Below are 125,814 nucleotides of genomic sequence, written 5' to 3'. Positions count from 1 at the left end.
AAGAACAAACAATAATTGTGTTTACTTTAGATTAGAATGATATAAGATCTAAAAATTAATTCTCCTCATAAAGAAGAATCATTAAGTAATTTGATCCTATAAATTTTAATTTACTTATGAAATTATGAATTTAGATTGATCTAATTTTATTTTAATTTTTTTATAAGTTTAAATATAGAGCTCCGAAACAAACTCATAGAGGAAGAAGAATATTTTTTTTTAATGACAATTATATCCCCATTTAAAGTAGAAATGAGGGCTAAAGACAAAAATAATTTCCCACACTAAGTCCAGCTTTAACTTTTTGAAAGCTCAATGGGCAAAGAGGCATAAGTAAATTATATCTATGATATGGTCATATTCCAAACCCATCACTCCGTTAGAACCGGGAAAATGTGAGTTATCTATAAGAGTAATGTTACATTTATACCATTTTTTTACACAATTTTATAAACATCATGATATGATATATGTTATAACCATACAAATTCTATTATAATATTAAAAATTAAAAATAATTAAAAATTTATGTGATTGTGACACATACCACATCATGATGTAATAAAAATTGTGTAAAAGAGTGATTGTAAGTATAATATTACTCTATCTATAATTGAAAAGTAAGGGGCAAGAAAACTATGTAGAATGAGAACCCTAAGTGTTCCCATATAAAGCAGCAGGGAACTCTGATCTCCTTTTGAAGCATTATTATATGCAATCTTGTACTCTTTTGTGATTAAAGTGAATTAAAATTCAAGGCTTCATTTTGACCATTCAAAATTTCGCTCAAAAAAATATCTAATTTAAAATTTTTAGAATAGAAAGAGCATATAATTAATTTAAGAAAAGAAACAACAATATGTTAATTTTATATATTTATAATATTTAATTCATTTATAGAAATTTTATGTCCTGTTTACTTCATGGATCGCCATTGCCCATTCCATTGCTTACTGTGACAATTTTTTTTTTTTTTTTTTTTGGGGTTCCATCGAATTCCCCCAAAAATGGGGGAATCCATTCCAAGGGCAAGGAACGGGTGGAAATTCCATCCTTGCCCCTATTTCAAACAAATATTATCACTATATTCATTTTTAATTCTGCAAATAAATTATTATTAAATTAAAAAATAAAGTAATAAATTAATTGTTTTTAATTTAAGAATTAGAAAATTAAAATTTATGTAAAAATATAAATTATTTTATTTTATTTCATTTAAAAAATTAAAAAATTTCAAAATTTTAATACCACTGGTGTGTGAAGGATCTATGACCAGTGATTTATCGATCTGGATGGAAACATGACGCCTAAGATCGGTGTGTGGATGTCATTCATGACGGTCGTATCTCCTTTCATCGTGATTGACATCCATACGTCGATATTCAGTGACGCTAGAAACGTGAAGAACTGATCGGTTTTGAAATTTTTTTATTTAAATAAAAAATTATTTATATTTATGAAATTAAGCAAGTCAATATTATATCAGTTTTAATTATAATAATTAATTCCATTTTAATTATTTTATGAAATATATAAAATTATGGAGTGATTTATGTTGAATTAATCGATTATAAATTTTATATTGTTTTAAAATATACATAGATGCCAATTTAATCTTGAGGGTAATTTTGTCCAAAAAGTATAACTTTCACTCCATTCCATCACTATTCATTGTTACAAGTAAACAAGGTATGTTGTGAAGTCTCACATTGCTCTCGTGTGAGAAGGGGTGCGTGTATATATAAGGCTATAGGACTTAACCCAACATGTCACGTTTTTGGCCTGAAGCCTAGAAACAAAACTGTGAGGCCTTGTAGTGCCAAAGCGGACAATATCATGTTGGGCCATTTATAACACGTTATCAGCACGAAGAGCTTAATAAGTGTAACTTTGCAACCCTATTGAAAGTAAGAACTTTGATCTTATATGTGTTCTTTAATCTTTGTTTCTGCCTTTATGGCTAGATTTACTCGTTATTATTAAATTTCGCCTCTATAATCAGATTTATTCATTATTATTAAATTCCGCTTCTATGATAGAATCTATTTATTATTGTTAAATTTCGCTTCTATGGTCGGATCTATTTATTATTATTAAATTCCGCTTCTATGGTCGGATCTATTCAATTGTTAAATTCCACCTCTATGGTTATATCTATTTATTGTTAAATTTTGCCTCTATGGCTGTATCTATTTATTATTGTTGAATACCACCTTTATGGTCAGACTTGTTTATTCTTTTTTAATACAACCTTTATAGTTGGATCTGCTTTTATTATGTATTCTATAACTAATGTTAATAGTTGTGTTTCCATCTTATATATGATAAATGAACTTGAAGTTCATAAATAAACATTGTTTTAGAACTTGAAGTTCTAAATACTAATTACACACATGAAGTTTGTAAAACAGAGACAAGCATTGGACCTGAAGTTCCATATTAGGACCTGAAGTTTGTAAACATCCTTACAAAAATTGGACATGAAGTTCCATATCATGACCTTTACCGAGACTTAAATAAATATCATATTAGGATCTGCAAACATAATTGAGGGCTCCAGAAGAGCAACACTCTTATTACCAAGCAGAACTAAATTAAGTATCCATGATACTTTATATTCTAGCAAATCTATAAGAAATTTGTTTAGTTTCAAAGATATACGACTTAATGGATACCACAGTGAAACTTTAAGTGAAAATGATGGAGAGTTTCTATGCATCACTACTAATATTTCATGCCAAAAGCATGTATTGGAGAAACTCTCTGTTTTCTTATCAGGGTTATATTACACATTCCTGAAGAATGTTGAAGTCTATGTAGTTATAAACCAGAAGTTCACTGATCCTGAATTTTTTAAGATTTGGCATGACCGCCTTGATCATCCAGGATCTACTATGATGCGTAGGATCATAGAAAACTCATATGGGCACCCATTAAAGAACCTGAAGATTCTATCACCTAATGAGAGTGCTTATATTGCTTGCTCACAAGACAAATTGGCACTTAAGCCATCCATCATTAAAGTTGGTCTAGAACCTCCATCATTTTTACAAAGAATCCATGGGGACATATGTGGACCTATTCATCCACCAAGTGGACCTTTCTGCTACTTTATGACACTGATTGATACATCGACACGATGGTTAGGGGTGGGAGAAATTATCTGAAAACCGATTTGAACGGGAAACCGGACCGAAAACCTGACCAAAAACCGATTTTTTCAAAAACCAATTCGGTTTGTAAAAATTAAAAAACCGGAAAACCGGTTCGGTTTTCAGTTTGGGATTTTTCCCAAAACGGTTATCCAAAACCGGTTTTTACCCTAACCCTAACTATTAAGTATATAGAGAAAATGTTTTTTATTAATTTTTTCAAACTCCAGTAACTTACTCCACGCCACCTCCACTTCCACTCTTCCAAACTCCATCGCCAGCAGCGCCACCCTCCACCAAAATCTAAAGTCCAATCCTATCCATCTGTCTTCTCATTGGCGACGGCGACGGGAGCTCCAGCCTCCAGCTTCCAGTTCCACCAAAGTTGAACCACGAACAGAGACAACCAGAGACGACGACGGGAGCTCCAGCCTCCAGCTCCACCAAAGTTGAACCACGAAAAGAGACAACCAGAGACAACCAGAGACGACGACAGGAGCTCCAGCCTCCAGTTCCACCAAAGTTGAACCACGAACAGAGACCACCAGAGATGACCTGGTGGAAAAATCTAACAGGTAAGCTGCTAAGTTGTATCTCTTAAGGCATGATTTGAATCGTCCTCTTAAATCTTATGATAATATTTATATGGAACCAGTAGTTTAGGTTGAGCGTTGTATACAGAAATAAAATAAGTTTCACTTAAATATAAATATAAATATATATATACTGTAAAGAAAACACCAAAGAGTTAGTTGAACACAAAAATAATAATCCTGTAGAGAATAGAAATGACAAAGTGAAGAGAAAACATGTTTTTGTGGGATTCTGAAATTATGATTATTTTCGTCCGAATTTGAGTTAAAAGAAGGGAAAAGAGATGGGAGTAAACGTAAGAAGAAGAGAGAGGAAGTGATGAGAATATGGCGAATGAGTTCGAGGGGTTTGTATTTTTGGGCCAAATTTAAAAGGGATTTGTCTGCATAGATGAATATAGAAGTGACAAGGTTTCGAAGAAGCAAAAGGGCTATGGAGGTAGGTGTATATTCCATCTTGCCCATGTGATATATTTTCGTGGAGTTTCTTTCTTGTTGTTTAGGTGAAGGGAAAGTTTCTCACAGGTTTGTGAATGTTTGAAGATGTGGAGAAGGAGAATAGAGGAATGATCGCGTCCAGTTGTTAGGCTAATGAAGACAATAAATGTGGTGTTTAATTTGGACCGTAGAATAATATATAGATGTTACATTGTTTCATTCCATGGTTCTTATTTGCAATATAAGTGGACTTTTATGTTTATGGAGTGAACTAGTTTCTGTGCTATGTAAACTGCATGTCTAAATATGAAAATTCACCTGATTTGTTTTGTGACAAACAATACGAATGAAAACACGAAGACAAGAAATAATCCTGAAAATCACAAGGGCGGCAATAATCATGTGATGCTTCTAATTTCTTCTTAAGTCTACAGTATTATATATGTTAGAACTATGATGTACCGAGCTCTTAAGTTTGCCATTTGGAATTTTAGCTGGACATAAGCATTTTAATTCTCAGTTAAAAATTCCTATACATCAGAATATTCACATGAGTAACTTGATGGTCAGAGTGATTTTGCACCACCTTTTGCATTGATATTATTTGGTGGACCATCTTTTGCATTGAATTTCTGATTTTTTGGAGAGTTGCTAACTACAAGTTTATTTATTGCACATGTAGATGCAGATGCAGGCCTGAATTGTTGTGCACTTGTGCTTATTCAATAGCATTGTAACAGATTGAAGAAGCTTGGACTTTGGAGATTTGAATTTTGAAGCAGGGTGTTTTAACTTCAAGTTGAAGTAGACTTTTTATTTGCAAATCTTTTCAGTTTTTAATATTATGCCTATGTTTTTATTGATGAGTATTGATTAATGTATAATTGAATACTTTATGTTTTTATTTCATATCCTAGATTCAACATTTGCAAATAGGTAATTTAATTTGTTTTTAACACAAAGAATACAACAACAATACCCAAATAAAAGAAAAATATAGTATGAAATTATCTATAAAATAATAAATATTTGAATTTAGGGACTTAAATGTAAAAAATAAAGAATTTAGTGGTGCATTTGTAAACCGGTTAACCGGATAACCGAACCGAATATTCGGTTTGGTTTAAATTCGGTTTCTCTTATAATCCAGACCAGTTTCGGTTTAGATTTTTGTCTAAACCGAAACCGGTTCGGTTTTCGGTTTAGCCTAACCGGTTCGGTTAATCAGATTATCCCACCCTTAACAATAGTCATATGTTTGTCTACTATTTATCGGTAATGTTGCCTTTGCTAGATTGCTAGCACAAATGATCAAATTACAAGCACACTTTCTAGATTACCTAATTAAAGCAATTCGTTTGGACAATGTTGGTGACTTTACCTCAAAGACATTTGATGATTATTGTACAATAATGAGAATTGATGTTGAGCACCAGTACCACATGTACTTACCCAGAATGCTATGTTGGAGTCATTTATATAGCGTATCCAATTAATCGCAAGAACTTTGCTATTACGTATGCAATTACTGACTTTTGCCTGGGCTCATGCTATGACATTAATTCGCCTAAGACCCGCTGCTTGTCATCAATAATCTCGTATATAGCTTGTATTTGGACATCAACCTAATATATCCCATTTACGAACTTTTGGTTATATTGTGCAAGTTCCAATTGCACCCCCTCAACGCACCAAAATGAGACCCCAACTTTGGGAATGTATATTGGCTATGACTCATCATCTATCATTAGATATCTTGAGCCCCTGACGGGCGATTTGTTTACCGCATGTTTTGCGGATTGCCATTTTGATGAGACAATATTCCCAAATTTAGGGAAAAAGATAAAGCCTCATGAAGTAAGGCCTGAACTTTTTTGGAAAATGAATTCTATATCTCATTTAGATCCTCGCACATATCAATCTGAAATTAAAGTGCAATTAATAACACATTTGCAAAATATTGCCAACCAAATGCCTGATGCATTTACAAATGCAACAAAAATAACAAGATCATACATTCATACAGTCAATACACTAGCAAGGATTGATGTTACCAATGAACAATCCATATGGGTAACGATCGATTCATCTATTACATGCCAAAAACATGGTAGGCCGGTTGGAGCCAAGGATACTGTTCCTAGGAAACAAAAAGCACAGAACCAAATAGGTGCCAATGTTGACAATATTGGAATAATAGATAATTCCACATCTTCTAAACTAACTCCAGAATAGTTAATAGTCCTTGAATGGACACAAACCCCAGAAGAGGAACAAATCCCTAAAGGAATGCAAGAACATAGAAATGAAGAAATTTCTATAAACTATGCTTATAGTAAAGAAATGTGGAACCGTGAAACAACTATTGTCGATAACATATTTTCATATGTAGTAGCTACTGAAATTATGAGTGTGAGTTTGAACTATGTTCTATTGATGAATGTCGACAAAGACATAGTTGGACAAAATGGGAAGAGGCAGTTCAAGCAGAATTAACCTTCTTAGCAAACGTAATGTATTTGGACCTATAGTCCAAATGCTTGAAAACGTGAAACCCGTAGGATACAAGTGGGTATTCACAAGGAAATGAAATGAGAAAAATGAGATTGCTAGGTATAATGCCAGACTAGTGGCTCAAGGTTTCCTATAGAGACCCGGAATTGACTTTGATGAGCCGTATTCACTAGTGATGGATGCTATCACATTTCTATACTTGATTAGTTTATCAGTCTCAAAAGGACTCCATATGTGTCTCATGGACATTGTCACTGTGTATTTGTATGGTACACTGGATACTGATATCTATATGAAAATCCCTAAAGGATTCAAAGTGTCAAAAGCAAATAAAAGAAACATGTATTCAATAAAATTGCAAAGATCGTTATATGGGTTGAAACAATTAGGACAAATGAGGTATAATCGTCTCAGTGAATATCTAATAAAGGAAGGATACATCAATGATCCTATATGCTCGTGTGTCTTTATAAAAAAGGTCAGAATCAGGATTTGCAATTGTGGCAATATATATCGATGACATGAACTTAATGGGGACTCAAAAAGAGCTCACAAAAGCTACTGAATACTTGAAAAGAGAGTTTGAAATGAAGGATCTGGGGAAAAAAAAGTATTGTCTTGGCTTGCAGATCGAGCATTGTTAAATGGAGTTTTGCTCCATCAATCAAATTATACCAAAAAGATCCTCAAGTGATTTTATATAGATAAATCTTACCTCTTGAGTACCCCAATGGCAGTTCGGTCTCTTGATCCTAAAAAAGATCCAGTTTGTCCTAAAGAAGACACCGAAAAGATATTTGGTCCTGAAGTACCATATCTAAATGCAACGGGTACATTATTATATTTGGCACAATGTACGAGACTAGAGATAGCATTTGCAGTGAATCTATTGGCAAGATTTAGCTCTACACCAACTTGCAAACATTGGAATGAGATCAAACATGTCTTTCGTTACCTCAGTGAAACAAAAGATTTGGGATTATTTTATCCAAGGAAATTTGTTAATGATCCTAAATTAGTTGGCTATATAGATGCTAGGTACCTTTCTGATCCTCACAAAGCCTACTCGCAGATGAGATATGTTTTCACTCATAATGGTACTGTAATACCATGGCACTCTACCAAACATACATTGGTTGCTACTTCCTCTAACCACTTTGAGATTCTTGTGCTTCATGAATCCAGCCGAGAATGCGTATGGTTACTACTTCATGAATATGTCATCCATCATTTGATGGTTGCTACTTCATGAATCTGTCATCCATCATATTGAAAGTACATGCAAATTGTTACGTATCTCAAATGCTCCCACAATTATAAATGAAGACAATAAGTATGTATTGCTCAAGTCAGGGGAGGATATGTCAAAGGAGACAGAACCAAGCATATTTCATCGAAGTTCTTTTACACTCACGAAGGGAGGATATATCAAAGGAGACAGAACCAAGCATATTTCATCGAAGTTCTTTTACACTCACGAACTCTAGCAAAGCCGAGAGATTGATGTCAAACAAATACGCTTCAGTGATAATCTTGTAGATTTATTCATTAAGGCCTTACCGACATCAACATTTGAAAAGTTAGTGTATAACATTGGTATGCGGAGGCTCAATAAGTTACTAAATTAATTCTACCATTATGAGGGGGAGCATTGATTAAGAGGAGCATCGATTAGACGGAGTTTTTAGAATGATTTATTGTCCTGTTTATTGTATTGGACATATGTGCATTGTATTCTTTTTTCCTTGATCAGGTTTTGTCCCACTGGGTTTTCCTGACAAGGTTTTTAATGAAGTAGTATGAGCACGTCCAACTTCATATTACAGTTTCATTATAGAGTTGCATTTCTTTACTTAGGTTTTTTCCCACTGGATTTTTCTTGAGTAAGGTTAAATATAATTATCTGTAAGTGGTGGATGTCCAAGAGGAAGTATTAGAGTAGGTCAATCACCGCCTTAACATAGTGGTGAAAAAGAGGGGGGGGGGGGGGGGGGGGGGGGGGGGGGGGAATGTGTGGCGACTATAAATACCCCCCATCCGTTTTCATTGAATCAATCCAAAAAGTTGAGAAAGTAAACATACTCAAACTCTAAATTATCTCACTTTAGTCCATTATTTACTTTACATTTCTGAGTTATTATTAAAGAGCACCACTAAAATTATAACATGTTATAAGCACGATTGCAATGGGGTGGTGTGTTGTGAAGTCCCACATCGCTCTCGTGTGAGAAGGGGGTGCGTGTATATATAGGGCATAGGCCTTAACCCAACTGATGTGTTTGGGCGAAGCCCAGAAACAAACCATGAGGTCTGTAGTGCCAAAGCGGACAATATCATGTTGGGCCATTTATAACAAGGTAACCTATTTCTATCCCATCCCTATTTATTCTCATACAATCCACAAAGTAAACGCTACTATAGGCTTGCACTTGTTTCATTGCTAAGGACTCAAAAAGTTTGGTGGGTATGCCCAAAATAGAATTGATGTTCAACAAGTCAATAAGAAGTGATGGTAACAATAACACTATCCTAAAATATTAAGTTTCCTTTGTCTCAACGGTGTACATATGTCTTGGTTACGGTGCTTCTTTGTTGAACTAATCTTCTCGATTACCAATTCACCATCTTGATAATGTATCAAGGGAGAATGCTAGTGATTTTTCACCTACCAAACCTTCAGACACTAGATTTATCTGGAACGGTGATCTCACGGGTTTCTCCCCACAGTAAATTTGGGCAGTTCTCTTAGGTCTTGTACTTCTTTCTGCAAGTTCAAAGGAGAACTACCTAATTCTAATTGGCAATATTCTATGAAATATTTTGCAAAGTATTTCTGGTTGCACATATTGTTCACAATTCCAGTTTCGCTCGGGAACCTCCTGACCACTGTTTTGTCATTCGCAGCAAATCATTTAACGGTGAAGTCCCATCATCATTATTGAAGCTAGAGTAGCTCTCACTTTAAACCTTGCACTGAATTAGTGGTAAAACCCTCTAGCGGGTATTTCCTAAGGATCCCTTGGCCATTGAGAACCTAGAAAACAGCACGCCTAGGAAAGAAGTTTATTTTAAAATCCTTAAAGAATAAACTTGTAGTTTAAAAACATATATAAGATATATATGTAATTTTTTTCTAACTATAATAAGTTCATTGTATAATAAAAAGATAATTTCCTTTTTAGAGTAAATTATGAAACCATAGTAATATTACTAGAACATACACACTTTTATAAAATTACTAGCAATTTGATTTCCTTTATTAATACAACATATTACTCCATTATGAACATGGACATAATTACTACATATGAGATATGAAAATAATTACTACACTAAAATTAGCAAAACCTTCAATAGTCATCATTAAAGCATCCCCTCATGCTCATAGCGTCCCTTGGAATCCTCTCCCAGCTTCATGCCTTAATCAGTACCTGCAAAACATTTTAAAAACATTTCGTGGGGTGAGCGCTAATCGCTCAGTAAGGAATATGGCATATTATAAACTATTAAGGTTCATTATACAATTAAATTACTTAGGACTTTACTACCTACAAAACATGACCTTCATTCTTGACATAACAAGTTATAAAACATATCATACATTTGGGACTTTTCCATAAACATAAGTCATAACATAACCATAACAATATAACATAGAACATAAATGACTTATGAAATATTCATGTACATGGCATGCTTATTTGTTTTGTCTATATACTTGACGATTTCATTAGTCTTTGTTATCTGATCGGATTCATTGAACCATACCTTGTTCTTGGTTCGTCACCTCAAAACTCATGGTTTCCATAAGAATTCCTTCCTCTGATCTTGGTGGTTTATACCTCAAGAGACTCATGGAATTCATTCATTAACATTTCATGATTTTTTTTCATAAGACAACTAAATAAGCTATATGCATTACCATTATGAATGCAAACATATGGACTAACATCTCCCATGCTCAATCGTACTATATTATCCTACTAAAATTTAACTTAATTCAATTTCTCATACAATTCAAGGAATTTTGGTATTAAGTTTATTCAGGGTTATTAGAATTAGAAACAATGGGAATTTCCAAGAAGTTGGATGCCATATAGTTCATCACTTTTCAAGCAATTTTTAATATCTTCCAATTCGAACTGGTTCTTGCCTAAACACAAAAGTTTTAGGTTGTTCTCAAATTTTAACACTTCAAGAATCAATTCAATCGGACGTCTATAAACTTCATTATGACTGATTCAGTGAAGCATGTACAGTATAAGTCTTAAAACAGTCAAATCCGAATTCTATTCATTTTAACCATGTCACCTTCATTTGCACATTCATATTTTTGCCATATTATTCTAAGTATAAAAGGCCATAAAAACCTCCCTTTTTACAGAACCAAAAAGTACCAAAACATCGTCCAACTACAAAATCTCTTATTGGCATAACATCCATATGCACACATACACCAATCAACACACCCATTTAAACAACTCATAACCAAAACATAGCATCACACTCATATTAACATAAATAAATGTAAGTTTCATAAAACCTAGGTGTTATCAATTGTAGTCATAAGGGAGATTTTTCCTCTTAGTATTTAAAGCACAAAGGTACTCCTCTTTGACTCCAAAGTTTCACCTTCTACCTTACACACATAACCACTTTAGAATTCTCTTTTAACTAAAAATTCAGAAAAACTAGGGGTTGAAACTCACCTTTAACCTGAAATTGAAGTTCTTTAAGGGTGGATGGTGATCTCTTTAAAAACAACTTGAAATCCTAAGAAAATTTGAGAATAAAAGCTTGGATAGTAGCTTTTATGGTGGATTTGAGAGATGAAGAAGAAGATGATATATTTGGGGTCTCCAAGGCCGACTACTCTCTCTTTAAACCTTGTAAATATTCATTCCATTGATACTCTAATGTGATTGCACATAAAAGTTGATATAAAGGTATGGCATAAATTTTCATATAAGGCGTTTGGTCATTTCCACCACAACATAAAGATAAGTATCTTAATGTCATTTGACTTCTTTAAAACACTTAACCATTAAGTAATTCTACTAGGTAAATGACTAATTTACCCTTGGTGCACTTTTATGGACACTTAAATCATATGGTTTTGTATGAAAAGACCATTATACCTTGGTTACCGTTTATGCCATTTAACCTTATCAATCAACTTTATAACCATTCTACCTCATTTCTCTTCAGAACATCATCCTTTACACTTTATAATGGCCACATCTCGAAATACAATGTAAATTGACCATTTACCTATTCAAAAAAGAAAATTACTTGAAAAGGTAAATTTCATACCTTAAGGCATCGGAATAATAACGTGGGGTTTACAATTTGTGGTAGCTCAACTTCTAGATTTGGTAACCTTAGTAAACTCATTATTTAGATTTTCAATAAATAATCAGTGGTCCCCTTCCTCTGTTACGTCGGCTTTCATATTGACCACTCTAACTTGTATAGTAACTTTCTAAGTGGTAGAATACCACTGAGTTTAGTAGGGGTGTTCAAAAAAATAAGAGAACCGAATCGAACTGAATTTCTAGTTATCCAAAAAACCGGTTTGGTTTTGGTTCAAAGAAATAAAAAACTAAATTTTCGGTTTGGTTACTAGTTTGGGATAATATGGGAAACGGTTAACAGAAACTGTTATTATAAAAATAAGTTTATTCTAAGAATATATAAAATATTAAATATAAAATTAAAACGGGTTAACTGGTTTTTTGGTTAATTGAAAAACGGTTTTTCCTTTAACTGGTTCGAGTTTAGTTCTAGAAAATTCTGAATCGAAAAACTGGTTTGGTTTAGAAAATCGGTTAACCGGTTTTGAACACAACACAATTTGCCATCATCTAGCTCATTTAAGACTATAATAACCTATCACGTCCTATGACCAATCCGAACAGTCCAATTCACTACACATTTTGAGTAGTAATAAGATAAATGGTTCAATTCCAAGTTCCATCATTAATCTTGTGAAGCTCATTCATCTTGATCTTTCACGATCAACTTGAGTGGTGAAAAGATTAGAAATTGAAAGAAAGAAATTCAGAGTAAAAAGAAAACAAAATTGCAATTGAAGAAGAATGAGAAAAATATATTGCAAGTTGGTACAAATCTGTTTATAAGTGCAGTTACATATTGACAGCTCATTATCATGTTATGATCTTTATATCACATGAAGTAGTATGTGATGTGGGACAAATCTTGCACGTAGATGGTGATTGTGCATCATTTGAATTGCATGATCATCTTAGGCACCTAGGTCTCCATTTTGCAGGATTTTGAATAACATCAAACACTGTAATTGTCAAGATGACGAACAATGTTATTTCTTCTAACTATCTTCTTTAAAGCTTTTTTTCAAATGAAGGACAGAAGTTTCAACCGTTAGTTGATTCATAAACTTCATAAGAGTAATAGAACTAACTATATTTTGAAATCTCTTCTTTTTCTTCTTTTTGATCTTTAGTGAATAAACCAACAACCCCCCCCCCCCCCCCCCCCGCGCAAGCTAAACGACGTAGCGAGTTGAAGCTTGTCACGAAGCACAGTGAATCAAGAACTCGCCAAGGGTTTGGTTAATATGTCCACAACTTGATAAGTAAAGGAAACAAATTGTATAGCAAGTTGTTTTGAAACCACCAAATCACACACAAAATGAACATCAATCTCGATGTGTTTTGTGTGGGCATGGAAAAGTAGATTGGCAACTAGAGCTCTAGTACTTTGATTATCACATGACATAATGAGTGGAGTCACTTATAAACCCAATTTAGTAAATGAATGTTGAATCCATATTAGCTCTTTAGTAGCTTGAGCTAATGAGCGATATTCTGCTTCTGTTGAACTCAAAGCAACAACCTTTTGCTTTTGGGATGCCTAGCTAATCAAATCATTTCCTAAAAAATATACAATGATCGCGTGTGGATCTTCGATTATCAACATTATTCGCCTAATCAGCGTCTGCATATCCCTCAAGATTAAGTAAAGTACTGCATTTAAATATGAACAAAGAAAATATTGAACTGGTAAAATAATGGTGCATATTTCGTAAAGAAGAAAGAAAGAGAAACTTGTCTTTTATACAAGAAGCAAGACTGCCAGCTCAGCTAACAAACTAAAAAGGTATATTAATTAACTAAATTAATTATCTCTACAAGCCCAACTTGGACACGAATTGATTGAACAAAGGACTAGCCAAGGACTTAGTGAAAATGTCTGCAACTTGGAGCTTTGAAGGAACATGCTAGGGAGAAACAAATCCTGCCTTGTATTGATCTCAAACTAGGTGACAATCAATTTCAAGATGTTTTGTCCGTTCATGAAAAACATGATTTGTTGTGATTTGAAGAGCAATGCGGTTATCACACCATAAAGGAATGAGAAGATGATCAGGAACAGGAAAGTCTCTAAGAATGTAGGAAATCCATTGTAATTCACAAATAGTAGAGGCTAAACTTCTATATTCAACTTCTACAGAAGATCTTGAAACAGTAGTCTGCTTTTTAGTTTTCCAAGAAATTAATAAAGAACCAAGATACACACAATAACTATTAATAGATTTTCTGGTATCTGGACAAGATGCCCAGTCAACATCACAAAAAGCCTTTAGATTGAATGAATTGTGAGTAGGGAAAAATAAACCTTTTGAAAGACATTCTTTTAAATATCGGAGAACATGCAAGGTAGCTTCCCAATGACTATGACAAGGTTATTGAACAAACTAACTTAGTTGTTGAACAACATAAGTAATATCTGGTCTATAAATCCTAAATATAGTAATCTTCCAACCAACCGTCTATACTTATCAGGTTTAGAAAGGAAATCATCACTAGTAGCTGAGAACTTGAATCCTTTTGGAAGTGGAGTGAAGGCAGGTTTGACTCCAGATAGTCTTGCAGCTTGAAGGATATCTAACGTATACTTCCTTTGATAAATGTATGAACCATGTGAAGATCTTGCAATTTCAACACCTTGGAAATATTTAGCATATCCAAGATCCTTTATGGTAAACTTGTCATGAAGGAAAACTTTCACAGCTTGAATGTCATCTTTAGAGGAACTAGTGATAATGACATCATCAACATAAACTAAGAGTGTAAGAAATGATGAGGTAGTTGATTTAATGAATAGATAGTGGTCATGAGCTGACTGGGAAAAACCATATGCAATCAAGTGAAAAGTGAATTCATTATTCCATTGTCTGGAAGCTTGTTTCAGACCATATAATGATCTTTTCAACCTGCAAACTTGATCTTTAGTAGCCTTAGTATATCCATCAGGAGGTAATATGTAAACTTCTTCATCTAGATGTCCATGTAAAAAGGCATTGTTTATGTCTAGTTGGTGAACAGGCTATTAATTTCGTAGTAGCCACAACAATGAAAATTCGAACAGTGACTAACTTAGCCACATGTGAGAAACTATCAAAATAATCGATACCTTCAATTTGATTGTATCATTTTGCAACTAATCTAGCTTTGTACCTGTCAACTAAGCCATCAGGTTTAAGCTTAACCTTATAAACCGATCTAGAGCCAATTGCTTTCTTTCCTGTAGGTAATGATGTTAACTCTCATTTATTGTTAAGTTTTAAGGCATTGAGTTCATTTTGCATAGCTTGAACCCAATGTGCATTAAGTTTGGCCTGATTATAAGAATTAGGTTCTTGGACATTAGACACATTTGCCAAAAATTACATGTAAGGTGAAGTGAAAAAAGGAGAGTGAACATAAGGGAAGGTGGGTGGGGTATGAGGTGATGATGTAGCAAGTAAAGTAGTGTTGGCAATGGAAGACTGTATAGGAGATACAACACTTGAGACAAAATCATCCAACCATGCATGCTTCTTTGATATTCTAAAACTATGTCTTAAAGGGGTTATAACAGGAGTAGAAGAAGATGACTCAATGTTGGTAGTTGGAGCTAAGGAGTGAGAAGAAATAGAATGGAAATGAGAGGATGAATCTGCTAAAGAATTGTTAGAACTATGATCAATAGAAGTAGAGAGGTTAGGATCAAAAGACGTAGAACTATGATCTACAGAAATAGGAATAAGAGGTAAAGGAACTTGTGCTTAAGAAATACAAACTTGTTTATATGGGAATGAATTTTCATGAAATATTACATCTCGAGACATAAAAACTGTTTGAGAATGAATATCAAAGACCTTATATGCCTTTTGACCAGGATTGTACCCTATGAAAACACATTTATATGCTTTTGGTGCAAATTTGTCTTTGTGAGGATGTGTGTTTGTAGCAAAACATAAGCAGCCAATTGAAGCAAGTGTTTATGTTTTCTTTCCACTAACCCATTTTGTTGAGGGGTATAAATGCATGACTGTTGATGAAAAATGCCAAGTTCGAGGAAAGGATTTTGATAGTGTTTGCTGAGAAATTCAATACCATTGTCAGTTTTGATATGTTTAACCAACAATTGGAATTGATTTTTAATCATTTTCAAAAATGCATTTAATCTTTGAAAAATTTGACTTTTATGACTTAAGAGAAAAGTCCAGGTTGCTCTACTAAAGTCATCAACTATAGTTAAAAAATAATGAGCACTTGAAATAGATGCAGTTTTGTATGGTCCCCATATGTCTGCATGAACTAATTCAAAAGCAACTTGAGCGTGAGTTATGCTAGTAGGAAAATGAAGTCTATGATGTTTTGACAGATGACATGTATCACAAATGATGCCATCAAAATTAGAACACTTATTAATAAAAGAAGGTTTTCAAGAACAATATGAGAAGGATGACTTAGTCTTTGGTGCCATATAGCAGAAGTATTAGAATCGTTATTGATAATGCAAAAGGTATTACAAGTATGATCAATAACAGAAGGATCAATGCTAGATACAGATTTGGAAGAATATGCTCTTATTGTCTCTAAAGTAAAAGATGGCTTGTCTAAAATGTATAATCTCCCAACTAACTTGCTAATAGCCAAAACTGCTTCAGTCTGTAGGTCTTGTAGAAGACAATGGGTTGGATAAAAAACAAATTTGATAAGTGCAGTCTCAGAAAGTTTATTGATAGATAATAGGTTGAACTTAAAATTTGGAATATGCAAAATCTTAGTAAGTTTCAAATTTGACTGTAAAACAACAGTGCCAATATGATGCACTGGGCTGATAGATCCACCTTGTAAGTATACAAGTGTGGGTTTATGGACTAAGGCATAGGTATCTAAAATTTCAAGGACCTAATCAAGAAAATTCTTAAATCTCAACTTGGGTTGGGGTTTACTTACCTTGTTATGGAGAGACTTCACCAACTCTTCCTTTCACTTGTTTTGCTTGACTTTTTCTCTACTCTTAACCAAAAGAACAAAACCTTCAAACTTCAATATAAACTAAAACTCACAAATCACACAACTTAAGTAGGAATTCTTACCTTAGGAAGCCTTAGGTTGATTTTCTACCCCAAATCACTTCAAAAACCCCTTGGAACTCCTTGATCAAAAGGAAGAAAAGTTGAGAGGAGCAAGGATGGAGAGTTGCATTTTTGAGAAGAAGAATGAGGGGTTTGCTAACTCTTAATTCCTTTTAATGAAATTTATACTTAATCATTCCCATTTTGCCCTTACTCTTCTTTGGGAATTCCATCTATATCCTTTGATTCATTACAAACTCACCCCCATATCAACATATTCTCCATGAAAAATCCTTACAATTAACTCCCCACTTTTCCTGCTAATTAGGGGTAGAATGGTCAAATTGCCCTTAGGGAAGAAAATATCTAAAACTTAACAAACATTTTAATCGGCCTGTCGCCGCGGCGAAACTGTCCAGAGAGTTTTCCCGTGGTTTCAACACATCTTCGCCGCGGCGAGGCTCCTGTGTAAATAATCCAAGATCCTGAATCTAATAATTCAATAAATCTTAATGCATGTTTAAGAATTGTACTTGCAAAATCTGCAAAGTGTGCAAAGTTAATTGCAGAGCCATCAGCTGGTGCTTTTCCTTTCATAAACCTTGTTAACTCTTGTTTAATCAATTCAGACAGTGCATTGTTCCATTCAATCCCTTTGCTAAGTTGTTCACCTAAAACTTCCGAAGGAGTTTCTGTCATATTAGCATAATTCTTAGGCATAGATTTTGATCATTGAACTCTTTGTACCATTTTGGATAGCCATGAAGTTTAAAGCAGGTTTCCTTTGTATCTCCATCATTGTTATAGAACTGACAGTGCCTTTCAGATTTCTTCATCATGTCCTTCCTTTTATACCCATTCTTCCTTATTGTCTCCTTCTTAAAATTCCATGTCTTAGCAAACATAGCAATATTCTGAATATTTTCTATAAATGTTATATGCACCCTCTCTTTGCTTCTCAACTCTCAAAACCATTGAGTAAGCCTTATTTACACTAGGCAAAGGATCCATAACCAATATTTGGTTTCTAATATGATCAAAATTTTCATTCAAGCCCATAAGAAACTGCATCAATCTATTAGAAGAAGTCATATCTGCTACTAACTTAGCAACAGCACAACTACATTGCGGTATAGGTATCAAACAGGTTAATTCATCCCACAACTTCTTAAGCTTTGTATAATACTTCATAACATGCATAATTTCCTTGAGTAATAGAACTAATTTCCCTCTACAACTGGTACAATAGAGGTCCATTACACTCACCAAACCTTTCCTCTATCTCTCTAGCAGAAGTTGTGTATGGGAATGCTTCAACAATCTCTTTCGAGATGGAATTTAATATCCAAGAGGTAACCATAAAATCTACCCTATTCCATTGTTCAAAGTTTGGGGATTCTTCACCAGACATCTCACATTTCCCATTCACAAACCCTAATTTTACTTTTGCACCTAATACAATCTTCATACAACTCCAAGACAGATAGTTATTGTTACCTGTAACTAGAGTAGAAACAAGAATCATTCCTGGATGGTCAGAACTTTGCAAATACAAAGGCTCTCCATTTCGTATATGATTGAACGCCATTTCTCTTTCACTTCCAACATTCGAGCTCCTTAATTCACCATCCATGGCTATCAATTCAAAGTATTATCAAGCTGAAACAAGTATTGTAAATAAAAAAAAAAAAAAGAAATTAGGTTTCAAAAGATCTATAGGATCTAATGCTCTGATACCATGAACAAAGAAAATATTGAATTAGTAAAATAATGGTGTATATGTTATAAAGAAGAAAGAAAGAGAAACTTGTCTTTTATACAAGAAGTAAGACTGTCAGCTCAGCAATTTGCCAGCTCAGCTAACAAACTAACAAAAAATATTAATTAGCTAAATTAATTATCTCTACAAAATATTCAACCAAGATGTTAAGTACCTTTTATATATTGCAAAACATGCTTGTAGGCTTGCTAGAGACTAACCAATGGAGCTTGCAAATGCTGGCTAAGTTTGTTAACTGAGAAGGCAAGATCTAGATGGGTCATTATGAGGTACTGCAATTGTTAGAGTTGGTGAACTCTATTTAATGCTTAGGAACCTATTTTAAAGTGCAGCGAAATATTTACCAAGTAGATTATGCAATTCCAATTTGAACACATCAAATATAAGTGCTGAAAATAAAGAACACAACCATATACATGGTTCGGCTAAATCCACTTTTAGCCTACATCGATGGGGCCTTGTCCAGATCGAAGCAATCCATTAAGTTAAAAACAATTACAAGATATAGTTCAAAGCTGATCTAAGTTACAATAAAAAGAACTCCCTGTTCAACTTTCACTTAGCACCACACTCTGAATCCTTAACGTGTAGCAACTCCTTGGATTTTCTTCAAGCTAGGAACACACTTGAGAACAACTTGTAAACCACCAAGCTTCAAGTATTGACGCTGCGCACCAGTATCAGTAAAGGAACCACATTCCAAGAGCTATCAAGTCTAAGTTTGATATAGTAAGGTTTTGGCGCAAAATGGAAAAGAACCTTGAACCTTAAGAGATAAAAAAAATACTCTAAGAGAATCAGAGTACAATGAAAACAAAGTGTCAAAAGGTTAGTTTCATACACGCAAGAAGGGGTATTATATAATGAAGGATTTCTGGTTCAACAATACAGTGCCAAGTTAGCCAACAAGGGACTAACTAATGTTTGTCCAAATAAGGAAAGTTTTCCTTGTTTTGGTTTAGACCACAAAACAAATCATAAAAAGATATTTTATTCCCTATGACTACTTAAGGATGTTATGACACATGTAGAAAGGTCCTAAAAAGTGAGAGACAAAGATAAACAATATCTTTTTCCCTTTTTCAGACATACAACTCGTGTTGGGTTGCAAATATCTGAAGCAAGAGTGAGAGCACAAACTGTTGTGTACACACACTCTAAACAAAACAAGCAAAGACTCAAGGCTGGCAATTAGTGTGCACACACACAATTCATAAGTTTGACAAATATGAGTTTTCCATAGCAATGCTCCAATGGTGCTGCAATATAAGGTTGGATTTTAAAAAGGAGTGTTAGGATTTGCAACTAAATTTACACTAGTGGACATAGGAGTATCACTTGAGTTTGCATCAGCCATTCTAGTTTTTGATAACAAGTCAGCTGAATACTTAGTTTGTGTAAGTAGAATTCTGTCATCACACTTAGTAGCTTCAAATCTCAAAACAACTCCCCCAAATCCTTTAAGACAAATTGATGATTCAGATCTTTGCTAAGAGAATTAAAATAGCTTAAATCATTGCCAGTTATAACGATGTCATTGATGTAAACGAGCAAATAAAAAACTTTGGCTATAGAGGTATGAAAGAACAAGCTAGAATCTGAAAGTTGAATTTTGAAAACCCAAGCAAGAAGAGCACCTCTGCGTTTATCGAACCAAACTTAAGGAGCTTGCTTTAGCCCATACAAGGCTTTATTTAGTTTGCAAACATGGGAAACTGATCACTTATAAATCCTGCAGGCTGCACCATGTAGACGCTTTCAATCAGATTGCCATTGAGGAATGTGTTATTTATAGCAATTTGTTGTATCTTCCATCCATAAAACACGGCTAAGGTGAGAATAATTTGAATGGTACATGGCTTTACAACCGGAGAAAACGTTTCAAAATAATCGAGTCCAAGAATCTGTTGAAAGCCTTTGACAACAAGCCTGCTTTAAATCTTTGAACACTCCCATTAGGATGATATGTAATCTTATTGTCATATTTCTATGTAAGGGATAAAAGTCCAGGTATTATTTGTCATGAGAGTTTCATATTCAGTTCTCATGGCTTCTATCCATTCTGGAGATTGCAATGCTTCATTCACTGAGTTGGGTTCTTCAAAAGTGACAGTATGAGCAATTTGAGCTTGACGCCATGCAAAATTATCAATTTAAATTGTTTCATTCTAGTAAGCATGGGATGAACATTCTGAGCATTAGAAATTGGCAGGTTTGAAATTGAAAAACAATAGTGCTATTATAATTTAGTGCTTATGTAGGAGATTGTAAACCAACGTTAGTGTAGTGAATAATAGCCAATAATAAAGCTGATAAAATTTAAAGAATACACTAAGAATTTACACGGAAACCCTTTCGGGAAAAAACCAGGGCAGAGGCAAAGAAATCACTACGTAATATTTGGAGAGTACAATATCTTTCTCACACACCACTCACAATAGAGTATTTATTTTGTTCTTCACTCTTTCTCTCATTCTAGCAACTAATGCTACCTTTTTATAGAAGAGAAGAAGGTTTCTTCAATGTGAAGATTTCGGCTCCTTACTAGCTGTCTTCATGAGCAGCCACCACTCCAGCCGCCTTTAGCCACTCCGATTACCTTCCTTTCAGGCTGCCACCAGCATCCAAGCCAAAAATCTAGACTTTCTTTGTTGAATATCTAGATAGGTTTGTGTGATTTTAAGACATATTTACAATTCTCCACCTTGGCTTGAAATCCACCAAACGTTACATATCTTTCTCCCTTGCCTCTCCACGATACTGTAACTTATTTGCAACCTCCAATAGTGTCTAAGCAAAGCTTGAACTTAGTTATTTGGAATTGGTTTGGTCATCATATCTATTGGATTCTTTACTATTTGTATCTTCTCAACTACAACCTTTCTCTCTTCAATGATCTTTGGCACAAAATGGTAGTTGACTTCAACATGCTTGGTCCTTTCATAAAACACTTGATTTTTAGAGATAAAATGGTAGCCTAAACTCTACCAAACATGGTAGAGCCAGTATGTTCTTCAACACATTAGCTGTCAAGATTACCACGATGAAAGTTGAAAACCCCACCAAGCTCAGTAACGCGAGCTTGTCACCTGAGTGGAGGCTGAGTGATGAAACGTTGGTCCCCACCCATTGAGAACCACTTGGTTTGTGGTCGGATGGCAAGACCTTAGGTTACCCAGAGGTGTTATGTTTGAATCCCACCAAGTGGCCACCTATCACATTTGTGACTTACCTGATCCATTGGGCTTGTAAGGTGTTCAATGGACCCCAAGGATTAGTCGAGGTGCACACAAGCTGGCCCGGACACTTCAGTCACCAAAAAAAAAAAAAAAAAATTTGAAAACCCCACTTAGCCCATGAAACTTATAAACATTGATATAACATTATTGACCTATTTAAAAGCCAATGCAAATGAGTGAGCCATATTCTCAATTTGCATTACCCTATCTTTGTTGCTTTCTCTTTGCTTATTCTTTGTCCTTGAAAATTTATTCCACAAAAATAGCTTCTTTTGCATCCCAAAATATGAATGTGATGAAATATGAATGCCATGATTGTGGCTAACCATTAAGATTACGCTAATCACCCAAAATCACTCAATCAATCAATTCCCTTATTGAGTGCAATTACATTATTTTGTTTCCTTATTGCATAGCTAAACTTTTCTATAAATAGGTGATGTATTCACAACTCAAAATTTTTCAATTTGATACAATTGAATTCATTTAAAGATATACTCTGACCTTTCAATTATCTGTCTTGCCCTCTCAAAGATATCTCTTGGGCATACTCTAACTTTCTTCAAATTGCCTCTCTTGCCCTCTTAATTCTGACATGGTATTAGAGCTTCCAGGTTGAATCAATTTCTGCTTAACTAGTCTCTCTTCCTTGTCCCTGCAATTCAAACAAATACTTGGTTAGCACAATACTCAACTAGCCTCTCTTTCTGTCCCTGCAATTCAAACAGAAACGTGGTTAGATTTTCCAATGACAATAACCGAAGCTCAAACTCTGACATAATCACCAACATTTGTATTTTTTACACAAGCTTGTGGTTTATGACCATAAGCTTGAGGGGGAGTGATGAAATATGAATGCCATGATTGTGGTTAATCGCTAAGATAACGCTAATCATCCAAAATTACTCAATCAATCAATTCCCTGATTGAGTGTAATTACATTTTGTGATTAGCAATCACCCAAAATCACTTAATCAATCAATTCCTTGGTTGAGTGTAATTACATTATCTTGTTTCCTTATTGTATAGTAAACTTTTTTATAAATATGTAATGTATTCACAATTCAAAACAATTCAATATGATACAATTGAATTCATTTAAAGATATCTCTCGGGCATACTATGACCTTTTAGTTGTCTCTCTTGCCCTCTCAAAGATATTTCTCAGGCATACTCTCGGGCATACTCCAGCTTTCTTCAAATTGCCTCTTTTGCCCTCCCAATTTTGATAGAATGGATCGGAACTTGATGTCTAAAAACTCAACAATGTATTTCTCATGTCCCTATTAGACGAGTCACAAGGTGAAGAGTACAATGAGGAATAGTTGAATACAATAATCTGCTCTCTAGAAGCAGAGATAAACTTAGAAACAATGGAAGATCAGGATTCTGGAATGGATAATATTCACAATTGCTTGGAGTCAATCAATCTTGATTATGAATTTGCATGGGATGATATGGAGCAAGCGAGAGGCTTCCTAACGAAGTGATGAATTGAACTCGTACATCGATTCGTATGAGTTTGGAAGAGTTGGTGATCATTTTCAGGTTTATTATGGAGTTCACTTAGAAAACCATGGCTGCCATGACTCTATGTGGCATGAAACACAGAATACTCGTATGCTGATAACTTATTCAATTTTTTCTTAGTTCAATTTTGTTATGCCTAAAAAATTAGGGCTGACGTGAGCTTATGTCAACCAGCACTAATCAAAGTTTAGGAAGACTTTGTGCCACCCAAGAGTTGCCACGTCGTCAAAAAGACAGAAATAGTATAGCTGTCATTAATTTGGCAGACTCAGACTTTATCTACGAGTGGATGGGAGTCGTCCACCTGTCCAAGCCCTACACAATTTAAGGATATCTGCCATGTAATCAACCAATGGGAAGCGTGATAGGAATTGTACTACACCTGCCCACATGTAGACTTGTAATCATTACTCTGAAACCTTCTACTATAAATAGAGGGCTCCTCTCTCATTTTCAAGATTCTGATAAAAAACCCGCATTCTGATTGTAACATTTTATTCTCAGAACACAGATAACCGGCGAGAAACATATTGACTTGATATTCTCTCTGAATAGTTAGTCACTTGTACCACTACTCGTTGTTCGCTATACACAACCTCCTGTAACCTCATATATATAAAAGAACAATGGACGTGGATTCATTTTAAGCATCCGAACCACTTTAAATATCATCTTCCATTTTCTTTATTGCATTTTCCATTCACGTGTAATTTCTAAGCCAACTTAGCACTTCACACATGCAAATCGTTGATGTCAAAATCAAGCATCAACAGTTTGACGCTAAAAGAAGGGCCTAATTTAGTATCCACTCTTCATCAAGAATCTCTGATCAATCAATTCTGCTTGCTGACAAATGGCTCGTGGTTTCAAAATCGAGTGAACTAGCCCCAACTCTGAGGAGATTCCCCAGGTATAAGACGATATTTCTTTTGAAGTACCTTATATTCCGCAGAATACCGTGACGGATTTTCCCATGAGCTCACAGCTTGATCTAACTGTGAGGAGTTACATAGAGAGGTTCAAGAATACTTTCGAAACGGTTAGCCGAAGGCTAGACCGTTTGAATCAGGTTGTACCGCCCAATTCTGATAAGGCGGTGCCATTGACAAAGATGCCTATAGGTTACACTAAAGCATGGAAATACTATAACACGTAAAGACAAAGGAAAACAGGTGGTAGATAATGGGCCAGAAGGCTCCAAGGGACCAGAGAATGCTGATTGTGAAGCAAGTAGAATACCTGTGGCTTTACGACTTGGCCATATGTTGTATCATGAGCCGTCCCATGCCACATCGCATGGGCACCCCCGTAAGAGTGCAAGGCATGGAGATTCCTTTCATCGTCGGTGTGATGGTGTTAGTTCTGACCACCATGGAGTTCAAGATAGCTCCCCTGGCCATTCAATGCCTACACATGGCTCCAGCCAGCGTGTGTCGAGGCATGCCAAAGGCTCTAGCCAAGTTGAGGATTTGTCCGACCTGCGGTCTTTCCTCAACCGCAATCATGAGGGTCAAACCCACGTTACAGAAAACGATCCCCAGATAGCTCTACTTCCTTAGATTGAGGAGTTACAGCGAGCTCTAGATCAGCTTAGAGCTCAACATAATGAGTAGGGGTGAGCTGTTGAAGCGTCCCCTTTTTCTCTAGCAGTGTTAGCTGCTCCTCTCCCGTTAAGGTTTAGCATGCCCGATATGTGAGCATCGATGGGAATTCTGATTCGCAGGATCACCTCTATAAGTTTAACGACCTTATAGAGCTTCACCAAGTTTCTAGCTTGGCCAAATGTCGCTATTTGGCAGTGACTTTTACTGCCAATGTCAAGCGCTGATTTAGATCGCTCCTGCTAAGGTCTGTCAACTTGTGGCAACAGATGAGTTTGTTATTCTTGAGACACTTCCAGACTAACAGGAAGTTCTCAATGTTGTTGAGCTATCTGAGCAACATACGGTAGGAGAGAAATGAGTCCCTCCAATCCTATATTGACAGGTTCCACAGGGAGCTGCACAAGGTGGCTAATACACCCAAGGAGTCAGTTCAGACTCTCATTATTGCAGGGGTTCGTTTGCAAACTGACCTTTGGAAAAAGCTGCAATCTAAGGACGACATTTCCCTCACCTACTTCTATAATCTTACTGAGAAATACCTCCGAATCGAGAATTTCTTGGCTGCTCTAAATCACTATGACCCTAGTCCTTCGACTAATGCCCCTAGCCGAGGGGAAGAAGGTCGGGGGGAGAACAGTAGGAGAGCTAATCGTAGGTGGGTCAATGATGATTAACAAAAAGGAAATAAGCAGTGGTTTGAGCCCAAGAAATCTTATGCCTAGATTCCCCATCGCGATCGCGACAAGAATCAGTACACTTCGTTGAATGCATCAGTATTAGCTATTTTGGACAAGTCAGAAGAAGCTGGTTTGGTCGGAGAGCTAGAGCCCATGAATAATCCCTCTATGACAAGAAACAACAAGAAATATTGCTGTTATCATTGGGATAATAGGCACCACACTGACAAGTGCCGAGCTCTCAAGCAGGCAATTAGAGACCTTATAAAAAATGGGCACTTCAAGGAGTATGTTGATAGTCTAACTCCCGTTTGGGAGAAAGATCAAGGGGATGAGGGAAACAAGCACAATGATTGCAAAGGCCTCTATCTTGTTGGGATCATATTTGGAGGACCACACGTCTCGGGAAATTCTTAAGGTGCTCAGGAAAGATACGCTTAGGAAGCTCGTCATGACCCTATAGGTGTGACAAGCACGGCGTAGCGACTTGCTAAGGTGCGCAGAGAAGAAGAGATTACCTTCTCAGAGAAATACGCAGTGTGATTGCATCACCTCCATAAGGATGTACTCGTTATCGCGCCTGAAATAGGTCGGTGCGAAGTCCATAGGATGCTGGTGGACAATGGTAGCACTGTGAATATCCTATTTCAGCGAGTTTTTGAGGAAATGCAATCGGACGAGGCAGATCTAAAGTCTGCCTCTATCCCTCTTTATGGTTTTACTGGGGACCATCTGATTCCCAAGGAAACGATTGCAATTTTCATCACTCTGGGTGATACCCACGAGGTGACCAAGATGACAGAGTTTTTGGTAGTAGATTGTTCGTCTGCTTTCAAGGACATTTTGGGATGACCTCTAATAGTCCGAGAATTATACTGTTTTTATTAGGCTTTTAGGCCAGATTTTAGATACTTCTTAGTTCATTTATGTCTGAATTGCTACTTAATTCTTTACATTTTGTGTTTCAGGCCAAAATGGACATTTTGCGCAAATAATGAGCGAATTGGAGTTTCTGGACTTAGAAGTAAGCGGATCTCAAAAGTTGGGAGAGTTCTGAAGCTGAGTAAAGCACTATGAAGCTTGTTTCCATGGGAGAGCATCGAAGATTCAAGCAAAGAAGCAAGCGGAGGGCAATTCTGTAATTTTAGAATTCTTCATGAAGATTCGCCGCGGCAAAGTTTGTTCTTCATTGCAGCTAAATGAGTCACACATAAGAGTTACTTTTACTTCGTCGCTATGGCGAGACTTCTTATTCGCTGCGGCAAAGTCTGCAATTTTCAGTTTCGTTAAAACGCACAGTTTCATTTTTAGGCAAAGTCTTAGGTTTTTGGGCGAGGTATAAAAGCAAAACTTTGCCATTTCAGAAGAGAGTCGTGTTTTTCTTAGTCTAGAGCAGCTTTTCCATCTTCTTTAGAGTAGATTTGACGAATTTGAGTGAAAAGTGAGAAGATTTGGGATTAAATCTGGTGGATTCTTCAACTAGGGGAGATCTCTCGTCTTTTCTGTTATTTTAATATGTTGAACTTTGTGTTATTGTTTTTCTTGCTTATTGTATTGATTTAGCTATGAACTAACCCATTTTGGGTTAGGGTTCTGATGTAGTTCAGATTCTCATGGATTGAGCAATTGATTTTATTATTTTCATATGCTGTTGCATGGATTGTGTGGTTATTCTGAATTTATTACTTTTAATTGATGAACATGATGAGATTGAGAAATGAGTCATGTTAAGCTTCTTGGGTAATCACCATTGTAGTATTAAATGCTAGAGATAGATTTAAGAATCAATGAAATCAATCTAGGATTCTATGTGCTTAATGAGCTTAGATCTATTAATCTTCAAATTGTTGGGTGCGGAAGTTTAATAGGGAAAAGTAGGAAAACATAGCCTGAGAAGGTATGTTTTACAATTTAGAGAATTTGATTTACAATCAATGCATGTGAATATGGAAATAGCATAATCCGGAGATTTAATCCATAGAGTCCGAATGAAGTCAAAACCCTACCCGTTTGTTTAAATTGATATTACCTTGTTTTTTCTAATCTTGCTTTCATAACTTTAGCTTCGAATATTTAGTAATTTTTGTTTTAGTTTTAGTTTAATTTTCTCCCATTAATCCAAACAAATTCGATTGCTCCAACTTGAGAAACACTTAGGAAAGTTAGTGCTTAACAAATCAATCCTTTTGGGAACAATACTCACTCATCACTTTATTACTTTGTGTGACTAGTGCACTTGCTATTTATACATGTTGTAGTAAATACGCATCAACCGCTACTACGGAACTTCAAAGTTGTCAACTCCATCTATCATCTGAAGATGAATATTTCCACTCCAACGGGGTGTAGAGAAGTCAAAGGATCCTAGAGTGAATCCCGCAACTTCTGTGCAAGGGTAGTACAGATGGCATGCAAAGGGAAATATAGGCCAGTAGGCATTCCCGAGCAGGCTATGGCGATCAGCAGGATCGAACCACAGCTGGGTCCAGTGGAAGACAACATGGATCCTCATGTTCAGGAGGAGTATTCCCATAATGGACCTATTGAGACTCTATCTGAGGTATCGATTGACCAAAATAAACTGACTCGGGTGTTGAGGATCGGAAGCAATTTCAACCCTAGCTTACTGCCAATCTAACGAGCTTCCTCAGACAGAATATTGATGTTTTTGCATTGACTCATGCTGACATGGTCGGGATCAGCCCAAATGTAATGTGTCATGCACTCAACATCGACAGCGCAATCAAGCCGATTCGCCAGAAGAGAAGAGCCATAAACCCAAAGCGTTATACTGCTCTGAAAGTTGAGGTGGATAAGCTCCTCTCAAACGGGTTCATTCGGGAGGCTTATTACCCAAGTTGGGTCGCCAATCCCGTTTTGGTGAAGAAACCCAATGGCAAGTGGTGAACTTGCATTGATTTCTCTGATCTCAATAAAGCCTGTCTGAAGGACAATTTCCCTTTACCCAGAATTGATCAGTTGGTTAACGCCACCTTTGAGCATGAGCTATTAAGCTTCATGGATGCCTATTTAGGGTATAGTCAGATCCCGATGTACACGTCCGATGAAAAACATACCTCGTTCGTTACAGATCGAGGACTGTACTGTTATAAGGTCATGCCTTTTAGTTTGAAAAATGTTGGGACAACCTACCAATGTCTGGTTAACCACATGTTTTCCAAGCAGATTGGGAAAACAAGGAAGTCTATGTTGATGATATGCTTGTCAAATCGCATGTCACTTCAGATCACATAGCCAATCTCGCAGAGATGTTCAACGTACTCCGAAGATATAGAATGAAGTTTAATCCTCTTAAGTGTTCATTTAGAGTATCCTCAGGGAAATTCCTGGGGTATATGGTTAACCACCAGGGAATTGAAATCAACCCCAAAAAGATCCAAGCTCTCCTAGATATGAAAAGTCCCGCCAATTGAAAGCAAGTTTAGAGCTTGAATGGGAGAATAGGGACTCTCAGTCACTTCATATCAAGAGCAACAGATCGTTGCTTGTCGTTCTTTGATATACTTAGGGCCAACAAGAAGTTTGAATGAACCTTAGAGTGTGAGCAAGCCTTCCAGAGTATTAAAGAGCATCTTGGAAAGCCACCTCTTCTGTCCAAGCCTCTTCCCACAGAAATCTTATTTCTCTACCTATTCGTCTCTCAGTATGCGGTCAGTGCTGTTCTCATTCAGGAAGAAGGCAGAGTTCAATGGCCAGTATATTATATGAGAAAGCGACTACTGGACGCCGATATATGGTATCCAGAGATGGAATGATTGGCCTGTGCCCTACTGATTGCTTCCAGGAAGCTGCAACCTTATTTCCATGCTCACATTGTCCATGTTTTGACCAACTATCCACTCAGACAAGTTCTTTAGAAGTCAGAGGCTTTGGGTAAGTTGCTCAAGTGGGCTATGGAACCGAGTCAGTTTGATCTCCATTACAGATCGAAGACAGCAATCAAAGGGCAGGCTGTTGTTGATTTTATTTCAGAGTTCTCTTACTAGCTAGATCGGGAACCCGAACAGTCAACCAACGGGTTTGTCCAAGAAATTGTTCGGATCTTATCAACTTGGAGCCTTTATGTTGATGGGTCTTTGAACAGAAGAAGAGTCAAAGCTGGTCTTCTGCTCCTCAGTCCCAAAGGGAGCCGCATTCATGGAATCCTTAGGTTTGGGTTCAAAGCCATGAATAATGAGGCTGAATATAAAGCGCTGCTTGCTGGTCTACAACTAGCAAGAGAAATGGGGTTGGATGCAATCGATATCAATAGCGACTCCCAACTAGTTGTTAATCAAATTTTGGGGGAGTACCAAGCTAAAGAAGAAAACATGATCAACTATCTGAAGAAAACCAAGGCCGCACTCAAGCCTTTCAAGCATTATATGATCAAGCAAATCCCGAGAGATAGTAACTATGTCGGGAATGCTTTAGCAAAATAGCCTTATCGCTAGATTCTGATGCTCCGGACAGTATTCCAGTTTGGTACATTGATGTTCCCAATATCAACTCACCTGAACAGACTATAGCTACAACCAAATCTGCTTCCTGGATGACTCTGATCGTTTAGTATCTCCGAGATGGGACTCTGCCCAGTAGTAAAACTAAGGCGAGACTCCTGTGAACTAGAGTTGCTCATTACATGCTTATCAAGAATCAGTTGTATAAGCGAGGGTTTAGTACTCCCCTCCTCTAATGTGTAACTGATGATGAAGTAGACTATATCATGAGAGAGATACATAAAGGGATCTATGGTAATCACATTGTTGCACGATCCTTTGACAATAAGATTGTTTGTCAGGGATATTATTGGCTCTTACTTCACGATGATACTTTCAACTTTGTGAAGAAGTGTAATAAGTGTCAGAGGTTCGCAAAACATCCCGCGAGCTCTTTCCTACTAGCGAATGACAATGACTAGTCCCTATCCATTCTCTATGTAGAGAATTGATCTCATTGGGCCTATGCCAACCGAGAAAGGGGGTGTCAAGTACGCAGTGATCATAGTGAATTATTTCACTAAGTGGGTCGAAGCAGAGCCTTTGACTGCGATCACTACAAAAAGCTCAAAGACTTTGTCTTCAAGAATATAGTGTGCCACTATGGGATTCCTCATACACTCATCTCTGATAACGGGAAGCAGTTCAACAACGAGGAATTCAAGTAGTTTTGCGACAAGCTGGGGATTCATAAGATTTTCACCTCAATAGCAAGACCACAAGCCAATGGTCAGGTTGAAGCTATCAACAAGACTATTAAGCACACATTAAAGGCTAAGCTTGGCGCAGGCAAAGGCAATTGAGCCGATGATCTCCCAGAAGTTCTATGGGCATATAGAACAACTCCAAGAACCTCTACTTCAGAAACACCCTTCTTGATGGCGTATGGCTGCGAGGCGATGTTTCTAGTGGAAGTAGGAATTGGTTCACTTTGGAGGGCATTTTTCAATGAAATAGATAATGAGGCACTCTTACGTGCAAGTATGGACCTAATTGAAGAACACCGCAACAAGGCTCGGTTAAAGATAACTTCCTACCAGCAGGCCGCAAAAAGATTATTTGACTCTAAAGTCAGGAGAAGAGATTTCCAGGTTGGCAACCTTGTTTCGAAAGAAGTCCTTCTCGGTACAAGGGAAGCAAGTGCAGGGGCATTGGGGCCTAACTGGGAAGGTCCATATCACATAGCTAAGGTAATACGACCTGGAGCGTATCACCTCAAAAGGATTAATGGTTCCAAAGTGTCACGAGCTTTGAATGCTGAACATCTTCGCCCTTATTATTAGAAATTCTGAACTTGCTTATAGTTCTGATAATTTTTACTTGTAAAGTTTTTGTTGTTGTAAATTTCACGAATAAGATTGTTCCAGTTCTCTTCAAAGAAACACTTGTGTTGTAATCTCAAGTCTTTAATAATCTTGTTATTTGTAATTTTCTGCGAGTTCAATGATCAGATATGTTATATTTGTTTTGTGAAGTGCTTAAGTATAAAAGTACTATCACAAGTAGTTAAAAAGTTCCTTTATATATGTTCAATGAATATGTACAAAAGAGTGACCAAGAGTTACAAAAAAGAAAGCAAGAAAGACTTAAAGCAAAAAGGGGAGGACTCATTGGTCTTCATTTCCAAGACCCCTGGCAGCGGCCCCATGATCCTCTGGCTGGTCACTGACCTCCAGATCATTTGCTTGATTTGCAGGAATGCCCATGTCTGACTGATTGTCTTCCGGGGAAAGTTCTTGTTCCTCTTGCTGTTCGGCCTCTTCGGCTTCGAGCATAGAAATAAGAGTGGCCTAAATCATCAAGGAGGTCAGAGATATCCATTTCAGGATTCCTTGCCCACAAGCTATAAATAGCTTGGATTGCCCAGTGGGCAGCCTTCCTCTCAAGCTCGAGATTTTGTCACTTCATCTGCTCAGTCAATGAAGCGGCTTGCCCCTAAAACAACTCGAGGTTCGTCGCAGTGCTCTATTATGTTTTTTTATGTTTTCTCACAACTGAGCTCAATTCTCCTCTGCCACCTTTGCACGATCAGTTCTCGCCTATAACTCCTTCTCTCTCACTTAACTCTTTGGTTAGCCTTGCCATAGTTCGTTGGAGCCTTTTATTGTCATCATCTTTCCTTTCGAGCTCCTCTTTTCTGAAAGTCCACAACTCGAATAGCAGCATCTTTTAGTTAGGTATTGATCCACCTGGATACGAGCCAATTTTTCCTCTGCATCTACGAACGTAAGATCTTGCTTCAGCTTGGCATTCTCCTCCTTCAACTTATGGAGTCTATTAACAGAATCCATGTTACTCTTTTACTAGGCCACGGTCAGTGCAAGGAAGGACTACATGAGAAAAAAGCCAAAAATTAGTTTTTTTTTTTAAGATTTAAAAAAACTAAGAGATCGGTTGATATTGAAAAGTTCTCGAAGAGAACTGGCTGCTTTACCTGACTTAGCAATTGGAGCGCAATGGCCACTGGGTTAGAGGGTTGATAAGCCACGAACCCATCAAAGGTCGCGGCGAGTTGGCATTCTAACAGGGTTTATACAACCAGTTGTAAGAGTTCTAGCAGTTGCCCTAGTGAATTCAACACAGATGGGTCTAGCCTCGAGGAGGCAGATACCTTTCGGCCTGTTGTTTGCCTACTCTCCTCTGAGTAGCTGTGGTCGTTCCCTCTCCCCTACGTGAACTCTCGGGGGTAGTTGGAGTGCCGAGGGCATCCTCGAGCGAAAGACGTGGTAGGGCCAAGTTCTCTCTAGCAACACCCCGACTCTTCCTCGGTGGGTAGTTGCTTTCTCTTCCTGGTCTTTTGGCCCACGGTCGTCTTCTTTGAAGTGTGAGTGGCCACAGGCTGGAGAGCTTTTTTGCGTCGCTCTCTGGTTGGTTGCCTTTCGGCACTAATCTGTATCCCTCTCGTGGGGACATCGCTGAAGGTCACTCCATCTGGTTCAATCGGGTCGATCCTAGGGAATGTGAATCCCCTAGTTCTCCTCGATGTCTTCAGAACCCTTGGAGGCATGGTCGCTACGCGACATGAAAGTGTGTCAGCAAAGAAAGTTTTTTAATTAAAAGATAGAGTTCTCCTGCATGGGAAGGCACTTACAAATTGGAGCTTCCAAGGACGCCTCGGGGCTAAAGAATCCATACTTTCATAAATTGGCAGTGGTCATAAGCAGTTTTGTGTCGCGACTTTGATCCGGTAGTAGATCGAATGCCTCGATACAGCTAAAGTCTGCTAGAGGCGATAACCTAGTCGTCTTGTTTCCTGCAAGAAAGCGAAGGGTGCGTTAGCCTTACTTATTAAAGAAATGATAAAGATAAGAGATAAAAAATTTGGAAATTACAGGGAAAACCTACTCGGCTCTCTAAATTTACAAACACCATCATACTTGAAGAAGAAATATTTGGTTTCGTAAGCCCTAATGTTGCTGGGGTAACCAAATATCCCTCCCTCGATCATTGATCATTTCAAGAGGTATTATGAATCTTTATCTTTACTGCTCTTCAAATAGTAGGCGCAGCCAAGCTCCATAGCTATCAACTCGCCGAGTCTGTGTTTGCCACATGCGATATACATAGCGACAACTAGCATATACGCATTGGGTGTCAACTGGAACAGTGCGACCTTGAAGTGGTCGAAGATCAATCTAATGAAGGGGTGAAAGGGTATCTGTAAACCCCACGTTATTATTCCGATGCCCTAAGGTATGAAATTTACCTTTTCATGTAATTTTCTTTTTTTGAATGGAAGGGTAAAATGGTCAATTTACATGTATTTCAAGATGTGGCCATTATAAAGTGTAAAGGATGATGTCATTGAAGAGAAATGAGGGTAGAATGGTTATAAAGTTGATTGATAAGGTTAAATGGCATAAACGGTAACCAAGGGTATAATGGTCTTTTCATACAAAACCATATGATTTAAGTGTCCATAAAAGTGCACCAAGGGTAAATTAGTCATTTACCTAGTAGAATTACTTAATGGTAAGTGTTTTAAAGAAGTCAAATGGCATTAATGAGTACTTATCTTTATGTTGTGGTAAATGACCAAAACACCCTTATATGAAATTTATGCCAAATGACCTTTATATCTAACTTTTATTGACCAATCACATTAGAGTACAATGGAATGAATATTTACAAGGTTTAAAGAGAGAGTAGTCGGCCTTGGAGACCCCAAATATATCATCTTCTTCTTCATCTCTCAAATCCACCATAAAAGCCACTAATCCAAGCTTTTATTCTCAATTTTTCTTAGGATTTCAAGTTGATTTTTAAAGGGATCACCATCCACCCTTAAAGAACTTCAATTTCAGGGTTAAAGGTGAGTTTCAAAACCCTAGTTTTTCTGAATTTTTAGTTAAAGAGAAATTCATAAGTGGTTATGTGTGTAAGGTAGAAAGGTGAAACTTTGGAGCCAAGAGGAGTACCTTTGTGCTTTGATACTAGGTAAGGAAAAAATCTCCCTTATGACTACAATTGATAACACCTAGGGTTTATGAAACTTACATTTATTATGTTAATATGAGTGTGATGCTTTTTTGGTTATGAGTTGTTTAAATGGGTGTGTTGATTGGTGTATGTGTGCATATGGAGGATGATTATGCCAATTAAGAGATTTGTAGTTGGACGATGTTTTAGCACTTTTTGGTTCTGTAAAAAGGGAGGTTTTTATGGCCTTTTATACTTAGAATGATATGGCAATAATTGAATGTGCAAATGAAGGGGACATGGTTAAAATGAATAGAATTCGGATTTGGCTGTTTTAAGACTTATACTGTACATGCTTCACTGAATCAGTCATGAAGTTATAGAATCCGATTGAGTTGATTTTTGAAGCTTTAAAAAGTTGAGAAACGACCTAAAACGTATTTTTTTGGTAGAACCAGTTCGAATTGGAAGATAAGGTAAAAATTGCTTGAAAAGTGATGAACTATATGGCATCCAACTTCTTAATGGAAATTCCATTTGTTTCTAATTCTAATAAACCCCTGAATAACTTAATACCAAAATTCCTTGAATTGTATGAGAAATTAAAATTAAGTTAAGAAGTTTAGTAGAGAAATAGTATGACTGAGCATGGGAGATGTTAGTCCTATGTTTGCATTCATAATGGTAATGCCTATAGCTTATTTAGTTGTCTTATGAAAAAATTATGAAATGTTAATGAATGATTCCTGAGTCTCTTGAGGTATAAACCAAGATCAGAGGAATGGATTCTTATGGAACCATGAGTCCTTTGAGGTGACGACCAAGACAAGGTATGGTTCAATGAATCCGATCGGATAACAAAGACTAATGAAATCGTCAAGTATATAGACAAAACAAATAAGCATGCCATGTACATGAATATTTCATAAGTCATTTATGTTCTATGTTATTATGTATGCTTATGTTATGACTTATGTTTATGAGAAAAGTACAAAATGTATGATATGTTTTATGAACTTGTTATGTCAAAGAATGAAGGTCATGTTTTGTAGGTAGGTAAAGTCCTAAGTAATTTACTTGTATAATGAACCTTAATAGTTTTAAATGGCCATATCCTTACTGACGATTAGCGCTCACCCCACGAAATGTTAAAATGTTTTGCAGGTACGGATTAAGGCATGAAGCTGGGAGAGGATTCCAAGGGACGCTATGAGCATGAGGGGTTGCTTTAATGATGACTATTGAATGGTTTTGCTAATATTTAGTGTAGTAATTATGTCCATGTTCTATAATGGAGTAAATATGTTGTATTAATAAAGGAAATCAAATTGCTAGTAAATTTTATAAAAGTGTGTATGTTCTAGTAAGTATTACTATGGATTTCATAATTTACTCTAAGAAAGGAAATTATATTTTTTGATTATACAATGAACTTATTATAGTTAAGAAAAAAAAAATTAAATACATATATCTATATATATGTTTTAAACTACAAGTTTATTCTTTAAATAGGATTTTAAAATAAACTTCTTTCCTAGGCGTGCGTTTTCTAGGTTCTCAATGGCCAAGGGATACTTAGGAAATACCCGGCTAGGGAGGGGTTTTACAGTATCGTCACCCTGCATTTGAAAATTGCTTCTGAGATCGCAGCCATTCCCTTTGGAGGGTCTTGAGCAGTGTGCCACTTGTGCTGGTAGACATTTATGTTGATCGCAAACTGATCTACCGCCTTTTGAATTTCGTCCACGGTGGCTACTGATAGTACCGCTTGTCCGAGACCTGCTGAGGTGCCCAATGGCTGCAAGCTTGTCCCTTCAGCTGCTCTTATCTTAGGAACATCCATTGCTCTTAGAGTCTGAAAGTGCGAGATGCAGAGATGACTTAGTCTCCGTACACATTATCTCGTACGACGACTTATAAGAACAAAAAGAAACCCTAGTTTCTCTCCCATAACCCTAAAAACCCTAAAAATTCTTAAGGATGACTTCCCAAAGATTTGTGCCCTATTTTTTAGCTCTTAAAAGTGTTTCATTTGGAACACTGCTCGCGAATGTGCATTGTGTAATCCTAGCAGAAATCTGCTCCCACCATTGTTGTGAGAAACTAATTTTTTTTTTTTTTTTAACAGAAATGAAAAAGAGAAAAGGAGAAGAATTTTTTTTTACCTTTGGATTGCTGGGAGTGAACGTTATGTCGTAGTGATGAGTGCGCATCAATCGGGAAGAGGATGAAATAATTTCTTAATTATGAAAACGTTGTTTTTCTTCTCTCTAGAAACAAAAGTTCTATGAAAAATGTGGAATAAGCTTAGGGTTTTATAGGGAAGAAGGCGACGCTTAGTTTCCCTTGCAAGAGACGTTTGGGCAGGACGTGTTTCTAGCTGTTGGATGCGACCACGTGTCGTCAATCCTCGTGAAGAGTAACCTTCATGCTTCGTGGACATCAATCGACGTTTCCCTCCATTGGAGACGCCAAACGTTGGCGTGGTTATCTCCTCCACATTAAATGCGCACTCATCCACATTTAATGCTTTAAAAGAGAATGTTGTTTCAGCATGACTTGCATTTAATGCTCATGGCTGACGTTTATTGAGTAAAGACATGTCTGTCAGATAAGGCTTATTTTAGTGACCATGACAACAGTCAAGTGCAACAGATAACATTTAAAAAGGCCATTCTAATAAAACACTCTTCCCCATATGTCAATCTCGGAGCGAAGTGATTTCTAGCTTTCGACAACAAAATACGCTAAGCACTTTCAGGTCGCGAATGAAAGATAGAGTTCGAAACACATTGGTATAGCACTGGGTAGGATTTGACATAGGTCGCTGAACCTTTTGGGACGATCACCTCAGGTCGCTTGTGTAACTCTCGAAGATCCATGTCTCAACCTCTATTTAGTTCGTTGGTCGAGTGAAGTCATCGACCTTGTTTCATTCAGGCTGTTCTGAACTGACAGTTCGAGCAAGTGCTCTTCAAGACAAATCAGATTGCGGCATAAACATGAAGTTCTCAAGATTCAATTTTTGAACCTTAAGAACTGGGGAGCTTCTGTTATCCCTAAAAAATCAAGGCTAACACAAGCTTACGTCAGCCAGCACCAATCACAGTTTAGGAAAGCTTTGTGCCGCCCAAGAGCTACCACGTCATCAAAAAGACAGAAGGAGTATAGCTGTCATCAATTTGGAAGACTCAAGCTTTATCTATGAGTGGATGAGAGTCGCGCACCTGTCCAAACCCTATGCGATTTGAGGATATCTGTCATGTAATCAATCAATGAGAAGCGCAGTAGGAATTGTACTACACCTACCCACTTGCAGACTTGTAATCATTACTCTGAAACCTTATACTATAAATAGAGGGCTCCCCCTCTCATTTTTAGGATTCTGATAAAAAAACCGCATTTTGATTGTAACATTTTATTCTCAGAACACAGATAATCTGCGAGAAAGAGACTGACTTGATATTCTCTCTAAATAATCAGTCACTTGTACCTCTGCTCGTTGTTTGCTATACGTGACCTCCTGTAACCTCATATATATAAAAGAACAGTGGACGTAAGATTCGCTTTAAGCATCCGAACCACTTTAAAAATCATCTTCTATTTTCTTCATTGCATTTTCCATTAACATATAATTTCTAAGCTAGTTTAACACTTTGCACGTGCGAATCATGGGTGTCAAAATCAAGCATCAACAAGAGTGGAAAATTCAGACTTTAAAGGCTTATTTACATGAATATAATGTGATTATTACCTATCGATTTGGGCTTAAATAATTTAATAAATAAGATTAATAATAATGGTTGTGCAGTCGTGCTGCAAGTGAATATTTCTAAACTACCAAACAAAATATTAATGATTCTAATAATTTTTTTTTAATTATCTAAATTAAACATGATTATTAGATTGATAGGGTCAAATTAACCTTAATACTAGAATCTTTGACCACTAATCTGTATATTCAGTACCTTACAGCTAAGGGTTTTAATTTTTTAATCACACACATTAATTCAACTGAAATTAGTTGTATATATAATATAATTAATATAATTTTATTATTATTTTTCTTGGAATAAGGTTGGATTTATAATTTATTGTATATATATAATAAAACCTCTCTATAGTCATAATATTGAGACTAATTAATTTTATTACTATGAGGAGATTATAATTTAATAGAGGTGTAGTTACAAAAATTTCTTATTTTATAATTCATGTTTTAATAGTACAGTATTAGAATTTCAATTTATGTTTTAATAGTATTATGATTTCAATTCAACGCTTCAATTACCTACTTTTTAAACGAATAGAAGATCGTGTCTTAGAATCAGTAAAGATAAATGTTCTTGATAAAATTGTAAATACAGTTGCTACATGGTTAAACTGATGTGAAGTCACAGACAATTGCTAATTGTTTTAAGCATTACAACATTAGGACCCCTAATGTCGCTGAATTACAAGTTATAAATAAAGTGGATGAGAAGAATCAAAGAGTTATTGTAGAATTGAGTGATTAGATTTGATAACTTCACTACACTAATTGAATGAATATTAATGAATTCCTCAATAATTCAAATGAGCAATAAGTCATGTATACTTTAACTGAAGAAGAAATCATTGTTACAATTACACAAGAAAAGAAAGGAAATAATTATAAGAATGATAGTGCAGAAATATAAAAAGTTTCATGCCAAGAAGCTCCAAACATACTTAAAAAGCTATAAATATTTTGGCTTTAACAAGAACATGTTCATACTAACGAGTAATGTACTTGCAAGTTAAAAGATGTGGTAACAATTCTAAAACATAAATCATTCTTCCAAATAATTTAAATAAATATTTTATTTCATCTTAAATCTTTAATGTAACAAATAATTTTTTTTTTTTGTAATATACACATAATTATTACTATGTATAGGCAACTTTCCTTAAGACGAGAATTAGAAAAATTATAACTGATTACAATGTGGAGTTTATTCTTATTTATAACTATCCCAATTTGAGAATATAATTTTTTTTTACTATGTAGAGTTTATTCTTATATAGAGTATTATTATAGAGAGGTTTTACTGTAATAAGCTTAATAATACATTTAAAAGCCAGCAGATTTTATCATATAGTGGAGGATCTTTCAACTTTCAAGTGGTTCAAAAATATTGATTTTATTTATTATTTGTTGAAATTATGTTTCATTGAATTGTAAAAGAATTGGCAAAGACTTGTCAAACCATTGAAAAATCAAGCTTAATTGATAGCTACTTTACAACTAAACCTGTTCACTTGCATCCAATAAATAAATGAAAGACTCAGGTTTGGTAATGTTTTATTTATTTATTTTTTTAAAATCATTCTATAAAATAAAACAAAAATAAATAAATTATAATTTAAAAAAAAAAGTCTTCGACGACTTTCAACGTTTTTTCATACATTGAATAAAATCTATTTTAAGTTTAGAACTCGTCTTATATTCATGGTTCATTATTGGCTTGTTCATTTAAAAAAGTCTTCATTGGAGGTTTTTATACTTCTACAAGGGTTCTTTGGGTTTTTTAATTTTTTTTAATTTTATTTTAAGAGAGTTTTATGTAATTTTATAAGTGTATCTAATAGTTTCAAAAATTGTTAGAAGGACGCATAAAATTAACCATATTGTTTTTATTTACATTCATGACTTTTGGAACGAGCTGAGTGGTAGGAAATTCTTTGACGTAGAATCAAGAGCCATAGGGTAAACCATCGCCTCTCAAGCCCCCAACTTTTTACCATCCTAGTGTCAAACTATTTTTCCACATAACCTACTCAATCTGCGTTTTATGCTTATCACTAATACATCGCAAGATTCATCATAACATACACCCCCTCAAAAGGTAACAGAGGCGTGCAAAGGTTTTCTCGAGCCGGATGGAGATTGACATCTAGCTACACACAGCCATATTACTATGTATATAGGGTTGTACAGCAAATGATTTCGAAGAGTAAACATAATGTTTTGACCTAATTTTAAGCTTATAATAATAATTAAAAAGGAAAAAAATGTTGGTTCGGCATATAGTAAATTTAATTTAACCAAATCCGAACCTAGTAAAAACAAATAAATACCACCAAATTAAACTTAGTTTATCTCTCCTCTGTTAAGAAATTCTGTACATATCTTTCATAGACAAGAAAATGAAAACAAGAAAAACACACTTTCTCTCACAGCATATTTAGTAACCTTCGCTTATTGCTCAATTAAATTAATGTTTTCATCATATTCAAGGAGCAATGAGAACAAGAAATATAAGTTGGATCAAATCAATCACGCATAAAGCCATTGACCTTATATATTATATTTAAATCTTAATCAATTTGGTCTCAGTTGCGTGCTTTACTTGACAAGTAAGCGAAATGAAATAAAAAGACAAGTTTATTAGTTGGAGGAAGTTGTTTTGTCTCTAGTACTAGTACCTACATTTGTGTAACTAAAAATACTATTTAATAGTTAATCTATAATTTAATTACGTACCAAGTGTTGATTAGGCTCTCTCGCGAGACAGAAAATCTCAAGTATCTACAAAGCTGCCCAGCGGGGTTTAACCAAAATAAATATAAAAGGGCTTGGAAGTTTGTTTCCCTTCGGATTTTTTTTACACAATAATTCCAAAACGCTTTTTTTTTTTTTTTGGGTGGTGTACAAACATACGTTAATTAATCTTTAGAATTTATTAAATAATTTATAAGTTGAATAGGTCAGATAAGTCACAAACATGATAGATGATCACTTTGTGTGATTTGAGCCAAACATAAGACCTTTAAATTACCTACAGTCTTATCATTCGGCACAAGTTAAGTGACTCAAACACAAGACCAAGTAATCACATGACTAACTTGTTATCTTTGTCTTTTAATACAAGATTAATATCTCCTTTGTTTCACAATAATAGTCGTTTTAAAATTATTATCTTTTTTTCAAAATAAAAGATGTTTGACTAATTCAATACTCTTCTCTTGCTCAACGAATGACCATTATCTCTTCTTTTCCACTTTTTCTTTGACCCTCATCTCCTCTCTCTCTTTCTCTATCTTTGTGCATCGTCTCCTCTCTCTCTTTCTCACTTGTATATAATGGGAAAATAAAAAATTTCTCACCTAAAATTTCAAAGGGAGGAGTCACGAAGAGGAGAGAGAAAATTGTTTTACTAAAAAATGTGCATAGTCTTAAAACATCTATTATTGTAAACGGAGGGAGTAATTTAAGGGTTTAGGATTTTTTTTTTTAACACAACACCCTAACCTACTGTTAAGAGATATTGCTGAATTTTATCTCTTACTCACTTCAAATGTGTTGGTTGTTAGCTATTGTGGACTAATAAAATCTGAAATATTTTGTAATATCTAGACCCATTATCAAGATATTTTTGAATTTTTATATCTTGCCCACATCAAATAGTGGGACTTCATTGCGTCTAGATGTTGCTCACATCAACATACCTACACAAAAAAGAACTTGGGTATTTAATGCAGCATGGCCTTAAAGGAGAATGGAAAGGCAGTGGCTTTAGGGCTATAATATATTGAGAATCAAAGTGAGGAACAATTTTGGCATTCTGGTTATAAACAAAGTGGGTTGCTACTTTGTTATTGCAATTTTGTAACGTTTTCCTTTAGCCAATTTACCTAAAAGTTTGAAGTCATCAGAAAAGTCGGCATTCCTGTGAGTGTAACCTACCACCATTTTGTTTGTTTATAATATGAGTAGACACACACATGAAGCAAGTAGCTATCTTCTTCAAGCCTACATAGAGTGGGTTTTCATGTGAAGAACCCATTTTCTAGATCTTCAAGGGACAAAACTTTGCATTTAATGGAAGTTTATAAGAAAACTATTCTTTACATCCCCCATTTATTGTATCTTTCTTCTTAAATTCGCTTACTCTTTTGCGCAACTTTTAGCATGCAGAAGTATTTCATACGACATATATATCACAACCCAGAATTCAGATATAGACCTTTATTCAAAATAATATCATCAAATTATACATTAATACCCATCTAAAGTACTCAGACGACTAAAATTACCCTAGAACAATATTATAACCCTAATTAATTTGTAAACACAAGCTCTCTCATGTGAAATAATCAAATAAAAATATTTGGATCTAAATGCGGCAATTCGGAGCAGATTGGCATAATAATAATAATAATATATAATTATTGTATGGTGGAGTGTTGTTATAATTTAATAGAGGAAAAAAGGAAGTTTGGCTGTTTGATTAGTTGAGTAGACCTTCAACTCTACTCCTTCAAAGATTCAAAGGGTCAATTGACTAAAAGTAAGAGCGAGAGCTATGCCCTGTATAATTTCTAGCTTCATGTTTGTATTATTATCGGTGACAATCAACTTTTTCTTCCTTTTTTTATTTTTTCATTAATCATTCCTTTTATATTTATTTTCTCATTAAATTATTATATATTTTAAAAAATATTTATTACCTATATTTCAATCAATTTATTATAAAAAATCATCCGCAGTGATTCAAAATGATTATGACGAATTAAAGATAGTATGTATAAACAAATGATCTAAAGTTTGATTCTCATGTAAGCATCCGTTATTTAAATGGGAGATCGCGCAGGCTCAAATACCTTAATTAAAACAAAAAAAAAAAAAAAAAAAAATGAGCATCTACTAGGGTGCATGTCATGCTTTTTGATTTGATTGTTTAGTCACATATAGACAAATGTTTATAAGACTTATTTCTAGGATACATCAAGAAATTTTTAATCAATATTTGACGTGTAGTCACTCAAAACTATAACTTGTTATAATTTATAATATAGTATAATAGATTAACAATTTAATTTTGTGAATTTGCATAAATTCTATGAAAGATTGTCTTTTGAGAGTGGGTTTGAAAGCAAGAAATTAAAAGTAGTTAGATGAAAATGAAATTTTTAGGCATGTGGATGTGGTCTTCCTTCCCTTTCAAAGGTCTAAAACTCAACTGTATGCTTTTGTTGATTTTCGAAAAAGGAAAATGAAAATCTATTTGCACGTTATTAGCTTTTGATGTGAATATATATGTATATCTAATGCTAAATATCATATCTATATATAGACCACCTTCTTCCCAACTGTTTTTTATTTGGTCATGGAATGGACCAAATTTTTCAAAAATGTTTTCAGAAAACAAACCAAATTATTGTAATTAACTTTTCAATGAAAATTAAGAAAGAATTGATTACATCTTTTGGGCAAGATTTTGTTTATATCAGACTGAATTGAGATCCATTTTTAGTACGAACTCACATAAATTTTTTAGTTAAATTAAGATTTTTTTTTTTCGAAGATATATAAAAGCTCGAACCAAGAGAGAACGAGGATTCTAAAATTAAATGAAAGAATAGGTATACTCTAATCTTAGGGAATGTCAGGGAAGCTTAACCAATCCTTAGGTAGTTGAGTGGTTTGATAGAGATTTTTTGGTGTATTACTCAAGAGGTCATGAGTTCAAGTTCTTTATCGATTACTAATAAATGTGATCACTGAAACTCTTACCCAATTGATAGTTTCAGGATTATAGAAGATTAGTTGAGATACTCGTAAGTTGGTCGAATACCCCTAGTCATTAAAAAAAAAATGTTAAGGAAGCTTCTTCGTCAAATTCTAAGAAGATACCAAGAAATTAAACTGATGAAGAAGGGATGTGAAAAATGTGGTGGTGGGGTTGGTGGGTGAGGCCGGTGGCTCTTGAAGAAGTAAAAGAAGAAGAAGGAGAGGTAGGTTGATTATAAGTTGATGGAGGCATGGCCAGAAAGTGGGTAGCTGGGGGACTTGAAAAAGATGGCTTGTTGAAGCTTTGATTGGCTCCATATTTTCATTAACAAATGGTTTTGTTTTGTTTCTATTCGTCAACTTGATTCATGAGGTAAAATAAACTATTTACACCAACTCATTTTCCCTTTTAGCCATTTAATTAATTAACCCTAAAGCATGCTTTGATTGAGATTAGTCAAGCCAAGGCCCAACTTTCTACCAAGATATTAAATTCAAAAAATCTTGTAAAAGTTATTGGGGTTTTGGGATGATGCATGTATCTTCTTATACCTACCTTTGTATAAAATTATTACTCACGATTTGGTGTATCAAATTCAAGAGCAATTAATGGGTTCTTCTCATTAATGCAGAATTTGAAGTGGGTCTAGCTTTTAAGCCATTTTCTTTATCAGAATTGGCAAATTTTTAAACCATTGTTTCATAATTCAAGAAAGTTGTCTGTGCAACCGAACAATAAAAACTTGTTAACATGTACATAGTCTCTCATTATTTGGTTATATGTACAATACTGAAGAGCACAAGGTTATTTTAATAACAAGAAGTAGCATTTATGATTTTGAGAAAACGACTAATAGTTTCCTTGATTGAAATGGGTAAGTTGCCGCTGACAGAAAGTTTCATGAGCTTGGCAAACAAGTTTTGGTAGTTCAAATACAATTCTTGGGCTTGGTAGGCAGTTGAAGGTATGATTTTCACATGTCATTTACGCATCACATTACTGTTGTCAGAACTTGACATCTGCTCATTTTTTTATTGTTTTTCAGTTTTTGCATGGCCTAAAACTTGGATACGGAGCCCTATTGTCTGGCCATTCTTGGTTGGCTCTTGTTGCCAGTGGAAGTGGAAGTGTAAGTTTAAGTTAGGCTTCCAGTAAGAAACAATAATCTTCATTTACTTCACCTATTTTCACACTTATGAAATAGACTTGGCCCTTTAACTAATGGAGAAGTTGGTTCTTTGTGAATTGTGATGGATAACCAATGGTCCAACTCTTCCCTGAACTGCAAGAGCATTGGGTTAGCCCAGCCCATCAAATGGGTTTGGGCACATTTTGAGTTCTTTTCATATATGCTTTCATAAAGTTTATTTGTTGCAAACCTTGAGTCCATCTTAATTTGATGAAGCATACAAAAGTTGACAGAACTCTTTTCTCACAAGGGAGTGAACAGAAATCTTGAAACTAAAACACAGATGCAGGGAACACAAAGAATTTATCACTATAACAGCCACGATTCCACAGAACCTCAATATCAAATAACCCTTGGCACCTATTCAACCCTAAGAATCATGTTATAGGTGGCTTAACCTAGCATTTACAAAACATTAGACAATTGCTTTTAATCATTTTATATCTATCTATAAGATTTTAGTAGATAATATTATTGAGAGAATTTATTGAAGTATTATCTACTCATAAGTGAGGTCGTAATCATGAAGTTTGGTGGATTAAATGAGGAAAGAGGATGTTGATGTAATTGAAATGACATGTGATATAGGACTTAGGAGTTAGGAGGGCGCTATTTGCAATTTTTTAAAATTAATTGGCTCGTTTTAAGAAGAAGAACGAAGATATGACTATATGAGGTTTAATGCGAAAGAAATAAAAAAGAATGAGGACTAAAATTAGTCTTAAATAAATTTTGGGCTTGCGGGAAATTTCATTCAAGTGTGGGAGTAGATGAAAAGAAGTGATGTGACATGGTGACATAAAACGTACACGCATGACACAAAATCTGTGACATGCATGTCATTATATCTTTTCAAAATGCAAGTTTCTCTTGCTATATTATGAGAGTACAATGCCGGCAATGAAATTTTTTCTCATTTTGGTGGGGTGAGGATACTTTGGTGTAAAGAGAGAAGTTAAGGAGGGTAAAGGGGCAATGCAAAACTATCCAAAATTTATTGTTTAATAAAAAATGTTTTGAAAACCGGACCGCCTAAACCAAATAAGGGTTGGTTTCGATTTAAACGGTTCAATCGATCGGTCAGACCAATGATCGGTTAGATATTAAAATTTAAAATTACAAAATATATAATATATTTTTAGTTTATTAATATCAATTTATAACAAATAATTTAGATAATTGTAACGTAATTGTGTTTTTAGAAAAGTATTAAGTGTTTATTTTTATACTTTAAGGTTTTCGAAAAAAAAAAAAAAAAAATTTACAAAACGATCTACTCAGTGAGTATTTTTAGCTTCCCTCTTGAAATTCTCCCCTTGAGGTTATGAGTCATGAGTTGTGTTAATTTTTGGAAGTTTATAGAGAATTTGTTATGTGTTTGACGAAATGCCTCTTAGAGAAGAGTTTTAATGATTTTGATAAGATTTTGATATCTTTTAAGAAGTCAAAGTTAATAATTTGCTTGAATAGAATTAAAAAAAGATGAAAGTTAACAAGTCAAAGTTGCATGAATCACTTTATGTACCAAACATCTTAAAGGTCTGATGGCGTGGAGCCATAGCATAGTCAGATGGAAAAAGTGAGACGATAGCCTACTAATGTGTGTAAAATTCACCAGTGAAAGTTGTAATGGATTTTATCCATCAAATTCCATGGAAAAAAAAGTGTTCTGTGATGACTGCAATTCTATCACACCATGACCAGTTCAAATGGGATAATATTCTGACTTCAACACTAGTTTTAAATTGCTTCTAGTTTAGTTTGCGGCTATATGGCTTTTCTTGTCTTTTTTGTACATAATACACCAGTGAGGGCACTAGAAAAGCTTCTTTAGACTCTTTGAACAATATCACATGTTTGTTCAGTACTGCCTAAAATAAAACTGTTTTTGCTGTCAAGGCAGGTCTAGATGTCATAAAACACTGCATGGAATATTTTCCTCGTTAACTTTGCTGCTTTTCTTTATTAAATTGTTGAAATTTAGTCTCTGTGATTTTGGATTTGAAGGATATGATTGATTTTTAGAACATCTATTACAGAACCTTGTACTGATTTAACTGCTTGTGTTTTGCCATCTTATCTGAAGATGAATGAATTGATGCAATCACTTGTTACATATTTCACTCTGTTTCTTCTATTATCATATGAGAAGTGACTGATTAATCTTTAATAGTAATTAAAATTAGTAAAACCTGCGAGAAACATTTACAATCATTAGTCATTTTTTAATTAGTTCCACGATATTTCCTTTAAATTCGAGCTTTTTATATATTGTGCAAGCAGATAATCAGTCATCTGGATCATGATGGCAACACGTACATAATCGTCGCAAGCCTCAGTCCAGTGTCGCTGCTGCTGTGGTCTATGAAAGCAGGTGAGCTATAACCTGGAATGACATGAAACAATTGTATCCAAGCAATACATTCTGAAGAAGGCTTCCTGTGACAATAATACATGCAATTTAGTGGTAAATTATGTTCCAGGAGTAAATATGTAAATGTTAAAACAGTGTGGTTTATGTATCTGAAAGACAATTATTAAGCATAAAGAAATTATGAAAACATTGTATATATGTAGCATGCTTTCCAGCATATACAAACATTGTATATATATTAGCACTACAAAGCATCAAAGTTGTTGATGCAGGATTTTTACACCAACTAAACGCACGTGTGCAATGCTGAGCTGGCCTAGAAGACACACGTGAATGCAAGAAAAATGAGAATAAATGCAATGGGAACAACTTTTAAAGTGGTTCGGATGCTAAGGAAGCAAATCCTACATCCATTGATGTTTATATTATTGATAGAGGCGCGGACTGACTTACAAATTACTTACGAATGATTTTTAGATGATAGTGCGAGAGAGAGATTGCTATATATTCTTGAGAGGAATAGCTAATCCCCTCAATGAGAGAGGAGTTCTCAATTTATAGTGGGATGGATTAAGGTTATCATTACTGAATCTGTGAGTTGGTGGGATTATCTGTGCAAATCCCTCTTTATGTCACATTGCCCACCTTCTAGAGTGATTTACGAGATTTGGAGCAGGGATTGGACACGTGGGAGCACCACAACTTCTGGCTGGTCTGGCACGCACCCATTATTATGACAAAAGCATGCTGCTCCTTTTCCCACGCGACTCGGCTGCGGGTACACCCATACTCTGACTTTTTGCACGCAAACTGGACCTTACGTCAGCCCTACATTCTTTAGGCATAACAGAAGTCCCATAGTTTTTAAGGTTTGAGGATTGAACCTTGGAAACTATAATTCATGCCGCGACTATATGCTTTTGGGAAATTCTGGTGACTACGACCTGCCTAAAGATTGGTTGGGGTAGTGCCCTTTATGAACATGACCTCGCATGGTCATTGCTTGTTAAGGATGAGTGACCTGACTTCGTCAGGCATTGCCTATTGCATTTTCAATATGGATGCATTTAATGAAACAGCCTCTGCTCTGACAGATGTGTCCTGTGCGTAATAAATGCCAGCTAGGCGAATTAAATGCGTGATATGCAGACACGATATTCTTTATCAGAACATTAAATGCATGGCATGCTGAATCGACACCCCTTATCAGAGCATTGAATGTAGGTTGAGGCGCAATTAATGCTGAGGAAGAGAGTGTCGTCGCTTGAGTTTTTCAACGGAAAAAGACGACGGTTTGGTTTTTTGTAATCGTGACGCTCACTCTTTCTCATTGATCTGCGACACGTGGTCGTGATCAACAGTGAGGAATTTTTGCCTCCCAAACGTCGTTTTGATTCCGAGAAAAATAAGTGTTGTTTCATGTGTTATAAAAACTCAAGACTCATCTTAGGCAATGTCACCAAACTCATCTTTTTTAGAGAGAACAGGAGACTTTCGCAAGCTTGGAACCTTTGCCTTCCAAACCAGCGTGTTTCTGATATTTGAAGCAAAATGAGCCATTTTCATGTTCCGAGAGGTAAGAATCTTTCTCTGCTTTTATTTTTTCATTCCCGTGGTTGGTAAATGGCGTTAGTCTTCCGGTAGCTAATCGGAGACGAGTCGCTCATGTCGGGTTCGAGCTATAAGTGGCGGCTCAAATCATTCTGTTAGGGTTTTCTCTAGGTTTTAGGGAGTTTGTTTCCTTCCACGTCATCGTACGGATTAGCGTACGATGGCTAAATGACCCCCTTGCTTGTTGCTTTTGCAGACCAGTAGAATGGACCTTTCAACGACCAGATCCGAGGAAGGAACCAGTTCGTCCTCGCAGGGTGCTCCGAGTGTCACTCCTAAGGTCTACTCGGTACTTATCGGGGAAGAGCTCGAGAGGGTGATAAAACAGTACGGTATCAAGGTGGATGTTTTCCGCGATGTGGCCCACTCATCACGATACCCATCAAGTGGGATGGTTGCGATCTCCGAGGAGATCATAAAGGGTGGGGGGTTGATCCCTTTCCACCCTTTTGTCAGGTTGATCTTGGAGCACTTCGGGATAGCACCGATGTAGCTTACTCCGAACGCGTATGTTATTGCTGTTGCCATGTACATCATGTGTCGTGAGAACGGGCTAGGCGAGCTAACCGCGACGGAGCTCGGTTGCTCGTATTTCTTGAAAAAGAGCAAGGACAAGGACTCTTATTACTTGTCCAGGCGACCTTCTATAGCCGAGGGGATACACAACTACCCTAGCAACGCGGGGGCCTACGAAAAGAAGTTTTTCTTCTTTCATGACGACGGCCATTGTCGCTTTCAGGACCCGAGTAGGCTCTTTTTCCTTGGCGAACTCATTAAATTTGGAATGCGTTTTCTTTCTAACGACCTGTTTCTTTTCTGGCAGTTAACAAGATGACCGACTTAGGGCTGCTCTTCGATCCGAATAGGATCGTATCTTTTGGCTTCCTGCCTGAAGCCAGTCGTGACGCGAAGAAGCTCGTGACGATCGCGAATTTGAGAAAATACGGTTTCTTCAACGCAAACGCATCTTTAGAGCTCCCATTGAGTAAGTCTTGCTAACTGGTTCTTTTCTGCTCGTGAAATGAAATACTTTTGCTAACGATGCTTGAATGCAGCGACCATGCCTTCGAAGGAGTCAGAGCCGCTGCGACGAAGGCAATTCAACTTTCCGCAGTCAAGGACCGCCAAGGCGACCGATGCTGCTCCTGCCGATCCCCCAACTGAAGATGCCACATCGGGCCCCTCGGTGCGACCTGCTGGAGCTTCTCAGCATCATCCTTCGGAGGACGCACCAATCTGTCCTGTGAAAACTTCCCAGCCATTGGCTGTTCGCCCGAGGCTAAAGATAACGACTCAGCAAGCGAAGAAGAAGAGAAGGCAAATTTAGGTCGAAGAATCAGAGACCGAATCCGAGGGCGATCAACCCAGGAGGTCGCAGCCAGACGTAGGGAAGAGGTCGGGTAAGGAACCGACGGGCGACACGATCTCTACTGAAGGTGTGAAGAAGGAAACTCTAGTGCTGGACTCGCTGGGGAACCTGCCGGATAGTCTACACTTTGTTGGACTGCGGACTCTTGGAGGCATTTGAGGAGTTTGTAGGTTCCAGCGATGTGGACCTAATGTCCACATCGATCAAGCACTTAAGCAAGGTAAACGAACTATCCTCGGCGAGGACTTCCCTTAGTTCCTTTTGATAAGCTAACTTTATCTTTTCTTGTTCACATGCCCTGCTTTCCATGCAACTATCCTTGGAGAAAGTTTTGGAAAGGGGGAGGTCGCATTGAAGGAGGAGAACGCAATGCTCAAGCGAGGCCTGAAAGCCGTCAAGGCAGAAAGAAACCTATCTTCTGAGTCGGCGAACCGGTACCTGAGCGAAAGGGACGTGACTTTTCGCACAATGGACTTCCAAAAAGCCGAGCTCGAGAAGCATGCAGAGGAAGTAAAGAAGCTCCAAAGGACTATAGCTAGACTCTCCAAGGAGGTCAGAGAGAGGGACCAGGAGCTGAAAACCACCTTTCTGCGGGCCTCGCGAGCAGAACAAGGGAGGGATGCCTCCGAGAAGCAAAGACAAGCTCTTGAGGCCGAACTCCAAGCAAGTTAGGGAAAAGTTACTTCCCTGACCGAAGAGATGCAGACTCAGGCAACGGAGGTCGAGGAGAAGGCTATCGAATGGGCGATCGAGTCTATCTATGCCTTGTGGCTGAAGAATCTGCGCCTTGATATGTCCGACCTCCCGGAGGACTGGTGTGAAACTCTCATGTCCATGGCACGGCAGGATGATGAAGCAGTAGCCGCTCGACAATCTGATTAGACAGAGGGTTCGGGACATGCCTCGAAGAAGCCCCCAGCCGACTAGCCTTAGGATGATGAGGTCGGTCCTCCAAGAGTTAGATTAGGGCTAACAATTGTATCGTCTTGCCTGCTGTACTCTTTACATTAATGAAATATGTTTTGCTTTTACAATTTCTGTTCGCTTTATTATACATGAGTTTACATTCTAAGTGCTCGTAACATTGGAACAAGTCTTTGCGATCATGATAACACGTTTTTTACGAACAAAATTACATGTAAAGACTATTACAAGTGAACAGAATAACACTGATTTACATTTACAAAGATCAAAAAATATTCTTTATAAGGAAAAGTGAGTTCGAAATTACTGATAATAAGGTCGAAGGTGCTCAGCATTCCAAGCTTGCGGTACTATGGAACCATTTAGCCTTTTTAGGTGGTAAGTCCCCGGCCTTATCACTTTGGTGATGCAGTATGGGCCTTCCCAGTTTGGTCCCAACACTCTCGCACTTGGTTCTCTAGTACCAAGGAGAACTTCCTTTAACACAAGGTCGCCAACCTGGAAGTCTCTTTGTTTGACCTTAAAATCGAAGAACCTTTTGGCGCGTTGCTGATAGGCTGCTATTCTTAGCGAAGCCTTGCTGCGATGTTCTTCAACAAGGTCCAGGCTTGCTTGCTATTGTCGGCTTCATTGTACAAGTCCCTCTATAGTGAATCGGTCCCTACCTCTATAGGGATCATTGCTTCGCACCCGTATGCTAGCGAAAAAGGGGTTTCTAAGGTAAAGGTTCTCAAAGTTGTCCTATACGCCCATAGGACTTTGGGGAGGTCGTCGGCCCAATTCCCCTTGGCTGCGCCAAGTTTGGCCTTTAGAGTGTGCTTGATGGTTTTGTTGACAGCTTCAACTTGGCCATTTGCTTGCGGTCTTGCGACTGAGGTGAATTTTTTATGGATGCTCAGCTCGTCGCAAAACTGCTTGAACTCCTCGTTGTCGAATTGTTTCCCGTTATCTGAGATGAGGGTATGAGGAATCCCGTAGCGGCACACAATAATTTTGAAAACAAAGTCCTTGAGCTTTTTGGTCGTGATCGCGGCTAGCGGCTCGACTTCTACCCATTTGGTGAAGTAATCTACCGCGACCACGACATATTTGACTCCCCCTTTACCGACTGGCATGGGGCCAATGAGGTCGATTCCCCACATGAAAAATGGCCAGGGGTTGGTCATTGTTATTAGTTGGTGGGAAGGAGCTCACGATATGTTCGTGAACAATTGACACTTGTCACACCTCTTGACAAAGTTGTAGGTGTCTTCTTGGATTCGGGGCCAATAGTACCCTTGATGAACAACCTTGTTCGCAAGAGATCGTGTGGCTGTGTGATTACCGCAGATCCCTTCATGTATTTCTCTCATGATGTAATCTGCTTCTTCGCTGGTTATACATCGGAGGAGAGGGGCGTTAAATCCTCGCCTGTACAACTGGTCTCCGATGAGGGTGTAATGAGCAGATCTTGTTCGTAGGACCCTTGCCTCGACCTTGTCGTCAGGCAAGGTCCCGTCCTTGAGGTATTGGAAGATGAGAGTCATCCAGGAATCAGATTCAGCTACATTCACGGCCTGTTCGATCGGGCTGATATAGGGGCCTCGATGAACTGAACAGGAATGCTATCCGGTGCTTCTGAGTCCAACGATGAGGCTATCTTTGCCAAGGCGTCTGCCACAGAGTTGCTGTCTCTGGGAATCTGAGTGATCGCGAAGTGTTTGAATGGCTCGAGTGCGGCCTCAGCTTCTTTCAAATAACGGATCATATTTTCTTCCTTGGCTTGGTACTCTCCTAAAATCTGGTTGACGACCAGCATGAAGTCGCTGTGAATACTGGTCGCGGTTGTGCCCATTTCTCTGGCCAATCGCAATCCAGCGAGTAGAGCTTCATACTCGGCCTCATTGTTGGTTGCCTTAAACTCGAACCGGAGAATGCCGTGAACGCGAGCCGTTTTGGGACTCAAAAGAAGACCTGCATCGGCCTTCTTTCTGTTCGATGATCCATCGACATAAAGGCTCCAGATCAATAGATCTGAGCAGTTTCTTGAATGGTTTCACTGGGTTGTTGTTTTGACTCACTTGGAAGATATGAAAATTTTGATATGAAGTTGGCAACAGCCTGCCTTTTGATAGTCAATCTTGGTTTGTACTTCAGATCGAACTGACTCAATTCCATGGCCCATTTAAGCAATTTATCCGATGTCTCCGGCTTTTGGAGGACCTGCCTGAGCAGGTAATTAGTCATTACATGGATTGTATGGGAGTGGAAGTAAGGTCGCAACTTTCTGGAAGTGATCAGCAGGGCATAGGCTAATCGTTCCATTTTCGGATACCACATCTCTGCTGTTAGTGTATATTAGTGTATACCCTAGAAACCATTCGTGTTGTCGGTTTCAGAGCATTTTGTCTTGTATCTATATATATCATAAATAATGGAAGAAAGAGTTCTTCAATTCATATATATAAATTGCTTCCTTTATTCAGTCATGCATTTAAAATAAAGTATGTATATGAATTGTCCAGATGATTCATTTAATCGGTAAATGAATTATCGAAAAGGGTTCCCTACCGAAGTAATATAATTTGGGCAACTATATTGCACAGTAGGCATATTGGATGCTTCCGAAAGATATCATGAGTTGATATAAGTACGGATGACGATGATAGTCATGTCACTAGGGCATTGGTATGGATTAACGGTTGGTGAACTATTTTTCGAACGTGAATGACAAATCACTTGGAAAAGCATGTAGTCAATGATTTATCGTTTGGTTACATCAGTGTGCGATGTAGTCCTTTGACCTGAGACATTGTAGTCGGATCCGATATGGATGCGTATGGTTCATACGGTGTATAAGTACAAGACTAATCATGTTTCGTATAATAAAGCCTATTTGGTCATGCGTTGTTCATATGCGGAAACGAACGATGGTCAAGAGGGGATCCATTGACTCGGAAATATAGGATCAGGAGTACCGCTAACTCCATCCAGATTCGAGTTCCTAGACGAACATCGATAAATGTCGAAAAACAGAATCTCTGGCCAGAGTCTATTATTAGTCATACAAAAGCAAGTTTGTGATGACGAGTTCCGGACATATTGATTGACGATTCGGTAGAAGATCGAGTTTAGGATTTTGACGTTCCATGAATCCATGCTCAATCAGGATATCTCAATGGAGGGACTTTACCTGCATGGTACCTATGATTTGAAATGGGTTCAATGAAGTATTTCTTCATTGTGGTTTAGGGACTATGACACATTGCTAGATGTTTACCATAGTCGTTGGGCCTTCGGATAGGTTTTCGGATTCATCCAGAATCGGCTCACGGCTAATCCACAGTGGACCTACATAGTCACACCAATAGCCTTGAGAAGTTAGAGAAGGATGAGAGAGAGAAATGATTATCCGAAGAGGGCTAGCACCTTCTGAGGGTAATGACGAGATTTCTATAGTAATAGTTATATAGAAAATTTTTTGTGACATTTTAAGGGTTAAAATGGTCAAGCAATAATTAATTTTATTTAATTATTATATCTTAAAGTGTTAAAATTAATGAGATGAACAAAAATAACCTTTTAATAGTTAAAGGGTAAAAAGGGTAAATTTATGGGTTGTTAATGTAAACTAGTTTAGTTTACATGGGCCCTTAAATAATATTGATTATTCAAAGGGTAGCATGATAAATTCGTGGGGTCCCTTTATAAAATAAGATTTTATTGGGCTTGGAAGTGAAAAATAAATAATTGCAAAATTGCCCAAGTATATATAAATGCAAAAGGTTGCATTTTAGTTCATTCTTCACTTGTTCACTCAAAAACAAACTAAAACTCTCTCTCAAACCCACGGCCACTCTCTAATCTCTCAAGGTGGTGTTAAAGTGTGGAGGTTTCATCCTTTTGAGGTTAATCTTCATCAATCCAAAGCAAAGGAGTAGGTATAATCTCTTTTCAAGCTTTGCATGAAAAACGTTTTTTTTGAATCCATCCTTTCATGCTTTCTTCTCCATTTCCACCATTCTTCATGCATGCATGCTGGTCTTTCATCAGCATCCAACAAACGCTTGCTCTCGTAGTATACTGGCCATTAGACATTTTCCTCTTCTCAAACTAATGCTGCCCTGACCGCGAATTGAGAGACAAACAGGTACAGGAGGAGGATCTCTTGCGGGAGAGGCTTGAACAGGAGAGGTGGCTTCCCAAGGTGCTCTTTAATACTTATGGAATGCCTGTTTGCACTCGGGAGTCCGCTCGAACTTTTTATTAGCCTTCAGAACATTGAAGAATGGCAAACAACGATCTGTTAGCCTTGATATGAAGCAATTCAGCACCACTATTCGCTCATTAAGGCTCATGACCTGCTTTTTGTTGGTCGGGCTTTCCATATCAAGGAGAGCTTGAATTTTCTCGGGCTTGATTTCTATTCCCCGCTGGTTAACCATGTATCCTAGGAACGTTCTTGAGGATACTTCGAACGAGCACTTGAGGGGATTCAGCTTCATTCTACACAGTCAGAGGATATCAAACATCTCAGCGAGATATGTTATGTGATCCGAAACGACATGGGATTTGACCAGCATGTCATCCACATAGACCTCCATTGACTTACCGATCTGATCAGAGAACATCCGGTTAACTAATCGCTAGTAGGTCGCGCCAGCGTTCTTGAGGCCAAAGGGCATGACTCTATAGTAGTACGATCCCCTATCTGTAATAAAAGATGTATGCTCTTCGTCCAGCGCATACATCAGAATTCGATTGTATCCCGGGTACACGTCTATAACACTTAGTAACTCGTGCCCCGAGGTGTCATCTACGAGCTGGTCGATTCTAGGCCGGGGAAAGCTATCTTTCGGGCATGTTTTGTTGAGGTCGGAGAAATCAACACAGGTTCGCCATTTGCCATTGGGCTTCTTTACCAGAACAGGGTTGGCAACCCAGGTTGGGTAGAGTGCTTCTCAGATGGACTCGTTTCGAAAGAGGTTATCCACCTCTAACTTTAAGGTGGCGTATCGCTCCGGATCCATCGCTCTTCTTTTTTGGCGAACTGGCTTGGCTTTGCGGTCGATGTTCAACGCACGACAGATGATATTCAGGCTGATCTCGACCATATCTGCGTGCGACCAGGCGAACACATCGATATTTTCCTTGAGGAAGCTGATCAGTTCAGAGGCAAGCTGGGGGTTGAGATTGCTTCCAATCCTTAACACTCGGCTCGGCTCGGCTCATCTTGGTCGACCGATACTTCGGACAAATCCTCAACTGGCCCACTGGAAAGGCTTTCCTGAATTCGAGGATCCATGTTATCCTCGACTGGACCAGGCTGTGGCTCAATCCGGCTGATCGTCATAGCCTGTCCGGGAACGCCACGCGAGATACCCTTCCTTCTGTATGCCATCTGTACTGCTTTTATGTAACAGCCGCGAGATGCGCTAACTTCCCCTATCCCCGTCGGGGTGGGGAACTTCATCTTCCGATGGTATATCGAAGTGACTGCCTTAAAGTTTCTTAGTAGAGGTCGCCCCAGGATTCCATTAAAAGCAGATGGGCAATTCACTACCAAGAATTCAGTAACCTTGATCACTTCGTCATAGTCGCCCAGCGTGACTGGAAGTTGGATTGTCCCTTTGGGGATCAAGTGGTCCCCTGTGAAACCATAAAGAGGGATCGAGGCGGGCTTAAGGTCGGCCTCGTCCAAGTTCATTCTCTCAAAAGCAGTCTGGAACATGATGTTCACAACACTTCCGTTATCCACCAACATTCTGCGGACATTATGGCGCCCAATGAGGGGCGTGATCACAAGAGCGTCGTCGTGGGGATGATGCAAATGGGTTGCATCCTTTTTGGAGAAGGAAATTTCCTCCGCCTTGCGAACCTTTTGTGGTCGCTGCGTCGTGATCATCACACTGATGGGGTCGTGATGGGCTGGACAAGCATATCTTTCCTGGGCACCTCGCGTGTTCCCCGTGAGGTGCGACCCTCCAAAGATCATGTTGACACTGTAATATCCTTTGCGATCACGACGCCTTTTTCCTTGTTCCCCTTGACTTTTCTCCGGTGCGAGAGCAGAGTTGTCAATATACTCTTTGAAATGCCCCTTCTTGATGAGTTCTTCGATTGCCTGTTTGAGAGCTCGGCACTCATCGGTATGGTGCCCATTATCCCGATGAAAGCGACAGTACTTTTTACTATTTCTGGCTGATAGGGGATTTTTCATAGGCTCAAGCTCTCCGAGCAGGCCGGCCTCCTCCGATTTATCAAGGATGGCCGATACAGATGCATTCAAAGGCATATATTGATCTCTGTCGCGATCGCGACGAGGGACAGGAGTATAAGACTTTTTGAGCTCATAGCGAGGTTTCTTTCCTTTTTGCTGATCATCAGTAGCCTATCTGCAATCAGTTCTCCTACTTTCCCCCCGACCAGATGAACTGCCTGATGCGTCGGGATTGCGACGTTGGAGCGTCGCCACTGAATTTTCAATCCGGAGGTACTTCTCCGCAAGGTTATAGAATTGGGTGAGGGAAACATCGTCCTCATCCTGTAGCTCTTTCCACAAGTCGGTTTGTGGACGAACTCTCGCTATGATGAGAGTCTGAACAGACTCTTCGGGAGTATGAGCTACCTTGTTGAGTTCTCTATGAAATCGATCAATGCAAGACTGGAGGGATTCGTCCCTTTCTTGCCTTATATTGTTGAGGTAGCTCAAAGGCATTGAGAACTTTCGGTTCACTTGGAAATGCCTTAGGAATGTTGCGCTCAGCTGAGACCACGAATTAATCGATCCCGCTAGGAGCGACCTAAACCACCGTTTGGCATGGAAGGTTAACGTCACTGCCAAACAACGACATTTTGCTAAATCTAAGACCTTGTAAAGCTCCATCAGGTCATTGAATTCATATAAATGATCCTACGGATAAGAATTTCCATCAAATGCCCGCATGTCGGGCATCTTGAATCCCAGTGGGAGTGGAGCGGCTAGCATTTCAGGAGAGAAGGGGGACGCGGTCGAGACCTGCCCTTGCTCATTTTGCTGAGCTCTTAATCGGTCTAGAGCTCGCTGCAGTTCTTCAATCTGAGGCAATGGAGTCACTTGGGGATTACTTTCACCCATGCGAGTTCGACCCTCGCGATTACGGTTGAGGAAAGTCCGGAGGTTGGATTCCTCTTTGCCTCGGTCGGCGGCCCTGACCGCTCTCGACACACACTGGCTAGAGGCGTGCGATGGCGATGGATGATGCGGGGTATTTTCACGACCTTCGCGGTGGTATGAACCGCCCCGCAAAGCGTGGGAACCTCCCGCCCGATGGCGATCAAGATCGTTTTGTTGGCGGTGATAAGAATCGCCCTTTCCAGCACTTTTATGGGGGTGTACCTGCGACGTGGCATGGGACAGCTTGGGTTGCGTCCTCTCACCAAGTCTTAACGCCACTGGTATTCCGCTCGGGATGCGGTCAGAGTTCGCTGGCCCTTTGGAGCCCGTAGGTCCCTTTTTTGCCACTTGCTTACCCTTTCATCGACGCGTTACAGTGCTCGCGGCACGGGCTATCTCCCTTCGCTGTGCTTTCGAGCGACCTGCAAGCGTTTTTGGTGGTTGCACCATCCCAGCTGATTTGGTTGGCATGCCTTGGTCCAAACGGTCCAACCTTCGGTTGACCGTTTGGAGAGTATTGTCGAACCTCTCCAGGTAGCTTCTAATGGCAGGGTCAAGTTGTGAACTTGATGGGATATCCCCCGCGACATTTTGTGGAACTAAAGGTATTTTGGAAGAGGTGTCCCCCTAGACTTGGGGGATCCCCTCAACACCCTGGTTGGTTCGCTCAAGTTCAGGTTGATGGGCCATTTGCTGTTGTAGGACCGGTAAGTTAGAGATTCTCCTGATGAAGGATGAACACTAAATCAGGGCCCTCCTTCTAGTGCCAAACTGTTGATGCGAGATTTTTACACCAACTAAACGCATGTGTGCAATGCTGAGCTGGCCCAGAAGACACACGTGAATGCAAGAAAAATGAGAATAAAAGCAATGGGAACAGCTTTTAAAGTGGTTCGGATGCTAAGGAAGCAAATCCTACGTCCACTGATGTTTGTATTAATGATAGAGGTCAGGTCGCGTTAGCGGACTGACTTACAAATGACTTACGAATGATTTTTAGATGATAGTGCGAGAGAGAGACTGTTATATATTCTTGAGAGAGAATAGCTAATCCCCTCAATGAGAGAGGAGTTCTCAATTTATAGTGGGATGGATTAAGGTTATCATTACTGAATCTATGAGTCCGTGGGATTATCCGTGCAAATCCCTATTTATGTCACATTGCCCACCTTCTAGAGTGATTTACGAGATTCGGAGCAAGGATTGGACACGTGGGAGCACCATAACTTCTGGCTGGTCTGGCACGCACCCACTATTCTGACAGAAGCATGCTGCTCCTTTTCCCACGCGACTCGGCTGCGGGTGCACCCATACTCTAACTTTTTGCACGCTGATTAGACCTTACGTCAGCCCTAAATTCTTTAGGCATAACAAAAGTATATAATCTACTGAACTTTATTGAGATATGCATTAATTAATTATATCCATAATCTGTTTCCAAAAATTTAATATAATCTGTATGTTGTATGGAAATTTCAATGATTTGGGATGTTTTATATGTGCACAGGATGTTGAACAAGGGTGTTGATGAAGAAAGATGGTCTGAAAAATTTGTTTCTCAGTAGCTATTTTGTCTAAAGTTTCTGATTATTTGATAATTTGATTAACCTCATCACAAGGGAAAATCGGAGCAGACATAAAAATTTAATATGCTGACCCTGTGGTCAACTTTGAATTCCACCATATGGGTTATACTCTCAAATTCTATCTGTTTCTTTTCACATTATAGCTTTTGGAATGTTTTTAGATTATAAATTGAACTATGTTGATGAAAGATATTGGTCATTTGGCCCCTTATTATCCATATGTTCAATAAATATATGCTTGCTTTCACTTTTGCTCTCCGAAGTTATTCATATTTAAGGCTGATGCTGATCCAATGTGTTGTTGAGATATCAATGACCAGACAAGACAAGCAATAGCATGGCCGTCGCCACCTGAAAATAATTGCAATAGTTGAATAATTAAACAAACTTCCAATGCAATAAATGAAAAAAAAATAGGGATTGATAATAAATGGTTACAAACCATAGTTTTCCTCCCAGCTGCAACACCCCATCTCATTGAAGAGATTACTATCGGCAATGAGAAAAAACATCCAAAGTAATTCTGCACAAACCCAAATCCTATTTTCAAACATATATATATAACTTAATTCGGTTGTGTTCAAATAAATAAATACACATCAAAACAATTTTTTTTCCTCTTTTTAACAAACAATTGTAAGCAACCATTTGCGAAACATACCATATCCGATAAAAAATAAATATTCAATAAATTACCTGCTTCAAAACTGAAACAAAAAAGCTGAAACGAACCTCGATGGAGAGAGAATTGCTCAAGAAGTAAACAAGGCCAGTAACTGCAGTGAACATGGAGCACTCCACCAATCTCAGTGTACCTTGTTTTTCTTCTTCATTATTAAGAAACGAAGTTTTGGCCTGCGAAACTAGCCTGATGGTACTCACCATGCTTCCCAATTGACTATAGCCCTTTGGTCTTGGGTTCGAGTGGTGGGGAAGGCGAAAGAAATCCCTTAAGGGGGGGGGGGGGGGGGGGGGGGGGGGGGGGGGGGGGGAGGGGATATTCCTAGTGAGTCACGAAGAGTGGGTTGGTGCTGTATGACCTCTAGCCCAACCATGCCCACGGTTAGATTAGGTTGTGACAAAATGCTAGAGAGTTTGAAGCTGGGTTCGAAGAGAGAAAGAGAATGAAAAAAAGTTGTGGAAGAAGAAGGTGTAAATTGGAGTGGTAATTCACGTTGATGAGAAGAGGTAGTTTTGGGAAAATGAAGGAAGAATAAGAGTCGGTGATGAATTTTGAGGAGATTCATGGACGTAGTTTCTGTGCTTTGTTTTGCTGGGAAGAAGCTGCAAACGAGCTTGGCTTGAGCTCGAGCTCGACTTGGCTCGGCTCGAAACTGGACAAGTCAAGCCAAGTCGAGTTCGAGCCATGTAATTAAATTGCCGAGCCGAGTTCGAGCTCACAAGCTGGAGCTCGACGAGCTCCCACCTTGTCTCATCGAGCCGAGCTCGAGCTAGCCACTACTCGGCTTAGCTCAGCTCGTATGCACACCTAGTCATGACAAGGACCATGCTGAACAATGATTTTTCATCGAGGTTGGATAGTTTTATTTTGCATTGATTTTCCGTCGAGGTTGGATGGTTTTCATTTTGTGTGTCATATCGCATATAATGATATAGACTGTATAAGGGTTAAAGCAATGCTAGTTTTACAAAGACACATACAAAAGGGGCATACAAAGACAATCCCCACCTTTATTTTCATGATTTCTCTCTCTCTCTCTCTCTTTTCCTTTTTTCTTTGTTTTTTTCTTCTGGATGATATCACTTTGTAGCCCTCTTTGCATGGGTCTTTGTAAAGATAGCATTTTTCATAAGGATTATCACCCATAGACTTGTTATATGCATATTTCCATATATTTTGTTTGTTTGTTTGTTTGTAGGGCCTGAAACCCAATAATTGAGAATCTGGGATGGATCACGGAGGCAAAACTATACAACATACACCACATAGTTGAAATGCTTGGAGGAAACAAAAATGAAAATTCACAGCATCACAAAACCTACGCAAAACTAGTATTCACAACAACTAGAGGCAAAAGGGTAGGCAAGCCACAAAAGTATATTACAAATCCAACACCATGCTTCGCAACCGTGCTGATCTCACACTGCTCGAACCCAACACCATGCTTTGCAGGCTGCAGCCATGCTGATCTCGCACTGTTTGAACTGCGAAGTTCATCCAAATGCATAACCATTTAAGGTTCTTTCAGTTGCTTCTTCCATATCCCTTTCCGAGCCAAAAATAAGTGATCCATGTGTTGGAAAACTAGCTCATTTAGCAAATCACATGGGGGTAGAAGTGATAATAGAAAAAGGTTTAGGAACTTATATGTAATAGGCCAAAATGTTAGTTTGTCCCACATTGCTTGGGAATGAAAAGTGGGAAACTTTTGGGGCCTATATATAAGGACCCAAATCATTGTTATTAGGCATCCCAAGTTGTAATTCCATTATACTTCTTTTGTTTAGGGTTCTTTCTTTAAGGACCCTTCAGTTTGTAAGTTTTGTTGTATCTCCCCTTTGTTTTGGGTATGTTGTATTGCCCAAAAGTTTGTAATGTTTTGGAGATAGTGGAGTTTTCTTTTGCAGCGCCCGAGGACGTAGGTTTCAATACCGAATCTCGTTAATTCCTGGTATTCTTTATTTTTGCATTTAATTTTGGCTATTTATTTATGCTTTACTACTTGTTATTATTATATTCAATAGCTAGCATTAGAGTTTATGTTTCCGTTGCATAACAAGTGGTATCAGAGCCTAGGTTTAGGACAGTGAGTAGCTATTTGTATGGTTATATGCATGTCTAGGAAAATTCTGTCAAAAAGACGATAAGAGTCTAAGGAGACTGGATTTTAAGTGGGACCATTTGTGACCCCTCCATTGTTTCCTGGGAATTTTCCTGGTGCGTATTTAATGATTTCAGCACTTACTACTACCTAAGGCTATTGTTCATTTGTTGGTTAGCTATTGAATATAATAATTTGTGGAGCTTGGTTATTGTGAATTTTGTTTACCAAGCCAATTGAGTAAGGCATAAATGGCATCATTGTCCGAGGATTCATCGTCCGCGGCACCACCATCCGTACCAATAAAGATGATAACGGTTTCAAATGCAAAAATTAATGTTGAAAAATTTGATGGCCAAATTAATTTTGGCTTGTGGCAGAGTGAGGTAATGGATAGCTTGTATCAGCAGGATCTAGATATCGTTCTGGAGGAGGAAAAACCAGAAGATGTCTATGAGGAAGACTAGGTGAGGTTGAATGTAAAAACATGTGGGATGATTCGCTCATGTCTTTGTAAAGAGCAGAAATATCCATTCATGAAGGAGATGTCTGCAAATAAGTTATAGAAGGCGCTGGAAAACAAATATATGAAAAGAAGTAATGAGAATCAGCTCTATTTGATGAAAATACTGTTTCGTCTTCAGTTGAGACCAGGTACAAATATCAGTAGCCATATTGATACATTTAATAGATTAATTGCTGATTTGTTAAATTTGGATGAAACATTCAAAGATGAACATAAGGCTATGTTGTTAATTGGATCTCTTCCGGATGAGTTGGACTATCTTAGTATTACACTTCTTCATGGGAAAGAAAAATTTTCCTTTGAAGAAGTTTGTTCTGCTCTGTCCAATTATGAAATTCGGAAGAAGGATAAGAAGAAAAATATAGATGAGTCAGCAGAAGCTCTTGTAGCAAGAGGGCAGAGTCAAAATCAGAGTCGTAAGAAGGAGAGAAGAGGAAGATCTCGTTCAAAGGGAAAACTCAATAGGGATCAATGTGCCTTTTGTTGTGAGAATGGGCATTGGAAGAAAGATTATCCGAAGTTGCAAAAGAAAGAGGGCAAAGATACTTCTGATGCATGCGTTGTTGAGCGTGAAGAGGATGAGTCAGATTTCTGTCTAGTTAGCCTACCATCCACCTCTGGATCAAATGAGTGGATTATGGATTCAGGTAGTACCTATCATATGTGTCCTCACCAGCACTGGTTCTTTAATTTTGAATAACGTGATGAAGTTGTTTATATGGGCAATGATGATGCTTGTAAAACAACTGGGATAGGTTCAATTCGGTTGAAGAATCATGATGGCTTGACTAGAACTCTAACAGATGTTCGGTATGTACCGAAGTTGAAAAAGAATCTCATCTCTTTGGGAGCCTTGGAATCTAAAGGCTTCACGGTGAATATGCGAGATAGAATTCTAAAAGTTTCTTTAGGCGCTCTTGTGGTAATGAAAGGCACAAGGAGAAACAACTTGTATTACTATAATGGTAGTACAATTATTGGAACGACAGCTGCAGTCATACATGAGGATGCAGATTTAGAATATGTGTGTGAAGCATATTCGGCAACAGGTGGAGTTTGAAACAACAGTTGAATCAGATAGTATCCATGAGACAGAAAGTGATTCTGAGGTGACTAATGTGGATATTATAGATGAAAATGAGATTTTACCCCAAGAATCTCATCAGCAACAGGAATTGATTGCATACAATAGGCCAAGACGAGAAATTCACAAGCCTGCTCGTTTCGCTAAGATGGTGGATGCACTTCCAATCGTAGGTGATGATATTCCTACTACTTATAAAGAAGTAGTTAGGAGTTCAAATTGTGAATCATGGAAACCGGCCATGAATGATGAAATGCGATCCCTACATAAGAAGGCGATTGGGTGCAAATGGGTGTATGCAAAGAAGAAGGGATTTCCTAATAGAGAAGATGTTCGGCACAAGGTTAGGTTGGTAGTAAAGGGATACGCTCAAATGGAAGGAGTTGATTACAGTGAAGTGTTTTCTCCTGTGGTAAAGTATTCTTCCATTCTAATTTTGCTAACCTTGGTGGCACAGTTTGATTTTGAACTAGTTCAATTGGATGTGAAAATCGTGTTTTCACATGGTAGTTTGGAAGAGGAAATCTACAAGACTCAGCCAGATGATTATAGGGTTGCTAGAAAGAAAAATTGGGTTTGCAGATTGAAGAAATCGCTATATAGTTTGAAGTAGTCACCAAGACAGTGGTACAAGCGATTTGATCAATGTATGATGGGCCATGGGTACACAAGGCCTGATATTTCACAAGCAGTTAGTATGGTGAGCAGGCATATGCATGATCCTGGTAAAGGACATTTGCAAGTTGTGAAATGGTTTCTACAGTATATTTTATGTACTATAGATATTGGTTTTAGTTTTTGTGTGGGATTATATGGGAATGGGAAAATGACTCTCCAGAAGATTGGAACAGAAGATAATCCTACAGACATGTTTGACTTCAGTAGTGACAAGGGTCAAGTTCATTTATTGTTTGAACTTGATCAACATCCCGAGCTTGACTATGCCTTTTGGCGTATTTGAAGCTGTTGCAAAATTTGAACAGAAGAATACAAAACTTTGAAGGTTTGCTAATTCGCCAGGTGGAGATTTGTTGGAAAAATGGCTCATTTAGCAAATCACATGGGGGTAGAAGTGATAATGGAAAAAGGTTTAGGGACTTATATGTAATAGACCAAAATGTTAGTTTGTCCCACCTTGATTGGGAATGAAAAGTGGGAAACTTTTAGGGCCTATATATAAGGACCCTCATGTTATATCATCCCAAGTTATAATTTCATTATACTTCTTTTGTTTAGGTTTCTTTCGTTAAGGACCCTTTAGTTTACAGTTTTGTTTGATCACCCATTTGTTTTGGGATTTTGTTGTATTGCCCAAAAGTTTGTAATATTGTTTGGAGATAGTGGAGTTTTCTTTTGCAGCGCCCGGGACGTAGGTTTCAATACCGAACCTCGTTAATTCCTGGTATTCTTTATTTTTGCATTTAATTTTGGTTATTTATTTATGTTTTACTACTTGTTATTATTATATTCAACACTGCGTTAGAGTTTAGGTTTCTGCTGCATAACACCATGACTGTATAGTCCATTCTATGACCAGCTCTTCCAAGTGTCTCCCTGACAATGTTGAAGCAACTGCTAGAGATCCTTGCACTTTCTTGTTGGTCATTCATACTTCTGTTGAAATTTGTAGGAGGATGTCTAAAACTATCAAACCTATGCGGTTCCTGAACAAAATAGTCCACACCATTACCAGCTCTAGCCATGTCTCCCTTGGCTTATTAACCTGTGAGTCTTCTATTAGCATTTCTCTGTTCCTTGCCCTTCTAGATTTTTCTTCGGAGGTTGAGAGAATATAAATTTAAAGGTACTGCATTCACCCAACGAAATGATTCATCACATCTCCAACCACTCCTCTCTTATTGTTGTAACCGGGGTAATCTTCTTTCTAAAAACTGACACACTTGATTATGACAGGGAGTTTCCATAAGCAAGTTCCTCAAGATTCCAACTGCAAAATGGACCTGTTGTTTTGTGGCTGTTGGACCGGTCGTCACAGTCACAAAATTAACCTAAATACCATAGTAGCGGTAAGCAGGGTCAAATCCACAAAGAGCAAGACTACGACCTAATGTATATTTAGTTAACGAAAGAGAAATTGGCAGAATGATTGATTAAAACTAAGGAAACTAATTACTTGCAGGAAATTAAAACATTAAATAAATTGCTAACTAAAACTCAATATTAAAAGCGTTGTCGCTACGGGTTCGGTTTGACTCAAGACCAACTCTCACAATTCCTCTCCTCGCTCTTCAATTTCCTAATCCTACAAGGCTAGGCAAATCAATAGAAATATCTCCCGGCAATCTAGGCATAATCTATCCTGTCTCCCCGTCGTCTTAGTTACAGATCGATTGGTTAAAGACTATCATTGACTAACCGAAAAATGCTAAACCCTTAAACACCACTAGTTGGTACAACATTAACAAGTACAACCTATCAACCTGTATCATCCAATCAACTAATTACACAATAAATGCATTCCTAGTAGAAATGATATTAAACGCTACTACAACTTGATTGCAATTAGTACCGAAGCAATTTAAAGTCATAATCAACATTCAATAATCTCAAACCGACATTCAATTATGCGAAAAGTTATATATCAATAAACGTTCTCAAAGGACATTATCAATTCAACACGTCGAGCATCAGAATAATATTAAAGCATCGCAAACAAACTGAAACAAAAACAAATATAATATGAATACAAGAAACTTAACCAAATATCCAACATTCGGACTCATCCAACTAGTTAAGAGCTGATGAGGAGATCAATGGAGTCAATCTCGATCTCGCCTACACCGTAATAGACAATCGGGAACTCAGCCGCTCATGGTGGTGATGACGGAGGCTGAAACAGTGGAAACGGAGCTGATCATGGTGGATAGGAGGTAACCAATAGCGATATGATGTGAAGAAGAGGCGAAAACGACCTACGGACAGCCCGGAATATGAACAGCCGCACTCGCCGGAAAATGTTAATTTTTCGGCGGGTCTTCCAGAAAACGGTGGCGGAAATGGGATCCGAAGGTACCGATGGAAAGCTCTGGTGATGGGGAGTTCAGATCAGGTCCTGGGGAGGTAAGAAGTCACCGGAAATGAGCAAGATCTGGGCTAGAAGATGAAGAGGCGCGGCGGCAAAGTCGCAGATTCCGGCGGTTTTCGCGGCGGCTGAAGCTTGGAAATGCTAGATCCGACCGTGGGGAAGGGAGATCGACTCTTGGGGAGCTGAAACGTCATCGAAAAATGGCAAAATCTCGCCTGGAAGACGAAACGTCGCGGTGGTGGAAGACGAATCGTCGCGGCTGCGTGATGTTTCACGGTGGCGGTTTGAGGTGGCTGATGAAGATCGGTGCATGGGGAGATGAATCGTTGCCGGAGGGAGACGAAGGGTCGTCGGAGCTCGCCGGAAAACTGGGTGAACAGCCTCCCCTGTACGCGACTTTTCATCTTCTTTTTATAGAACAAAATATAAAATATCATTTTGGTCCCTGCATGTTTGAAAGTGACAAAATCAACCCCAAGATTATGACAATTTGACCCCTGAATGGCATAAATGAGACAACATCAACCCTAGAAAATAAATCACATCCTAATATCAACTTACACAATCTCAAATTTCAATCCAAACATGCCAAATTAGTAAGAAAAACTCAAAATATGATTTTTAAACATAAATTCATAATTTCTCTTAATTGTCTCAATATAACTTCAATTCAATTACACATAGGGTCTTTTTGTCACCAAAGTAGAGTCACTTTCATGACTCTAACAGTGGCTTACATGAACTTCACCACTATCCCTCAACATGCCGCTTGCATTTCTGAAAAAACCCTGCACAAGACTCCTATGCATCCTGTCAAAACAGATTATGATGAACATTTGCAATCAGCTATTCAGAAGAGGGAACACAAAATCCCTAGAGTTGGAATAAGGCAGCTCACTTAATCATATGCAAATTATGTTCCTTTCATGATAGCCAGCATGAGGAAAGTTGAAGATGATTTGATCAAACTTCCTCATTCGCAAATGAGGATGAAGCTTCATTTTGGTTGCATCCACACCATGTAAAATGTATGCTCCCAGCATCTCTAGAGTTCGCAAATTTGATTTTGCTTTCTTGTATTCGTTGACCACAATTACTAATCGATCGAAAATTAATTACATAATTTCCCCAAAGAGGCAGTTAAATTAAAAAAAAACTAACATAAAGATAGTTTTTTTTTCTTTTTTATGCGAAAGGAGCAAATTTTTTAACTAATTGGACTGCGAAAAACAGATGAATATGAAACGATATCACCAAGTTCATAAGCATCCATGTGTGTGTGTGTGTGTGTGGAGACAGTGTAATGTATTGTGTTGGTATACCGTATGAATCAAGAGAAGAGGTGCAGATGTTGAAAGCAGAGCCAAACGAAAGGGCCAAAGACAAAGACAAGGAAAAATCTCCTTCACCCACTAGAAGAATTTGATGGGTTGATGAGTAATGTGTAGGGGTGTTATCGAGCCGAGCCGAGCCAAGTTTCGGCTTAACGAGCTCGGCTCTTGAGAGAGAAGAGTAAACGAGCCGGTCCGAGCCGAGTCGAGCCAGAAATTATGTGGCTCGGCTCGGCTCGGCTCGATAGGGGTTTAGTATATTTGAGCTGGCTCGCGAGCCAGCTTATCTCCAAATAATTTTTTTTTTCAATTTTTTTCACAAATTGCTGAGCGCCTGGGCAGTAGTCTGACTGTAATGTTTTTTTTATTCAATCCCATATGGATTTTATTTCCCAGAATAGATCATCTTTTTTTCTAAAATGTGTGTTTAATTAATTTATATATATGTGAAACTATTAACTGCAATTTTTAATCATATTGTTACATGAATTAATGATAATAGCTACTGTATTCATGTCACACAAATTAATTCTAAATTGCTTCATGCAGTAAGCTAAGAATAAATATTTGAGTCAAAGTTTACTCATGAATTCAAAAAGAGTGGAGGATAGATAATTCCTTTGAAAAATATTGAAAAACTGCAGTAAGCTAAGAATAAATATTTGAGTCAAAGTTTGCTCATGAAATCAAAAGAGTGGATGGATAGATAATTCCTTTGAAAAATATTGAAAAAGTAATTTTCCATAATACATACCTAACAGTTAAACCTACTTAAAATCAACATTAAATGAAATGCTACTGCTATACAAATTATCATTTAACATATGTATGTACCACAAATTAGTTAAGTGAACTAAATATTTTTTGTTTAGTTCACTTGACTAATAAAATTTTCACAAAAACAAAATGGGGGATTAGCATAACTATACATCAAGTGACATCCATCCATCAAAAAATAATATAATAGCAAAAGATAATTGGTTGTATGTCTATTGTAGCCCACTCCTCCTACAAACAAATTAATGTGAAACATATAAGTTATTGTCATTTATATAAACCGTAAAGATGAAAATGCAAACCTCAACACAAAAGTAATAAATTAGACCTGCAGAATCCTACTGTCAGCCAATAACTCACAAGTGAATCAACCAATCAGCTGACTCCCATCACCTGATAGAATAGGAAGCTGAATCTCAAGTGATCCATCCTCCTCTTTCTAAGATGAAAAAGAGATAAAATAATCTATAGGTTAGAATAAAGTTATTTAAATATAGAATTAACAAAACATGTAAGCAAGGAACTTACTTTGCACCCTTCTTCACTTCATTCAAAGTGCGACACCTATCACATCCATATAACAACATCTCCACCATAGTTGGTGACAAAGAAGCTCAGTAACTATCAATAACCCTGCTCCCAGCACTGAATGCAGACTCTGAAGCAACCGTAGTGATGGGATGGCTAGTATCTCTCGAGCCATCGTAGACAATACAGGAAACTTGGTTGAATTTGCCTTCCACCACTGTAAGGCATCGAATGAGTCATGATCCCCCACACACTTATGGCATCCCTCTCCCAAATAACAGTCAACTAGACTAGGCTCAACAGTTTCAACCACGTCCAGAAAAGTGCTAAAATTATCCCATGCCTCGGTCCTCAACCGCAGCCACTCCACCAATGGCTCCATGTCCATCCCCTTGTGATGTAGAAGCACGGGCGATAGTCACACCTTGGTTAGCTTGAACATACTCCCCATATAACTCATAAATGCATCCCGGACCGTTACCATATTTGCCCGTCCTTCTGTCTGAATACATCTTAGGGAATGCCACTGAATAACCCTCATTTTCAATGAGGATGCAATATAGAGCACATACATCAATACTACATTCCCCAATATTTATCAAACTTGTTCATTTTCCTAACCATCTCTAATAAATTCATCTTTAGATTCACTTTTACTATCAACATACATTTCACTGCACACACTCCTTCAAGAATAAATTAGACGTCGGATAATCACTTCTTGAAATGAGTTTGGTTGAACCACTGAATACTTTCAAAACTTCACAAACTTTCTCCACTTTCTCCAATCCTCGTCATCGGATTATTATGATAATTGATATCCTCTCTTTCACTCTTGGAAAAACCTTTTGGTTAGTTGCCGTTGCCAACATTTCATAGGTAGAATTCCACCTTGTTTTACAATGAAGAATAAGTTTCGATACGACAATTTAAGTTGTTGAACAATCTCAGAAAATACCTTGAGTCTGCTTTCGGAACTGTGATATACAACACACTCTCATAGATGTCGTCAATGATGTGCCTAATTTGTGAAGTCCATCTTGAACAATCAGGTTCAGAGTTGTGCGCAATATCTCACATGAAACAGTTTACCTCCACAAAGGAGTTTCCCGAAACTTCAAAATTTTCCTTAAAACCTTAATCGCAACATCATTACTTAAAGCATTATCCATAGAATATGTTATACCTTTTTTCAATTCCCATCCATTAGGCACTTGAAAATGCCATCCGCAATCGCAATACCAGTCCAGGAGGAGGTAGACGAACAAAGTTGAGGATACGTCTATTCAGCCTCCAACTACTATCTATCCAATGCCCGGTCAACACCATGTACTCCATCTTTTGATTCTCTGAATCCATAAGTCTGTAGTCAAACTGATTTTGTCACAATCTTCAACAAAGTCTTCAATGGCCTTCTCACTTTCATATACCTCATACATCTTTTTTACAAGTGTGGCGGGAAACGGAGTCCATCCAGGAATCCCATACTTCATTATATTATTCAAGCCCTCTTCCTCCACAACTGTAAATGGATGCTCATGCATAAGCACCCAATGGCGATCAATTCCTCATTTTCGACATGTCAAACTTCCCACTTAAAACTGGCAAAATAGTAGTTGGACATCATTACGGCATCAGAAACAATAATATGTTTGTGCCTCATGGAAGCTTTTCTCCTAAACCGGCTTAAATGTCTATTGAACTGGGTGGTGCTTCCGGTGGCATTAATACACAACTTGACTTTGCAATGGATACATCTCGCCTTTTGGTGCCATTAGGGAGTACCACTCCTTGAACTCCGACATGCCACTAAAGTCTTCGCTCTTTTTTGCTTCTGAATCGGTTTTTGATTTTCATCCCCATTATCCGGGCTAACTAATATTGTTCGTATCAGTAGTGGTTGCATTCAAGTTAGGTTACCGCCAGGTGTATCGGTAATTGTATCTTGTATTGCAGGGGTACTTAAGAAATTACCCTCATTTACAAACCTATAAATGAAAAAAAAAAAAATCAACAATTAATGCAAAACCAATATGAATAATGTCAAACTACTCATTGCACACACATCAACCAATACATATACATTGCACACCAATATTAATTGTCACCAATACATCCCAACATTCATTCATTCTTTAATTAGAGACATTGGTTTTGTATCATGTTTGATTAAGTTTCACATGTTATAATATTTGAATTTAACATGTTTTATTATTCATTAAAGTTGCATATATAAACTTAATTTATGTAAATAAATTGGAAGGGTACATAAATTGAAATTGAACTTAATTTATTTAATTTATGTAAATAAATTGGAAGGGTACATAAATCTATGTGCTGCCATGATGCCATATAAGAAACTCACCCCGTATTCCATGTGAGTCATAGGCCAGATTGGGAAATCATCTGTTCTATGCAAAGTAAGTTTTGAAGAATAATCTGTTTCACACATATCATGAGTTTCTCCATTATCATCATATCATATGCTATAACATGTATTTATTTCTATTCTAGTTAAGAGAACCAGATTCCACAAGAGCTTGAATGACCCCTCTGGGGGCCCAGCAAAAGTTCCTCTGAGTGAATCTTGAGTCTAAAACCTTCTTCAGTATTGTTTTGAATTCATATTCCATTGATCTTTTTTCTGTCTACTTACATTTAAGGGTAAAAAATATAGATAATTTTACAGTAACTGCTTAGAATACACACAAAACCAAGGTAGATCCCCATTTCATCTATACTAGACTGAAGTGGACCCAAATGGACCCCACATTAGTGCAAATTGCATTTCTTATTTTTGCTCACTAAGCATGCTTTTACTAAGCTTCTCATTAACTTAACAGGGTGGGCTTTATGTGTGCCGATAATAGATGATGTTTGAATATGCAGGGAGATTATGTTGTTGGCATTCTTGGGATTTGTAGTTCAACACAATGTGACAGGAAAAGGACATTTGACACCATTGTTCAAACATAAAGGGTTACTAAATCAACTGTCTTCCTTTGGCAATCAATTTGAGTCAGATTTGAGCATCAATGTAACATGGGACCTTTATGTACAGGAGAACTTAGATGGCATTTATATTACGTACATTACTTGCCCCAATAAATTTTACTTTCTATAGCAAGAATGAATAACAACAAACACAAATCTCATCTACCATATTTAAGGTACTGGCTCTGCTTTCTTACCCCACACCAACACATTCCCACAAGTCAACCACAAATTTTTAAATCCCCAGTCCCCCACCACAGATGCAGGACCCAATTCCCACAAGCCACAACAAGCACAAACACATTTAAAAACTACCTGTCGGCCAGCCCCCACCAGCAAATGCAAAACGCCATAACCACATTCCCACAACCACTAATTAAATAAAAACCAGTCACACATTAACAAAATGCAATTGAATTTTTTTCCCAACCCAACCACAATCACAATCACAATTCACAAACAATTTAAATAAACAGTCAAACAGACCCATACGGCACTACTCTTCACATATACATAAGCATTAACTTGTATCACTACAAGAAATATATTATATTGTGAAAATTAATTTATCAAAAGCTATTTCGTCACAATTAATAATGTATTATGAAAATAAAAAAAACATCACATTAGTATGACAAAAGGAATATACAGTGACCAAAAAAATATTGTTATTATTTTATCACAATAAAGAAATCCATAAGAAATATATGAAGAAAAACAATTTTATCTTAATATTTCGTCACAAATTTTTGGCACCAAATTTGGACCTAGGTGGAGTTTTATCGTGACAAACATATTTTGTCATAAAACATTTTAGTCATATTTAGTTACACATGCTATAACTACAAATTATTTGTCACAAAGAATTTATTTATTGCTACAAAAATAAAGTGTCATAATATATGCTAAAATAGAGATATTAATGACAAAATGTTTGAGTCAAAATTTAAGCACCAAGGTAAATTGTTATTGTGACAAACATATTTGTCATAAAAAACTTTGTCACTATATTTAATAATACATGCTATAATTACAAACTAATTGTCACAAAAGAATTATTTATCATTACCAAAAAAAAAAAAAAAAAATTATTTATAAATGTTATATTGAGGTATTAGTGACAAAATATTTGAGTTAAATTAAATGTGATATTTTGTGACAAAATTTGTTAAAAAAAATATAATATGGTCTCCTTTATTTATTTTAAAAACTAAAAGGCCAAAAAATTGTAAAAATACAAAATCATTAATAATTTTATAAATGTAAATATTATGTACCATTTTCGGCTTTAATGATAAAAATATTTACATTTTCGGCTTTAATGTTATAGCTAATATTTGAATCCTGTTAAATATTAAGGTATGTATTACAAGTTTACATCAAAGATTAAATAACAAAATAAACGATTCAATCATGATTACAAAAAGGGAAAAAGGGAAAAAAATGAATTGGGCAAAAAGGGAAAAGGGAATGTCTTTATGAACTCTCTTTTGATTCTCCTAATTTCCTTCGTGTTTACAATGAAAAAGGGAAATTGAATTGGGTGAAGTGAGCCGCCTTTGGTCTCTTCTTTTCTTTGTAAAATTGAATTGGGAAAACCAAATCCTGAAAGAAGAAAATAAAACGCAAGAAGGAGAAGAAGCGGGAGAAGGGACAAACACTCTCTAAACGCATTGTTTCCCTCACATTCAGTTGTGAGTTTGTATTATAGATAGACATGTAGAACGAAATGAATATATATAATTAGTAAAGAAGAGAAATAGATGAGTAGGTTTGCTTGAGTGGTTAAAGGAGAGAATTGAGAGAAGAATGCACTGGTTCAAATCTCGCAGTATTGTTCTTTAAAAAAAAAAAGGGTTTTTTTTTGCTCTTTTTTTTTTTTTTAATTTATTTCATTAATGTTTAGCAACTCCAAAATGATCTTTGCACACAATTTACTCTTAATTTGGAAAAAGAAAAGAAAAAAAGAACACATTTTAGCATAAATCATCCTATCCAAAAAAAATACAATAAATTATATGGTTATGCTTTTAGACATTACAAGTTATCCTAATCCTAATCTTAAAAGGATCTAATGATATCATATCCTATATTTGTAATGAGTTATATTCTCATCATACCTAACAATACTTAATCCTAATACTACTCAAACCTTATAATAACTTAGACTAATAAAACTTGACTAAATTAACTAATATCAGAAAAAGACCCTACAAACAATTTGATTGATGAATAACAAATTTTTATACCATACAGGCGGTGTCTCATCCATTTTGGAACACTTTCATTCTTTTGGGTTGTCACGTACTAAAGTAATATAATATATGATCATATGAAATTAGAAATTGAGGTAAATTATGCAATTCAAGTATCCTTAAGATAGGTGTTTGATATATGGTTTAGTTAATATCTATTTAATTTAATGTCATTTCTAATTTATTGCAGCAAGAACTCAATTAAGTCATTGATTTAAACTTAATTTATAAGGCGAATGAGAATATATGATGTAAATGATGAATAGTATTAGCTTGAAATTATAACAAAAAATCAATTACAATATTTATAGTTATGACAAATAATAATAAATTTATATATTAAAGATATACATTTTTTCTTTTATAAACATAAGTAATTGATAATTAAAGAGATATCAAAACTTAAAAAAAGCTTTATTGAAAAGTTTGGTCGATAAATTTATAAAAATTATGAAAGGTCGAATAATATATTTATGTTGGATATGATGATAATAATATATATTTTATGTATTAAAGATAAACATTTTTATTTTTATTAAAAATTGTCTATTAATAAAAGAAAAAAATTAGTTTTTTAAACAAAAGAAAAAAAACCAATTTTAATAATTAAGGAAAAATCAATTTCCAATAATAGAAAAAAATGGCCCAACCGTTTATATCTTTTTTCCCCACCCCACCGCCTCAAAAACTCCACCCCTAATTGCTCCTCGCAAGCGAGGATTACTTCTTTAGGTCATCACGACGATGCCTGGAAGCATCCCTAAAATCTTTTGTTAATCTAGGTTTTGATTCTTATTTGATTCATATTTTAATTTAGTCATCAATCACATGCATTTGGTATATTTGCGATTTTGGTTTGTATTTGAAGGATTCTGTGTTTCAATTTTGTTTTGTTTTGTAATTTGAGGATTAGATTATGTCATGAATCGTGAACGGGGCGTGGGAGTTCCTGGATTTGGTATGAAAGGCCTATAAAATTTGGAATCTCTTTGAAGATGAGAGTAACAGGAAACAGTATTTGTGGCATGTTTTGTTGTGTTTTGGGTTTACGAAATGAGAATCTAAATATTGCTGTCTATAGTTTGTGTATTTAGAAACATCTTTTGAAGATTTCAATTGGTGTGATGATTTACTTGAAAAATTTTGGTTAGATGAGACGGCGAAGTGGGAGAAGATAACATATTAGGATTGCTACATGCACTGTGCTTGCCATTACAACCTCTCAGGAGATCATCCCCACTATGAAGAGCCTCTAGTGAGCTATTTTTATTTTTCTCTTTCCTTAAGATTTTTTCTTGAATTTACAGCGGTTACTTTGGGTTTTTGTAGAGGTTTCTACTATATGCATTATGACAAACATGAATGCCGCTCTGTATGCAGCCTACCCCTATTTGCATATTCGCAACAAGGAGTTCCCATGAGGTATGTTTTCACAGTTAAATAAATTTATTGTGTCTAAAGCCCTAGAAGAAGAGATGTCTATTTTTTTGTTACATTGATTCTGTGTTTGATGGCATTTTTGTCTGACATTCAAACTTTGGGTTGCTTATGATTGCTTGTTGAGTTCAGCATTAGTCTTGCTTTAAGTTCTTTGGTTATCCTAAATAACAGCAGTATTGATTTATCTTTTCTCTGCTTCTTGTGCCGTTGAGTTCTTTGCTTAATATTGAATAGATTTATATTGCTCTCTTGTTTCTTTGTCACTATTTGAATATTCAATCTCAGGTTGCAGAGAAGCCTAGCATTGCTCTCTCACATTGTACCATACTCTCTCGTGGCAAAGTACTTGCCCTTTGCTCTCTTTCGTTGCTTTCTAGATAATTAATTCAACTTCTTTTAATACTAAAATGTTTATAGCTCAAGAAAACAAGTGAATTGGTGTATCAAGCTTATTACGTTTCAGTTGAATGATTGATAAAACATTCTTTGATAATAAGTCTTTTTATATTAGTTTTGTGCAAAACTTAAGAGTAAGCAATTTTGGATTGACAGATTGATTATTTTTCATATGCCATTTTAGACCTATTGGTTAGCTTCTATTACTTTAATCCAATTGTCTGCAACTTGGTTAAAATTTGTCTGAAATAAGCTCTTGGTCCTATCTAATGCTAGTTTCATGTTACTTCACTTCTTAATGGATTTTTTTTAGGCTCTACTATACTCTTGCATCTCAAGAGAGAAAAAGATACAAACATGTATGAGTTTTGTTATTGTGGGAACTTATGACTTGTAAAATATTGTGAAATTGATGTTGGTATCGATATCTGAGTATTTGAGAGTGAACAATTGAACTGTGTTTATTTGTAACAGCAGCAGCGACACGTTTGGTCAGATTTATTTTTTCAAAGACTGGAAGGCTTCGAGAGGGATTACGAAAGCTCGAAGAAAGTTGAAGTATCAAATGATAATGTTCTAAATGATAAGGATCTTTCCCACTTAATGTGGTGGCAAGAGGTAAAATTTAATTATTGTATCTTGCAAATTGTTCTTCTTCTTTTGTTAAAGAATTTGATTTGAAATGTAGTTGCTTCAGTAATATCTTATTGGTATATTTCATAGGATGTGTCTGACTCTTGAGTGTAGTGAAAACGTGATCAAAATTGCTGATTGCTTGTTGTGTTTCAGCTGATGACCTTTATGTGATGTAACGGCATTATTGCATACACATTAATATGGTCTTTCCGTAACACTACCATTTCGTTTCCTTAACCAAACAGTGAATGAATCAAATTTCAGTGTTCTTCATTGCAGTCATTGATTCTTCCTTACATTTATGATTCTGTTAAATTCTATGAGAATTAAACCAAACATGGGCTTACGTTTTTTTTTTTTTTTTGTCTGTATTGTAGAGGCTACAAACTTGCCGGAAACCTTCACTCTTCATCTGGTTAAAAGGCTCAATATTCCAATTTGCTCGGCTTGGATGTTAGCTTGAAAAATGGGAGGTCAGCTCTTATGATGTGTGAATTAACTATGAATATACTCATGTATCTTTCTTCTTTGAGATAAATAATTTCACCTCACGAACTTCTATGAAATATTTGTTGCTTTTGTGGAGGAGGTGAAAGACTTTTCATTTTGAACTGAAAAAGTATTAGCCATAATGCAGTCTTAATCTACTCGTTGGGTTTGAATTCCATGCTAATGTTGTATTTCTTGGATCTCAAGCACATTATAAAGTCACATGGTCGTTGGGCATGTTTTCAGGTCATTCTTTTGTTCTATTATCTTGACAAAAAGTGTATATATTTATATTGATGTTCTAGATTATCCTGCATTATATTTCTGTGCCAGGTCCGCAGTTGCTTACACTTGTGATTTTCTAGTAGTGCTTGTCCTACAAAGTGGTGAGTATTATTATTTGGTCTGTAGATATTTCTATGTCGAAACTTTGGAGGCTTGGAAGAAGACTTTTCTCGTCGCTGACGAGAAGCTTTTCCAGAACTGTTTTCGTGGGGAATTATTTACAGATTGCAGGCTGCTGCTTCCTCCTTTTCTTCTTGTTTGGTTGCGTGTATATGTAGTGGCTTGTTTTGTAAACCAAAATCTGGCATTGTTTTGTGTTGCTGGTCATTTTTTATGGTCCTCTTTGAGGCTTGCTTGGTGGCTTTTTGGAATGTAAATCCTTGCCACCTTTTTTGTTTTCTTGTCTTGGTTGCTTGGGCTTGTCCAAGGGACTTGACTTTGTAGGGGTTGAGACTTATTTTTTATTTCTTTATACAATTACCTTTTACCCAAAAAATATACAAGAAAGGTTATGGAAATGGAGAAAAAAAGCATTTGAGATGACAAAAAATATTTGCCACGCCTATATTATTTTGACAATAAAAATTTGTAATGTAAAAATATTGTATTAAAAATATTTGTCTTGTTATTAAATTTTTTACAAAATTATTTTTCTCACTATATAATTTTCGATAAATAATATTATCATATAAACAAACATGTGACAAAGTAAATGTTGTCACGATAAGGTCATGACAAATGAATTTTGATCACTATAAAATTATGAGAAGATAATTAGTCATTATTCACAATTTTTGATAAAATCAATTTCGTCATCATTTATTTCTCACTATAAAACTTATCATTTGGTATTTAAATAAAATCAATTATAACAAAAATATATTATAGTGATAAAAATGTCTTCTATTGTTACAAATAATTTATCACAATAAACTAGTTTGAAGTGACAAATTATTAATGTCACAACAATAATAAGCTATGGTGACCAAACGCTTTTCGTCACCATACACATAGAGTACGAGCTTAATGTGACTAACCTGGGACTAATATAATTCCTCACATTAAAAAAATAGTCACAATTTTGATATTATAATGACAAAATTATTTTTGTGAGAAGCCTAAATTCTTGTGTGTATGGGTTTCACAGCAACACATCATGGCACTACTCTTCACAGACTGCTCTTCCTGAATTCTTTCACCGGAAAAAGCCCCCTGTTACAGACGAACAAATCACGAAAAACAAGTTAAAATTGATGCAAAAATTGAAGAAACCCCAAACCCCAAACAAACAATAAATCCCAACGACTAGCCAGGACTGATGATGAACCGACGATATCCAGTTCAGATCTGACGAAAATCTGACGAAGATCCAACGGTGGAAGGTCCACGAAGAGAACAAATCCGGCGAAGATCCGGCGAAGCTAACGAAGATGAACAAGATCTAGCCGCAAATCAACACTTTGGGAGGATTTGATTCAAATTTTACGGCAAGGGTTCGAGTGTGACGGATTTTTTGCGATTTGGGGATTTTACTAATAGGGGCCAGTTTGTTTTTCAAAACTTGTTTGCATTATTTTAATTAAGTCTCAATTTTTAGAAATTCTCAAAAACACTCCGCTTTTTCGAGCCAGGTGCGGCTCACGAGCCAGACGAGCCAAGCCTGTATGGCTCGAACTGGCTGTTTTGTTCACGAGCCAGTTGAGCCGGCTCGTTATCAGATGAACCAAGTCGTTAACGAGCAGGACTTGAGTCGAGCAAGCCAGCTTGCGAGCGGCTCGGTTCGTTAACCAGCCCTAGTAATGTGTCACCCATTTCTCTTCTTCTTCTTCTTCTTAGCAGTGAAAATCACACGTGAGCGGGGGGGGGGGGGGGGGGGGGGGGGGGGGGGGCGGGGGGGGGGGGGGGGGGGGGGGGGGGGGGGGGGGGGGGGGTGGAATCACAGGACAGGAGACTCACAGGAACAGGGAGAGACCATGAAAGTTGGTCATTATTGTTCTATGGGAAGTGGGAAAAATATCAGAAGATCAAAAGATTTTTCTTTCTCTCATTTAAAGCAAGCAGGAATATTTTATTTAATTTTTGAAATTTGTCTCTAGCCATCCCGTCACCTCACCTGTGCTGACACATTTAATACTACACATACATCATTTTCATACAACATTTCTTATACAACATTATGTGGCAAGATATGATTGGCTAATTTAAAGTTAAAATTAAACTTTCACCCAATCATATCTTGCCACATAATGTTATATGAGAAATGTTATATGAGAATGATGTATGTGTAGTATTATTCTTTGTTTTTGCTATATTTTTTAAATATAAATTTATAGAAAGTCTTTAATAAAACAACATTCATGCTTTAAAATCAATAATTAACACTCATTTATAGATATGCATAGGCTGTTGCGAAAACTCGCAATAGCCAGTGATACCCGATCACCGTGGGATTGGATAAAATGCGTGTGTGAGTAAAATTAACCAGCGGATGGGAGAACAAAAGAGGTTTTTAAATTCATTTCATAAGTTAGAATTAAGTTTACGGCTATTTCTATATCATAAAAAATATTATATTTATAATTTAATATCATAATAATCTCTTACAATCCTAATATAAAGCATATTAATATTGTTATGCTAACTTTTACTATACTCAAAACACTCAAGATACTATTAAGAAGAAACAGTTATTCCTTATAAAAGAACAATCATTCCTTTCATAAGGAATAGATATTCTTTATGAAAAGTGAAACAATCATTCCTTTTATAAGGAATAATTGTTCCTTATAAAAAAAATAATTATTCCTTCCACAAGGAACAATTATTCTTTCCTATAAAAGAATGATTATTTTTTTTGTTTAATCAAAATTATTTTATATCTTTGATGTGGTAGTATTAACGTGATAGCATCAACTTAACTGTCACGTCAGATTTGTAAAAAAAGTTAGTGAAAAAAGATTATGGATATTTGCTTTACAACAAGACCCGATTACAAAGGAGAAATATGATGAACAAAGTTGAACTCTCTGCCAAGGCAGTTTAAATGAATGGGAAAAAGAGAGAGAGAGTCCCTCCATTCGGGTAAAAAATCAGATTATATACGTCATTTAACTTATGGACAATTTATAACTTAAAAACAACAATGGGACCGTGAAACAATAGTAGATTATTGGGGCACATGGCATAAATCCATGTTCGTTGGATTAACCACACAAGAGCATACATGCAGAAGAATTTACTACATCCATAATGAAATTGATTCATCACTTGGGAAATTTGGATATTCATTTGATGACGATGAATGCAACATGTCCCAAATAATATCCAAAATTACAATCTCAATGAAAGACTGAGGTTTTCATTTGGAATGTCTACACATAAATTAGATAAAGTTTCAACCAAGTAGACATAAATTAGCTTCACAAATTAGTGTTGTTGCCAATTTTGGCATTGGCCTTCACATAATTCTTTTCTCAGATGTCACCATTACAACAATCACAAGCCATGAAAATACAAATCGGTCAAATAACCCTTAAGCAAAAACAAACTGCTGGAGTGTCTCTTCTAAATACTGTCCTCTGAGTTTACATTGTCTATAGCTCAGTCTCACAAAATCGAACCATTAATTCAGAAACCATTCTGCGAGCAAAAGGAATAGAACAACTGTACCTGTGGCGATTTGAAAGATAATAACATAAGCAGTTTGTATAAGATAATAGTTCAAAATGAAACAAGTAAAATTGATCAAAAATTGGACTATCTTTGCCGGAGGAGTGTTGGTTAGAAGGGCAGGCACCAAAGAATAGAATTGAAGAAATGCGAAAATTTAGTAAAAAAGAAATGACGGCAGTGTGTACCAGCAAAACGATGGATGTAGGCGAAAAGCAAACTTACCAGATAAGAGCAAATTTTCAAACTATTGTTTGACAGTTGGAGAAAGTTTTAGATGCATATACAACAACGCTAAAGATGACAAGGTTATTTTAATAACAAGAAGTAGCATTTACGATTGAGAAAATGACTTAAATACTTTCATGATTGAAATGGGCAAGTTGCTGTTGCTGCTGCTGCCGACAGACACATTTAAGAAAGTTTCATGAGCTTAGAAAACAAGTTTTGGTAGATTTTCACATGTTGTTTTGGTCTAAAGTTGATGTCATTTACACATCACAATCACAATACTGTTCTCAATTTTTATTTTTTTTAAGTTTTTGCATGGTCTAAAACTTGGATACTGATCTCTTTGTCCGTCCCTTTCGTCTGGCCATTCTTGGTTGGTTCTTGTTGCCAGTGGTGTCAGTAAGTTTAAGTTAGGCTTCCAGTAAAGGTATGATCTTATCTGCAAGTAGGCATGGGTCTCTACTCTTCAACTGACTTCATGTAAGAAACAATAATCTTCAAAATCCCTCACTTTTGGGGAGTTTTTAGGTAATGGACTTGGCCCTTTAACTAATGGAGAAGTTGGTTTTTTGTGAATTGCGATGCCCAACTAATGGTCCAACTCTTCCCTGAACTGCAAGAGCATTGGGTTAGCCCAACCCATCAAATGGCTTCATAATTTTTCTGGCCCAATGGCTTGGGCACAGTTGATGGGAAGCAGGGAATCCATTTTGAGAACATATCGAGTTCTTTTCATATATGCTTTCATAAAGTTTATTTGTTGTTGCAAACCTTGAGTCCATCTTGATGGAGCTCAATTCGCTGATTGAAAATCTTTGACCAACAGAAATCAGAAGACGGGAGTTTCATACAAGCATATAACAGTTGACAGAACTCTTTTCTCATAAGGGAGTGAACAGAAATCTTGAAACTAAAACACAGATAGAGGGAATCAAAATGATCTGGAACACAAATTATCCTGTAAATATGCAGAATTTATCACTATAACAACCACAATTCCACAAAAGTCTCAATATTAAATAACCCGTTGCACCAATTCAATCCCAAGAATCATGTTATAGGTGGCTTAACCACTGCCAAAAGTAGCATATCAATACATTTGAGAATCTGGGCGAGAGGCAAAACTATAAAACATACACCACATAGTTGAAATGCTTGGAGGAAACAAAAGCAGAAGGCATATTTTCTACCTTGTATCACAAAACCTATGCAAAACTACAGCATTCACAACTAGAGGCAAAAAGGTGTGCAAGCTACAAAATTATATTTCAGATCCCTAGGCCTTAACCCCGATCCCCATAATCCAACACCATGCTTCGCAGCCGCGCTGATCTCACACTGTTTGAACGGCGAAGTTCATCCATATATGCATAACCATTTAAGGTTCTTTCAGGTGCTTCTTCCATATACCTTTCCAAGCCAAGAATAACTGATCCATGAACTGTATAGTCCACTCTATGACCAGCTCTTCCAAGTGTCTCCCTAACATTATTGAAGCTGAAGCAACTGCTAGAGATCCTTGCACTTTCTTGTTGGTCATTCATATTTCTGTTGAAATTTGTGGGAGGATGTCTAAAACTGTCAAACCGGTGCGGTTCCTGAACAAAATAGTCCACACCATTACCAGCTCTTGCCAATGTCTCCCTTGCCTTATTAAAGCTACCATAAAAGTTCCAGGGGTTTTCTCTTCTCATATTTATCGTTAAAGGTACCCCCACATATCCTGGGAATCTATTAATATCTATGGTTAAATTTGTATGATAATGTGTTAGACCAATTGAACTTCCCTGCTTCTGCGTTTGGATTGGTAACTCTTGAAGTTGCTGAGGTCTTCTGTTAGCATTTCTCTTGTTCCTTGTCCTTCTAGATTTCTTCTTCGAAGATTGAGAGAATCTAAATTTGAAGGTACTGCATTCACCCAAGGGAAAGGACTCATCACATATCCAACCATCTCCTCTCTTATTGTTGTAACCAGGGTAATCTTCTATCTTAAAACCGACGCACTCGATTAATGACAGGGAGTTTCTATAAGCAAGTTCCTCAAGATTCCAGCTGCAAAATGGACCAGTTGTTTTGTGGCTTACATGAACTTCACCACTAGCCCTCAACATGCCGCTTGCATTTCTGTAAAAACCCTGCACAAGACTCCTATGCATCCTGTCAAGACAGATTATGATGAGCATTTGGAATCAGCTATTCAGAAGAAGGATCACAAAATCCCAAGAGTTAGAATAAGGCAGCTTACTTAATCATAAGCACATTATGTTCCTTTCCATGAAAGCCTGCATGAGGAAAGTTGAAGATGATTCGATCAAACTTCCTCATTCGCAAATGAGGATGAACCTTCATTTTGGTTGCATCAACACCATGTAAAATGCATGCTCCCAGCCTCTCTAGAGTTTCCAAATTTGATTTTGCTTTCTTGTATTTGCTGATCACCGTTACTAAACGATTGAAAATTAATTACTTGAGTTCCCCAAAGAGGCAGTTAAAAATAAAATAAAAACACCAGAAGAAATAATAATAAATATAAAAAATCTTTAGTTATACCATTACTTGTACAACAAGCACTCGCAAGTCAATCCCAAGAGAACATTAAAATGATTCTATAATTGTTTATTTGGTTCTTCTTTGTCAATTTTGTGCCAAATTGAACATCCAAAAGTTTCTTTAGTCCACAATAGAGAGTGTATAAAATTTTCTAGAGAAATGAATACTAGAGTTGCTGAGGAGTGTCCAACTGTCCATCAAACCAATACACATCTTTTCCGAACAATGATAAAGTATCACCTTTAAACTTAAAATGTAAGTATTAAACCGTTAGTTCATTACAATCTGATGATAATAAGATCAAAGTTAAAAGATCAGTTTTTTTTTTTTTTTTTCTTTTTTCATGCAAAAAGAGTAATTTTTAACTAATTGGACTGCAGAAGACAGATGAATATGTGGAGACAATGTAATGTGTTGTATTGGTATACCGTATGAATCAAGAGAAGAGGCGCAGATGTTTGTAGCAGAGCCAAAGGAAAGGGCTAAAGACAAAGAAAAGGAGAAATCTCCTTCACCCACTAGAAGAAGTTGATGGGTTGATGAGTAATGTTTCACCCATTTCTCTTCTTCTCCTTTAGCAGCCATAGCCATCACATCAGAGATTCACAGGAACACGAAGAGACCATGAAAGTTGATGAATGTGGGAAGTGGGAAAATTATCACAAGATCAAAAGATTTTCTTCTCTCATTTAAAGCAAGCAGGAATATTTTATTTTATTTTTTAAATTTGTCTCTAGCTGTCATGTCACCTCACCTGTGCTGACATATGTATTTTTGCTATTTTTTTTTTCAATTTTTTTTTTAAATTATTATTAAATATGAAAAAATATATGTAAATATATATTTTTAGAGACAATCTTTAATAAAACAACATTCATGCTCATGTCCAATTACTTAAGAGTTTAAATCTTAATAATTAACGTGAGTTGCACTCATTTATAGATATGCATATGTTGTTACGAAAACTCGTAACAACTAGTGATATCCAATCAGTCACGAAATGATAGAATAAGATGTGTACGTGATTAAAATTAACTGTTATGGATGGATTAATGAATCCACAATGTGAGAACAAATGAGGTTTCTAAAGTGGTTTGACAATATTATGTTATTGCTTAGCATTTGCTTTACATTAAGATTGATTACAAAGGAGAAATATGATGAACAAAGATGAATTTTCTATCAAGGTGGCTTACATGAATGGAAAAGAGAGGGAGAGTCCCTCCATTCGAGTTAAAAATCATATTATATATGTGTTGTCACTAGGGGTGTTCAAAAGAACCGATCGGAATCGAAATTGGAACCAACGGACACCTAGGGTTTGGTTTCGGTTCCTACTCAGAACCAACCGTCAATGGGTAGGTTTCAATTCCAAAAATCTAAAACTGACATTATGCGGCTCCAGTTCCCGTTCTCGTTCCTGTAGTGGAGAACCAGAATAAGAACCGAAACCATCTTTGTTAATTTGTATAAATTACACTGTTGAATACTTAATTCTTCTATACGTGTTATTAGTAGCAACAATCTCTTTGTTTTAATCATTGAGCTAGGAAAAAGAAGTATGTAAATAATACTTTTATTTATTGATAGCATTATATCACATAAACATTCCATATATAAACATTATATGTACTTTAAATTCCATTGAAGTTGAATTTGTGATTTTTCAACAAATTATTGTAATTTGTAATGTGAAATTTTTAGTTTCCATGAAGTTGAACTGGAGTTAGAATGCCTGAAGACTTTATAATGTATTTTTAATTTTATTTTTTGTTAACAAGTGCTAGGTGGGGTATTTATGGGTCCGTTTGTTTTATTATTTTGGATAGGATTTTGGGAATAATATTGGATATTTGAATAGGGGAGTATTACGAGATAAAATTTATTAAAAAACCCCTATGTTTGCTAATTTAATAAACACCCTCACCACCCGCAGTTCCAGATTCCGGCCACCATTGTCGGAATCTAGCTGGAAAATTGCGTTACACCACAGACCGGTCGGATCTGGCAGGTAAGGCATTGATATGGCCTTTTCCGGCTAGATTCACGGATTTGGCCGGAAAAAGCTAGATCTAGCCGGCCGTCGACGGCTGCAAATGTCCATCTTTGGTCGTCGTTGTCTATCAACGATGGCCAAGATTTGGTCGTCATTGACCGTCAACGACGGCCATTTCTTTGGCCGTTGCTGACGGCTAGATCTGGCCTTTTCCAGCCAGATCTACTGTAGATCTGGTTGGAAAAGGCCAGATAAGTGAATTACCGGTTATTTTCGATGGTGGTGTAGACCGTTGTGACAGATTCCGACTATCACCGACGGTGGTTGCCGGAATCTGGCAAGTATTGGTGGGTGTGGGTGTTTTTGTTAATTTTTAAACTTTTTTTTCTGGGAGTATTTAATGAAATTAATAAACTTAAGAGGTCTAAAGTAATTAAAAAAAATAGACTAATATTTCTCAAATAATGTGCCAAACAATATTTGGGGAATATGATTAAAAATATGGGTAAAAATAATAAGCCAAACGGAGCCTATAAGTTTTTAAGGGTTTTTTTATCATTTTATAAACTTTTTGAGGGTGAAAAATTTTCTAGGGTACCCAAAATTGGAACCAGAACCATTGTTACAAGTTTCGGTTTATTTCAAGAACCATCGGTTCCAGATCTAGTTCCTTAAAAAAAATATAAGGTATCTAGAACCAACCACTAATTGTCTGAGTAGCACACTTATAAGTGAAGTTTTAAATGGAATTAGCTCAAGGTAGATTGAAATGACACACGCCGTAGATCTACCATTGAACAATAGTAGATCCTTGGGGCACATGGCATAAATCCATGCTCATTAAATTTACCGCACATAAAGAAGAATTTACTGCATCCATAACGAAATTTATTCATCACTTAACTTGAGAAATTTGTATATTCATTTGATGACGAAGAATGCAACATGTCCCAAATAATATCCAAAATTAAGGTTTTCATTTGTAATGTCTACACATAAATTAGCTGATCTTTTAGTCATAAGATAAAATTTCAACCAAGTAAAAAAAAATTAGCTTCACAAATTAGTGTTGTTGCCAATGTTGGCATTGGCCTTCACAGAATTCTTTTCTCAAATGTCACTATTATAACAATCACAAGCCATGAAAACACAAATCAATCAAATAACCTTGAGCGAAAACAGACCGCTACAGTGTCTCATCTAAATACTGTCCTCTGAGTTTGCATTGTCTAGAGCTCAGTGTCACAAAATCGAACCATTAATTCAGAAACCATTCTGCGAGCAAAAGGAATATAACTTAGACTGTACCTGTAGCAATTCGAAAGAAAATAACATAAGCAGTGTGTATAAGATAATAGTTCAAAGTGAAACAAGTAAAATTGATCCAAAATAGGACTATCTTTGCCGGAGGAGTGTTGGTTAGAAGGGCAAGCACCAAAGAATAGAATTGAAGAAATGCGAAAACTCAGTAAAAAAGAAATCAAGGCAGTGTGCCAGTGTCTGCCAGCAAAATGATGGATGTAGGCAAAAAGCAAACTTACCAGATAAGAGCACAGATTTCACAAATGATTGCGAGTATTGTTAGAATTTTGTTATGGATCTGCAACATTCAAATAAAGTATTAGTGAGAACTGATTAAACCAACAAAAAATCATATCATTAACATCGAAACAATGCCAAAGTTGCTCTCATCCTTAAGGCATATTTGAAATAAAGCTGAATAACAGCAGAACTACTGGCATAAAAAAATGCATGGACACAGGGATTAAAATGTATGCTATTATGAGTACGAAACTAAAAATGGGTGAAACTGAACTTGAAGTATGTTTCCCACGTTTTTAACTTTCATCACTTTGTTAAAGTTCTGATGGTTTGAAGATTTGGATCCATTTCAGCATCTCAATGAACATGAGCAAGAGAGAGAGACACACACACAGAGAGATGCATAAAAAATTCTCTTGATGACGTGAACTGAGGCAGCTTACAGAGGCACATGGTGTTGATAAAGAAAAAAAATGATTAAATGTTTCACCACTTGGAATATACAATTCGCAAGCATTTAGAAATATAAAAACTCTCTGGCACTCAATGAGCTTAAAAAATAAAATAAAAAATCAATCATACAATTTTTTAAATTCAATGAAGTGGAGATAGGTGTCAAAGAAGATATTTTATCTAACAAGAAAATCATCAGGAAATGCCATCAGATTCTTTCTTGATAGATATGAACTAAACAAAATCTAAACAGAAACCATATATTTCATTTGCTAAATAGTTGTGTGAACTGAGAAAGATCCATCCAGTAGAATAAAACACTGTATCAAGATATGTTTTTGGACTAGCAAATTTGAACAATCTAAGCAGGGGAACCCTATTCAATATCGTCATATATCCTAGGTATTTTGCATGCAAACTTCCAAGCTTTCACTTTAACTCAAAACACCTCATTACTAAAACGGGAATCAGGATCAAGAGTGTAAACGTACCCAGAGAGCAGAAATGAGAGCAATAACAACAAATCCAAGGTATGCAGCTGTTGCATAAAGACGTGTGGAATCAAACATCATATTTAACTGTTGTCCAGGTCCAATAAGGAAGGCTGTGCTGCCAAACATGAAAAGGAATTTAGAATCTGAGAAACATTCAGAGCAATAATATTCAGTTGAAACAAGTAAAGTGACTGCAGGAAGAAATCATGCTGAAAACAATAGACCAACTTTGAACATCATAAAGTCTTCTCTTCAATATAAACCAACTTATATCAACTTTGACAGGTGAAAATTATTGGAAGATGTACAGTCTGGATGCATTTGTCGAAGTCAGCAAAATCCATATGTTAGTATATGGATAAGGATAGAGCGAATTTAGCAATTTGGTAGAATCTTTGACACGGGAAAAACTATATCGGATTCTATTTTTATATTTTTGAATGTCTGAATTAGAAAATTTCATGAGAGCCTCCATTTTCTTGATGAAATGAAGAAGCAAAACAAGCAGATTGACCACAGTTTTATTATTAGAAAATACCATGATTCCTACAATATGATTGATGAATCACCAAAACTAAGAAACTTGTAGGGACTTTTAGTCTGGATATCATCAGAGAGTAAGTAGCAGAAAATCTAAAAAATTAATATGTACACTCATAGCTTGATGCACAGTAACCACACTTCCAACTGCCAATACGTTGCCAAAGGTGAATAATATTGCGAATTTGATGGGTTTGAGAAACAAATCATTGACTGCAAAAGAAGCAAAAGTTATGAGAAAAAGTTGAAGAACCACCAACAGATTAGTTTTTTGGGTTCAGTGAGCAACTTAACGATAAATTCCCATATGCATCTTTAAATCTTTCAAAATTCATATTTCAATTGCTAAAAAATCTAGATTTTTCTCCTTTAAATGAGCAATTTCTCATTATGAAGCTTCCTAAACTTTGCCCCCAACCAAACTAAATCATGCATTCTAACCATATAAGAAATAAAAAGTGGAAAATTTTGATAATATTCAAATTAGAATTAAGTTTTAGGCATCAAGCGTCTCATATTATCATTGTTTCAGTTCACATAACTTCAGTTTTCACAAGCTTTTTACAAGTAAAACCCAAAGCAGTTCTTGCTTCCAAATCAAAGCCGATTAATACCATTTACGCTACATTTTGATTTTAACATACATATCGACTCATTTATTTTTTCTGACCAAAAAAAAAAAAAAAAAAAAAAAAAAATTCAGAAGTCTTTGTACCAGAAACATACAAGCGAAACCACCGACCAAACACGCAGCGAAAGCATACATTCTCTGTAGAAGAAAAAACACCCACAAAGGCTTTGAATTAAAAGATGAATCTTGATGACCGAAACAAGTCAATGACTGAAAAAAGGAAGGGGAAAATTGTGAGTTATGTTGAAAGAACTACCTGCGTGTAAGAGAGGGAACAGAAGCCGTCTGATTCTTCATCCGACAAGCTCGCCTCTCTGTCATCATCGTCCCCCGGTATCAGCTGCTTCAGTTTCCACATTTAAGCTTTACTTAATCTTTTAGAGAGACTGAGACGGAGAGCTGGAGAGGTAGACCGGAAAAGAAACAGAAGTAAGTGGGCTCCCTAAAAGTGAAACCAACAAGCTTTCATTTTTTTTTCCTCAGCGGGTACCAGCCTGTAAAACAGAAATACTCTATACTAATTATGAAATTATATAAAAAGGGTTAACATAGTTAATCCCGTGTTTGCCCTTTTTAATGGAGCATTCACTGATTGCAGAAATTTACCATAACTTCTCTATGTTTGGCCTTTTTAGTGGGTATCTGTTAGTTTTAGAAATACGACGCTAACCTCTGTGTTTGACTCTTTTTATATTGAGTTTTACTAGTTTTTGAAATGCCATCAATTTATCAACAATTTCATCAATTTAACCTCTAAACAATATATTAACCCTTTAACATTATTGTGTGTGATTTTTTCATTAAGTTTTAAGAAGTTAGAGTCTCACTACATTCCGTTGAATTGCGAGAATATCAAAGTTGTACTTCTATCTTGATTATAATTCTTTTAATTTCGCTCATTTCTTTGTAAAAAAACTTGCATATAAACTCCTTCCAACAAAAAGGTTAGTAAATTATTTTAGGTATATTATTATTTCTTGTAATCTCTCTAAGAAATAAGAAATACATTGGACGTAAGCTTAAGATTAAAACTTGTCGAAACATTTTAAAATTCCTTTGTGTTCTTTACTTTCTTTGTATTTAAAGTTATTATATTGTTGATTTTAATTGATTACACACACATTGGTTCCGGTTTCACCAAGATCAATTAGATCACTCTAGTTGGTATAAATCTTGCATCAACAAACATTATTGACAGATTTTAAATGTTTATTGATTAAATTTGGATGAGTAGTAAAAACCAGGGGCGGATTCAGCCCCTTTGAGGGTAGGCCCAGATTTGAAAAAAAAAATTATTAATATACAGGCCATAAAAAATTGTTAATTAACATATATACTCAGACCCACCTTCAGATTTTTAAAAAATAAGAACTATTATACATACTGTATATCTAGGTCTACAAAAAAACTTATTTTATATATATATATATATTCTAAGCCCACATCATGTTAAAAGTTTAAAACTCTCTCTAGTGTTTTTCTACACAGCTTTACCTGTTTTTTATGATTTTATCCCCAAATTCTTTACTCTCTGTCTCTCTCTTTCTCTTTCTCATGTTATTCGTTCTTAAAATTTCTGAAGACTGAAATTGTTAAATTTTCACTACTCAAGGTAATTAGCTCTGTTTTCTGTTTTATCGATTTTAGGTATATGTATTGTTCATTTCAATTTTGTTTATTTAAGGATTGAATCATTTTTTTTCTCTTTGAGGTTTTTTGTTCTAATTTGAGAGAAAAATATATTAATCTTGTGAGTTTATTTTGTATTTTCTGTTTAAGAATGAATCTGCTTTCTCAAATAAAAACCTAAACTATATTTTAAATGACGTTATTTTTCATCCTTCACCCACCACTTTCCTACATTTTAAACGTCACCATTCAGTTGTTTAAAATTATTAAAGAAATTTGAGCTACTATCTATTTTTATACTAAAAAAATTTCCCCTCTTTTATTAATTTATATTAAAAGTCAACGTAACGTTGAATTGATATAAGTTTTGGTTGACTTTAGCTTAATTAAGTTAGGTTTGATCAACGCTATAAAAATTTATATTATAATCTTTGAAAGCAAAAAATAAAAATATTAAAAGAAGGTTTTGTTTAAGGTTTATTCAACACTTTTATTCAAAATTTTGCTTCTCATAGATTTATTCAAGTAAGAAAATATTATGTTATTGTATATTATTTTTTCTTATGTTCTTAATATTGTATTATTTTTTCTTATGTTCTTAATATTGTATTATTATTTTTATTAAGGTTTGGTGATTTTTTAAAGTTTTTACTAATTATTTGACAAATAATGATGAAGCTGCGGAAACCCCTCTCGACAAAAATCCTGGATCCGTCACTGATGAAAACATTAATTCTTTCAAACTTAAACAAAATAATATAACCGTCCACAAAAAATGCAAAATGAGGGATAAGGTGACTTTTCCGAGACTAGCGGGTGTTTACGGTAAAAAAAACACCAAACACATGGGGCTAGGGAGGTTTTTTCATATATAATCGGGTTTTACGTAAAAAAAAAAAAAATTCCTTACATAAATAACAGATTTTTTAATAGCATAGTGCATACTATACTTCATTTAAAATTTGCAAATTTTAATTAAATTCATTTGTTTCTATAAACTTTTAAACTTAACAAATATAAATCAAATGGTATCACTTATACTTCCTTGAAAATCTTTGAAATGGATATAAAAAGGAATATAATTATTAATCCAGTGCTCCAATAACGGTAACGTTACCACGGCAGGAACTCATTCCTGCTATTACACAAACTACAATCCAATGAAATGTTGCCACGTCACTGTAAAACGACGCCGACTTCCTTCTGCTACTTGCAGTCCAGTAGTTTCGTTATCAATTTAGTAATAAGAAATTTGGAAAAACCCTAACCCCTCCGGATCGGGCTCTGGCGGAGAGAGAGAGCTACAATGTCGTCGACTCTACTGGAGGTGACTCGCGCGGCTCACGAGGAAGTGGAGCGGCTGGAACGGCTTGTAGTGAAGGATCTACAGACCGAGCCTACCTCCAACAAGGGCCGCTTGTTTCAGACTCACCGCGTCCGTAACATGATCGATACAATCACCGCCACTACCGAAAAACTCGTAATTTATCCTACACTTTGAATTTTGGCATCTTTTATTGCAAAGTTAGAGTTTAATTATACCGCATCGTTTGCTTGTTTTTGTTTTTTATTTTTGTAGGTTGAGATTTATGAAGATAAAGATAATGCGAGGAAGGATGAGATTGCAGCTCTTGGAGGCCAAACTGCGACAGGAACAAATGTGTTTAGTGCATTTTACGATAGATTGAAAGAGGTTACTTATTTTTTTGTTTTGATTTTTAGAATTGGAAGTTGCTTCGAAGTTTGGTTACTAAAATTTATAGTGAAATTTTTGTTTATGTGCAGATTCGTGAGTACCATAGGAGGCATCCGGCTGCACGTGTTGTTGATGCTAATGAGGAATATGAAAATCTGCTAAAAGAGGAACCGCTAATTGAGTTCAGTGGAGAGGTGTGTAAGGCGAATTTAGTTAATCAACGCTTGATATTACATAATATATTGTATGCAATTTAGGGGTCTTCAAGTAAAGAAGAAGAAGAAAATTTATGAATTGAAAGTGTAAAGATAATATTCGTGGGATTTGGATATTGTTTGTCTATTAGATAACAGCTTTTCGTTTTCGTTATTATTTTTGAATTACTTCTCACCGTCAATTTTTGAATAAATTTTGTTTTCAGGAAGCCTTTGGACGGTTCCTAGACTTGCATGAACTGTTCAATCAGTACATTAACTCTAAGTTTGGAGAACACATTGAATACTCTGCTTACCTTGATGTTTTCTCACAGCCACTTAAGATCCCCCGCAAGATGAAGATGACTAGGTAACTGTTCATGGACTGTTTTGTTTTCTGATGTTTTTGTATAGTTTGATTAGTAAGTTGGATTTCTTTTCACTTGCACCTTCTTCTTCATTGTTATTCACTCAAGACTTGCAATGCATTCTTTTATTATGATTTTCTGCAGGCAGTACAGGGAATATATGGAAAATCTGCTGGAGTATTTAATTTACTTTTTTCAGCGGACAGAACCACTGCAAGATCTGGATAGAATATTTTCAAAGGTGAAACTAAACGTGATTTTTTTTTTTTGGTCTTGTACATGGATGCGAGGCAAACTTTCTGTTTTTCATTCTGTCTTAGACATGTTTAATTGTTATGTGTGACAGGTTGAGGCTGATTTTGAAGAGCAATGGGCCAATGGCATGATACCGGGATGGGATAATGAGGATCAAGAAAATGGGCATGTTCCTTCTGAGCATACTGTAATAGATCTTGATTATTACAGCACTGTTGAAGAGCTAATGGAAGTGGGTCCTGAAAAGTTGAAGGAGGTAAGGGTGACCATTTGTGATCATATCATTATTTCCAGGTTGTAATTTTGTTGCATGAATTGCTTTTTTTATATGTACAACTTGTAATCTATAGTTGCAAAGACATCTACAACTAATCTAGGTAATTGTGCCTATTACTGAAACTGTGGATGTGTCAATTTTCATTATTGGGGTTATTATTTGGACTTTTTCAGTTGGTGTTGTCTGTTTAATGTTAGTTTAGTTAATTTGAGAACATCTGTTTGATTGTATGTGGTACATGACAGGTATTTGCTTGAGTAGATCTTTGTTATTATATAGTTTTCTAACAGCTTAGACAATTTGAATGCAAATTAGAAATGCAGTCAACAGAACTAATAATAAGAAAGTGTATTCAAACTCTAGGCTAGGTTATCTGAATCTTAGTTTCTTTGGCGTTAAGGTGCTGTTTGGAATCAATTCAGACTTTTTGGGTGAGCACTGCTCCTTCTGAAAAGGCTCGATATTAGTTGGAATTTTGAATGGTTTGTAGTGGTGGAGATTGAAATGGTATTTTTTTCTCTGTTTGGAAGAAGATTATCCCTTCACTTTGTTCTTTACTTCCATATGTTCAATTTGCATGACCTTGTACAATTTTAATAGATATGCTTTTAGCATCTTCTTCTGTTATTTACTTAGTTATTCCCAATTTCTTGCCTGGCAGGCATTGGCTGCTTTAGGACTGAAGAGTGGTGGTACTGTACAACAGCGCGCAGAGAGGCTTTTCCTTACGAAGGTGATAGGACAAGCTTTTTATGTTTTATTGTGTATGAGATCTAGAGAAAATGAAAATACCTAAAATGTGATCATATTTTCTAATGTTGCATGGTTTCTGAAATAGTTTTCTAGTAAGATTTGCTAATATACTGGTAAAGGAGGGAATGGGCTATCTCTAGTATGTGTGTGGATATGTATCAGCAATTTTTCAATGGGAATGCATTATTTTATGAATTATGAAATTTTACCAATCTTAGGATGCCTGCTGAGTGGTGGTGGATTATATGATTGTAAAGACTTGGAAAGGTGTTAATATACAGTGAAATGCTCTCCAGTCTGAAGATTTCAATAATTAAGCGTTACGTATTTTCTTTCTTCTTCCAGGACAATAGTACTTTGAATAACATATTGTTACTTAAAATTTCTTTGAAGCTGTGTTCGGATTTGAGTTCACCTATTCCCTCATTGTGTGTGAATTTTTTTTTTTTTTTGGTTGCAGCATACTCCTCTGGAGAAGTTGGACAAGAAACATTTTGCTAAAGGTTCACGTGGCCCAGAAAAAAATGGAGTTGCTGCACCACCACAAGAAGTTGGCAATTTAAAAGACATTGCCTTGATGGAGGCTAAAATGCAAAAACTGTGTGACTTACTGGAAGAGGTTAGCATTTACTGCTTACTTAGTTGTCCTTGTCTTCTTGGTCAAATGGAATATGCCTTGTATTACTAGGCTTATATTTACTAATAGTAAGCATGGTGCTGCTGTTTTTCTTTTGATGGCTACTATTTGTTCAAGTTTTCTTTGACCTTGTGCAGACAATTGAGCGAACAAAACAAAATGTTGAGAAGAAACAAGCTTTGACATATGAGGAAATGGAAGCAGAACGTGAGGAAGTAAGTTAATAGTTTTCCATATCCTTTTTGTAAAATTTTAGTTCAAATTTTAAAGAGAGATGCTGTCTTTGAGGTTCTATCTATCTGTCAAATGCATGGGGGTGGGGCTTTGGTTTACTCGTCTCAGGTGGAATTGTGGATGTCATACACCCGACACTATTGCAAGCATTTCCCTTTTTTAAATTTCATTTATATGTGGGATTTTGTTTGTTATATGCAGCATATGTAATTTATGGCTAGTATATAACACAAGCACTTAGTCATGCGGTTTTTGAAGGAGTTGGGAGGCACTGGGCTTCCCTATAACTCAACTCTAGAATGTGCTTAGAGTTTTTAGGTTTTTTTGTTATGAATTGAATCCTCAAGTTGTTATAATATCGGATAACAAATGGTTGCTTGCTTTTGAATATTTTTAGCAGGAGGAGACACAAGTTGACACTGAAAGTGATGATGAAGAGCAGCAGATTTACAATCCCCTGAAATTGCCAATGGGTTGGGATGGGAAACCTATACCTTATTGGCTGTACAAGCTTCATGGTCTGGGACAGGTATTTTCTGGTCTTAATTCTAGGATACCTGCAAGCTTTTGGAGATTTATAATTTATAATTTATAATTTTTTATTATTATTATTATTATTATTTTTTTTTTGTATTTCGAATTTAAAAGGAAAATTGATGAAGTGGCTGTTACTTAGTTTTATTGGAGAATGAGGAACTCCTTGTTACTTGTTTGCTTTAGGTTTTTATTGCTCACAAGATTGTGATTCTCTAATTCAGGAATTTAAGTGTGAGATATGTGGGAACTACAGCTACTGGGGGCGTAGAGCCTTTGAGCGGCACTTCAAGGAATGGCGCCATCAACATGGGATGCGTTGCCTTGGTATTCCAAACACCAAGAACTTTAATGAAATCACATCAATTGAGGTATATCTTTCTTCTTTCTTTCTTTCTTTCTTTTTCCCCCAGAGTTTCTTGCTGCAGTAATTGTTTAGTGATAACACGTCATTGGCATGAATCGTTCCCTGTCTCAACTTGTCTATGGAATTTCTGGAACCAGTGGAATATTAATCTCCACCTGCAACAAGAATGGTCAATGTTATTGTTCAAGTCATCTGGTCAAGAATTGTTAATTTGATCTGATGATCAGTCTGATTAATAACCAGTTGATGACCATTTGACATGTCCATTATTTTTTTCTTTGGCGAATAAACAACATGATCAAATGGTCGTGATTTTGGTATGAAAATGATGAGAAAAGCTGTAGATGACTGCAAATTATGTGTACTGCAGCAATGACATTCTTTAATAAATTCTTTGCCATTATCAGCAAGTAACCTAAATATTTTATTGTGCAGGAAGCCAAAGATCTGTGGAAGAAAATACAAGAACGTCAAGGTGTGAACAAGTGGCGCCCAGATCTCGAAGAAGAATATGAAGACAAAGAGGGTAACATCTACAACAAGAAGACATACACTGATCTGCAGCGCCAAGGACTGATCTAAGGAAATGATCACCTCTGGGATGCGAGAGAAGCTACTCTTGGATTACATTCCAAGGTGGTGAGCGTTACTTCACTTGATCTCCATTTCACTCTTTGGTGGTTGGCTTACGTGTGAGCCCCTAATATGAGGTATAGTTCATGAACATTGAACTTGATACAATGTAATACTGTGACTGTTGGGTTTGGCTCAGTTTACACAGTAATCTAGCGTCAGGTCAGGGTAGGTGTTCGGATTATATCTGCTTGGCGAAATGTAATGCTGCTATATACTTGTCATAGTAATTAGCATACTTTTAAAGTAATGATTTTTTGCACCATCGAATGTATCCTTAGATTTTTCAATCTGTTTACTCTGTTTAAATGAAAAAAGAATGAATCTCAAATGTGTTAATACTTTCAGTATGTGAATTTTAGCTGTGATTTCTGTTTGATTAAGAATGCTAAAGATCAGCCGCATTTGCAGAAAGATTGTAAATATAGATACGAGCAAATGGTAGAGGGCTTTTTGAAAATTTAGTGGGGATGTATTTCTATTTTTAATAGATTGATTAATAAAGCTTAAAGAGAGTTTTACTGGATTTCAAATAACAGATTTGTAATTACAAACGAAATGTTGTATAATTTTATTAATTTCTGTGAAAATCAACGTTCTACTCTCTTGTCTCTGATCTTGAAGAGGTAACACATGGAACCCTTATGATACAACCCATCTACTAGTACAATTGAATATGATAATCACAATACAACAAATTTTTATCTACAACTTTCATTTACAGGAGACCTTGTAAACAAGAGAGCTGAACCATTCACCCCACGAAGGACTAACAGCCTCGAGTCGATATATGTTCCACAAACAAACTTCGCCAAATCAAACATTTCTGGTGGAACTTGTGTCTGAACTTCTTGAACTACATTTCTTGCAGTATCAACATTTTGATTTAATGGGTGGTCGAGACTCATTGTCACCTCAATGTCGCCAGAAACAAGCTTGACCACCGGAAGGCTTGATGGGATCTCCTTAAAGGGGAGTGCTTTCTTCCATCTGCTACCTGATAATTTCTGAACTAAGGAATTGCGGGCATTTGACTGACTCAAGGATAATCTCCCTGTAGTTTTTTCTTCCTTGAGATACAGCCGTCTTCCTGCTGTTAATCTAAATAAGGAGTTTATTTCCATTTTTCCAGTTATACCAGTCTTGTCATGGGGCCAATCTTGACCCATCATGACTCCGAAGCCAATATCAGAGGTGAGCAAAAGGCTCGTGTTTGCCTTTGTTGCTCTTACAATAGTTAGATGCACATCACCAAGAAGGACACGTGCAGGAGGTTGGCGAACGGTCAATCCTACGTGCCTCCCTGTACAGTATAATAGACGCCACTTTCCTGGTAGGAATTCCAGCCAATTCTGCACACTCCAGTGAAATTTTGTACATATATTAAGAGTAAAAGATGCAAGCTATAGTATCTTGCATGCAAGAACCATAATTCTACACTGATAAAGCCTCTATTTAGTCCATTATTGTTAATAGAAAGAAACCAACATCAAATTCATTAACTGTTTGGAACTTATATAAGAACAACAAATTAAAAGGTTCTGAAGATATAATATGATTAATTACCTTTGGCTTTGAATGAGGATTCAGTATTTCCATTAGTTCAATGAAGTGCGCAAGCCTAGCACGCTAAAACACAAAAACATCACAAGTTAACTTGTATATCTTTCCACAAAATCAAACTTAAAAGTAAGTTGCTGCCATATATTTTAACAGCCTAAAGTGCAAACGTAACATTTTCCAAAGTACAGCTTGGCATGTGGCAAGAAGATATGGAATGTCTATCCAACACGCTTCAGATGAGTCAAAAAACAACATGACATTTTCTAGAACTCCATGGAAGGTCTCAGTCTGAAACATGGTGTGGCTGTAGCTACAAAGGGGTACAGTACACCTAACAGAAACTAACTCTTATGCCACTGAAGATAGCAGATGTTGTGTGACTATGTGAATTATAGTAAGGCCCATAATATTATATGGTTTTCTTAAAACATCAATTGGTGGTAAAACAAACAATTGATATATTGTCATACCCTTCCAACAGATTGGTGATGAAAGGAAAAATTAGCAGCAGGACTCTGGTAAGACCACACTTAGAATTACACAAAGTTCAAAGAAATAAATTTATTGAGGAACTCAAATCATAGCTTCTCAATGTTAAGATTCCCAGGACACTATTCCAGGCAAAGACACAAGTAGACACTTATCCATGCATGATGATGGAACCGTGTGGAAACCACAACATACAATTTGATTTAGAAAAGGAAAATACCTGAGGCTGGCGATAGATGTACTCCTCTGTGATTCTCACTGCAGTTGACCCAAGACCCCACCTGATCATATCCATGGATGGGACTACTCGCCATCTAGGTCCACATAGAAATGGGTGTCTAAGAGCATCTAAGCAACTACTAAAAAAAAAATAATATTGTCAACAATGGCATTGTCTCTCCACAATTGCAATCACTAATTAAATATGCGTATTTATAGATTAAAATAATTGCAAAATTAATTTCAAACAATTTTGTTTCTAATTCAAATTGTGTTTGCAAACCTGTGTAAATTTGTAACTATATGTTTCTACATAAATATAGAAATAAAATGCTCAGTGTTATGACGAATGGTATACATTATTCTTTTAGAAGGCTTAGTTGCAAGCAACAAAGAGAGAAGGTTCCAACCTGCTCCCCAGTTCCTATCAAGTATCTGCAAAAACAATACTAGATTTAAGAATTCCAGTGAAGACGGAAATGGAGCAATAAATAACAATCAAGAAACAATATATGTACCTGAAGTCCAGCATTTCCAGATGGAGAATTCCTATTGAGGACTTGCAAGAGAAATTCACGCAAGCATGAAGGATCATTTCCCTGTACTTGCTCACAAATGTAAATATGGTTCAATTTGAAATGAAATTCATTACATTAACTTCAAATTATTGCAGATGGTCACAAAACGTGACGCATATATCATCCACTTGTCCTGAAAATCAAAGTAGACATTCTAAAAACAAATAGCCATTTTCAGCAAGGTTTATAGAGGTAACACAAGTACCAAAGTTTAGTTAGTTTTTCAGTTCTAAAATTGAAAAGTTCATATTAATGTGGAAGATTTAGCAGATTTTACCTGTGTGAGGAATGATTTGAACTTTGTGAAGATTAAGGGATCCATAAGTTCACGCAACACCATTTTTGCCATCATGAATCCAACACATCTTTGCAACATGAAATAGAATCAGGTCCAAGAGTGTCATACATTCACTTAAAACACGATTGTAAATCTCAGTTAATTAACTTTGCAGCATACCTCATGTCAAATGCAATCATCATTCGTCGCCTGTCCATGTTGTTGTCCAATGTGCTACTGTTTGGACCATCCTCATAAAAGTCAGCAGCATTTCCCAGTATTCCTACCTATGAAGGTCAATTCAAAAGTTACATAGGTAAAAGTATGGGATAAACAGAGAACAAAGAATTAGAAGCCGCAGTTACCACATCTACTAGCAATAGAATCTTATTAGCCTACATAAATCAAATCCCACAGCATCTATAAGTCCTTACCGCAATCACCATCAACTCGTCATAAGGTGATGGGCATGCATGTTGTAGCACTTTAATTAAACCAGATGTGCAGTCATAATATAACGGATAATTAGTCAACACTTTAACTCATATATGTTTCTTTCAATATGTCATAATGTCTTCCGATGGTTATACAAAAAGATATTCTTGATGTTTTACTGGAAAATTGTAAGAACATCATGATCAACTACAAGAGCCATAAAGCATAATTCTTATACCATGATCATCTGGAACTTACTTTAATATGTCTATCTACAGGGCTTATGTGCACATTCTCCAGCCTCAACTCTGTATGGGCAAGTCCGTGGCTGTGCAAGTAATTCACCTGAAGCAGATAAACCACAAAGACACCATAACTCTAGCTTATTGCTAATGTAAGTAAAAAATTTACAGCCTCATTAACCAGAAGCGATAGAACATACTCCAATTAGAAGATCCCTCATTAGTATTCGAATAAGTCGCAACTGCCGAGAAACAGCAGGTCCTCCAACTGAGTCATCTCCCACCCTCCGGACGGACTCCTCCTCATCCAATGCAAGAGTAGCTTCTAAGGTTGGAAGCCAATCTGATTGTTGAAGCCAATGTCGTAAAGAAAAACTGCCATGATACTGCCAGATATGAACAGAGAAACACTCAAACTTTTGTATCCTTTTTCTTTTCCACACATATCTGTGTGCGATACATTAACTTTGATAACTCTATCAAGCCTCATTTCAACCTAAATTGTTTTTGACAAAGGCTTGTCATGTTCATCTCTGCAACATAGGTGGATAGTGGCAGCATATAGATCCATCTTACGTAGGGAATGACTTACCCCATGAACAAGAGTAAATGAGCCACGACCATTACTTTTGTGTGAAGAGACATGGCCATGAACTTGCATTGAATAAGAATGATACATAAGTCTACGACGAGCAAGCTTCTTCAATACCTATAAAACATTCCAATAATTAGGATTTACAACACGACACAACTTCCAAACACCCAGCACAAATATCAGTTTACAAAGTTCACAAACCTCTATTGCTCTTCTGCCCCTACGCTGAGCGTGAAAACTAGTAAGTCTTCGAAGCACAACTCTTGTGTTATACAAAGGGCTGCAATCTCACAATACAAACAAAATAAGCTCACGCCTTAGTCTAACATATCTTAAGAAAGTAATGAGAAGGAAATAAAAAAGAAACCGAACCTGTTAGAATCATTCACAATGGCTTCAAAAACAACCTCATCAGCCTACAGGAAATCCCAATTCAATTAAATCACAAAAACAATCAAACCCCGCCATCAAATTTTCATAAAAACATTTGAATTCTTCACACAAACATACCCGCCCAGCAAGGCCAAGGCTAACACGATCAAGAATCTTGAAATCAGACATCTTGAACCTCATAACATGCCCTGACTCTTCTTCCTCCACAGAAACAACCTCAGATTCAACTCGAGAGACAACCTTCCTCGAAAATGAACACTGAACTCCAAAACTTCTCATCTGAAACATCACACAAGACTTTGACTTCCCACTAAACTGCCTACTAATCAGCCTTGTCGACAAATTCCCACTTAAACTCCATCTCTCAACACCCTCCAAACCCGGACTGGAACCAATCCCACATAGCGCCATCTAGCCAATCTGCAAAAAGACAATTTTGGATCATTCTCAAAACAAAAACAACTGTAGACGTTAGTTCTCACGTCAGTTTAAGTAACTTATTAAAAAAAAAAAAATCAATATTTAAATCTAAATCGTTGAATTATACAAAGAAATGACAAACAACATACATTATACAAAGAAATGAATCATTCAACACATATAGAATAAGTTTAAGTTCAATTGCTGAGAAACTTACCCACTACTTAATTAAAAAACTTTTAAAATTTAAATCCAACCCATTAAATTATACAAAGAAATGGGAAAGAAGATACGATTATAAGAAGGAATGAATAATTTAACACATGTAGAGTATGTTTCGGAAATAAAACTGTTGAGAACTTACCCAACAAAAAGGGAACGAAGCGGCTTAAAAGCACAGAAGAAACAGCTGAATTTGAGAAGAGTTGAAGAGTATAAATAGAAGGAGGAGAGTGTGAGAGTTACGTGAGAAAGTACGCTTGAAGCGTTGTGCCATGCGGTTTGCTCACGTCTGCGTCCGCCTCCTGCAAATATCTTCTTGTTTCTCAATGATTCTCTCCGGTGAGGCTTTTGCTTGTACTCTACAGTGAGCTACTGGGTGACGCCACGTGGTCTGGACAGCTTGTCTGTCGTTGCCCGTTTACAACTTTGCTTATTATTACAATCTTAAAAATCATTAATAATGTGTAATAATATTATACTTATAAAAAAATAATAAAATAAGATAATAAAAAATTAATAAAATAGTAAAATAAAAAATTAAATTCATTAAATTTATTTTTTTATTTATTTTTTGTCACATTATTTTATATGTAGATCTTCATAAAATTCCTTTATAAATATAATATTATCCTAATTATGTGATATGTCATACATTTTTTTTAGCCACCTTATGAGCATCCAACTTGGAAATGTGTGATGAAGTCGTACGCAACTTCTTTGGTTCATCCTTATCTTGGGCTACCTATAAACCATAACCCATGGGTGGGTTATATGTTATGCAACTTTTGCTTATTTATTTTTAATAAAAATATTATGTTTATATTTTTAGCATGTCCGTAGGAATATGTTAAACAAAAAGGAGGTGAGGGTTAGTTTTCATTTGCATAATTTTTCGTATTTGAAAATAAGTATTTCTAGAAAATAATTTATTAGAAAATGCTAAAATACTGTACAATTAAAATAAGGGTTTTTTTGGCATGTGAATAACATAGCATTAAAGACACTACAGTGCACATAACACTAAATAATGCAATGCTGTCTTTGCCTGTGACAAAATTGCATAACATTAATTAATGTAAAACCATTTTAATTTAGCATTAATTTTAAACAAATAAATATTATCAATTAATTTAATATTTATAAATCTAATTATGTAGTGGTTGGTCAAACTATGGTCGACGTCGATCAATGGTGTTGACCACTTTTTGACAAGAGTTAATGTATAGACCAAAAATCGTGTTGGACCTGACGAGACCCAACATACAAGATATACTAATGATGGCCCAAGACCTTAGTCCAATTCCAATTGGGCCTACACTTAAATCTATCTTGCGAATTGTCCTCTCTATGAGTTCGGCTACCTTGCAAGCCAAGCTAAGCTGGGTCAAGCCCACCAGCCCACAGTAGTCCAAAATAAGAAGTAGAATCCTATTCTATTTCCACTTCTATCAAGATCCTGGATTACAATCATCAATGTTAAGCTTAACCCAATAAGGCGAGGAGATCCGATGTTTAACCCAATAAGGAAAAGAGATGATATCCCTTTCCTAAGAACGACTCCTTCACCTAGTAGGATTTAGAGTCCTACTATAATGGGAACCTCTAGGGTTCACTATATAAATAGGGGCAAATTCCCTTATTATGGATTCAAAAAATCACCCGCAATACCTATTTGCTCTTAAGTTCTTGCTTCCAAGGACTGCCACATTTTCTGGTATATTCCCTTAAGCCCTCACTAAATAACTTCCCTCAGCCTTGCTAACTTGAGCGTCAGAGTGTCTACGACAGACACCACACCACGTTTTTGTGTTCTTTGTGCAGGTATACTGGGTTGTCAGTGGCTCATATCACACAGGATCAATTCTCATAATTTGACAATAGATTTTACTGTCTACAGTTTGGCACCCACTGTGGGGCCCTACCAATCAGCTGATTCGCAACGACTTGCTACCTCTACTCCTTCCTCCATTCAACCACAATGACAGACAACACCGAAACTTTCACGCTCGATGTCACGGCTTAGATTGCTGCTCTCACCACATTGGTGCAAGAAAGCAATGAAAAATACCAGACATTGAAAGCTTAAAACGTTGCCATCCGTGTGGAGAATCAAGCCCTACAAGAAAAGGTAACCCAATTTTATTCTCTAGATTGGTCCTTGAATCAGCATCACGTATCTTCCTCTCAGCTACCCATCAATCCCCGACAGCTATTCACCACCCTTGACCATGACACCCTCTTGGAACTCTCTAGTCACAGTATAGCCCCAACAACAACAACACCCATGATCGAGCTAAGCCGAGCCACGTAGGCAACATATTGCCTACTAGCCCCTCAACCACCAAAACGCACATACAAGCTACCCCATTCCAACTAAACACCCCTTTCACTCTACCCCAAACATACCCAACGAATTCAATGACCGACATTTCTACTCAAACCGCCCTGCTTGGCTCCACTGTACATATCAATCCTAATGTTTTCCCCCAATTCCTAAGCAACCTCCATAACCCCATGCCAACTCCCCTTGATCAAACATTGACCAGAAGGCTTGTCAATATGGAAGCCATGATCCAACGCACCCCTGGCATACCCGCACCTCTTAAGAAAACACAACCCCAAAGCTATACTATATGGATTCACCATTCATAGACACTATAGCTGCCACAGAGATGCCACGAAAATTCACCTTTCCCAACATGAGGCTCTACAATAGAACCACAAACCCAAATGACCACATAGCATCCTATAAGCAACACATGTTTGTCGCGGCTATACCCCGAGATCTTCGTGAAGCATGCATGTGCAAGAGCTTTAGCTCCAGCCTCATGGGATCATCACTCCAGTGGTATACTAACCTCCCAAACAACTTCATCGCATCTTTCGTCCAACTGACAGACACCTTCGTGGAACAGTTCACCAGCAACAAAAAGCTGGAAAAGCTATCCGAGGACCTCTATCGGATTCGACAACATCGCAAAGAACCCCTCTGAGAGTATGTGGGACACTTCAACCGTGAGAAAATCTCCATCCCCTATTGCAATCAAGAGACATCAGTGGATGCATTCAGGAAAGGACTACTACCTGACAGCGAGTTATACAAGGAACTCACCAGGTTCAATTACAGCACTATGGAAGATGTGTTGGCCCACGCCTGGGTAGAAATAAGATGGGAGGAGGATGAGGCCCATCGTGTAAAAGCAAACAACATAGACGATCGTCTTCCCCATCGATTAGAAAGGCGCCATGACTCCAGACAAGCAGAGTCATACCGAGTAAAAAGGGGACCAGCACATGAAAATAGACGTCATTAGGAGCGTCAATCAGCTCGGCACACCGACAGAATACCAATCCAAACCAACAAGTATAATATGCCAGATTATAATTTGAATATAGAGCCCACCGAAGTAGTAGTAGTGATGAAGGAGATGGGGAAAGTAGTCAGGTGGCTGACAAAATTGCCAAACTTTGGGGCCAAATGGGACACCACCAAGTGGTGTGAATTCCACGTAGACCATGGGCATGTAACCGCTGATTGCATTGCCCTTGCCTAGAAGTTGTGGAACTACTAAAGAGGGGTCACCTCCAAGATTTTTTAACAGAGAAAGGGAAGGCCACCTATGCAAGTAAAAGTCGTCAGGTGACATCGCCACCTACTGATGGAATGTGCAGCGTGATATTCGGATGATCAAAGATAAGTGAAGTGAGTTACTCTTCGGCCAAGCATCATGCACGAGCCGCAGCAAGACCTGAACATCACCCTCCAAGACCATGCGTTCCAAAGCCAACAAATCTGACCATTGAATTCATTGACAACGAAGCGACACTGCTTTTAAACCCTCATCATGATGCACTCATCATTACACTATAGATCGCCAACATCCTAGTGAAAAGAATCCTTGTAGATCCCGGCTCCTCAGCAAACATTATGTTCCTTGACGCCTTCAAAGTCATGGGACTAGAGGAATTTAGCATAAACTGGCGATCCTGTTAGTGTATACTAGTGTATGCCCTAAAAACCATTCATGTTGTTGGTTTTAGAGCATTTTGTCTTGTATCTATATATATCATAAATAATAGAAGAAATAGTTCTTCAATTCATATATATAAATTGCTTCCTTTATTCAGTCATGCATTTAAAATAAAGTATGTATATGAATTGTCCAGATGATTCATTTAATCGGTAAATGAATTATCGAAAAGGGTTCCCTACGGAAGCAATATAATTTGGGCAACTATATTGCACAATAGGCATATCGGATGCTTCCGAAAGAAATCATGAGTTGATATAAGTATGGATGACGATGATAGTCATGTCACTAGGGCATTGGTATGGATTAGCGGTTGGTGAACTGTTTTTCGAACGTGACCGAATAACGACAAATCACTTGAAAAAGCATATAGTCAATGATTTATCGTTTGGTTATATCAGTGCACGATGTAGTCCTTTGACCTGAGACATTATAGTCGGATCCGATACAAATGCGTATGGTTCATATGGTGTATAAGTACGAGACTAATCATGTTTCGTATAATAAAGCCTATTTGGTCATGCGTTGTTTGTATGCGGAAACGAACGATGGTCAAGAGGGGATCCATTGACTCGAAAATATAGGATCAGGAATATCGCTGACTCCATCCGGATTCGAGTTCCTAGACGAACATCGATAAATGTCGGAAAATAGAATCTCTGGCCAGAGTCTATTATTAGTCATACAAAAGGAAGTTTGTGATGACGAGTTCCGGACATATTGATCGATGATTTGGTAGAAGATCGAGTTTAAGATTTTTGAAGTTTCATAAATCCGTGCTTAATCAGGATATTTCAATGGAGGGACTTTACCTGCATGGTATGTATGATCTGAAATGGGTTCGATGAAGTATTTCTTCATCGTGGTTTAGGGACTATGGCACATTGCTAGATGTTTACCATAGTCGTTGGGCCTCCAGACAGGTTTTCGGATTCATCCAGAACCGGGTCACTGCTAATCCATGATAGACCTACATGGTCACACCAATAGCCTTGAGAAGTTAGAGAATGATGAGAGAGAGAAATGATTATCCGAAGAGGGCTAGACCTTCCGTGGGTAATGACGAGATTTCTATGGTAATAGTTACATAGAAAATTGTTTGTGACATTTTAAGGTTAAAATAGTCAAGCAATAATTAATTATATTTAATTATTATATCTTAAAGCGTTAAGATTAATGAGATGAACGAAAATAACCTTTTAATAGTTAAAGGGTAAAAGGCTAAATTTATGGGTTGTTAATGTAAACTAGTTTAGTTTACATGGACCCTTGAATAATATTGATTATTCAAAGGGTGACATAATAAATTTAATAAATACTTGGGCTCTCTTTTTAAAATAAGATTTTATTGGGCTTGGAAGTGAAAACCAAATAATTGCAAAATTGCCCAAGTATATATAAATGCAAAAGGTTGCATTTTAGTTCATAACACACATTGTTCACTCAAAGCAAAACTAAAACTCTCTCTCAAAGCCACGACCCCTCTCTAAACCTCTCAAGGTGGTGTTAAAGTGTGGAGGTCTCATTACTTTGAGGCTAATCTTCATCAATCCAAAGCAAAGGAGTAGGTATAATCTCTTTTCCAAGCTTTGTTTGAAAACTGGTTTTTGAAATCCATCCTTTTATGCTTTCACTCTTCATCTCCACCACTCTTCATGCATGCTGATCTTTCAGATCCACGCTACTCGTTGGATTCAGTTCGGAGCAGAAGTACACCAAGGGGGAAATTGCTCTGCCAGTCTATGTTAAAGGGATTAATCTCCAAACCATTTTCATGATAGTGGACACACCTTCCCGATACAATGTGATATTAGGCCGACCATGGATCCACGACATGCGATCTATTCCATCCACATTCTACCAGACCATCCGGTTCCCCACGAAATGGGGCATTAAGGAGATAAAAGGGGATCAGAAAGCATTAAGAGATTGCTACTAGAATGCCTTCAAAACTAAGTAGGGAAATACGTAGCAATTACAGTCCCACATGACTAGAGGATTCGAACGAGACGAACCAATAGTTGAAGAGTTAGACAAAGTGTAGTTGGACCCGGATAACCCAGACCGCAAAACTCAGATGGGGGCGCAACTCCAATTTGATATCTGAGAGAAGCTGGTGGACTTCGTCAAAGAGAACTAAGATTGTTTCGCCTAATCCTACGCTGACATGACGGGAATCAATTGCGAGGCCATCGTCCATCAGCTAAACTTCAACTCAGATCACCCCCCAATGAAGCAGAAGAGAGGAAATTTGCCCTTGAGAGGAACAAGGTCATTAATGAGGAGGTAGAGAAGCTGCTGGGTAATGGCTTTGTTCAAGAGGTTTATTATCCAGACTGGTTGGCAAATGTGGTGGTTGTCCAAAAGAAAAATGGGAAGTGGAGAGTCTGCATTGACTTCGCAAACCTGAACAAGGCATGCCCGAAAGACTTCTTCCCTCTCCCCTATATAGATACGTTGGTAGATGCGACTGCTGGGCATAGCTACTAAGCTTCATGGATGCCTTCTCGGGTTGTAATTAAATACTGATGCATTTAGAAGACCAAGAAAAAACTGCCTTCATCATCGAGAGGGGAATTTACTGTTATAAGATAATGCCGTTTGGCTTAAAGAATGCCAATGCCACCTACCAATACCTTGTGAACAAGATGTTCGCCAATTTGCTAGGGGACTCCATGAAAGTATATGTCGACAACATGTTGATGAAATCTTTGATCGCCAAGTAGCACCTCGACCACCTCAGACAAGCCTTTGAGCTGCTGCGAAAATATAACATGAAGTTGAACCCAGCCAAGTGCTCATTTGGCGTCTCATCGGGAAAATTCCTTGGCTAAATGGTGACATAGCGTGGAATCAACGCCAACCCAGATCAAATTAGGGCGGTCTTGAACATTTCATCTCCTACATGCATCAAAGATGTCTAACGCCTCATAGGGAGAATAGCCACATTGACTCGATTCATCTCTAAGTCGGCAGATAAGTGCCACATTTTCTTTACTTCCCTCAGAAAGTTAAAGAAGTTCGAGTGGACCCCAACATGTGAAGAAGATTTGGCTCACCTGAAAAGGTATCTAACATCACCCATTTTACTTTCCAAACCGAAAACAGGGGAACGACTTTATACCTACTTAACTGTATCAGAATGCGCCATCTTCGCCCTACTAATTCGAGAAGAGGGGAGAAAACAACTGCTAGTATACTACACCAGCAAGTCTCTGCTTGATGTCGAGATACGGTACAACCAACTCGAAAAACTGGCATTAGCCCTGATCACCGTTGCATGGAAGCTAAGACCATACTTCCAATGTCACCCCATCATAGTCTTGAATTCCTACCCTTTGAAGAAAATACTCCACAAACTTGATCTCTTAGGTCGGCTCATTTAGTGGGCAAGAGAATTAAGCGAGTTTGATGTCTCATTCCAACCCCACACTGCAATCAAATCTCAACCTAGCACTTCTGTTCAGGTGAAAAAGGAGTTCCTTTGTTTGGAAGATAATGTACCGACCAAATGGACTCTAGTTGTAAACAGATCAAGCAACACCAATGACAATGACTTAGGACTAGTCCTCACATCGCCAAAGGTGACATTTTTCAACAGTCCGTACAGTGCAACTTCAAAGTAACAAACAAAGAGGCCGAGTACCAAGCATTGATCACCTCCCTCTCTCTTGCTAAGGGAATGGGGATAAAAAAATTGGAGGTTAAATTAGAATCACAACTGGTGGTAAATCAACTTCAAGGCTCCTATTAAGCATGAGACATGAAGATGACCTCGTACCTCAACCTGGCTAAAAAGCTGCAATAATCCTTTGAGGAAATCACCGTCACCTAAGTCCCTAAGGCCGAAAACACTCATGCAGATGCTTTAGCCAACTTGGCTTGGCCTTGTGAACCATTTTGCCAACATCAATTTTGCTGGTACACCTGCATACGCCAGCCATCGCGGTCGGCTCGGCTGAGATCTCACCAATCAACTCCAAGGAGTCATGGATGACACCCATCCTCCACTACTTGGAGAGTGACGAGCTCCCATCAGACAAAAATGAAGTACGCCGGGTAAAAGCCAAGACGACTCGGTTCACTGTCCACGACGACCGCCTACTCCGAAGATCCTTCTTGGGACCGTACCTAAAATGTATCACCCCGGCATAAGCAAAGTATGTGCTTGTAAAGCTCATTGATGGTGAATGCGGCAACCACGCCGGGGATGCAGCCTTGCCAACCAAGCTCTCATAGCGAGCTATTACTGGCCAATGATGCGTGCTGACTTGGCTGGCGTTTTAAGCGGTGCGACAGCTGCCAACGCTTTGCACCAACATCGCACCTTCCTTTGGAAAGGCTCAACTCCCCCCTTACCCCTTGGCCTTTTATGAAGTGGGGAATAGACATAGTAGGCAAACTCATAACTGCACCAGGGCAGCGAGTCTTCATGCTCGCGGTAACTAACTACTTCACTAAATGGATCAAGGCCGAAGCCTTCGCCAAAGTCAGAGACTGGAAAGTGAAAAGCTTCATGTGGAGGAACATCATATGCCAGTTCAACCTGCCGAATGAGATTGTCACTGATAACGGCTCCCAATTCATAAGCTCTTGCTTCCAAGATTTTTGCAAGATGTGGGGGATCAAACTAAGCTTCTCCATACCACGTTACCCTTAAGCGAATAGGCAAGCTGAATAATCCAATATGACCATCCTCCAAACAACGAAGAGAAGACTCCAAAAGGTTAAGGGAGCTTGGGCAGAAGAGCTCCTAAGAGTACTTTGGTCTTATCGCACCACGGTTCGGTCTTCCACAGGAGAAACACCCTTCTTATTGGCATATGGTTCAGAAGTAGTAATCCAGGTAGATGTATCGATCTCATCGGCTCAGCTCCATTAGACTGACGACGATGCCAATAAGCAACAGTTTTGCCATAACCTTGACATTGCCGACGAATTAAGGGATCAAGCTCTCATATTAACACCATATATCAGTAAAAGATGGCTCAACATTACAACAAGAATGTCTGAGCTAGAGTTTTCAAAGTCGGCGACTGAGTTCTGCGTCAAGTGTTCTAGAACAAGAGAGTATTAAGAGCCGGCAAGCTCGGGCATTACAAAATTACCAAGGTGGTTGGGAAATGGGCCTATCAACTACAAACGTTGGAAGGTAAAAACATCACTAATAGTTGGAACGCCATCCACTTGAAGGCTTATCATTTTCGAAGCAATTCGGCTCGACTCTACCACCCATAGCATCTAGGAATTCTATACAATAGGGGATGAGGTGGGCCTATCCACTCCCCCTCAGCTTGTTAGAAATTTTTTTGTTTTTAAGATTGTTTTCATATTCAATAAATTGAGCTATTATTCAGTTATGCAAGTATTGAAGTATTTTTCACAATAAACGCCCTAAGGGTCGTAGGGAACATTCCCTTCATACAAAGTCAAGGTCTTAAGCAGTTAGACATCCACAACACTAAGCAACTAATGAAAAAATTACTAACATCAAAAAAAGGAATAAACGGAGCTGAGCCTTGTCACAAAATGAAAAAATGCCCCAAGGGCTTGGGGCTAAATCCATCACCATCCAATGCTCCAGGTACTTACAAAAATTAAAACGTGCACTCAGCACTTACAAAAAACAAAATCTTGTTGCTCAGCTCGGTACCATCCTCAGTTGGTTGAGTCCCTGATGTGACTGTCTCCTCGACCGGCTCTTTCAATCTGTCGCCCGATTCTCATATTCAATCTCAGAAGTAACAAGACCAACTTCACGACTATTCAGCTCGGACTTAAGTCCCTGTTCGGCAAGAAAGGCCTTGTACTCTGCAATGTCTTCATTCGGCTCTCACTCGCCTTGCTTCCCTTATCTAAACTCCTCTATCAGCTTAGAACGGGTCTTAAGAATTGCCTTGATGGAGACAGACTCCAATCTCCCAATCAAGGAAGCCTTCTCAACCTCCCATTTGGCTCAGGCATTCTGCAATTGGCGAGCGAGATCCGTACAAACCTTTCCCAATTCCTTCTCCCTTTCCTAACTGAGCCGCAACTTCCACCCAACTCGGAGTTGGATTCACTCAACTATCTAACACGCCTTTCCAGATCCTTGTTCCTTCTTTCTTGTGAGGTGATTAGCTTCCGAAGATGGGCACCACCAAAAAGAGCCTGCAACGAAAAAGAAGGGCAACGAATTAAACTAAGTCAAAAAGCAAGAGAAAAATAGGGGCAAAACAAACTTTCGAATACCTGGAAGAGACGCGTCATCGTCCAATCGGTCATCTGCGACACACCAATCCTCCCAAGCTGATGTTCATCTTCAGGCAACGGGAAGAAATCCAACACGACTCTAACAAAAGAGGTGTTGGAATAGGCTGAAGCATCGGATGAGATGACGATCTTCACACTACCATCATTTGGCACCACCACAGTTGAAGTTGATGCCACCCTTTGAGTAGAAAGAGACAATGTTCTAAGAACTGGACCGGACAATTTGGTCGGACAGGTTCAACCGGGAGTCGACGGTATTTCCAGTCTGGTATCTCATAAAAACCACCATTTTCCTTTAAACCGGAGTGAGCCAAGGCTCGACTATCGGAATGCTGTCGAGTGGCGGTCCAATCGCCACTCAATCCTGCTGGATTCCGGCATCGTTCGATGGCGAAAACACCACCATTCGACGTGACAACTTCTCCATGACAAAACCTAACCATTTTCAGTCGCCGTCATCTAGCCTTTGTCGCTCGACATCCACCTAAAGTTCACGCGACTGTCGGGCTTCTTTTGTTGATTATGGCAAGTTTCGACGCCGATGGAACTCCCTAGCTCCACTATCAGATTCGCCAAAACCTATGCATCAAAAGCCTCATGATTCCAACTTCGACTGGCCGTTGATTGTCGTTACTCCCACCATTCACCAGTTTCTTCACGCGACAGGGGTGTTTTAGACAGATTTCAAACCTTAAGGGAGTATCATAGGGGTATTTTTGATGAAATGTCAAACCTTCAGGGACTAAAATAACTTTACAAAATACGGTCCAACCGACCAATCCAATCAGTCAAACCGAAAACCAGACCTTTGAATGGGTCATAGTCTGGTCCAGTTTTTGGAGCATTGGAAGGTGACACACGACTCGGACTCGTATCAATTGCTGTCGCAGAACTTCTACCTAACTTTGTCCTCTTCTGTTTCTTCACCGACTTGGTCTAGCGCCTCTCCTTAATCTCCTTGACAATTGGAACCTTGAACTCACTCGACATCGTTTCTTCTACAAGGTACAATTCCTTAGTAGTTAGTGGATGGCATATAGATCTACCAAAGACGACGAGGTTGCTCTACCAGACCAATAGGATATATAGTAATGGGTTCCCAAGCAAAAGCAAGGTACCTTGCTACACCTCGGACATGTGTCTCCACAAAAGGCTCCTTCGTAGATGCGCCTCGTCTAACACTTGGCAATAATTTCGTTCTTCTTCCGATAAAGCAAGGATAGCTCCACTCTTCTTCTCGACACGGAGTCCCGACAATGCTTTATTATAATTCAAATCTGCAAAAGAAGAAACAATGAGATTTAGTACACCAACACTTAGCTAAAATAAAATCTCCTCACTTATCATTTGCTAGAAGAAAGGAATGCCCTCGGCTCCACCTTCCTTGAAAACCAAGTCACCCTTCATGAAGAAGTAGTCATCCTTTTATTTCTTGTCATACCCGGTTACCAAGTGCCTCCGACCATGCCGTAGCATAAAAAGGTACCTATATCTCTCCTTATCATGCTCCTTTAGATAATATGAGTAAAGCAGATCCATTGCTCTAAATTCTATATGGAGTTGTGTACATAGACACTCGATGGACATGAATAGCTACCACACGTTCGGCATCAATTGGCTTGGAGCAATGCTATAGTGACTTAATACTTCACGTACCAACCGAGGAATGGGAAAATGCATTCCCTCTACATCTGCTCATAGATACTAATGTAGCCCAGCATAGACCAATCCACCCTCTCATGCCTAGTTTGCACCCTCATCTCACTGGAAGCAGGTATCTTGTACAAATACCTGAGCTTTCTAAGCTCTACCAGCTTCAGCCGAGACGACGGGTTGTCAGCAAGCATCTTAACTCCTGGAGGGCTTTGCTCGTCCTTGTGGCCACCACTGGTCGAAGGAATTTCACTCTCAGTTATGCAATCTAGGTCGGTAGCACTCACCGAGTCAGATTCATTGTCCGAACTTTTGCTACTTCAGCTATATTCGCTCGGCTCTGCACCATGACCACTCGGCATATGTCCGACATGAAATGCAACACTAATTCCTCCAGTTGGAGCCATCCCATCGTCCTCAAGAAGCACTACCATGGTAGGCACATTCTTGTATTGTAGCCCCTAGACATCTTTGCCTGGCTTGACCTATTGAGAACTTCACCCCAAATCTTACTTTGTTCACGCAAACGTCCCTGGCTCTGGTCAACCTCCCCTACCGAACAAAGTTATATATGCTTTCGCCTAGCTCAGCCAAATAAATTGTTGTCCTCTCCAGGAACCAAAAACCGCCTAAAACATGGAAACCACTCCACAAAACCAGTTTGTAAAACCACTGAGGAAAATCGCTTTGAGAAAACAGGTGGCAGATTACGATTGGGCCTCGAGACACAAAAAATTTTCATTTTCCACTCTCGTATCCGCACATACGATCTGCATGGAATGAAACACATGGCAACGTATGTCGATCATACTAGTATATTTGCGATATACCATCATACGACACGACACAGCTAGTTGCCAAAGTTTGTTTCGATTATGGATCTGAAAACTCATGTTCCTATCATCTAGAACAGCTCGTACTACCCACTGTACAACGCTGTCAATCAGCTAATTAGTGATTCCAATAACCCTGCTATTCCTTGCCTCGGCTCAGTTTAGATATGTTGGCAAGCCGCACCACACCACTATCTTCCCAAAGGATGCCAACGACGAGCTAACGTGTTTAGCGTTCCTGAAGAGGCCGTTTAGCTCGTCTTAAGTAAGTTGTTCCATACCTTACTTTCCATATGCTCGACTAATTCACCCCACTTGATGGGTGAGGTAGTATAATACACCCCGACCTTCAAGCATTCCTATAAGTCACCTTATGTTTTGAATGATTCAGTTGACATAATCCTTCCAGGATAATCTGCTAAGCCGAACAACCGTACAAAAGGGTCGTATCTGCTTCAACGTTAGGATGTGCGTATGATCTTCGCCCGGCTCCACTTTGCAGCCATGGCTGAGCCGAATTGTCATCTCTGTCCTTGGGACATTGGCGAGCATTCTAAGTCAAATCCTTTACATAGGAACATCGGTTCATTTGCATCCTATATGCGACTAATTGAATCTTCTCTCTAAAGTTAAGTACCCTTTAACTTGGAGAGTGTGGGACAAACTGTATGGGCCAAAAATCATGTTGGGCTATATACTAATGACGACCCAAGGCCTTAGCCCAATTCTGGTTGGGTCTACACTTAAATCTATCTTGCGAACTGCCCTCTCTATGAGTTAGGCTACCCTACAAGCCAAGCCAAGCTAAGCTGGGTCAAGCCCACTAGCCTATAACAATCCAAAATAGGAAGCAGAATCCTATTCTATTTCCACTTCTGTTAGGATCCTGGATTACAATCATCAATGTTAAGCTTAACCCAATAAGGCGAGGAGATCCAATGTCTAACCCAATAAGGAAAGAAGATCATATCCCTTTCCTAAGAACGACTCTTCACCTAGTAGGATTTGAAGTCCTACTAGAATGGGAACCTTTGGGGTTCACTATATAAATAGGGGCAAATTCCCTTATTATGGATTCAAATAATCACCTGTAATACCTGTTTGCTCTTAAGTTCTTGCTTCCAAGGACTGTCATATTTTATGGTATATTCCTTTAAGTCCTCACTAAATAGCTTTCCTCAGCCTCGCTGACTTGAGCGTCAGAGTATCTATGGTAGACACCACACCAGTGTCTATCTAGCCTTCACGTTCCTGTTTTTGTCTTCTTTGTGCAGGTCTACCAGGTTGTCAGTAGCTCATGTCGCACAAGATCAGTCCCCCCAATTTGACAGTAGATTTTATCGTCTACAGTTAACCATCGTTTGACTAGGGTTGGCCAGTGTTTGACTTTCATTTACAGGTGTTTGACTAACATCTGATTGGTGTTTTGACTTCAAATTAACTTATATTGACCACTAATTTTCAACTTTTTTCTTTTTTCTTTAATTTGTTAGTTAAATAATGCTTGAAAAATATATTAGTTTTTAATAAATGAATTTTGTTAAAAAAATAATATTATGCAATATAATTCATACACCAAATATAGCATAGTATAAAAATAATAAAACATAATGTTCTACCAAACATCATACAACATTCAACATAACATTATCTAATATGATGTAAAGTTATGCTAAGCTATGCAATTTGTTTAATATCATATCCTATGTCACGGATACCACATTGGAAGCGCATTGAGGAGGTATTGGGTTTAAAATGGGGGAGTCTCACCACCTAATGGGTTAGCCTTTTGGGTGTAAAACTCTTAGGCCGTGACTCTGGTATCAAAGCATGCCTGATCCATCTTTAGGTGTCTCGCCAAGCATCCACGTAAAAGGGTATCCATGTGTGATAGTGGGTTCACTTGTGATAGTGGGTCCACTTGAGAGTAAGATGGACAAGTCTTTTTGGGTGTGAAACACTCAGCTCGTGACACCTATTATACTTATAATTGATTTGGATGAATGTGATTTAGCTAAAGAATAAAGATAGGCTGACAAACACTTCTTATAAACTTCCCTCACAAATGCAACATGACAGCTCGCAATTGGTTAGCTCGTATTTGATTAGCTTGTATTTGGTTAGGTGGGATCCATTTTTGAATAGGTGGGACCCATCGTGAGCTAACCAATTGCAAACTGACACGTCATGTTTGTGAGAGAAAGTTAGTGAAAAGTGTTTATCAGCGTAGTATTACTCTTTAGTTAAAAAACAATTCTAACTTTGCCTTTAGTATAACACATCCGTATAAAAATATATATCACAAATTTCACGTTTATGTATTGTTATGATTTTATACTATAGTATAAACTAATCTATGATATATAACATTATTGTTAATCATTATAATATTGTACTTCCAAATTGTTAAATAAGTATGTATAAGATAATTAATTTTAGTCGAAAAAGTGGAAGCACAATCTAGTTATTATTCATCGTTGTACAAAAGCATGATATAACTTAGGATAAAGATTGGCTTACAACCCAATCTTATAAAGTTTCTCTCACAACCCGAATGTGGCAACTCGCAATTAATCAACTTGCAATTTGAGATCCATTTGCGAGTTAACCAATTGCAAACTGCAACATCGGGTTGTGAGAGAAACTTTATAAGATTGAGTTGTAAGTGTAGTATTACCCTATAAGTTATAGGTTTGCAGACTTAACGTGGTGATTTTACAAGTTTATGTTTATCTATTATACCTCATTAATGTAAATTTGTTTTCAGGTTTTACGCCATTGTATGTCATTCACTTTAATTGTGTTTACTTTATTGAGAAGACTAGAATTACATCTAAACGGGGGTGTAGTTAGGATTTCAAGTTAGTGGGGTCAAAATATATAAATTGATACATTTACAATAAAATATATACTGAAGTAATAATCATTAAAAAAAAAATGTAATCTAAAAAAATAATTACTATAAAATATAAAATATCTTAGTGGGGTCAATAAAACATAGAAATATCTTAGTGGGTCAATAAAATATGAATAATTTTAATGGGATCAAAATTATTAATTACTATAAACTATATACTTATTTATAATAATTTATGATTTTCATTGGAAATATAGAGCTGACAGTGAGCTGTGCCGGCCCATGGCACGACACGACAAAATCACGGCACAAAAAAAAGCATAGCACGGCACGACATGAAAATATATGGGATATGCGTGGGCTTAAAAGCCCGTGGGCCAGCACGACACGGCAAGAAAAAAATAAAATTATAAAATAATAAAATTAATAGCTATTTTTTAAAATAGCTGTTACCCTCCTGTGTAAGGGGGTAATGACTATTTTAAAATAGTGGTTACCCCCCTACACCAGGGGGAGGGGGGTAGCGACTATTAAAGGCCATTTCATATATATATATATTTTTTTTCCTATAAATACTCAATTATTTCTCTAATTTTTTCACACTCAATTCCAATCTTCATTCTCCTTTCTCTCTCAATTGTCAAGCTCTCATAATCTCTCTCAAATTCTAAATTATTTTTTTCATCGAATTTATTTTAATTTTTAGTCAAATTTCAAAATGGATCTAAATTCAAATGAATTTAATCATTTTGATTATTTTGATAACGAGTCACCACCACAAAATCTATTACAAGCACCCCCATAAAAGAAAAGAAAGCAAAAATCAATTGTTTGGGAGCATTTTATTCAAACACAAGAAACAGTTTGTGGTAAAATCGTGTGACGTGCAATGTGTAAATATTGTGGTTCTAATTTGGCTGGTTTGAGTACGGGTGGCACTGGACATCTCCGGAGGTATATAAGCGAACATTGCAAAAAAAGGCCACAACATTTAAAAGGGCAACAACAAATTTCATTTACAAGGGCATTTGTTACATCGGTATGTGATTCAACTAGTAGTCAATCAAATAGTGTAATGGGTGAGATTTTTAGTTTCAAAAATAGTCAACAAAACATGAGAGACTATATGGTTAAGTACGTTGTTGCAAACGGTCAACCTTTTTCATATGGTGATGATCCAATTTTAGAATGATATTTGCAAAATAGTATACAACCTGCTTTTAGGAAAATTCTTATAAATATTTTAAGAGCTGATATTTTTAGAATTTACAATAAAATGAAAACAAATATTAAAAATACACTTAGTAAATTTAATGAAGTTATTTTGTTTACTTCTGATTTATGGACGGCTACTAATTAAGATTTATGATATATTTATGCAACAGGTCATTTTATTAATTTAGATTGGCAACTAGAAAGAAAAATTCTTGCATTTCATGTATTAGAATATCCACATATTGGTGTAACTATTTATGAAGAATTAACTAAAATTTTTAGTGAATATGAAATAAATGATAAAAAAATTTCTCTCACATTTGATAATGCATCATCAAATGATAGAGTTATTGATTTTTTGTCAAAACAATTATATCCATCGTATAAAGGTCAATTATTTCATATTAGATGTGTTTGTCACATAATAAATTTAATTGCACAAGATGGAATAAAATCAATTGAAAATGAAATATCTTTAATTAGGCATGCAATTACATTTATTTCATCATCTCCTTCACGTTTACAACAATACCAAAGTATGTGTAAGCAAATGGGGTTACAAAAGAGAAAATTAAAAACTGATGTTAGGACTCGTTGGAACTCCACATATTTAATGTTAAAATCTTGTGAATCATATGGGGTCCGTTTGGTTCATTATTCTGATAGTTTTTTAGAATAATACTTTAAAAAAAGTTAAATTGAGCAGGTATTACAATGTAAAATTTGGAAATTAACAAAAATATGTCCTATGTTTGTTTATTTTTAAACACCCCTATAATAAAATTTTAAAAGTTAACAAAAACACCCCCAACCCACCCATTAAATACGGACAGCCGGCCACCACCGTCGGAGGGTGGCCGGAGTGTTTTTACAATTTCTAAAAAAAATATTTGGGGGTGTTTAGTTAAATTAAAAAATATAGAATAATATTTTAGGAATAATGACATTTTACTGTTTAACTTTTTTGGGAATACTATTATTAGTATTCCCAAAAGCGAAACAAATGAAGCCATGAAAATTCTATTACACAATTTTTTAATACAAAACAATATGATCATTTATTGACTAGAAATCATTGGGAACTTGGTTTTTCCTTAATGAATATTTTAGAACCTTTAAATGATGCTATTGAACAATGTTCTAGTATTTATTATCTTACAACTTGTTTAGTTTTATATCATATACTAGATATTCGTTCTATTTTTAAAGAATATAAAAAACATGCAGTTTTTGGAAATACTGTAAAAAAAAAAAAAAAAGGAAATAAAATTTAGAAAATATTTTGGAAAAAATGCCTATATTGTTTGCTTTAGCTACTGTAATGGATCATAGGGTAAAATTATTAGGAGTAAATAATATGATACAAGATACCCCATTAAAAATTCCAGTAGAATATGTTAGAACTTTATTACTTCAAATGTATTCACATTATAAAGTCAGACATGGAAACACGACAAGTGTACAACCACCAATATCATCAATGTCAAGCTCCTCCAGAGGTAAAAAAGAGTGTATTTGGTCTATCATCACTAAAGATAAACAATCAGTAGGTGCAAACTCTTCATATGGTGAAATTACAAATTATTTTAGCATGGATCATTTGGCTGAAATTACGATTTAAAGTGATCAATTTGATATTCTTCAACGATGGAATGCACATCAAAAGACTTATCCTATACTTTCCACTATTGCACGTGATTTACTAACGCCTCCAGTTTCCACTGTAGCATTACAATCAGCTTTTAGTGCAGGTGGGTGTTTATTGGACGAGAGAAGATCACGTCTACATCTAAGTGTTGTTGAAGCCATTATGTGTATGAAAGATTGAATGGCGGCAAATTTCAAGCTTCAAAATCATGTTGCTGAAGATATATTTAAAGATTTGAAGAATTTATAAATTAATGAAAATAAAGATGTATACTAATTTTTAATCCTAATTTCTAAGTTTGTATTTGTAATTTATAATTATAAGTAATTAAAAGTGTTGAAATTCAATTAATATTTCAATGTCTCATTATTTTATTATATTTCATAGTGATTAATGATTATATATTTTTAATTAATATAAATACAAAATATCACTAAATATAACATATAAAATATTTTTATAATAATTATTAATAATAAATCAAAATTACCATAATTTATAAATATTAAAATTAAATATTTTTACAAAGCACGTAGGCCGACCCATGACACGACCCAAGGCACGACATGATATATAACGGGCCGTGCCGTGAGCTTTTAAATTTCATGGGTCGGCACGACACGACAAGACACAAAATTATGCGAGCCTTGGCACGGTACGACCCACCGCCACCTTTAGAAATAGAAGGGCTATCAAACAAGCTGAGCCGATCGCAAGCCAGCTCAATTCATCTCGTGATAATAATCGAGTCGAGTTTAATCAGTATTCGACTCGGCTCGGTATGCTCGCAAGTTGAAGTTGGCTCGCATACAAAGAGCAGTTTTAGAAACTATGGGGGATTAAAATGTAATTTTCATAACTAAATATTTGTGAAAATGACAAATCTGCCCCGTTGTTAAAATTAGGAAAACACGATATTGCCCCAAATCTCTAATCCAAAACGCAAGAATCAATCCCTAAATTGCAAAAATCACCAATTCCAACAACACCCATCTCCCCAAAACGCAAAAACACCTCCTCCGTCTCTACCACAAATTCAACGCAAAACCACCATCGTCACCTCCTTTATCACGCGGCAAAACACCTCCTTCATCTCTACCACAAATTCAAAGCAAAACCACCACCATCACCTCCTTCATCACGATATTTCTCATACCCACAAATAAAGTAACAAAAAATAGCAATAACAATGGAGTCAATGTGAAGTTTGTGGTTGAGAAGGTAATGAGATTAACTTGGAAAAAGCAGAACCTAGAGATCGTGAAAAATAATGGGTAATTACCGGCAACATCGTGATCTGGGCGTGCCGATTGGGATGCGATCTGGCTAATCGCGACCTGGGCGGCGCCGTTTGGTCTCGATCTGACCAGATCGAGGTCGAGCAATGCAACCATGGTCTGTCTTGGCCTCGTAGAAGTTGTCATGGTCTCCCGGCAGCCGCCGTAGCCTGCTGCATTTTTTCTTTTATTCTTTTATGTGAGGGTTTTATGTTTGAACAAGATTAGCCGCAAGTTCTATGTAGTTGAAAATTTTGACTGGAGAATTGGAGATGACGAACGTGGTGACTGGAGAAGACAAGTGCAGTGGCGTTGCAAAGGAATTGGATTTTGTTGTAATTAAAGTAATGAAATTAATGGGTGCGTTTGGATCATTTTTTTTATCCATATTTCCAATCTTATTGTCTAAGCAATGTGTGGCACATTATTCCAAAAATATTACTCTATTTTTTTAATTACTTTTAAATCCCATAAGATTATTAATTTCATTAAATATCCCATGAAAAAAAGTTTAAAAATTAACAAAAACACCCCATCAACCCATATTTGCCAGATTCCAACAACCACTATCGGTGGTAGTCTGAATCTGTACAACAGCCTACCTGTCGACCAAAAATGGTCAGAAGTTTATCAATCTGGCCATCAGCGACGGCCAAAGAAATGGTCATCGTTAACTGAAAACGACCGTCAAAGATAGACTTCTTTTAACGTTTTTCGACCATCGACGGCAACATTTGGTCGTAAATCTGGCCTTTTCCAGCCAGATCCGTGGTGGATCTGACTAGAAAAAGCCATAGCGACGCATTACGGCACTGATTCGACCGGTCTGTGTCGTAATGAAATTTTTCGGCCAGATTCCGGCGGTGATGGCCGGAATCTGGCACTGCAGGTGGTGGGCGTGTTTTTATCATTTTATATATTAGGGTCTTTAATTAAATTAGCAAATCTAAGGGCTTTTTCATAAGTTTTTAAAGTTTACCTCGTAATATTTCCCTATCCAACAACCAAATATTATTCCCAAAATCCTATCCAAAATAATGAACCACACGCACCCAATAATATTAATTTATGATAAAATGGAATGCTTGGCATATAAGGCCCTGCAGGAGAGATGCAAAAAGAGCTCGATTAACCCCCTCCTCTAATCGAGTTTGAGCCGAGCTAGAAAATTTCAGGCTCGTCTGGCTCAGCTCGAACTCGTCCTAGATATAACCGAGTCGAGTTCGTTTAATCGAAAACTCAGCTTAACTCAACTCGATTACAGCCGTTGTGATTTATTTAAATTTGGGATCAAGATTGACCCCACTAAGTATATTTGGCTACGCCCTGTATCTAACTATACAAATATGATGAACTCCCCAAAATTCCATTAGTTAGCTTGATAACACGAGTAATACTACACTTACAAAGATCTCCATATAAAGTGATGTGTCAAAAATTGAATGGAAGAGTGAATTTAATGAGTTTAACTTTTTGTTTTACCCTTCTATTTATTTTTTGTCACCTCACTTTGTATCAAAATCTTTGTAATATTTATTTGGAAGTATATTATTATTGTAATAATATAGTAAAATATGAATGCTTAGATACAATATATCCACATTGTTTTCCGTAAATTCACACAAAATAATAATAATAATAATAATAATGTATGCGTTTGGTTTAATATTTTTATCCCTATTCTGGATCCTATTTTTCAAATAGCGTTTGGTACAATATTCTCAAAATATTACCCTATTTTTTTAATTACATTTTAACCCCATAAGGTTATTAATTTCACTAAATACCCCCTGAAAAAAA

At 36.9% G+C, this 125,814-nt stretch overlaps 6 protein-coding genes and 1 long non-coding RNA gene across 9 annotated transcripts; 1 reads left to right on the top strand and 6 right to left on the bottom strand.

Annotated features, from left to right (window-relative positions):
- Window positions 1-14,440: 14,440 nt before the first annotated feature.
- Window positions 14,441-18,723, bottom strand: LOC116118244. The gene is made up of 5 exons (XM_031404206.1): window positions 18,362-18,723; window positions 18,035-18,210; window positions 17,624-17,782; window positions 15,525-15,751; window positions 14,441-15,067 (listed from the first exon to the last, which is right to left on the bottom strand). Exons 1-5 carry the CDS (start codon window positions 18,721-18,723, stop codon window positions 14,441-14,443), a joined length of 1,551 nt encoding a protein of 516 aa, XP_031260066.1.
- A 42,153-nt stretch (window positions 18,724-60,876) lies between these two features.
- On the bottom strand, window positions 60,877-61,375 carry LOC116118253. Its single transcript, XR_004126129.1, has 3 exons — window positions 61,295-61,375; window positions 61,005-61,085; window positions 60,877-60,913 (listed from the first exon to the last, which is right to left on the bottom strand). It is a non-coding gene; the product is annotated as an uncharacterized LOC116118253 (long non-coding RNA).
- A 7,528-nt stretch (window positions 61,376-68,903) lies between these two features.
- Window positions 68,904-70,705, bottom strand: LOC116118243 (heavy metal-associated isoprenylated plant protein 41-like). Its single transcript, XM_031404205.1, has 3 exons — window positions 70,638-70,705; window positions 69,324-69,499; window positions 68,904-69,097 (listed from the first exon to the last, which is right to left on the bottom strand). Exons 1-3 carry the CDS (start codon window positions 70,703-70,705, stop codon window positions 68,904-68,906), a joined length of 438 nt encoding a protein of 145 aa, XP_031260065.1.
- Window positions 70,706-84,315: 13,610 nt separating this feature from the next.
- Window positions 84,316-86,173, bottom strand: LOC116118242 (heavy metal-associated isoprenylated plant protein 41-like). The gene is made up of 3 exons (XM_031404204.1): window positions 86,011-86,173; window positions 85,278-85,476; window positions 84,316-85,189 (listed from the first exon to the last, which is right to left on the bottom strand). Exons 1-3 carry the CDS (start codon window positions 86,171-86,173, stop codon window positions 84,316-84,318), a joined length of 1,236 nt encoding a protein of 411 aa, XP_031260064.1.
- Window positions 86,174-88,531: 2,358 nt separating this feature from the next.
- On the bottom strand, window positions 88,532-91,224 carry LOC116118241 (vesicle transport protein SFT2B-like). The gene is made up of 4 exons (XM_031404202.1): window positions 91,173-91,224; window positions 90,065-90,210; window positions 89,120-89,178; window positions 88,532-88,886 (listed from the first exon to the last, which is right to left on the bottom strand). Exons 1-4 carry the CDS (start codon window positions 91,222-91,224, stop codon window positions 88,808-88,810), a joined length of 336 nt encoding a protein of 111 aa, XP_031260062.1. The 3' UTR covers window positions 88,532-88,807.
- A 2,902-nt stretch (window positions 91,225-94,126) lies between these two features.
- On the top strand, window positions 94,127-99,105 carry LOC116118272 (splicing factor SF3a60 homolog). 2 transcript variants are annotated; one of them, XM_031404245.1, is made up of 12 exons: window positions 94,127-94,347; window positions 94,447-94,560; window positions 94,653-94,757; window positions 94,985-95,127; window positions 95,270-95,366; window positions 95,472-95,636; window positions 96,319-96,390; window positions 96,871-97,029; window positions 97,185-97,262; window positions 97,682-97,810; window positions 98,040-98,186; window positions 98,618-99,105. In XM_031404245.1, the coding sequence occupies exons 1-12, from the start codon at window positions 94,174-94,176 to the stop codon at window positions 98,762-98,764; spliced, it is 1,530 nt and encodes a 509-aa protein (XP_031260105.1). In that variant the 5' UTR covers window positions 94,127-94,173; the 3' UTR covers window positions 98,765-99,105. The 2 variants fall into 2 exon arrangements, with proteins under 2 accessions (XP_031260105.1, XP_031260104.1); XM_031404244.1 differs by having other exon boundaries at window positions 97,679-97,810.
- Window positions 99,106-99,362: 257 nt separating this feature from the next.
- On the bottom strand, window positions 99,363-104,466 carry LOC116118271 (probable plastid-lipid-associated protein 14, chloroplastic). 2 transcript variants are annotated; one of them, XM_031404242.1, is made up of 14 exons: window positions 104,391-104,466; window positions 103,724-104,026; window positions 103,586-103,629; window positions 103,415-103,493; window positions 103,211-103,327; window positions 102,819-103,004; window positions 102,635-102,721; window positions 102,122-102,228; window positions 101,942-102,029; window positions 101,605-101,685; window positions 101,445-101,521; window positions 101,088-101,223; window positions 100,382-100,444; window positions 99,363-100,167 (listed from the first exon to the last, which is right to left on the bottom strand). In XM_031404242.1, exons 2-14 carry the CDS (start codon window positions 104,015-104,017, stop codon window positions 99,517-99,519), a joined length of 2,010 nt encoding a protein of 669 aa, XP_031260102.1. In that variant the 5' UTR covers window positions 104,018-104,026; window positions 104,391-104,466; the 3' UTR covers window positions 99,363-99,516. The 2 variants fall into 2 exon arrangements, with proteins under 2 accessions (XP_031260102.1, XP_031260103.1); XM_031404243.1 differs by lacking the exon at window positions 104,391-104,466 and having other exon boundaries at window positions 103,415-103,500; window positions 103,724-103,864.
- Between the last annotated feature and the right edge of the window lie 21,348 nt (window positions 104,467-125,814).

This window comes from Pistacia vera, unplaced genomic scaffold (genome assembly GCF_008641045.1).
Source record: "Pistacia vera cultivar Batoury unplaced genomic scaffold, PisVer_v2 Contig84, whole genome shotgun sequence".
NCBI lineage: Eukaryota > Viridiplantae > Streptophyta > Magnoliopsida > Sapindales > Anacardiaceae > Pistacia > Pistacia vera.
This window is presented reverse-complemented; position numbering and strand designations above follow the sequence as displayed.

What these genes read in the sequence shown, in the direction of transcription:
- LOC116118244 (XM_031404206.1), bottom strand. Translation starts at nt 18,723, where the DNA reads ATGGATGGTGAATTAAGGAGCTCGAATGTTGGAAGTGAAAGAGAAATG. An exon ending in GCTAGAGAGATAGAGGAAAG is followed by an intron (nt 18,211 to 18,361) that starts GTTTGGTGAGTG and finishes ACCGCAATGTAG; the next exon opens with TTGTGCTGTTGCTAAGTTAG. An exon ending in AGTTGAGAAGCAAAGAGAGG is followed by an intron (nt 17,783 to 18,034) that starts GTGCATATAACA and finishes CTAATATGACAG; the next exon opens with AAACTCCTTCGGAAGTTTTA.
- LOC116118243 (XM_031404205.1), bottom strand. Translation starts at nt 70,705, where the DNA reads ATGGTGGAGATGTTGTTATATGGATGTGATAGGTGTCGCACTTTGAAT. An exon ending in GAAGTGAAGAAGGGTGCAAA is followed by an intron (nt 69,500 to 70,637) that starts GTAAGTTCCTTG and finishes TTCTCTCTCAAG; the next exon opens with AGCCGAGCTCGTTAAGCCGA. An exon ending in CTCTTCTCTTGATTCATACG is followed by an intron (nt 69,098 to 69,323) that starts GTATACCAACAC and finishes TCGATCGATTAG; the next exon opens with TAATTGTGGTCAACGAATAC.
- LOC116118242 (XM_031404204.1), bottom strand. Translation starts at nt 86,173, where the DNA reads ATGGCTATGGCTGCTAAAGGAGAAGAAGAGAAATGGGTGAAACATTAC. An exon ending in CTCTTCTCTTGATTCATACG is followed by an intron (nt 85,477 to 86,010) that starts GTATACCAATAC and finishes TCAATCGTTTAG; the next exon opens with TAACGGTGATCAGCAAATAC. An exon ending in CATAATGTGCTTATGATTAA is followed by an intron (nt 85,190 to 85,277) that starts GTAAGCTGCCTT and finishes CTGTCTTGACAG; the next exon opens with GATGCATAGGAGTCTTGTGC.
- LOC116118241 (XM_031404202.1), bottom strand. Translation starts at nt 91,224, where the DNA reads ATGGTATTAATCGGCTTTGATTTGGAAGCAAGAACTGCTTTGGGTTTT. An exon ending in CTCTCATTTCTGCTCTCTGG is followed by an intron (nt 89,179 to 90,064) that starts GTACGTTTACAC and finishes TGAATGTTGCAG; the next exon opens with ATCCATAACAAAATTCTAAC. An exon ending in GAAATCTGTGCTCTTATCTG is followed by an intron (nt 88,887 to 89,119) that starts GTAAGTTTGCTT and finishes GAATTGCTACAG; the next exon opens with GTACAGTCTAAGTTATATTC.
- LOC116118272 (XM_031404244.1), top strand. Translation starts at nt 94,174, where the DNA reads ATGTCGTCGACTCTACTGGAGGTGACTCGCGCGGCTCACGAGGAAGTG. An exon ending in GTCCTGAAAAGTTGAAGGAG is followed by an intron (nt 95,637 to 96,318) that starts GTAAGGGTGACC and finishes CTTGCCTGGCAG; the next exon opens with GCATTGGCTGCTTTAGGACT. An exon ending in TGTGTGACTTACTGGAAGAG is followed by an intron (nt 97,030 to 97,184) that starts GTTAGCATTTAC and finishes GACCTTGTGCAG; the next exon opens with ACAATTGAGCGAACAAAACA.
- LOC116118271 (XM_031404242.1), bottom strand. Translation starts at nt 104,017, where the DNA reads ATGGCGCTATGTGGGATTGGTTCCAGTCCGGGTTTGGAGGGTGTTGAG. An exon ending in CATTTACTCTTGTTCATGGG is followed by an intron (nt 103,005 to 103,210) that starts GTAAGTCATTCC and finishes CATATCTGGCAG; the next exon opens with TATCATGGCAGTTTTTCTTT. An exon ending in TGAGGGATCTTCTAATTGGA is followed by an intron (nt 102,722 to 102,818) that starts GTATGTTCTATC and finishes TATCTGCTTCAG; the next exon opens with GTGAATTACTTGCACAGCCA.